At 45.1% G+C, this 103,432-nt stretch overlaps 3 protein-coding genes across 8 annotated transcripts; 2 read left to right on the top strand and 1 right to left on the bottom strand.

The window, feature by feature from the left end:
- The first annotated feature begins 3,449 nt into the window (after positions 1 to 3,449).
- Positions 3,450 to 29,589, top strand: FAM20B (FAM20B glycosaminoglycan xylosylkinase). 4 transcript variants are annotated; one of them, XM_056497750.1, is made up of 9 exons: positions 3,450 to 3,491; positions 5,422 to 5,584; positions 9,796 to 10,326; positions 13,360 to 13,446; positions 15,728 to 15,837; positions 17,945 to 18,116; positions 21,551 to 21,742; positions 24,104 to 24,163; positions 26,198 to 29,589. In XM_056497750.1, exons 3-9 carry the CDS (start codon positions 9,950 to 9,952, stop codon positions 26,427 to 26,429), a joined length of 1,230 nt encoding a protein of 409 aa, XP_056353725.1. In that variant the 5' UTR covers positions 3,450 to 3,491; positions 5,422 to 5,584; positions 9,796 to 9,949; the 3' UTR covers positions 26,430 to 29,589. The 4 variants fall into 4 exon arrangements, with proteins under 4 accessions (XP_056353725.1, XP_056353727.1, XP_056353724.1 ...); XM_056497752.1 differs by lacking the exon at positions 5,422 to 5,584 and having other exon boundaries at positions 3,471 to 3,491; XM_056497749.1 differs by lacking the exon at positions 3,450 to 3,491 and having other exon boundaries at positions 5,427 to 5,747.
- Positions 29,590 to 31,767: 2,178 nt separating this feature from the next.
- On the top strand, positions 31,768 to 39,457 carry TOR3A (torsin family 3 member A). Of its 2 annotated transcripts, none has more exons than XM_056497748.1 (6): positions 31,768 to 32,812; positions 33,103 to 33,216; positions 33,840 to 34,105; positions 34,638 to 34,813; positions 36,787 to 36,911; positions 37,327 to 39,457. In XM_056497748.1, the coding sequence occupies exons 1-6, from the start codon at positions 32,500 to 32,502 to the stop codon at positions 37,575 to 37,577; spliced, it is 1,245 nt and encodes a 414-aa protein (XP_056353723.1). In that variant the 5' UTR covers positions 31,768 to 32,499; the 3' UTR covers positions 37,578 to 39,457. The 2 variants fall into 2 exon arrangements, with proteins under 2 accessions (XP_056353723.1, XP_056353722.1); XM_056497747.1 differs by having other exon boundaries at positions 34,584 to 34,813.
- A 402-nt stretch (positions 39,458 to 39,859) lies between these two features.
- ABL2 (ABL proto-oncogene 2, non-receptor tyrosine kinase) lies at positions 39,860 to 84,059 on the bottom strand. Of its 2 annotated transcripts, none has more exons than XM_056497734.1 (11): positions 83,727 to 84,059; positions 54,453 to 54,623; positions 53,469 to 53,764; positions 52,635 to 52,907; positions 51,815 to 51,899; positions 50,044 to 50,221; positions 49,278 to 49,462; positions 48,836 to 48,988; positions 47,926 to 48,015; positions 46,548 to 46,721; positions 39,860 to 46,000 (listed from the first exon to the last, which is right to left on the bottom strand). In XM_056497734.1, exons 1-11 carry the CDS (start codon positions 83,902 to 83,904, stop codon positions 44,301 to 44,303), a joined length of 3,483 nt encoding a protein of 1,160 aa, XP_056353709.1. In that variant the 5' UTR covers positions 83,905 to 84,059; the 3' UTR covers positions 39,860 to 44,300. The 2 variants fall into 2 exon arrangements, with proteins under 2 accessions (XP_056353709.1, XP_056353710.1); XM_056497735.1 differs by lacking the exon at positions 83,727 to 84,059 and adding an exon at positions 57,955 to 58,129.
- Positions 84,060 to 103,432: the final 19,373 nt, after the last annotated feature.

The raw sequence follows: 103,432 nt of genomic DNA, 5'->3' as shown, positions 1-103,432 counted from the left end.
GTCTCTGTGGAGTTTGTTTTCCAAGCAAGGCAGTCTCTCTTCTCCCTTTCTTTTTCCCAGGCTGTGCTGAACCCTAATATTTTAGAGAAGGCTCAGAATAATGCCCACTGCTTTTATTCATAGAATCTCAGAATGGTTTCAGTTGGAAAAGGACCTTAAGGATCCTCCAGTTCCAACCCCTTGCCATGGGCAGGGATTCTACCTTCCAAAAGTTGATTTTGGGCACTGATGCTTCATGAAATTGCCAAACTAGTCTTGCACTTTAGCTTAAAAAGACTCTGAATTTATTTATTATTTTATCCAATTTCAGACAGTTTGAAATGGCCACTGCAGTGCCCTTGTCAGGTTTCCAGTGTGTGCAGCTCTGATGAGATGTTAGCCATCCCCAAATTCTCTGTCTGCTCCTGGCACAGTCTCTGGTAAAAGGATGCAGAGGGGAGTTAGCTGTCCTCCACTGGACTCCAACAAACATCTGGGCTTTGTTTAACTGCTCTTGGTTTTCTTCTCCAAGGGACCAGGGCTCTTCCCCCTCCCTCTCCACGAGGAGACTTTTTCTGTGGTGAGCTGGTGGCTGCTCCACCAGTGACTATCAGCTCTCATGCAGGAAAACAGGCAGGAGCAGGCACAGGGCTGTCAGAGGTGCACAGAGGTGTTTGTGAGGAGGCAAGAATAAAATCAGCTAGTGCAATGCAAATGTGCATTGCTGCTCCCTTGAAGCCTTTGTGCTCAGGTGGAGGGGTGACGTCTTCGTGCTACTGTCAATTAGCTGAGAATAAACACTTTTTAATTTGTGGTGACATTTAAAAGCAATTAAGGAAGTTTAAATGTTAAATGTGTGTTTTTATCTTTCCAGTTAAACACAGTTTTGGAGGAAAAAAAGATATCCCAAATATTTAATTACACACTTACAACTGTATAAATAAGCCTGACAGTGCTATAAAAAGATTTTTAATCCCTTTCATAAATGCTTTAATTTCATGTTCAGGGTGTGGTGCTCCATCAAAATACTGACACATGTAGTTTCTTATTGTAAATCCTGTATCCAGCATTGTCTGGGAACAACAGGGGTGTGCATTTCCTTATCTGCTCCAGGCAAAATCACCCAGCTGGCTCAAAGCACCTATACAAACTAACCCTGTTGATTTTTCCCTGGAACAGATTAATGAGGCAGAACTTGTCAGCAGCAGACATTTGGTGCTGGTGACTTCATCTGCTGGTGGTGAGCAGCAGCTGGAGGCTGCAGCATCTCGGGCTGGATCTGCACAGGGATGTCTCTGGCTGTCTCTGGACAGGTCCAGGAGAGAGGAGCCAGCCCTGCCTGGCCTGTCTGCTCCTCAAAGCTGATTATGAGATCACCTGAACTGAGTCACCACACACCACACTGGGGGTGGCACCTTTTCAGATGAAGAGTTTCCATCCAAGAGTCAGTGCTTGATACCTGACCTCAGGCACCTTGCCTCAAATTATTTCTGTACCTTCAGCTCATTGACACATGACTTTATTTTATACAGGTGTCTTCTGCAAAGCAATGCTTAACACGCTTTGCTAGGTCTAAATGGCATCCTTGACTCAGGAATTTCTTCTGTATTGTATAAATCTGATATCAGCCTATTGCCAGGATCACACACTCTTTGAATAGGAAGATCTGTGCAGTATCTGGTGACAGTGCAGATGTTCATTTAAAGCTTTCTCCTTTAGAGCATTCAGAGGTTTTCCTAGAACAGATAGAATTATTTCACAGCCTCTATGGCTTCCTTCCCACACCAGCTCCAGCTTTTGAGATGGGCCTTTGAGTGCTGTTCTTCCCCAGCCAGACCTTGTTCTCCAGCCTGAGACAGTCCTTATTTCTGTGACCTGCAGATTTTTATAGGCAGCGCCAGCTCCACCAGCCCTTTCTTTTGATCTTCCTGGGGTCTGCTGCACTCTTGGCAAGGGATAACAAAGCTCTTCTGCCTGTCAGCTTTGGAGGATGATGTCCCTTCATGACCACCCTGTGTCCTGGTGTCCCCAGCTTCGTGCCTTGTCTGTAACCTGATGCACTTGGCCACTTCTTAGCTCTTAATGTTTCTATAGGTGTAGACAATTGCTTGGCACTTAAATATTAACACGCTAATTAATAATGAAAGCTGAGATTGTAGTTAGTTTTAAAAATTTAATTGGGTGAGGAGCTGGCAGAGGAGCAGTCCATAACAATGAAACTGTGCTATTAATGTCTACATATCTATATCTATATATAAGTATCTTTCCCTCTAGCAACAGCATTGCACAATAGAAGTAGCCTGAGTGTGGATGTCTGCAAAGATGTTTGTTTGAGGCACTTGGAACCTTGCAGCAGGAAGTCATAAAGCACTAGGTATGATTTTTTTTTTTTTCCCCAAAGGGTTTTTTAAAAGTCCCATTAAAAATTTTCATTCCGAGTCCTAAAAACGGAGGAGGAAAAAGGAAAATTTCTGGAAAGAAATACATTTTTTTTCCACTTCAGGCCAGTCTGCAAGTGCAGGATTTGTTGCAGCCTTAAAGTAGCCCAAGGTACTGCAGTCAATTACGTTGGACCCAGCGATCTGAGAGGTCTTTTCCAACCTAAGTGATTCTGTGAAAACAGATTGAGAAACGGACGAGGAACAGCAAGTGGGGCAGAAACAAGGTGGGGGGTGGGGATGCTGCTGGGTAGCGAGGAGCGGTGGCGGGAGGCGCTGCCCGGGCTCAGCCGCGGGGATGCGGGAGCGGAACCTCCGCCGCCCCTGCCCGGCCCCGAGCTCGCCGCGGGACGCGCTGGCGCTGCTCCAGCTGCGCGTCCCTGACGCACCGGAGCGCTAGTGCATATCGGGAGGCGAGAATCTTGAATTTATATGTTGTGTGTAGTTGAACGGGGAGAGATAAAAACCCTATTGACGTTATGGTGGAATATCATCCAATTTATTGGTGCTAGATTATAAAAGCAGTTGTATTTCTCAGGACTGCATACAGTCATAATATATAGTATAATAATGCTGTTTAGGAGGGCTGTAACTCCAATTTATAATTTCAAAGTCCGAGGAGCCAAGAGCCTCTGACGGAGGCGCGCGTGGTTCCACGACCCGTTGCCACAGCATCCTGCTCCCGCGGAGCGCTGCTGCGCGCACACAGCTCAGTATTTTCCATACGCGGTGGAAAAGTGCGCGTGTCAGGTGTACTCGCTGCTTGCACCCCAAAGCCAGGGATCCCCCGCAGCCGTGGAGCGGCGGCGGCGGCGGGCGGCGTGGGTTAACCCCGCTGCCACCGCCCCATTGGCGGGCGCCCCCCCCGCCCCGCAGCTCCCATTGGAGGCGCCCGGCCGCGTCTCCCCGGCCGGGGCAGCGCTGGCTGCTGATTGGCGGGCGGGCGGCGCGCGGCGGGCGGGGAGCGCTCCCATTGGCTGGGGGCGGGAGCGGGGCGCTGGGCGGCACCATGTTGTGGGGCTGGCGGGGGCCGGCGGCGGCCGGGCCATGGCGGGCGGGCGGGCGGCGGGCGCGGTGAGTGCGGCGGGCGCGGGCGGGGGCGGCGGGGCCGGGCCGGGCCGGCGGCGCCTGACGGACGGGACGGGACGGGACGCGGCCTGGGGCGGGTACAGCAGGGGCGCCCGGGCTGGCGGCAGGAGGGAGGGGGCGGAGGGGCGGCTGCGCCCCGCGGAGTGCCGGAGGGGCCCCTGCGGCCGGACCGGCGGCGGAAGAATCGCAGGATCAGAGAGTCAGTGGAGCTGGACAAGATTCCGGGATCGTCGAGTCCAGCCAGTGACCCAACAGCGCCTTGTCACCCAGCCATGGCACCGAGTGCCACGTCCAGGCTTTCCCTGCACACCTCCGGGGACGGTGACTCCCTGGGCAGCCCATTCCCGTCACCCTCACCGTGAAAAAATTCCTCCCTATGTCCAACCCGAACCTCCACTGGCGCAGCTTGGGGCTCTGGATTCTTGTCCTGTCGCTTTTTACCTGAGAGAAGAACCCACCCTCACCTGGCCACAGCCTCCTGTCAGGGAGCTGTGGAGAGCGAGAAGGTTCCCCTGAGCCTCTTCTCCAGGCTGAGCCCTTTCCCAGCTCCCTCAGCCGCCCTCACCAGGCTGGTGCTCCAGACCCTTCCCGGCTCTGTTCCCTGCTCTGGACCCGCTCCAGCCCCTCAGTGTCCTTCCTGGCAGGTCCGGCCCCGGACACCCCCGGCTGCGCCCGTGCTCGGCGGGGCTGTACGGACGCAGCATTGGCAGGATGGGGATTTTTATCCGCGCTCCTGCGGTTCATCCCTCTCCTGGATGCTCGCTGTGAGCTGGGGACGGAGCCCGTACAGCTGTGAAGCCTCTCGGGCCGTCTCTTAACCCTTGGGCTCTCACCCGGTGCCAGTCGCAGCTTGGCGAAGGTCACTGTCCACTGGTGGAAAAATACAGTGTGTGTTCATAGAAGCGCTGACTGTGGTTGTCAAAGCCATGGGTTCAACCCTTTTTAAAGGATGTCTCTCTTTGGATCCTTTCTGGATACAGATGTGCATAAGCACTGCAGCTGTTTCATTGTACCTTCTGAGGCCTTACAACATCCAGAGTGCTTTAGGGGCTGAGCAAACAGTAGATCCTAGGTTTGCAGTGGCTTCATTGTGAGTGGATCCCACCTGGTACTTATTAGAGAACAGCCCTTCTTGTGTCTTGTTTTACTTTGAAAACAGCTCCGTGCACCCCTCGTGTCCTTAAGTCTGACCTACACAGTCACTACAAGACTTGCCTCCATTTGAGGTACTTCGCTTCGTGGTACAAAGTTGTCAGCTTGGTTCTGACACCAGAATCCCACTGCCTCTCCTCAGGACTGGGGGAAGCTGATTGGCACCATCCTACAGCAGAGACAGGCTCATCGCTGCTAAAAGCCAGATGGGTACATAGACCCTCACTAAATTTTTTATGCTGATCTTATGTATGACCTGAATCAGCATGTCAAGTGAAGAAGGGAAAATGCAGAATTTTTTCGCTGCCTTGGCTTCATTTCCAAGTGGAACAAGGCTCCCTAAAGCATTTCCAGCTGGCTTTATTGACCTGTATGGTCAGGTGGAATGTCAGTAAGTGGGATGGGGACAAGGGAGAGTTGTTCTGGCTATCTTCTGCCCAGGTCCCAGCACCCTCTGTGCCCTTGGCTCCTGCCCCTGTCCTGTAGCATTTCCCATTTCTGTGCTCCCATCCCTCCCTGCCCACATGGCATTCCCAGCTCTCTACCCATACCAGCTGTGTGCACATGGGCTGCCCACATGGCCAAGGCAAGCAGACAACTGTTGAGCCAATGCCGTGGCCCTTCCTGCAGCACCCCTGGCTGCCAGCTTCCAATAAACACATAAACCTTGTCTTCAAAATATCTACTGTCCTCTCAGATGTGTTTGGAATTAGCTGGTGGATCCAAGTGAAAAGTGTGATTTATATAAACTTTGTTTCCATAGGAAACGGTGCTTGATGGAAAGTCATTCTGCAAGATGGATTAAGGCAGCCTGGTTTCCTGAGGAGCTGTTTGCCACATCCTACCCCAGCAATTCCTGCCTGACTCCCACCAGCCTCAGTGCCTGGTAGCTTCTCCTTCCCCTGGGCTGCACCCAGGAGCTGCCGGTATCCCAATCCACCCTGTCCTTATTTGTGCAGCCAGCTGAGTCAGGTGCTCCTGTTTGCTGTGCCGGCAGCTGGGAAAGATTCAGGATATTTACCCAGCTGTCCTTGGCTTCTCAAGGCTTCTGTCCTCTATCTGGCCTGTGGTTTTGTAAAGCTCATGCAGGTATTCCTCTGATAAATTTGGCAGAAACGCAGGCGACAGATTCTAAATTTACTAAGGGGTATAACAGGCCAAGGTGGGCAGATAGATGTACAAAATTATTTTGTTTCTTTGCAAAGCTGTGTGAGAATATTTCAGGCGGTTACTGATCGTTGCAGCTGCAGGCAGAGATATTGCAGTGGTTAAAATGCTTGTGGTTTTTCATATTTATCAGTATTGTAGCTCTCAACTGGAGGTATGGTTGTGTTTGTGGAAAGTTTGAGTGTAGACCGTCACAAATTTTGCCTGTAGATAACGAGGGTTTTAACAGGAAAGGAGATGGAGAAACAGCAGACAAGTAAATATGTGGGAAGCCTTGAGCACTAGATGACTAAACTTGTACACAAGGCAGGCAGCACGCGGAGAGTGGAAGTGACAGAATGAGTTTGAGAAATCCAGGGAAAGGTCTGTTGGAGCCTGCCTGTGGAAACTGGAATAACAAGGCTCACACAGAGAGAGGAGGCATGAGCTAGTGAGGAGCTGGCCAGAGAGGGAAGGATGGGAAGGAAGATTGATCTGGTGAGACTGAAGGATGTTTTGGGAAGAGGAAAATGTCACTACTGTATACGATGTTTCTTCAAGGCGTTTCCCAGGATTTACTGGAGAACTTCTAAAGGCCTTTTGATAGGTGATCCCAGAAGGTATAGTGTATATAAGAAAAGCCCCATGCATTAAACAGGAATTAGAGTCTACTTCCACCATATCCATTTCAGATCAGTGTCTGTTTGAGCTATGATTTTTTGTGTGCGTGTGCTGCCAAACTAAACCTTTGCCTGCCCCCGGACCTGATTTGTGACTTGGAGCATAATGAAATCCTGGCAAATTGTACACACAAGTATTTTTGACATAGCAGCTAAAAAGCTTTATGATATAAAAATAAGATTGTGGTATGAGGCACAGCATTGATTTTGTGACTCCAGTAAGAAATGTCTTGTGGGATTTTTCTGCTAAATTTGTAGGCTGCTTATAGGAGCTGAGATTTTTGTAACAGGCAAATTGCATGCTGGTTTTTGAACTAATGTTGGTATTTAATGCCAGAAGACAAGCTTTAATTCATGTTTGTGTGCAGTGACCCCACCATGATGCTGAGGAGATGCTGTTATTTGTATATTGAGTTGGAAGACTCATGCTTGCTGAGAATATAGACCTGGTTGTAATAAGAGAAAGAACTGATCAGGAAATTTCCTAAAACAAGAAGCCTTTCTTATGCAGACTGTGCAGTTGACTACAGCATTAAGAAGCTGCTAGGGCTGTTTGTTTCTGGCTGTTTTCTCTTTTTATCTGGGTTTACTTTTGTCCAAGACCCTTTTGCTGTTCGTTCCACAGAGTTCTGCTCACTCTCACCTTATTTTTTCTTTTTTAAAATTTTGGTGGTGTATTGTTATTTCACTTTTCTCATCCATGATCTTGTTCAAGGGTCAGCTTGACACTTCTGGAGTTCTAAATCTTCCTTTCCAATCCAAGACTTTGCCAAAGACTTGTCTTTCTCAAATTGTTTTCTTCCAAAACTGCATAAATATTTTCTTGTGTCGCCTCACCGCTGTTGCCTTTGCCATCTTCAATTTTAAACAGTAAACTCAAGTTCTTGCTGTCTGTGGTAAACTTGTTTGTAAAAGGATTTAATTCCCTTGGCTTATAGAGCAAAGAGTGTAATGTTGGCACCAAGGAGCAAAGTGCAGGCTGTGCATGGAGCACTGGGAAATTGATTGCATGGCAACCTCGGGGTTGCTTTGGTGTTTGTTGGAGGAAGGCAGCCAATGACTCATGTCCTAAGATGTCATTAAAAAGTGAGAGCCAGCTCACCAGCAAATAGTTAAATATATAATTTTTTTTATTTTTGTAAATTCGTGTTTACCTCATTGGAGGGTTTCAGCCAAAATTAGTTTCAAAGCCATCACAAAAGATAAAATACGTAAATGACTTTTAATTTAAGTGACTGTAGTTGTATTCTCCCAGGTCCCAGGATGAATATCCCTAGAGAAACTCAGCATTCCTGGAAATCAGTCTAGAAAAGCAAGTGCTCATCTTGAGCTCCAGCGGTGTGGAACATCCTGCCCGTGCTTTAATGCTTTAGTCAGCCAGCACTGGGCTGCAAGGCTTCCTTTAAATGTGTGTGGACACATACACACATCTCATATCTCAAGGAGTAGCTGTTCTGAAGTGAGCTCTATTCTTCTGCCTAACTCCTTACAAACCTGAATGAATTTTAAAAATGAGTGGAAGCAGATTTTGATAATGGCAGTGCTCAAAATGATTCAGAATTAGTAGCTTTAAAGTGGTGAATTTATGCAGTTAAAATGAGAGTGCACAGGTGCAGCCAATCTGCTTTGCTTGTCTGCTTAAGTTTAATAATAATATGATTATTATTTAAGGATCTCTTCCTGGATGAGTCTGTATCTACAGGAATGAGAGCTTTTGGGTCAGCTGCTTCTTCCTTGTCTGTGCTTCTCATTCTTGTGCTTGCAATAGGTAATGTGCAGGTGACAGTGCTGTCTGGAGAAAAGGCTGCCAAAACAGAACTAGATCAAGAATAGTAAAATGCTCTAATTTTTGTGTAAACATGTGATTTGTTCTCTTTCAGTATGAACACAAGCACTTATTTTCCAACAGATTAAAATCAGTATTATACAGTTAACAGGGGACTGCAGTTCTAGTTTGAAGCATCCCTGAGGCTTCTACCCTCTGCCCTTCCTGGGGTCTCTATCCTGCTGTGAGTGCTAACAGGGATGTGGGAGAGCCATGTAGCTGGATGGATCTGCTCTAGACCTCACATAAATTTGTTTTGGGTGCTGTGGAGTCCTCTGTGGGTTTGCCTGTCCTTTCATACTAACACTCTTACACTGTGCCAGCCTGATCCTGCACTGATGGCTGTGACCTCTGTGTGCCTCGCCAGGCATGGCCCAGCTGTCCTGTGGCTGCTGCTGGTAAATGAGCCTGTGGCAGCTCATTTTTTCCCAGTGCTGTGATTAATTATGGCTGTGTTATACACTTACTGTTAAATCACAGGAGAAGGCTTTTCTGTGTCAGTCCTCCTCCAGCTCAGGGTACTATTTGGGGTTTGCATGATCAGTGTGGCTGGTGCAAAGAGAAATTCCTGTTGGCTCCCAGTGCCTCTCAGAGGTGTGCCTCATGTCCCCTTTCCATTTGGCTTTTGACTACATTCAGCTAATACTAGGAAGGTAATTGTGTCCTTATAACTGAATACAGTTGATGGTGCATTCTCTGGTCCTTACGTGGGAACACTGCCCTGGCCAAGGCTTATTGAGAGGCCGGACATGTCTTGCAGCCCACTGTAAATATATGAAACAGGTGTGGCTTTAGCTGTTGTAGATGAGGCTGCTGAGAACAGGCAAGAGTTAGTGGTCTGGGATATTTTTTTCTAGTTAATTTGGTTGAGATTGCAGACACTTTGTGTATATTCTGTGGTTATGGGTTTTACAGTTGGATGCAGAAGGCACTTAGTTAACTGCGAGGAAGTGAAGATGTCATCCCCCACCCCAGCTCATTTCTTTTCAAGAATGGAAAAAAGCTGAATAAATTATAGTGGCAGCAAATGGAAGCCAATAAACAATTAAGTCTATTCTGTCCTTATGTCTTGTACCTTCAGAAAAGTAGGCTGTGCAGCTGTTCTCACTGTTGTGAGCTGTCTTAAGATGTGCCTGGGAGCTTTTCTGAGGGATAGGTCTATAGGACACCAGCAATCATGGGGTCTCACTCTAGTGGAAGAGTGCATGTGGAGTCATGTTAAACTACAGTTCCCTGCAAAAGTCTAGCCCGTGGTGGCTGCAGCTGCAATGATTTGAGCTGTGCAGAGATGCTATCTGGTAATTTCCCCTTCCGTGCAGATCACAGGAAGGCTGCAGGAAGGCGGCAAATCCAGTGTGTTTTAACAGAAGTGTCTGGGCTTTAAAATACAGCTTTCTATGAATGCAGGCTTACGTTCCAAGCATAAACTTGATTTTGAGTTTGGTGGATCTGCGGGATTGTAAGTTTGTGTTTTGTTTGTTTTTAGGGGTACCAAGAGATGCTTCAGTGGTGAGACATCTTTTACAATGCAAGTTAGGCATGAAATTCATCAACTAACATCCCCTTCCTCACCCTGATCTCCAACAGACTTCCTGTAACGCTTGGAAGAAAGGGTCAGGGGAGAAGGGCTGAAGGGCACCATGAAGCTGAAGCAGCGAGTCGTGCTGCTGGCCATCCTCCTGGTCATCTTTATTTTCACCAAGGTTTTCCTCATCGACAACCTGGACACGTCGGCCGCCAACCGGGAGGACCAGCGCGCGTTCCAGCGGATGCTGGCGGGGCTGCGCGTGGCGCTGGAGCCGCGGCTGGAGCACACGCTGCAGTCGCCCTGGGAGATCGCCGCGCAGTGGGTGGTGCCCCGCGAGGTGTACCCCGAGGACACCCCCGAGCTGGGCGCCGTCATGCACGCCATGAGCACCAAGAGGATCATCAAAGCTGATGTGGGCTACAAGGGGACGCAGCTGAAAGCTTTGCTGATACTCGAGGGAGGGCAGAAGGTTGTCTTCAAGCCCAAGAGGTAAATACTGCTTTCGGTGACTGCTTTATTTATATATACGTTTTCCCTCCATGTTGGCATGCTAAAGTTTAAGTTACAAATTCTTCTGTGAGTGGAAAGACCATCCTGTTATTTTTGAGACGGAAGAGAGCCTTGCTGGTGCTCTAGTAACATTAGGTTGCTGTGCCAGCTGTCTCTCAGTCTGTACAGCCTTGTTGCTCGATACAGCCTGTCTTTAGATTAAAAGAATAATCACTGTGTTCAGCCCTGAGGGAATGTTGGTTACATCTGATGTTTCTGAGCCGTGTGCCTTCCTAACTGTGGAAGTGCAGCTTCTGGCAGGTTGGAGACAAGCTTTTCCTCCTTGTTGTGTCAGACTGCCGGGAGAGGGTGCAGTTCAAGAGCAGGGAAGGAAGGAAGCTTGGCAGGGATCTTAAAAGTACATCTGTGTATCTGGTGTAGTTGAATGTAGACTGTAAAAATGGTTTGGGTAGGTCAGAGTGAGAGCCCCTGAGCGTCCTGTCTGCTAGCAGTGAGTACTGGAGAAGCAGCATAAGAATGAAGGGTAATGATACTTCCACAGTATGGCCTTGGTTTATAGTGATACTCAGAAAAATTTGACATGATTGAATGTCAAAGAGTCTTGGCTGTAAAGCTTTTTGATCTGTTTGTCTTTGGGTAAAAGGAGAAGAAAGATGTTAAAAAGTAAGGCCAGGTGTGTTTTAGGAGATTTCACTGCAAATGAGAAGTGTTATCACAGAATAAGATTTTGGGTTAAGCAGGCATTAAGGTTTCCTGTCCTGTTAATGAGTGAGTGTAGAGGCCACAAAGATGCTCTGAGGGTTGGAGCACCTCTGCTTGGAGACGGTCTGAGAGAGCTAGGGCTGTTCACCTGGGAAAGAGAAGGCTCCAGGGAGACCTTAGAGCACCTTCCTGTGCCTAAAGGGGCTCAATAGAGATGGAGAAGGACTTGGGACAAGGGCCTGCAGTGACAGGATCAAGAGGAATGGCTTCACAGTGATAGGGCAGGGATAGATAGGATATTGGGAAGAAATTCTTCCCTGTGAGGGTGGTGAGGCCTGGCACAGGTTGCCCAGAGGAGCTGTGGCTGTTCTATCCCTGGTAGTGTTCAAAGGCCAGGTTGGACAGTGCTTGGAACAGCCTAGTCTAGTGGAAGATGTCCCTGCCCATGGCAGCAGAATTGGAATAAAACGTTCATCCAATCAAAACCAGTCTGTGATTCTCTGATTAGAAAATTAGGAAAAATATCTCTGTACAGCCTATTCCTGCTCTGGCTGGCTCCCCTGTGAGTCCAGGCAGCGTGAGCCTTGCACACCATGTCCTGGTGATGCAAGAGGCATCTCCTCCAGTGAAAGCACTGGGGATTCTCAGCATTCCCATAGAGCTTTCTGTGTCAGGGAGTGCAATCAAGCTTTTAACTGAGCAGTAAATTGCATTCTGCAGTGCCCTATCTGTGTGGGCACTGTGCTCCAGCAAGGACATGTGCAGCTGGGAATGTTTATGGGAGCACTAGAGAGGGTGTCTTGGCCATCCTGGTAGACCCATGTTGTTTGTGACTGCTGAATAGCCAGGCTTGTGGGCAGAGTCCTGTTCTGGCACTGCAAGAGAGTCTATTTAACCAGCTTTGGACATGAGAGCTCTGTCAAAGTTACTGCTAAAAACAGTTCTGAGCAAACTTACCAGCTGAGGAAGAAGGAACTCCCTTGTTACTTTTGCTATGGAAAGGAGTAGATGCCTACTGTGCATGGAAACAAGGAGTTTGCTCAGGGTTTACTAAAAAAATAGAGCTCTGCAGCTTTCAAAATGTGACCATGTTTCAAAAAGCCAGCTGTAAGTACACACCAAAGACCTGCCTTCAAGGACATGTTCTGAGGATTAGCTGTCTCACTTCAAATTTACTTGAAATCTGGCCTAATTTACTAACAAATAATACTTGCTGTCGTCACATCTGGTGGTATATGTGACAGAAGATGCTGATTTGGTGAAAGCTCCCATTTGGCAGGAATCCTACACTGGTGAATTCTCTTTTGAGCTGCCTTGCAGAGAAGCTGAAACATTCCTCAGGCTGGGGAAATGGACTGTCTTCTCCCCCCACATCCTCTCTGAGCAAGGCTGAAACATTAAAGTTGAGCTCTGTGCCTTCACTTACTCTGTTGTTGCTACTGCTGGAGCACAACTTCTGCTGGAAATAATCCAGTTTATACAACTGGATACATAGATGGAAATAAGAAAATAGGTAACCTAATTTGGCATTATTTGAAAATATATTGCATTTCACCCATTTGCTTGGTATTGATTGTGGTATTTCACACTCAGCTGCAGTGTGGTGCTAAGGCAGTATCTACACTGATCCAAATGTCAGCAAACTGAGAAATTAGTGTTTGCCTTGACTAAGTAACATCTACTAAAAGATAAAAAAGGAAGCAAAAAGCCTTCCACTTCACCAAAATACACCATTATTGTTGCAATGAGTGCCTAATTTCTATTTTTTGCTGTTCATTATGTCTTTTCTCTGCCAGAATAAAGGCTCTGTTTATATCCAGTATTGTCCTCAGGTTCATGCTTGCTGATTTTATACCTACTAATGATTGCATTTGCTATCTCTTCTACAATATAAGATTGTATTTGAGAACTGTTAATGTACAATTCTTTTTAACCCCAAAATCACGTGTAGAATTGCTGCTTTTCAGTATAAATAGCCTCCTCCCTGTTCAATAGCAGAGTCTGTGCTCTTTGTTCTAAGATGTGACTTGGCATGTGGTTGGATTAAAATATATTACTTGGAATGTGAACTGCTTCCTAAGCTCTGGAGACTACTGTGTATCACTGACCTTTCCTCCTTATTTACCACTTCAACAGTCTGGTCACTTTAATCTTGTTGATGTTTTTCCCCTCTCCCATTGGCAGTCACTTGGAAAGTGACCCAGAGACTCTTTAACTGTTATTAAATTGTTATTAAATTGTTACTCTGAACAGCAGAATTGACAGGGATTCTACACAGATTCACTTCATTTGACTTTTTTTCAATTACAGATATGCCAGGGATTATATAGTGGAAGGAGAACCCTATGCTGGCTATGACAGACACAATGCAGAAGTGGCAGCCTTTCACTTGGATAGGTATGGAAATACTGCTTTATCTGGTTTTATTGTCTCTGGAAAAAAACAGAAAAAAAGGGATTCTTTGAAGAATACACCTCAGATGGGAGCTATCTCTAAAATGCCAATATACCACACTGAATCCAAAATAATTAGCTTATTCTGTAAAATTTTGTTTCTGAGATCTGTTCAAGAGTGTAACATTTTAGATACTTGTAAAGTTTGGAAAGGAGAATGAGTCCTGAAACCACTCTGGTTAATATTGCAGGGGAGAAGGAGCTTAGCCAAATGCTATGGAGGAGTCTGAAATACTAAATGTATGAGAAGTTCATGTCCAGTCCACTAAAAAGTCAAGCCTAATGTCTAGACTAACAATTTAGTCTAGATTAAATATGAATCAGTGCATCCTACAGGAAAACCAGCTATTCATATATTAATTGTGCTTGGGGTACCCAGGTGGTTTTGTGGACCTGTGATGGAGGTGCAATTACAGGAAAGAATGAAAATTGTAGGATGTTCACAGAATGGGACAGAAAACACCAGACACTGAATGTCAATAGTTATGAAATGCTGTTAGGGCTGCAATTTCACATAATATAAGTGAGCACAGTCTCTGTTTCCTCATAGGAAGATTTGGAGGTGAAGACACATAAAGTCTTGAGAAAAGGAATAAGGAGGAACAAATGTTACAAACGATAGAATGGTTGAACTTAAACTGAGGTTTCTCAGTACATAGATAAGAGCCTTATCACTGTGACTATGAGGTAGTGACAGAGATGTCTGTTAGTCCTGATTCACCTCTGGAACTTGTTGCACAGGCAGCAGAAATCAGTAATTCTAGAAAGAATTTAAGAGTATCTAGGATGATAACTAGTTGAGTAACACCCATTGCTGCTACAGGCAGCTTGTGATGTTGGGCCAAAATCAGGGTATATTTAGACCAAAAAAGGTAATGTGGCCAGATGTCAGTCCATTTGTGCTTTCAAGAAGCATGCAGGCTTCAGGTTCCCTGAAAAGGTAGTGATTGAACATTCAATCAAAGCCTCTTTCCAGTATCCAAATCCCACTCAGCTCTTCTTTGCTGTCTATTTGGTCATGGTTTTGTGATTTTTTTTTTTCTCTGGCCTTTCTCTAGAAAGTGGCTCTGCACTTCTTTATTCTTCAGAAATATCTTGTCCAAGGATACCATTGTTTCAAGAAGGATCCTGAATAATTTTTTGTGTTTGTCACTATAGGAAGACTGTGCCTTCCAGGACTGTGGCCTCTCAGCTGTGGTCTGAAAACACAGGGGCGGGTTTTCCACATCTAAGCCCTGTGCTTGTTTCCTTGGAACACCTGCTTTTGCTCAGGCTGTGTGTGCAGAGCTTGGTATTGGCTCTGAGTTCTATCCTTATGCACACTTCTTTTTCAGACAGACATATTGTGTTGCCCTTTCTTAACTTATAGAACGGGATTTACTCACTGAATATCTAAAACAAATCCTTTTCAGTTTTTGGAGTGACCCTTCCAATACATTGGTGGAATGTCAATTGTCCCTTTTCCAGAAGAGCCTTCTCAGGATCTTATTCTGAGATGCAAAGACTATCAAAAGGCTGTCAAAAGTGCATTAGGAGAGTTAGGGCTTATACTCCTTTGATCTTTGTACTTCTTTAAGCACTTTTAAAATTCCATACAAATACCTGAGTCATTTGTGGTCGCAGAGCAAAGGCTGTGGCAGGCATGGGAGTGGAACCTGGATCTTGTAACTGCAAGTTTTATGGTTATTCTTTCCACCTCTGTTTTTCCAGGCACTTCCCAGGCATTCACTTTTGTTCTACCATTCTCTCTTCCCTCCTCCTTCCTCGTGCCAAACAAAACAACTCTTGGATTGGTTGCTTTCAAATGTAATTGAATTGGGCTTAAGCATAATATTTTAATAGATAGTGGTTCCCACAAAGTAGAAATGATCTTTCCAGGTGACCAGCCCACGAACCATATGGTTTTACTGCTTCAGCCTGCTTCAGGCACATGATGGATATTTCTGGTGTGAGGTCTGAGTTCTGAGAGTTGGAACATGATGCATCCTCTGTTGCTCTGCTGCAAATGCTTTAATAAAGGAGTGTCACTGATGGCTATAAAGCAAGCACATAAGAAAAATTAGTTTCCTTACTTTGCCTTGGAGAAGGGAGGAGGTTGCTGCAGGGCTTCAGCTTTACTCTTTGGTCTCTGTCATCTCTGACAAAGACTGAGGGTTTTTTGTTTTAATTTTGAACTGCTGCCTATGTTGCAAATTCTCAGGATGTGTTTTTTCTCCCCAAATCAGAATCCTGGGTTTCCGCCGAGCCCCGCTGGTGGTTGGCAGGTTTGTGAATCTGCGCACAGAGATCAAGCCAGTGGCCACGGAGCAGCTCCTGGGCACCTTCATGACTGTGGGTAAGTGGATTCCATGGCCTGTGCTGCCCAGGAGAGGAAAAATGCCTAATGGGAAAAGAGCCATGGGAACCTGACACAGCTGTAGAACAGTTAACTGCGATGCAGGAAGCTCTTCCTGTGCCAGGACAGATCTTGGATAACCCTGTTTGGCAGGGGAGGAGGACTTGATTTTCTTCAAGCAGTGTTCCCTCACACTGCTGTTACAGATGTGATTTTAATTTTTTGAGTAAGAATTTTCTTTCTGCTGTCAGGGATGGTTAGAAAAGCCTGTGTCTAGACCTTAAAAGAATAAAGCTGTATTTAATGTGAAGAAGTGGTGATTTGGGATAATTTATAGAGCTGGCGCACTGGTTTATATTAGATATTGTTTGTGCTGCATCAGAGCTTGCAGAGCATTTACAACCAAACATGGCAGAACTTTCCTGTGTTGTTTGCAGTAATAATGCTGTGAAGGGCACATAATAGAAGCTATTAATGTGAACTCCTACCAGGTGGTCATTAAGCACCAAGAAATTACTTATGCTGCAGCCTTTACTCCCTCAGGCTTTCATAAACAATCCAATTATTACTCTTCTGTTTGTTTGTTTCATTTCCTAATCAGAAGGCTCCGGAGAGGATTGTTCCTTACCGCTGGTAATGTTCCTGTTAACAGCACTGCTGGCAGTCTCACCTGCTGCCTGACACTGCCACTTACAAGGTGCAACTTCCAGATGAAAGTTTCAGCTCAGCCTGGCCAGACTCTCCTGGCATTCACATGGGGCACTTGCCTCAGGCAGGCTTTATGTTTTCCAATTTCAGCCAAGGTAACCAAGCTCTTTGCTAGCAGCAGTGCTGACTTGAGAAGTAAAAATCCAGAAATTTTAATTGCTCCTCCTTAGATTCCTTAGAACTGCTGTTCTGCAAAGCAGGAACTAAAGAAATGGGTGGATCTGTGGAGGAGGTTATGATTTTTTTGTCAGGCCAGATTTGACCAAGTTCCTGAGGTTTTGAAGAAGAGAGAATTCATTCATACCCAGTGCAGGTTTACTGGAGTTACAGCTAGAATCTTAAAGAATTCTGTATCTTGTTAGATCTGCTGCAGACCCTGGATGGGAAGAGAGATTTGTAGGCTTTCCATACAAATAGGAGGTCTGGTCTGTAAGCTCTGTGTTGGTAATGATCTCTGACATCCTCAGGTTGTCTGACAGGATACTGGGAGCACAGGGTATGGATGGAGGGCTCCAAAGGAGTGCTGGCTGAGAAGCAGCGATATGTGAGGATGGAAAGGGAAGAACATGGCTTTTGGAGAGCTGGGCCTGCTTTGGGGAGGATATTGGATGTAGAATCAAAGGAAGAAAGGGAGTAATCACAACCAAGTGAGACATAGCTGAAGAGTATTTTGGAAGAACATCTATGAGCATAGAACTGGATTTAGCTTGGTGAGGATCAAGCGAAGGTGGGTTAAGAAGGGGGAAGTAGAAAGGGTAAAACTTAATGTAGACTGCTCCAGATTACTTGATGCTACAGGATGCATCAGTGTTTGTGGACTAAAGGCTGCAGTGTTTTGTTGCTCCTCTCCTGTCAGAAGACCCTGATGAAGCATTGACAGATCTACATTCCTAGATCATGGGAAAATGATACTTGTTTGTGTCTCCTCTGCCGAATCAGCTCAAGTAGCTGAGACGTGTGGCAGGTTTCAGGGCACCAAATTCTTTTGAGTTCTGCTGTGTCTCTTTTCACTTACCTCTTTGTGGTCTGATTTTTCAAATAAATGGGAAATCTGACACAAGAAGTATAAAATGTGAAAAATAAGCATTGTTAAGATTGCAGGGTCCTCGGAACTAGGAAAGGATCACAAAAACTTGTTGATAGTGTAATGTTGTGTTAATTCTCAGAGTGATAAAGTCATTAGAAATTATAATTGCTTTCTCCTTTTCATATTATTCTTTAATTTCTCCGAATGAAAGGATGTCTGTGTAATCTCTTTGGAGCCTCTCCCTCTCAGAGACAGGAAGCAAGAAGACAAATGCAGTGAAATCCTGTTGTGGGGAAGCCTCTGCTGCAACAACATACTCCCGAATTTCAGTTGGATTCTTTGGATTAATACCTCTTAATGTTTCTTTTTAAGGCAATAATACTTGCTTCTATGGGAAGTGCTACTATTGTCGGGAAACAGAGCCAGCCTGTGCAGATGGGGACGTCATGGAGGGCTCAGTGACCCTGTGGCTGCCGGACGTTTGGCCCCTGCAGAAACACCGGCACCCCTGGGGCAGGACTTACCGGGAGGGCAAACTGGCCAGGTATGAGAACATGGCAGGCTTACTCTTTAGAGATGATAATTTGCACTAAAATGGCCCTTGCAAATACAGTGGTTAATTAAAGAAATCTAAGTGCTTTCGAAACCTACAGTTGTGTCAACAGCTTCCTTAGAAGCCAAGAAGTCCAGAATAAAATTTAAATTAAAATGAGGAAGAAAAAAAAATCTTCATTGTTTTCCACAATATTAAGCACTGTCCTTTTCCTATATCTTGGCTGGAACAGAGCTCCACAATGCAATCTGAAAATCTTGTGTGTGGGCAAACTAAGAACTCTTCTCTTGTGCCACTGGACCTGATGATGCTGTAGCCCCTGAAATGTAGTAGCACTGTGCCATATCTCATTCATGATCCTTGTAACTTGTTTTCAGAGTTGTGGAACTAGTTTAACTTCAGATAGGCCCTGTGTCGTGGTTTGACACTGGCCAAATGCCAGGCACTCATGAAAGTCATTCACTCACCCTCTTCTGTTACAGTTGGACAGAGGAGAGGAAAAAAAATTAAGGGAGGGCTCATGAGTTGAGATAAGGACTGCGAGAAAAAGAAAACACTCTAAGGCCAAAACAGGTCCAAATTTAAGGATATAAAGTAAATTTATTATTAACAGAGTCAGAGGAGGATAGTGAGAAGTAAAATAAGCCTTTGAAACTTTTTTTTTTTTTTCCCAGAGCCCCTCCCTCCTTCCCATTGACAGCACAGGGAGACAGGTCTTGGGGGTCTTGGTCAGTTCATCACTCAAGATCCTTTTCAACTTGCTCAGGAAGAGGAGTCTTTGCTATGCTGTGGGATCCTTCCCATGGGCAAACAGTCATCCCAAAATTGTTGTGTGGGTCATTTGTACATGGCATGCAGTCTTTTAAGGATAGGCTTGTCTAGTTTGAAAGCAAGGCCCCTCTGTCTCTGGAAGCAAGGGTCCTCTCTCTCTATTCGGGTCACTCACTAGAACACAGCTTTGTCTGGCATCCACCCACTCTGGCATGAGCACTTTTCCCACAGGCCATGGACTACATCCCCCATGGACTTCATGCATTCCAGTGGGACATTTTATTTCACTATGGTACTCACTATGGCTTGCAGATGAATCTCGGCTCTGACACCTGCAGCACCTCCTTCCCTTCCTTCTTTTCCCCTGACCTTGGTGTCACCATGTTGTTCTCCCTCACATGTCCTCACTTCCTCCTCTTCTCTAATTAGAAGAGAAGCTGCTGCTTCTCATAGAAACCACCCCTGTGGCCTTCCCCCATTACCAAAAAATCAGCTGTGCCAAATCAACACACCCTGGAAAGTCCTTTGCTTTGAATTTGGTGATCATGCTCAGCATGTAAAGAATGCTAAATCCCACATTTGTCCTTCTTAAAGCAGCATTCTACAATAGATGTAGCACATCTGAGTTCCTGAGATGGAGATGTTTTTGTCATGACCAGAGCAAATGGGTTTGAGCTTAGTAAATTTTTCCAAATCTGTCTTGAACTTGCAAGTGATGAGAAGAGACTTTCAGTCCTTGATCTAAAGTATCCATTGATTTCCAATGATGTGATTGTTCTCAGAAAGAACCTCATCCAAAGGCTCTGTTGAATTGTTTTAGAGTATAAAGTGCACAGACTGAATTTTGAGCAGCAGATGTTTTCTCTTTTCCAGCAGGTCAAAACCAGCTGTGTTCAGTACATGGTACATTTGAATTTCTTGGGAGGTGTTCCTCCTATTGAGAGGCTCTTTTTCATCACACCCTGACTGTTTACACAGGGGTTTACCTTGATTCCTGTGCTGATTTGACATGTGGTGTATTTAAATTCACACTTGCCTCCTTCAGATGAGGTTACAAGGTTCTGGTGTTTTTTACCTTGTCATGCTGCATGTTTCACTTTGAGACATCAGAATTAAAGGTTCTTGGTGTTGTGCTCTCCTTTTTCTGTGCCTGGTAGTTGTGGAAAAATAACTCTGTAAGAATTTTTTCCTTGTCTAGCTGCTGGTCTGAGTTGACCTTTTGAACATTCACACAGGCACATTAGTGTGCGTAATTTTTAATGGAGATGTAATGGACAAAATCCCTGACCTTCCAAGGCCTGTGCTAATATGATATAAATGATCAGAAATTAGTGTTGGATAGAAGTCTTTCTTGAAAGACTGCATGGAAAATGAGGAGAGAGAGCAAAGCACATCTGAAAAATTGTGGCAAGCAGATTAAACACTGCTCTGAAGTAAAACAAGAGAAGAAACACTTGAGGGAGAGTGGGATGCAGCATAAGAAATGTATCCAGAACAAGGAAAAGTTGCTGTGGATTTGTGCTACAAGTTGAGTGTGACTTGGACCCTGGTGCAAAGATCCATCTTCCTAGGGGGATTTAGGCACAGCATTTGAGGAATGTGTATGTTGTCAGAAGCATTGAGAAGATAAATTTTTAAGCTCTCTGATTTGGATACCTAGAGGAAAGGTGGGATATTGGGACCTCTGGCTCCAGATCACTAGAAGATGAAGGTATGTGGCAGTTGTAGTATATAAATTCTGATCTTCCTACTTTTTTTTACTCTCTGCAGTTTTGAGCATGTCAGCAAGTCTCTCCAGGTTGTGTTTCCTCCATCTCTGTTTCCAAATCACAGATGGTTTAAGGCATTTCCAATTTAACTGCTATTTTGTGAAGGATTGTTTCAGTCCTTACATGGAAGATGTCCTTGTTATTTAGGTTGACAGATGGAAAGGATATGCACCAGAGATTTGGCTGTTTTGGTGGTGGTGCTGAATAGCTTTAAAAGCAGTACAGAAGAAAATGATAAAATTTGAAATCCTAGCTTTGGAGAATTGAGATATGATGTTGGTGTTATGAGATTACATGTAGAAGGAGAAGGAGGTAAGAGGGAGATTGGATTCTTGTCAGTGGAGAAGAAGGTGAGATACTTTGCAAAGAAAGTGGGGAGGAAGGAGACAGCTGGGAGTGAAGGAGAGTGAACATGGTGAAGCCCTTCTCCTGGGGGCAGAGGGGCTCATTACTAGCCACGATGAGGATATTTGCATTAGAAAGGAAAAAGGAAGAGGATGGCTGGAAAGATGGAAACAGCTCAAGGCAATGGAAACAGTATTGAGGTGTTCCTTGGGAAGTTGAGGGAAGCAAGGCTTGGCAGTAATCTTCCCATAATATAGCCTGGCCACTGTGGAGTTGTGAGAAGCAAACTCTGACTCTGTTTTCCATCAGAAGTTAATCTTTGTGTATCTTTGAACTGAAACTACAGCTTGCTCCATAGGCTGGGATGTTAATGCAGGGCTGACTCTTCTCATGAAACACTGTTGTCAAACTCATCCTGCTTTATCCAGCCTGGGCTGCTCCTCTCTCGTGGCGCACTGGAAGCGACTGAGGGCAGCTGCAGCTGTGCTGCTGTGCAGTGCTGGTTCCCTGAAGGGCTGCTTGCTTCCTGTCTGGCTGCAGGTGGGAGTACGACGAGAGCTACTGCGACGCCGTGAAGAAAACGTCGCCGTACGACTCGGGCCCGCGGCTGCTGGACATCATCGACACGGCCGTCTTCGACTACCTGATCGGCAACGCCGACCGGCACCACTACGAGAGCTTCCAGGACGACGAGGGGGCCAGCATGCTCATCCTGCTGGACAATGCCAAAAGGTCAGCCTGGGGCAGTCCTGCTGGCCTGGCACTGCTCAGCACAAGGCCACACATGTAGCTGTGATGTCTCTCTCTGTTTTCTCTCTCTCACTAATTTATTCTTTGATATCTTTTGTAATAGTCTTTCCTTTTTATTGGAAATTGTTCATCAAATCTTAGGGTCCTTCAAAGGCTGTGGTGCTGACAGGATGAGGGAGAATGGATTCAAACTGCAAGAAAGTGAGTTTAGATCAGATGTTAGGAAGAAATTTTTCCCTCTGAGGGTGGTGAGGCCCTGGCACAGGTTACCCAGAGAAGCTGTGGCTGCCCCGTCCCTGGAAGTGTCCAAGGCCAGGCTGGATGGGGCTTGGAGCAGCCTGGTCTAGTGGGAGGTGTCCCTGCCCACAGCAAGGGGGTAGAACAAGATCAGCTTTAACCCAGCTCTTCCAAACCAAATCATTCTAGGACTCTCTGATTCTGCTCTGTGTTCTAAATACTCTTCTGTCTTGGCAAAGTCCTACTCAAGCTACAGAAACTCCCCAGTTAACACAGTATTTCCCAAAGCAGCTTTCAAAGGTTTGCTCAAGTCTCTCCTCCTATCTCCAGAAAAGGCCTTTCCTTTTAGGCTTGTACTTAATGGAAGATTGAAAACTTAGGTTTTTTTTATTTATCACCAGTCAGTATAAGTGAGTGCTGTATTAAAACCAGATCTTTCTAAAATGTGTTTCTGAATAATTTGGCAACCCCTGCCTTCTGGATATGCCTACTCTGGCTTTGAAAGGTTAAAAGTTTAAAATGGAGACAGAAGTGATACCAAACGCAAAAATGATGGTGTTCAAAATGGAACATTAACTCTTACCCAAACAAAAATGTTTTAAAAATATGTTTAGAATATGAGTTCTTCTTTCTTTGCTATGGTTTTTTGTATGTTGTCTGCTATAGTTTAGGTTAAAAATCATATTGAAGACACAGCCTTGTTTAAATAATAATGTTTAAATAATTTGATTAATTTTTCTTAGAAACATAAAGATCATCTACTTGCCTTTCTCATAATTTAGTCCAGCAATTCAGGATTATTTATTTTTCTAGTGGGCACTCCCATGTGCCATGGCAGTGAGTTTCCCTTCTGTGAAGGACCAGTCTTTGCTCTAGCTTTGCACGCCACTTGTACCAAGTGTACACAGCACTTGAGCCATGGAAGGCTTGGAGTTACCTTTCTTTTCCCATTTATCTTTTGTATAGTGGATTCTGTCCTTTCTTCCCTCTTTCCATCCATCCTTCCTGTCATCAGCCTGTTCAGTAACACTCCAGTATGACAGCAGGATGCATTCCACCCTGGGACTGCTTAATTACTGCTGCTTTAGGTGAATTTTGCAAAAATGCTCTTTCTGTTACTCACTGGCAATGTCCTTAGAGGAAGGAAGGCAGTGGATTAGTAATTGAAGTGAATATGGGGTTTGAAGGTCAAGTCCTTTTGTTATGGTACTTCCCTATGGCATTATGAGACTATTTCTGGTGGGGCTTTGCAGGCTGACAGTAAATCGTTTTCTTGAAAATTTAAGTGATTTATTTATAATAAAATTTAAAATTGCTTTCAGCTTCTTTGAAATAATGGGTAGGGGACAGTTTTTCACAGAATCATGGTAGATCTCAGTTTGGAAGGGACCCATAAGGATGATTGACCCCAACTCCTTGTTTCTTACAAAGCTACTAAAACTAAACCACATAAGAGCAGATGCTCCTTGGTGCCATGACCACTTCCCTGGGAGCTTATTTAGTTTTAAAGCTATGAATAACAGAATTATTTGGGCAGTGTAATGCCAGGCCCCTTCAGCAACTTATCCTTATTGAAGGGAAAGTTCTTAGTTGAAAACAGTATTATGAGGAAGGTGAAACTATGAAAAATAAATCCAGCATGTGTTGAGATGAAGCTTTAAATACTATGGAAGCCTTCTGGCTTGAAATGTTTAAGTTGATCACCTTGTCAATGAACTGTTGCTCTAATGGTTGATGCTGTTTGGTTCCTTCCCTGCCCAGCTGTGTCAGACAGACAAAGTTCCCATTCTGCATGCCCGGAATACCAGTTATTCCTTACCCCTGCATCATTTCTAAACTCCTCTGAAATGCCTTTCTAAGGTGCCTTGGTCTGATAAAAGAACTGGGTATGCTTGGTGCTGCTTCTTTTTACCTGCTTAGCTGAGACTGGTGAGAGTTATATCTGTGACTGGTCATGGCCTGTTTGCATTTTAATTTAAATGACTTGATCTCTTGGAGCATGAAATTGCCTAGTATTGATTTCTCTGAATTCTTTACAAAGCTCTTTATGTTGAGAACAATCTTAGGAGTTCAGCTGGTTCACTTGGTTTTAATTTTGCTTTTCAGCTTTGGAAACCCTGCCCTGGATGAAAGAAGCATCTTGGCTCCTCTCTATCAGTGCTGCATGTAAGTGAAACACAGAAGTGCTCTTCAGTTTCCTTATGTAATTGCTGTCCTTAGGTTTGCAATATCATTAACTTGGGAGCCTTCTGGCAGCCTGAAAAGGTCTGCTGGGGTCCACAGTGCTGTACTTTTTGGAGATACTGTCTGTCTGATGGATTGTCACTGCCTAAGAAGCTGAGGAATCCATTGTCATAGAGGCAGAAGGTCAGAGGGTTAGCTGCAGAAAGTGGTCTCACCTCCAGGTCACTGGTTCAGATCTGTCCATAGTCAATCTGACAGGTTCTGTGCATCTGCAGCTGTCCCTGTGCAGCTCCTGACAAATCAAAGTTCACATCCCAGCTTGAGTTCTCCCTGACAAAGTGTCTGGCAATTTAATAATTTCAAACATGGTTTCTAAAGAAAACTACAGCCCTCTGAGGGGGCTCCTCTCAAGTAAAACATTGCTACTTCTCATTAGGAAATAGGTGCTACAAGGGCTGGAGTACCTCTCCTCTGGAACAGCCTTAGAGAGCTGGGGTGTGCAGCGTGGAGAAGAGAAGGCCCTGGAGAGACCTCAGAGCACCTCCCAGTGTCTAAAGGGGCTCCAAAAGAGCTGGAGAGGGGCTTGGGACAAGGGCCTGCAGTGACAGGACAGGAGGGAATGGCTTCACACTGAAAGAGGGCAAAATTAGATGGGATGTTGGAAAGAAATCTTCCCTGTGAGCAGGCCCTGGCACAGGTTGTCCAGAGAAGCTGTGGCTGTCCCATCCCTGGAAGTGTTCAAAGGCCAGGTTGAACAGGGCTTGGAACAACTTGGTCTGGTGGAGGGTATTCCTGCCCATGGAAGGGGGGTTAGAATGAGATGCTCTTTAAGGTCCCTTCCAGTTTAAGCCATTCTGGGATTCTGTGAAAATTTCCAGGAAGGAAAATACTGAGATATCAATTTCCTGACTCTGATCCTTCCACATTAACTCCTTCAAGCCTTTCAAATGGAGCTTGTCCATGAAGCTTATCCTTGAAAGGTTCTGTCTTCCAAATTCTCTGAGACCTTTGAAACATGGGAACTTTGCAGAAAGCCTGAGCTCTCATGCTGCTTGCACTAAGCACAGCTCCCTGCATGCTGCAGTACACCTGGCCTGTGTTCTGCAAGATCCTTTTAAAAGTCATATGGAGAACAGTTAAAGAATTTTCAAATTCTTTTATTTTCCTACATTAATTTTAAATGTATGTTTAATTTCATGCTTTATGGGGATTCTTCTGGAGTCTTTGTCATCTTGATCCCCCAAATGCAACCAGAGGAGAAGCTTATCTCAGTCAGAGACTGCAATTCCCTGCTTTTCAGATATTCCTTCTTTATGGTACAGGCAAATGCTGTGTAAGAATGAATTTGCATAATTGTTTAAACTGTAGGTTTGTTACAACACTTGCTTCTTTTACTGGTTTTATTAGAGGACATCAAACCCAAGAGTTAAGACCAGGGGTGCTAAAGATTTGGTCCTGAAAGATTTGGGGGAGAATCTCACGAGACTTCACAGAGCATGAGAGTTGAGAGATGAGTTGACACAAACAAGCTCAGTGGCCAGTCAAAAGGAAAGGTCACTGCTGTGTTCTCTTTCTTGGAAGTTTGGTCAACTTCCTTTTGTCCTTTGTGATTCATTCAGTGATGCTCTTCCTGAGGAGACCTGACTTCTCTTTGAATTTGTTGATCCTCCTTCTCCTCCTCCTTCTCCTCCTCCTTCTCCTCCTCCTCCTCTCCATCTAGGAAGCCTCAGGACTTTAGACCTTGTGTGCTCTCAGCCAGAAGTGTTCCTGTAACATCATCTGATGTAACATCAGAGTTACATCACACATGGATTGGTTCTTCATCATCTTCAGTTTTCAAGTTTCATTAGACCCTGTCTGTGATGCAGTTCCACCTGGATCCTGCCATCCCAAACCCACTTCTGCAATGAGTCTCCATTCCTGATGTGCCAGGCTCCCTCAGGAGGCTGGCTCCAGTATTCCCAGTGGGATGCAGCAGGACTGTGGTATGGTGATGTGTGTTTGTTTCTTTTGCAGCATCCGAGTTTCTACCTGGAACAGGCTGAATTACCTGAAGAATGGAGTCCTGAAGTCTGCCTTAAAAACTGCCATGTCGCATGACCCCATCTCACCTGTGCTCTCTGACCCTCACCTGGACGCCCTGGACCAGAGGCTCCTCAGCATCCTGGCTACAGTGAAGCAGTGCACAGACCAGTTTGGGCCAGACGTTGTGTTGGTGGAAGACAGGATGACTCTGTCTCACTTGTAATCATAGAGGAACACGAGATGAAACTGCTTTTTTTAAAAAACAAACAAACAAAAAAGCGATAGAAAAACAGCACAATCAGTTCAGAAAGGCTGTGGCCAAGATGGACTGACATGAACAGGAAAGCTCCCGAGCCAGAGGAAGGGAGGTGACACTGGCTTTTTCCTTGGGCTGGCAGCAGTGGGGGGTGGGAAGGGGGCTCGGATGGCTCAGCCCCCGTGGTGGCACTGTGGCCACTGTGGCGTGTCCATTGCCGGCAGTGGGCACACGCTGGATAAAAATGGCTCTTGGTGCTGGTGCAGTGTGTGGGATACAGAAATTTTGTGGACTGGATCTGGAGGGGTCAGACATGAACAGTTCAGTCCTCTCCCCTTGTCTTCCCCCTGTACTCTGGCAAGTTGATTCAGGATTGTACACAATCAGCTCTGAGCTGGTTGGGCATTTTACTGCTTCTCTAGAGAACAAGTGGGGGGAGAATAAAATAACTGTTAGACTGAAGAGTTGTGCCACCCCCCCCAGGGTGGGAGAGGGGAACCTCTGCTGCTCACTTGGCTTTTCCTTGATAAAAGGCTGGGAAAGGGGGTTGCCTCATATGTGATAATGCTTCACTGGCTTTGCTGAAGTCCTATCAAAAGTTTATCCACAGGGTCAGAGATTTAGGAGAGGACAGGGTGGTTATACAGCACTTGATAATTAAGGAGTTATAATAAGTTTTCCATGTTTCCTTGTTTTTTAAGGAATCTGGCAAGATCTGAGTAGAGAAAATATCCTTGCAGTCCTGTGCATTATAACCAAATTTTCATTCTCTCGTAGCTGAGGAGGACAGAATCTGTCCTTGGAAGCAGTTCTGTGTGGCAAGGTTGGGCTGTGTTACTGTCAGCCCTGAGTGCTGTGGAGCCTCTGGGCATGTGGGACTGGGGGAAGAGGTGTTTGCTGGGCTTCCCTAGTCATCAGCAGTGACCTGAGGTGTGCAGACAGTCCCAACTCTCACCTGAGAGAGCTTTCTGCTGCTCCCTGTGACCACAGCTCAGCACTGCTGGTCTTGGAGCACCAGTGCTGGGGTCCCACGTTCACCTGGTTTGGCTGTGGCTGAGCTCAGCAGTGACCACTTCCAGGAGGTTTTCATTTTCTGCCTTCCCCAGCTGCTTTCTGCAACCCCCACTGTGATGTTCTGCCTGGGGTGGTCATCCTGGAGTCCTCACTAATGGTTTTGCCAGACAGAGAAAAGTTGGCTTTTCAGGGCAGGCTTGCAGCATTCATCTTGTGCTAGTCCTGCTGTCCTTCAGCACTGCAGCTTGTGCTGCCCATGAGTTTGTGTCATAAAACTTGGGACAGGTCTCAGTTTGTGTCTCCAGAAGAGAAGCAGCTTCATCACTATTTCCAAATTGAACAGCTTTGCTTCAGTGTTCAGCCATGGTCCTTCTTGTAAGGAAAGAGCTTCCTTCCACACGTGATTGCAGGTTACTGGACTTGAGAGCAAGAGTACCAAAATGTCAGTTTGAGCCCTTTTCCTTGATTTTTCTGTCAGGATTTCTCTTAACTGCAATGTGGCAAGCAAGTAAAGAGCTGTTTCCTGTCCTTGCACCTTGGCCACACCTGATCCAGGAGGTGTCAGGAGAGAGTTTATCTGAAAAATGCAGGTATCAGTTTATTTTGTTGAAGTCTTTTTCTCATCACATGAGCAGAGTTTCTTAAAAGTAGAATGAGACTGTTTACCTGAGATTGAATCTTATGTTATTCTTGCTCTCTTCTGGACTTGGCCACAATCACAGATGTGCCCCAGAGCAGTGAGATGCTGGGATGGGATCTGAAGTTCTTAGTATGGTGACAAGCTTTGAGAACACTGTGGAGCTTGTGCCTCTACCACCTGATGGCAGAACACGCTGCAGAAGGCTGTGGGTGGTGCCTGTGGGCCAGGAGCAAGTGCTGGTTTAAACTGTTTCCCAGGAAATTTCAGATGACTTGCCCAAAGGGAAGATGGCAAAGCACATGGTTGGTGGCTTGTAGTGTTTCTAAAAGCATATTCTTCTCTTTGGGCTTAATCATGAGCTCTTAATATTTTGGGAGGGATCTACCAAAATTTAATTTTTCATTTCTCTGTGATTACTCTTGATATTTACATTTGATTTAAAAATGGGTTCAAAAAAAGGTCTTTCAGTCTTTGAAATTATATTAGTGTTGAGGACTTATATATTGCTCTAAGCTAAAGCTTCTGCTGTCAGATGGAACCTGGGGATAAGTTTTTCCCCAGTATAAATGTCAAAGATTTAAAGCAGGGTATTGGTTTATTTTGGTTTACTTGTGGACAAAGGGCATGAAGTCCAGCATTATCAGTAGAAGGAGGCAAGAAATGGTTGTTTTTTTGGGGTTGGTTCTTTATTTGTGATATTGATGCTTCTGATTGCTGTAAACACTACTGGTGTTTGGTGTTCTGCAGCAGGAAAGAAAAATAAATTCCTCTCTTAAACCAAAATCAGGAAGATCTGGTTTTGGCCTTGTGACAATTTCTGCCCTTTTGGCAGTGGTGGTCATTTTGCTTGAACACAGAACCCCAAGAGATTTTAAATAGTAACCATTGCAAAGGAATTGAGGAACTGCATCCATGTGCCAACAGGGTCTGCTTGAATCTCAGAGAAATAACATTGTTTGCAAGGCAGGAGCTCTGTCGAGGTTTTGGGGACACCTTCTGGTTCTTGTTCACTGTGCACCTGCTGGCCCCAGATGTTACACAGTGGTTGTGTCATGGTTATCAATGATACCAGAGTGCTGGAAGCACAGAAATCAAGAACTAATTAAAGAGCCTCATCAGCCATCTGCTATTTGCCTCCACCTTCCCAAGTCAGCTGTCAGGGGGAGGAGACACTCGAGTCAGTTCCTTTTCTAGCAGCTGATGAACTGGAGTGTGTCTTGCCAAACAAACTTCAACTAAAAGTACTAATTTATTAAGAAGGTAATTTATTTACTGCAGCAGCTGGAGCAAGATGCTGGAAACAGACCCCCTCTCAGATGTGCCAGAGGATGCCCCTGGGAGCTGCTGCACAAATGGAGTTGCTAATAAGCAAACAGAATGCAATCATGACTTTCTGCTCCTATCCCCCAGGGTCAGATCCCACATAAAGCAGCATTGTGTGAATAAAGATTTTAATAAAGCAACATTGATGGATTGCCTGAGTCTCTCTCTCCCCCTCCCCTGTCTGTCTCTCTTGAGTTCCAACATGTGGGGGGCTGGATGTGTGTTTTGCTGCTGCTGTCTCCCAGCTACTTCTCTGCTAATGGTTGTCAATGGCATTTACTCCAGTCATGTAGATCCAAAAAATGCAGCTTGTTTGCCAGAGCCTTGTTGGTAAGGAGAGTGTCCCACAGGATACTGAAGTAAAATGCACCTACATTGTGGTGGTCTTCTGCCCATGCATTCCATGGCCCTGCATCTATCTGCTGAGCACATGGAGCTGGTTCCATGGAGCCAGGGATGGATACTGGGTTATGAGAGGTGTCTGTACAGCTGGCAGGTGTTCATGGCTGCCTTTGCTAAGCTTTTATTGGGGTGGGGCAGGTCACTGCTTCCTTTGAGAGCAGAGCTTTACTCAGTCTGCAGCAGAGTTTTTCTTATTGCCCCAGAGGCAGGAGGTGAAGCACTTCTGAATTCAGGGATCTTTGACTTGCTCTGTAGCATCAACTGGTGGTGTGAAACCTGCTTTTATCTAAACTAGAGTTTCTCACTTGCAACTTTGGATTTCAGCATTGTTGAATTCTGTGTGAACTGCTTTCTGGGATTTATTTTGAGGGTTTTGTGGGGGAGGATGTTCTGGGGTTCTTTGTTTCCTAGCATTGTATGCTGACAGTAACTGTTCCTTTCCTCCATCTCTATTTTTGAGGTACCAATTTGCTCAGGAAGTGGGACAGGATTCTTGCTTGTGTATGAGCAGTTCAACAGCTACAGATGCTTTTAAATTCTGACAGGCAGAAACTGGCAGTTTGGAGAGCTGTTGTTTCAAGCACTTTGTTGTGCTGCTGCTCTTTTTTTGGAGTGGTTGGCCATAGTAACAGTGTGAGAATTTGTATAACTGGGAGATTTTATTGTTTCTGATTATGTAACAAATGTACTTTTACAAAAGAATGAACACAACTTTGAGCCAATGGAGAACCAAAGGGGGTTGAAAAGAACCACTTTCTCTGAAGTTCTCAAATCTTTTCCCTACAATTTTTTTATTGGATCTAAAAATTAGGAAGTCTTAAGTTCATATATTCCAAGTGTGGGACTGGTGATTTGTTCTTTGTAGAATCTCAATATTTTTAAGAGACTGGGGATAGATAGGACTTTGTGGGGAAAAAAGGAATTAGGGGAAAGGGCTGCTGTCATACCCTTATTCTAGATCTTTCTTTTATTTAGTGATCTAATCCAGAGCTGTGTTATGCTGAGCTCTGGAGAGAGACTCTTCTCCTCCTGCCTTCTGTCAGAGTGCAGAGAGGGATATGCAGAAGAAATTGCTGTATGGAAATGGGGGAAAAACTAAAAGATGGGTGTATGGCATTTCCCTACACAGCCTATAAATGAAATTCTGGATTGTGAGGCTCCCTCTGGGTGTTTGCTTGTCCCAAGCTGCATTGGGGTGTGGAATAAGCCAGGTATAACCATTTCTTGTGGTGTTGTTTTCAGACAGCTGAGGTGGTGGAGTTTTAATCAGGGGGCTGCTGCTCACCAGGACTGACTGCTTGGAACAACCAGCTGTGAGTGACAAGCTGAGTATCCTCCCATCAGCTCTAGGGCTGGGCAGGTCCCTGCAGCTGCCTCTGCTGTCAGACTCACCTCAAGATTAGCAAACTACAGTTTGGGTTTCAACAGAGGAAGGAAAAAACCCCATGTGCTTCCTAACCCCCCTTCACAGAATCCCAGAATGACTGGGGTTGGAAAGGACCTTAAGGATCATCTTGTTCCAAGTCCTTGCCATGAGCAAGGACACCTTCCAGACCAGGTTGCTCCAAGCCCCATCCAACCTGGCCTTGGACACTTCCAGGGATGGGGCAGCCACAGCTTCTCTGGGCAGCCTGTGCCTCCTAAAAAAGTTCTGTTTTTCCTTCTGGTTCTTACTGTGTGCTGCACTTGGGCAGGGCTGACATCCCAGGAATTATGCCATGAGCTGGTGCAGTGTTGAACAGTCAGTTCATCCTTCAGAGTTTTCTTTTTTCCTTTGGAACATCTATTTTTTACTACATCTGCCCCTTTTAATAAGCTCTTTTCAGCTAGAGCAGTTATCCTGGCTGGGCAAAGTTTGAATGTTTCAGCTACGAACTTTTTTATAAATGTGTATAAATGATTGAGGTGCCTCAGCTAGTTTCAGAAAGGCTGACAGCAGTTTATTTTGCTATGGCTACAGTAAGTTTGATTTTTAATTCATTTATTTAATGCACTATTTTTAGTTCTGTTTAAGTTGTTGCAAGTGGTGTTCAGGTTAAAGCTCACTGCTTTGTAGCTGGAAGGGGCCGGTTTGTTAGTGCCAGTATCTGAAACGCTGCTGTGCAATATCTGCAGGCACCTGTAGATGGTGATGCACTCTGCTCCATGCCTAGGCTGCACCCCCTCTCATCCACCTGGACCAGGGAATTACCAGGATGGACTCATTCTATTTATTCTATCCTTCTTACTTTGATTTTTCTGGGCATGTAGGATAACCTTGAAATCCTTTGATTCCCAGAGCACTTCGGCTTTGGTCTCAGTTAGGATGCCAAGATAGCGGGCGGCAGCCTCAGCCTGGAGAGCCGAGCTGACTCACACGCTGCTCCCTTGTTTCTGCCTCTGATTTTGGTGTCCCTTTTGAAAGGACACTGAGCAGCAGCTGCCATTTGCTCTCGTGTCGGTGGCTGCACAACCCCAGCCGAACGGCCGGGCTACTTTACAAACATTATTTTCCTCCGTCGGGAGGCGGTGTCCGGGAGCTGCGGGCACCTCTCCAGCTCCTTCCCCTCGCGGCGGGCCCGGGGCGGGGCCGGAGCCTCGCCGGGCTCGGGGTTCGGTTCTGTGGGGCCGGGCCCGGCCCAGGAAGTGAGATCAGCCCGGCTCGGGGCCATCGCTGCTATGGGCCCGGCCCGGCTCCCGGCCCGCCGCGGGCTCGGCTGCTGCGCGCTGCTTCTGCTGCTGCTGCTGGGCGGCTCGGGCAGCCCCGGCACCGGCCCGCGGCCCCGGGGCCCCTGGCCAGAGGAGCCGGCACCCGGCCCGGAGCGGGGGCCGTGGGGCACGGCCAGGTACGAGGCCGTGAAGAAGCATTTGGGAGCTGTGGGTGCTCTCTCCAAGCAGTACTGGCAGTACTTGGCGTGCAAGGTGTGGCAGGAGGGCTGCGAGGAGGAGGAGAAGCAGCGGAGGAGGGAAGGAGAGGCCGGTCCCGTCCCAGGTAAGCGCCTTGCTCGGTTCTCTCTGTCCCATCCCAGGGAGCAGCAGCGGGACCGGGCCCTGCGGTGCCCCCGGCTCCTGAGGCGCTGCCCTTCCTCCCCGGGGTTCTGCCCGGGTGTCCCCCTGGGCCCGGGCTGAGGGGAGCGCTCGGGGCTGCCCCGAACCCGCCGCTGCCGGTTCCGAGCTCGCTGTCCCCGCTGCAGCCAGCGCTGCCCGGAGCAGGGTGTCTGCTCTCAGTGTGAAAAAGCCACTTTCCTGGAACCTCTCCGCTCACACTGCTCCCGTTTCCAGGCTGGGGCTTTCCTCTGATCGGCCGGGATTACCTGGAGATCCTCTCGGGCTGGTACTGCAGCTTCGGCCAGTGCTGCGAGACAGGAGACTGCAGGATAACCAACAACATCACAGGTAGGGGCTGTGCTGCTTGTGTGGCTTGTTTGGAGGGGTTTTTCCTGTTATAGAAAGTGATGTTAGTAAAGGGCTTTCCTGAGTAGGGTGCTGAGCTGTGGGAGGGTGAGAGGCTGAGCTCAGTCCTGTGTCCCCTTTGAAGTTCTGAGACCAAAGAGAGTTTGTTCATTACTGCACAGCTTATCTTCTCTAGCTTGCCAAGAGCATCCCATAGCTTCCAGGCACATGCACTGGGATCCAAACTGGCCCAGGACCCTGCCCTAGGCTGGGAGGGCACACTGAGACCTGTGTGTAAGCCATGAGTAGGTATCTTTGTGTTTTGCTGTTCCTGAGGCTCCTGGTATGCAAACCCTGTGCTGGGAGCTTGGGAGGGCCTTTGGGCAACAGTGTTCTCTGCAGCTGCCAAACATCTCCACCTCTTCCTAAAGGAAAAAAGGAGTCAGTGGAAGATTTGTGTCTTTTTGGTGTCAGAGGCTGCTGTAGGCAGGGCACAGGCAGCCTGTGACTTTAATGCCACTTCTGAGTCCTCTCCGCCAGGCAGCCCTGCCACCTTTTCTCCTCTTATTGCCACCTGCAGTAGCTGTGCTGGCAGCTGAAGGCTGAGTTTTGCTCTCTGTGTGCAGGGCTGGAGGCAGACCTCAGTGGGCAGCTCCACGGGCAGCACCTGGCCAAGGAGGTGGTGGTGCGGGCAGTGCGGGGGTTCCTGCAGAGCCCCCAGCCCCGGAGGGCTCTGGTCCTGTCCTTCCACGGCTGGTCTGGTACAGGAAAGAACTTTGTGGCTCGGATGGTGGCCAGTCACCTGTACCGGGACGGGCTGAAGAGCGACTGTGTCAGGGTGTTCGTCTCCCTCCTCCACTTCCCACATCACAACTACGTGGACTCCTACAAGGTGAGGGATGCTCCAGTCTGCTGGGCTGGGGTTCATGTCCTTCCCAGCAGCCATGTGGGGCAGGGCCTTGGCTTTGTGAGTGAAACTAGATCCCACAGCGCTGTCCTGGCTACTGCTGAGCAGTGCTTGCACAGCCTAAGGCTTCCCCCCTGTCCCACTCAGCCCCTGAGATCAGTAGGCTGAGGTACAAGAAGTTTGGGACACACCAAAGCCTGAGCCCTAGTGCCAACAGGATATTCCACATAATTTACTGTCATGCTCAGGAGTAAAAGCTGCAGGGAGGGTGTTTGGGGACAGGAAGCCATTGCTCAGAGACTGGCTGGGCATCAGTCTGTGGCAGGGTGGGTGGCTGCCTTTGCACCACTTGACTTCTTTCTTTCCTCTTTCCTTCACTTGATAATTTATCTCACCTCACTCGTTTTCCTGCCTTTGCCCTTCCCCTCTGTGCCCTGTCCTGCTGGGTGGGAGGAGACAGCAGTTGTGCTTGCTGAGTTCTCCCGGGGCTGCTGACGCCCCTCCCTGCTGCTGTCAGGCGCAGCTGCAGAGGCAGATCAGCGAGACCCTGCAGCGCTGCAGGCAGGCCCTGCTCATCTTCGACGAGGCCGAGAAGCTGCATTCCAGCCTCCTGGATGCCATCCGGCCCTTCATGGCTCAGCACGACAGCGAGGGCCAGGAGGATCAGCACAGAACCATCTTCCTTTTCCTCAGGTGATTCTGGTCCCCCAAAGGGAGGGGGAGGAAGCAAGTGCTGGTGTTTGTCCCCAGAGGTGTGTGGTACAAGGGGCTGAGGCTGCAGGGGAGGGCACAGATACCTTGTTCTCTTGTGGTGGTTTCCTCCATGTCCAGTTTTACCTATGGGTGCAGGGCATTTGCAGGAGGACTGAGGTCCAGCTCAGTTGGGACCCCTGAGGCAGTGTCTAGACTTGGAGGCAAGGAAGCAGAGTCAGTTCACATGGTGTCACCCTGCCTAGCTGAGCAGGAGATGTCACACTGCAGGGAGCAAAGCTGGGGCTGAAGATCTTGGTGGGAAGTTCCTGTGCACTGGGAGCTAGGGAGCTCCCACTGTCTGGCTGTGGCTGCAGACTGAGGTGCTGTGAGGCTGATCCTGCCATCAGCACAGCCTGGTTTAGTTGGTTCCTTTCCCAGGAGTTGGGCACAGTGCACCCCAGTGCTGTCTCTGGGTGGGATGCGGCTGGAGGGAGAAATGGGACATCTCAAAACCAGGATGTGAGGCAGGCACCTGACTCAAGTGCCCCTGAAGTGTGAGAGGTTAGCATCTTGGGCCCCCTTCAGTTTAAGAATTGCAGCCTTGAGCTTGGCTCTGGCAGGAGCTGTTCCTACTGGTTGGAGGTAAGCAAAGCATTCCTCCTCCATCTCCCACCATCCAGGCAAGTGTTCCAACCTCCAAATTTGATGGTTCCCTCGGTGAGGTTTCCCTGCCTGTGGAGGAGCTGTCTGTGTGCCCAGTGCCTGTGGAACTCACCACACTTGAGTTCCACTTGTGGGGAAGGAGCAGTGGTGGAAGGGGCAGGTCCTGCCCTGTTGCTCAGCACAGGGTGGGACATGCTGCCAGCTGCACTGGGCTGACCTTGTGTCCTGCCTGGTGAGCCATGAAGGGCAGGAATGGACACTGTGTCACGCTCCTCTGCCAGCAAACAGAGGGGAGCAGGGTGCCTTGAACTGCAGCAGTGCATAATCCCAGGGGTTTCATCATCCCTGGTGGCAGTGTGACACTAACCTGCTTAGGAGGATGGCTCTGCCCCAGGGCTCTGTGGACACTAGCACAGTCCTGCAGCTCGGCCCAGGTGTGGGAGCTGGGGATGGGCTGGGGCTGGCTGCCAGTCAGAAGGGGCTTTTTCTGCCAAGTTTGGGTTGGGAGCAGGATCAGTACAAGCTGTTTTCTCCTGACAAGGGGTGGGGGCATGGTGGGAAACCATGGTGGCTTTTTAATTTTCCCTGCCTTCCATTTGGGGTCCAGAGCCTCTGACATGAGGATGGGGTGCAAGATCTGTGCCTCCCCCCCACACAAGCTCTGCATCCAGCTGGTTCCCAGTTCATTGGGGCATTCAGGGCTGGGAGCAAAACCCTCACTAGCACTTGGAAGGGGACACCTTTTCTGGACCTGCTTTCCAGGGTGAAGGGCTGTCCTGGGACCCTCAACAGCTGCCAGGACCTTGCAAATCCCACCACAGAGCTGTCCCATGGGTGTCTGGGGGTGTCCTTAGGTGGGAGCTGTGCTGCTGTTTTGTCCCAAGGGCAGAGGATGCTTAGCCAAGTCCTGGGCTGCCACTTGAATCCCTGCCCTGGACCTTTACTTCCAGTGGGACTCCTGCCACATGCTCTGCCCTTTAACCTGGACTTTGTGGTGGCTTGTTCAGCGTTTGGTGTGGAGCCAGGTGTCACCTGCAAGGTCAACAGCTTCCCAAGCCAGGCAGGGGACTGAGGGAGGTGGAAGATTCTGCTGCCCTGGGTCTGAGCTGGCAGGATGGCAGACAGCTCCATCAGAGCCTGTGAAAAGGGGCTCTTTGGGAAGAAGGCTGGCTCTCCATGTGCTGATCCTAGACAGCAGATCCTCTGTTTGCCAACAGAACTGTTGGGGCCTGTCTGCAGGGAAGGTGCTGGCAGCTCTCAGCTGTTCAGCTCTGTGGCAAATCTTGAGTGACTTCCCTCTGTGCCCACAGCAATCTTGGTGGCAACACCATCAATGAGGTGGCCCTGGACTTCTGGCGAGCGGGCCGGGCACGGGAGGAGATCTCCTTGGAGCTCCTGGAGCAGCGGCTGCGGCTGGAGCTGCAGGAGGCTGCAGGTGAGAGCTGGGCTTGCTCAGGGGGTGCTGGGCCTGCAAAGCTGCCCCTCTGCACTGTCCCATCCACCTGTGTCACAGGGCTGTGGGGGGGAACAAGCCCTCACTCTGGGGTTGTTGACAGCGAGAGCCCCTGACTTGGCCCCTGTGAGCCAAGGCACATGGGGAGGGAGAAGGCCCCTTTCAGCCCTGGAAATGGCTGGGAGCAAGAGGCAGCTCAATGTCACAGGGCAGTACCAAGGCTTCCCTCGGCATGATTCCTAGACATGCTCTGTACTCAGAGTGCTGAGCAGCTCTGCACAAGTGGGTCCCACCACCCACGGCTGGATGAGCCCCTCGGAGCCAAGCCTGGCCTCACAGAGGGATGATGCTCTCAGGTGAAGCTTATGAGTTTGCCTGGTCTTGTGTTCTGCTTCAGAGAACAGTTATGCCCACAGCCACCTCCTCAGAGAGAAGCTGATCGATTTCGTGGTGCCATTCCTGCCTCTGGAATACCAGCACGTGAAGCTCTGCGCACGGGACGCCTTCCTGGCGCGGGGGCTCCCCTACACCGAGGCAACGCTCGACGAGGTGGCCCAGATGATGGTGTTTGTCCCCAAAGAGGAGAAGCTGTTCTCTGCACAGGGCTGCAAATCCGTGCCCCAGCGCATCAACTATTTCCTTCCTTGACCACCAGGTGGGACCATGCATTGCTGAAGGTGGTTCTGCACTCTGGGAGCTGCTCTCTTCATACAGGGTCAGAAGCAGATGACCCAGCCAGGCACTTGCAGCAGGACTTAACAGAGACTTAAACCCCCTGTTACTCCCAGAACTGTTGCAGGGAAGGAGGTGCATCCCTTACACCTGGGATGTGGGGACAGCCTGTGCTCGGCTGCATTTGGAGTCTGTCTGGTGTTTTAAGTCCCTTCTTTTAGCTGACAGTAGCCTGAAGGGCTGATGTTGTTCTGCTGGCAGATGCTGTTCCATATGAGTGGAGGCTGGGAATGCCCAAGTCCTTGGTCTGTTGCTGTGTGGTGAAGGGAGGCCTTGGACAGGCTGGTCCTGTTGAGACTGCATGGCTGAAGCCATGTTCCTGTCCCCAGTTTTCTCAGTCACTTTATAAGATCACCCAGAACTGTTTTGCTTGAGTTTTTTGCCATTTTTGCTCTCATGCCTTTCTAAGGTGTCTGCTGCTGAGGGGCACATGGGCCAGGATGGTAGTCTGGGCAGGGAGAAAAGGACTGAATAATCTCCTCTGGAGATGCCAAATCCATAGCTCTCACCTTGGAGTGTCCGCCTCTCGCTGGAGTCTTCTGTTGTATGGAAACAGCTGCTGGCGTCAGGGGAACTTCTGCTGCAGATATTTTTCTGAGTGGGTTGGTGAAGAGCCCATTTTCTTCACTGCAAAACCAAAAAGGGGAGAGAACTCCCCTGCCAAGGGCAGAGGGCAGATGAGGAGGATGGCTGAAGCATCAGGCTGCAGTCAAATGAGTTTTCATGGATGCAGTAAAAGCTTGGGTTTTTTCCTTCTTTTTTTTTGGTTTTTGTCTTCAGTACATTTCATGCTTTGTTTTTTTGGCTGGTATCAGCATTATTATTATTACTATTACAAGGGGCTGTTTGCTGTCTGGGTAGTCACCAGATGATAAGTGCAGCAGCTCCAAAAAATTTCATCAGTGTTATGGGAATCACTCTGTGACCTCTGGGTCAAAACTCCCTTCCAACAGGGCTGTGCTGGCCAGGAGTGAAACTGCACCTGCCAAGGACAGGGCCTGGCTTCCTGGCCACCCCACAAGGGAGACCTTTGGTCTATTTTAAGCTTTGACCCATTTTGCAGTGCCAGTGATGAGCAGCATGACCTCTGGGAAAGATTGACCAGACAGACACGTCAGGGCCCCGCTGACTTTGATCCTGCTTCCCTCGGGGCACGCTGGCTCTCTTATCTAACATGGCTCCATAGTCCAAGGCAGAGATGAGCCAGCTCACTCCCACTGCTCAGCCAGTGCAGGCAGCTTAACTCAGCTGTGTGGAATGGACCTTCAGGCTGTGCCAGCATGTGTGATCAGGCATTTCTGAGACTTGGTTTATGGTTAATTTCCAGTGTCAGAAACCTAGGAAGCACCGGGGGCAATGCCTCCAGTTGTGGCAGGCAGGCTGCTGCCTCACAGGACACAACTTGGGTTGTTTGGTCACCTGGGCAGAAAGTTTAGCAAGATGTTTGTTGAAGGTTAGTTACCAAAAGGGTGTGTGTAAGCCAGGGTAACATGGGATTTTTTCTAAATGTTGAGAAGTGTTCAGCTGGGCCAGGCTGCCACAGGTGGGGTGGCAGGAGGTCAGTGGGGGACTGGTTTGAGGTGGGCATGGAGCAGCTCTGGCTGTGGCTGCTGAGGGAGGTGACAGTGATGAGGGCGAGGCCAGAGCTGCACTCTGCTGGGTCACGAGTGTCTGTCTCACACCTGGCTGAGCTCTGATCAACCCTACAACAGCAGGAGCTGCTCTCTGACCACACCAGGGCAACAGTCTGCTTCTAAATACATACTGCATAAATAAAGATACTGCTTTTTTTGCAACCTGCTGGAATTAAATTATTTCTCTTTTTAACATTTTTTTTCTACCTGAATGCACCAGCTTCTGGTCAGGATTGAACAGCTTCAAATATTCATTAAGAAAAAAAAAACCACCCAGCATCTACTCAAGTGGTTTTTGCCAATAAAATATTGCAACCTTTATTTAAAACAAAATGCAAATTGGCAAAACTTTGTGGAACGACAGGCAAAGAGGCCCTGCCAAGGGCCTTATTTACATCAAGTTTAACACTGTTCGCAGTTCACAGTCAGACGATAGTGAGAGAATTAAATTAGAAAAACAACCAAAATATATTACAATAACAATTAAAAAACAAAAACAGTTGACAACACTGCTAAGAGTGATTGGTGATTAACGTGTTTCATTTCAATCCATTCCTGCCCTCAGCAAGTTCACTACCAATACAAACAGTGCCATGTGAGCCGAGCAGGCTCCACCTCCTGTGCACAACAGACGTGGGGAAGAACGACCTCCTTTGGTACAGACATTGATTGCTGAGCTTGGAGCTGTGAGAAACAAATCAGTGTCCCAGAGCCTCCTGTTACCTGCCACCAGAGAATGGGCTGAGGGCTTTGTTCTACCCTCCAGGGATCTGCAGCACAACCCCAGCACAGACAGTGCCCTGGCAGGTTTCCACGTGCTGCAGTCTCTACCTTTCAGCCCTGATGAGCAGCAGGGCTGAGGTGAGTGTGTCACAGAGAAGGCAGCAGCCTGATGGCTCTGTAGCCACCATGCTCTGGAGTCACTGGTGCCTTCAGTGCTGTGCATGCCCCAGAGGAAAAGCCTGCCTCGGGTAAGTGGTAGGACAGGAGGGCTGGGATTACTCTGTGGCTGCACAGTGTAACCCACCCCCCACCTCTGCCTGGTGGGGAGGGCCTGCTCTGTGTGCACTGCAGGGTTTGTTCCCTGTGCCCCACAACCCCTGCAAAAACACCCTGACAGATGTCAACACTTTTGTTTGGCCGTGTCTCAGGGACACAAAGCCAGTGGCATCCAGGAGAAATGTGCTGAGGACAAGCACAGCCATCCTCTCCCTCCCTGCTGTGCTCTCCATCAGCAACACTGCTCCCTTCAGTTCCCCTTTCCCACTGGCTAAATTTGGTGCAGTCCCAAGACCCAGACTTAGCTCAGCTTCACCCCTGCCCACACTAATGAAGGACATGACTAAATCTAGGGCACCACTTTGGGATTAAGAAGGGTGTACAGTGCAGGAAGAAGAGAGAATTGCACCAGTGAGTCAGCTAATTCCCACAAGTGGTAGGAAGAGAAAGTGCCCCCCTGAGCTCATGCTGTGTTTTGTGCTTGGCAGCCCCTGGATGCCATCCCCATGGCAAGGACGACTGCTTTAAATTCTGGCCCATAGCAGTGCAAGTGAGAGAGCCCAGCTCCAGCAGTGCCCCCCCATGGCTGCCTGACAGTGCTGAGGAGAAAAAACAACAGGATTTATGCCTTCTCCCCTGCCCCAAACCATGGAACATGAAGTGCTCTTCACTGGGACAAACGGGGTATCAGCACCCACACATTCCTTTGCACATCCGGTGCCAGGCTGAAAACAGAGAATTGGCCACAGTGGAGACCCTTAAGGCTGAAGAGAAAGCCAGACCTAGCTAAAGGGAGAGGGAATGGTCAAAGTTTTAGAAGTAAATGTGGAAGGGAGAATAACTGGATGGTGATTTACAGCAGAACCAGCTTTCCCAGATAGCATCCTTAGGATGGCAGGGGAACATTGCAGTTTGGGAATAAAACACTCTAGGGCAGCAGAAGTCCCAGCAATTCTGCAGCCTTCACTTTAGGAGGAAAAAAAAACCTGTCAAGTCAGCACTACCTCTGCCACAATCTGCCTGCCTGATGTTAGATGACAGGTAAGAGCAGAGAAAACACATTCCATGAGAGTGACAACAGGTGAATCCCCAAATTCCACTGGCCTTTGTTTCTGCACCACAGGAGGGGTCAGAACTAAAAAGGCTCCTGTGCTGGGCATAGAGGTTGTAGAGTCTCTGTGCTTGGAGACACCCAAAAGCTGCCTGGACATGGTCCTCCCAGGTGACTCTTGGTGGCCCTGCTTGGGTAGAGTGTTTGGCCCAGGTGATCCCCAAAGGACCCTCCAACCTCAGCCATTCTGTGACTCTGGAAAAGCATTGGATGCTCCCCTGTCCCACTGCCCATCTCTGCTTTGAGGGCAAGGAGACAATGGGGCATCTGGAAGGAAGTGGGGATGGCCAGTGTTCATTGGGACACAGCTGCTTTCTTCAGAAAGGGCTGCAAGAGGGGAGTTCCAGTAGTTAGGAATTCCATATTGCTATCCTATCACTTTTGCTGTAGTTTTTCTGGAAGACTGGCATTTAGGGGGGGAAAAAAAAAAGGCTTCTTTCAAAATACTCATCAATATTCATCAGAATTGGGCTAAGCTTTAAGATGTCCTGGTTAAAATTCCTTTCCCCTGGAATCCCTTCAGTTCCAGCCCATTTGTCCCAGGCTGAGCAGCAGTACAATGAAGGAACCATGTGATGATCTGCCAGGGTAAGCAAGACCTGCCCTTCTGCCCCAAAGAAAGCCCCTCACCTTCTAAATTCTTCTGATTGTTTGACAGGCCATGTGAAGCAATGCCACAAGCCACCCTCCCTTTGCAGGTCACCTTTCCAAAGGCAGTTAGTGTGGATGCACACCTTCCATGAAGATGACTGAAAGAGATAAGGTAAACCACCAAAGCCCTCAGTAAAGTCTAGGAGATAAGGGGTTGGTACTCTGGCTGGAGAAGAGCCTTGGGACAGCCTCCAGGGCTGCAGGGGATGAGGACTTGCCAGCTCAAGGGGTTGCTTGGTTCTTTTTCCCCCCAGCACTTCACTTACTGGGCCACAGAAACTCACTGCTCCATTGTACCTCCCATGCTGCTCCTCTACTGTGTCTCCATGCACCCTGAAACAACTTTGCTTAGCTCAGACCAGCAATGAAATGAGGATTCTCAGACACCAGCCCATTCCTAATGATTTTTCCAAGCCTGTCTCACTATGCTCTGTGGAAAAAAGAGAGACACTTGCTGAGACACCCAGCCGGCTTCCAAGCACCAACATGTGCTTCTAGACAGAAAGGGAAGTGCCCATCTTCTGAAGTCACACCAGTGCCACAGCTCCACTCTAAATGCTCAGACTAAAAGCAGCACAGCCACACTTGAAAAACAAGTTTAAAAAGCGTTTTAGGCAAAAAACCCCAGAGACTTAAGGTGCAAAGCAAGCGAGATCCTCTATCACCAGCAGTGTGAAGTGAGCACAGCATGCAGGTAAGGTGTGTCTGGAGCCAGGTTTCAGACCTGTTTCCTTTCCTCTCACAAACCAGCAACTGAGCTCTTCTTGCCAGAACATTCACACCTTGGGGAGTTGTGACCAGCTTTGTGAGGCCACAACAGTCTCCAAACAGCAGCAGGAACAAGGATGGCAATGCCAACCACTCAGCTGCTCTCCTTCTGGGGTGCTTAGAAGGCATTAAGAGACCCAGAGGGAGCCCTTCAAGGTAGGGCCACAGCTTTTGTTGCCACGCCTCAGGCAGAGGAGTGCACAGGTTATGTGCACATTGCCTACACCACAGTGCAGGATTCTGGTCTAGCCTTTAAAATATGGGAATAAATACATGGAGATGCCTGTGGTGTTTCCCTGTGTGCTGCCATACCTTATCACCTCAGGATGCAGGGAAGCTGGAAGCCTGTGAGACAGGTAAGCATCAGAACCAATCCCAGGAATCTGGCAGTGTGAAGGGTCAGGGACAGGTCCAGGGAATCCTGCAGCTGTAAGGATATGTGGTGGGCAAGCTGGGCTGTACTTCTGGTTCTCCAGCTGGCCCTGCAGTGCTGTGACTGCTAAAGGAATGTGGAAAACAGCCAGGGGGCCAGAGGCTCTACCTTACCATGGGTCCTAAGGTGATCAAACTGAACTGGGGAGTCAACCTGGTAACAAGCTAAAAACAATCTAGAGCTGAAAAAAAGAAATAACCCACCCACCCCAACAACAACATTGGCAAATTGTGCAAGAGCCCCAAACTACTCAAAAATGATCATCAAGCAGCACCTGTGCTAGACCACTAGAAATAGGTATCAGCTGAGTGAAGGCTGTGTGGTGGGAAGGGGGAATTCCAGTGGTAAGTCTGCCCAGCATCCCTGATGCTTCCAATACAATGATGATGAGAACATGGTGGATGAGGTGGACAGGAGGGAAAAGGGACAGTTTCATATATTAACTAATCTTGCAGTTCTCATTACAGCAGCAACAGTGCTGTGGAAGTCAAGCCATCCAGACCAGTGCATCCACCTCCAGCAGCTCTGAATACTGTCAGTGCATTAGACCTTTCCCCCAACTGCACGACTGCCCCCGGAGCCGCTCTGGCTGCTCTGCCGTCGGTACCAGCAGAGCCCCAGTGCCTTTCCTTGGCCTTGTCAGGACAGCAAAGCACAGTGAGTGCAGTCAGGGCAGGATTTGTGCAGCCAGGCAGCTGCAGCCACCCTAGGACTCTAGCTGTCACCACCATCCTGCCCAGAGGGAGAACCTGCCTTCGGTTCTCCTGCCTCTCCAGGGGAGGAGAAGGAACTTTCTTTCCCTTGCCATACCAAGCAGATCAACCTGACTAGGTAGGGACAGATCCTTGATGTTCTGGCCCTTACAGCTTTCATCTACCCTCTCCATCCCCAATTTTTTGAGATGAACCTGTAAACGTGAGGAGAACTCAGTGATCTGAGGTACTTCACATACTCAAGTATCAGTCTTTCCTTTTGAAAGCATCAGTACAGAAAAACAGTCCCGCCCTCCCCGTGTGTGTTTCTCTTACCCAGATTGACAGTAGCTACCTTTGCACCACATCACTGATTTCTTGGACACATGACAATAAGTTATTAAGGACGGGGTTCGCCCCATGGACGCCAGCAGCTGTCGAGGACACCTGCAGCTCCTGCAGGCTGAGTTCCAGTTTGCTCACGGCTTCCCGGAAGGCAAACTTGTTGCGCGTGTGCGGGATGCAGTCCACGTAGCCTGAGCAGTAATCCAGCAGCTGGTGGCCCGTGTCCACCAGCTGGCTGTTGGGTGTGGGCTCGGCGATGGCGCTCGAGAGCAGATCCGCGCACTCCAGCAGCGCCTCCTTGCTGATCTTGTCCGCAGGAATTTTCTCGGCCGCCTGTTTGGTCTTTCTCAGCGCGACCTTGGCGCCGGCCGTGCCATTGGCCATTTTCACCGGGGAGGTGGAAGACGATGACAGAGGCACTTGAGGCGGAGGCATCACGGGCCTCCCAGATTTTCCACCAACAGGTGCTGCTGCTGCTGCTGCTGCCTTCTTACTCCCTTCGTTGGATTCCAGTCCGTGCTGCCCTCCCGCCACGCTGCTCAGCTCTTCTGCTGCATCCGAGCAGGCAGCTGGCTGCTGGAGGAGCCGCATCACCGGGGGTGGAGGTGGAGCACACTTTGGTTTTACCCGTCTGGGCCGGTCCCTGTCGCCGGAAGAAGTGACCTGATGCTCAGATAAGAGCTTAAATTTATTACCCTGAGAGTCTGTGCCAATGAGCTGCACATCTGCTGGAGTGTGTTTTAGAGTGGGTGAGATTAGGACTGGCACTTTGTGGTTATGAGTGGTTGGAAGTATTGCTGCAGCCTTTACTGGAGATGACCACCCTGGCCTCTCGCCATCCTCAAGGGCCCCTTGTCGTGGGCCACTGTTTTTTTCTTTGCCCTTAGGAGCTGCCACTAGCCCTGGACCCTCCTTTTCTTCCGACGCGGAGGGAGTTCGGAAAGGGAGCGCTGTGGCACCCCTTGGCAAGAGTTTTGCTTTTGGTCTCTCTCTGGTCAAAGCAGGGCCTTCTTCAAACCTTTTGGGAATCAGGTCACTGGCCCTCCCTGTGCTCTCATCGGGCTGGGAGGAGGTGGACACAGTCCGTTCCAGCTGAATTTTTGACCTCTGGGAGTTTCTAGGAAGGGTCATTGCCATCCTATCCTGCTCTGGAAGCCCTGAGGACATGGAAGATGTAGAGTTTGACCTTGGAAAAGGCTTTGAAGCTTCTTCATTGCCAGTGGGTTTTCCTGCTCGCAAACCCAGCGTCTTTTTAATCAAGCGTGGCGTAAAGAAGCCAGTGATGCCCGACCACCCTCCACCAGTGCTCACACCCCCAGCACTGCTGGGCCCAGTGCCCTCCTCGCTGTAGAAGGTCCTCTGCACAAAGCTCCCTCCATAGCACTTGGGGGGAGCCAGGCTGGTGTCCTGCTGCGCTGGAGCAAAGGAGAACCCATCCACGTGCTGCAAGGAAGCAACAGAGGAGAAGTTACCCGTCAGCTCGTATTTCTTATGGGGCTGGTTCTCCATCTCCCGGAAGGAACTGCTGCGCTTGGGAGGTGTGGGAGCGTTCCTCTTCTTCATGAAGGAGCTGAAGAAGCCTCCTTTCCTGTCCCTGGTGAACGTGGTCTCTTTGGCATCCTCCAGGAGGCTGCTGGGGGACTTGTCCCTCTGCTTGCGGGGCAGTGCGGGGGACCCGCCTGTTGGCTGTGTGCTTCTGATGAAACCTGGGCAGGAGAAACAGGTGTTAATCCAGACAATCCATTTCCATTTCCACCTCCCTGTCCTGCACTGGGTTTTACAAGCCTGGTGTATTTACCTGCCCAGGTGCTGCAGAGATAGAGTGAGGGAAGAAGTGAGCACTTGTATTTTATTTTTTCTTTGCTTTTTTCCATTTCTGCATGTGACTTGTCTGTTGTCTATACTAAGAAGGTCACTTTGGAGAGAGATCAGAAAAGAGCTGCTCTTTCAGTTTATTGCTCCCTTCCTGTAATTTTCTGCTCCTTTCCAAATACACTAATATAGGAGAAAATCTCTTGCTGCATTGTTAACTTTAATTTTGAAGCTGTCATTTAAAAAAATGCAGCAAAACTAAATTTCAAAGAAAAAATAAAATGGGATTTACTAAAAGAACATTGAAAAAACTACAGTGCCTTCCATGTGCTAGTAAATAATTGACAAAGCAGCACAAAGCATGGCCATGCCACACTGTTCTCTGTTTTTCTGGGAATTTACACCCAGACCAATGGCCCCACTGCTTCCCTGTGCCCACACCTGGTGCTGAGCTGGATGCTGAGTGCTCCACAGTGTCCTGTGCTCCTTCAATGTTCTCCTTGTTCTCTGCCTGTTTCTTCAGCGTTCTTGTCTTGGAGGGGAGCATGGGTAAGCGGGGCAGGTAAGGAACTATGGATGAGGACGAGGCTGTTCTCCCAAGCTCCTCTGCCACCTCTGTAAGGAAAGAAAGGGAACAGTCAAAACAGAGACCAGCAAAGGAAGAGGAAAAAAAAAAAACAAACCCTGGGTCTTTACTGCAAACACAGACTGGCAGGAAGAGATCCATGACTGAGAAATACATAATTTATGGATTTAATCTTTGTTCAGGTCTAGAGGTATTCATCATATCAGATGTTTTTCATAACGATTTCAAATTCATTTACATCTTTATAAATTCAGACTTAAAAAAAGCAGTAGGTAGGATCTGTACAGGGGGTCTATTTAGGGCTACCCAAGAGCTAAAGGCAGCACTGGATACATATGCCTGTTTTTAATAAAGGTGCCTCCTACTGATGCACCCCCTGTGTCCTCCCTGGATCTGGATCTAAACTGCAATGCTTGAGGCAAAGCACTGGATCCCCCTAGATTAAGAAATGAAGATTGCATGTCAACAATAGGTCAGCAAAAAGAAAAAGAAAACAAACAAAGAAAAAAACCCCATGACTGCCTGGCCACACCAAGCTTGGCATTTGGGTGGCTACTGGATGTGCCTATTATAGATCCTCACTAGTAAAATTCCATCTGGTGTATTTTCTCTGTAGAAAGGAAGTTGATGGATCAGTTGCATATTTAATTTAAAAACTGAGCAGAATGCTCTGACATTTCTGCTTGTATGCTGAATAGTGTCACATTCCTCACCAGTATTTACCTCTTGGTAGATTTTATTTCAGACTTGAGCTGCACAGATTTGCTCCTAGAAGTAGCTAAGCAGAAAATCCAGAGATTAAAGTACATTTTTAAAAAGTGGAGGCTGGTAGAATAATATTTCATGACCTAGTTGCTGCAGTCAGCAAGGGACTGTGATATTCATATATCTTTCTTTCTCTCCATCACTTACTATTCCTCACTCCTCAGTCTGGAAAACAAGAGATTTTCCTCTGATAGAGGTGACAATATTCTTTGAATCAGCTCTTTGGCATCCTAGTGCTCAAATGAAATGACACTGTTCCCTGCACTGGAATGTGTCTGAAGTTTATTCAGTATTTGTGAAACAAGTAAGTAAACTTATTTATCCCAATTATGGCTAAAAGAATAAGGGATGAAGCTCCATTTCAACCCCACTGCCAGCAGATGAGCCTTAAGGGCCCATCCATGAGACACAGCACTCTGGGGATAACCTCCAGTGCTGTTTCAGGAACAAAACAGCAGTAGCTCTCACCCTCGGAGATGCTCGAGTCGTGGAACATGGTTTCAAAAGCCTGGTGGGTTTCAGCAAAGGAAGGTCGGTCTGGTGGGTTCCACTTCCAGCCTGCAATGCCAGAAAGCAGAGTAAGTCTCAGTGAGGTGAATTTTTCTTCTGTCCAAGGAGACTGAAAGTAGTCAGATCTTGACCTACTGTTAAACTTTAGACTTTAGAGAGAGGCTTTAGAGTCATTCACAGGCACTGATTCATAGCAGCAGTCAGTTACCCTACTGTATCCTCATAAACAAATCTTGAGAACCAATTCTAAAAATGCCAGCTCTCTGCCAACTCTACAGAATTTTCAGATCTCCCTATCCCCCTTTCTGAATTTTCTGGGCAAAGAACAATTCTGTATTTGCTACCCTGGCTGCTTGAACTGAACACGTCTAGCCCAGTCATGCATAACTGAGTGTGTAAAATCTCCAGGCACCATCCTGCTCACATGCTCTTAATACTGAAATTCAGGCAGACCCTTCCAAAAGAAAGATGTGTGCACCCTGTGTGGGAAAGAGGAGGAGAGAGCCTTGATCCTACATGGAGCTTGGAAAGTTACAGAAGAGTATCATGAAGAAAAGTGTAATTTCTGTAGTTAGAAATCTGCACTAGAGGAACATATTCTGGAAGCACTGACTGCTGGTATCACCATAAAGTCTGGAAAGTGACTGGCATTCTGCTTGTTTTGCATTAGGATCATGTGAGTACCCAGCTTTTGGGCTTCCTTAAGGTTTTTTAAGCAGCAATATCCTTCACTTTCTTTGTTTGATAACTGAAGCCCACCATGACTCTGACATGCTGAGGATGAGGTATTGCTGGAGAATAGGCTGTTAATTATAGAATCCTCCCACCTTCCCAGGCTTTGTCCCCAAAACTGGAAGAAGATACTCACATGCTCTCATCAGCTCATACACCTTGGGAGGGCACCCCTCTGGCTGCTCCATCCGATAGCCCTTTTCCAGCAGATCGTACACCTGAGAGAGGTCAATGCCTGGGTATGGTGACATCCCATAGGTAGCAATTTCCCATAACAGCACCCCAAAGGCTGCAAAAGGAGGAAAACAAAATTCCTGGTTATGAGCCTGCCCTTGTGTTGTTCATTACTCTGTGGCCTTCACTGCAGCTTGAGGCAGCATTGTTTCCTTGCAGGCATTTCAGGCCAGTCTAGGTGGAGACACCACATGCTAAAAATGTTATTGATTCATGAAGTTCTGGCCTGGCACGTGACCATCTTCACAAAGGTTTCTGCCCAGGCCAGAAAGCAAGTCACTCTCTGGGCTAGCAGATAAAACTAAAATGAACAAGCAAAGGACACTGAAGGTGAGTTTTCTTACCCCACACATCTGATTTGATTGAAAAGGTGTTGTAGGCCAGGCTCTCAGGAGCTGTCCACTTGATCGGGAACTTGGCCCCAGCATGGGCTGTGTAGGTATCACCAGTCATGAGTCGACTTAAACCAAAGTCAGCCACCTTCACCACGTGGTTTTCTCCAACTAAGCAGTTCCGTGCTGCCAGGTCCCTGTACAAAGGAACAAAGGACACTACTGCAGCAGGAGAAGGGTTTTTGAATGTAGTTTTGGGGCCCTAAAAGTGCTCTCTGTATATAGTACATAGAGGCAAGGTAAGCTTTGCCCTGAATAGTGTCAGAAACTGAGTGGATTTATTCTTAGGAGCAATGAAGTAAATCAGGATTAGGATTAATTCTTTAAATTCCATCAGGCTTTCAGTAATGATGGCTGTTATGGTGCCAAGTTTGTGTTTCCTGAGGATAGATGGGATGGGATCAGCAGCTCATCACACACACTGGTAACAGGTTTATGGCACGGCTTAACCTGCATTTAAACAGGACTTTGGGTGAACACTGTCTGCACACAGGGGGTACAGGTTTTGCCAGGCAGTTGGGCACAAGATTGCTATGAAAGTCCTAGTGAGAAGGTAATGCAAGACAGTACTGAAGCCAGCACAGCCAATGGATAAATCACTGTGAATCCCAGCTATGGAAGAAACCTCCCCAAAAGCTGAAATTCCTGGCCTATCATTCTGGTAGCCTGTTTATCATTGCAATCTGAAGCAGTACCAGCTGAACATGCCCTCACCCACCTGTGGATGAAGTTCTTCTTCTCCAGGTACTCCATGGCAGAGGAGATCTGGGTGGCCATGTAGAGCAGCACGACAGCACTGACCTCCTCGCGGTTGCACTCCCGCAGGTAGTCCAGCAGGTTCCCGTAGGGCATGTACTCTGTCACGATGTAAAAGGGGGGCTCCAGGGTGCACACACCTGCCAGGGACAGCAGGTGTGAATAAAGCTCCCCTTTCCCAGCCCTGCTCCTGATTTAACAGCCATTCACTGCATTTTGTACCACTGAGTGTTTCTCTGGGAAACTGAAACATGTACATGGGAAACCATGTACAAGGCCCAGGTCAGTGCAGCCCGAACTCAGGGCTTCTGCCTGTTTTTCTCCCCATCCACTTTATGGACAGAGAGAAACATGTCTATGAAAGCACCACTATTCCTATCTAATACACATGAAGCAGTAGTTCTGTTCTTTGAAAGGTTACAGAATGAAAAATGAGAATTATGAACACAGTTTATGTTTCTTTCCCTCTCTACCTTCATAAAGCTGAAGAGTAGCCAACTGGAAGCAGGTACCTGTCAGCTGGCAAAATTTCCAGACTGAAATGTCACTACAGAGTAATGTGAAGCACTCCCATGTGCTGGGTAAGGAATCAGCATGGTGGTTCATGCTCCTAGAGCAGCATTCTCACACATTCCTGGGATGACTCCTTGCTACAGTCACTGTACAAAGCATGTAAAAGCAGAGGAGGAAGGCAACAGGATACTCTTGTCACAGACCTGGGATCCCCCTGCAGCTCTTCACACATTCAGGAGTAAAGCACAACTGCCCTGTGCATCAGAAAGAGCAAAAATGCAGCTCTCTGATGACAAATCTCTGAGTCATTGCTCCTGGAACCAGACAGGGCTGGCACACACTTCATCTGTGCCCTTTTATATAAAAAGAGTACAGAACGGTTGCCATTAGCAAAAGCCTTCAAATTCTTCACATTTCCCCTTTCATCCTAGGCTTGGCTTGACAGCTCTGCTCCTGAAAGTGCCACAAATCCAGAGGCAATTACACACTAGTAAAGGTTTAGGGTGTCTCCTTAAGAATCTTTGTGCATGTAGATTTAACAGCTATGCAAACTATTTAATACTGCTCATCATATCATGCATCTGCCAGTGAGACAACAGGGCAGAGCCAAGATGTAAAGCCCATGGATTTTTTCCAGTCCTGAGTCGTTTGATCTCATGTACTTATTTGGTGATACAAATCACAGCAGCAGCAATCTGGTGTCCTCTACCTAATTATAGACTAATTTGTTCTTTCTGTAAAAGTTTCTGATTTGAGAAGTGTGGAGAACGGTATTTGTTGTGCTTCCAACAGAATTTTTCCTTTCACTTTGAGTTTTCTTACAATTTTTTCCTGTTCTCTCAGAAAAATAAGTCACAGAAAATGATTTTGTAAATCTGATTTAACAGAGAAGAGAAGGAATCTGAACCTGATCACTGAACCCTGGAGCATGTTTAAGGCCAAGGACACAAACCAGCAGGAGGATGATATTGCAAACTTTTATGTAACAGTCATGCCTCAACAGCAAAATTGTCTACTAATGTAAGTGACTATATTTGATGTTTTATTTAAAATTAGTGTCTCTTAGCTCCAATATTACATAAAGCTGTGAAAAATACCACCCCTGACCTGATTCATAAAGTTATATAAATACAGAAGAGCTGCCATTGCATTTAAACTAGGCAAGTCTCTACCAAAATAAAGACTAAGTAAGAATACAAAGAGCAAGGCATTTCACTGACCTAACAACTGCACTAGATTTGGGTGCTTGATCTCCTTCATCACAGCAGCTTCTTTCAAGAACTCTTCCACCTCCATGGTATCTTCCTAGACAGACAGAGAGGCAAAAGAAGAGAACATTTATCTTCATGACCAAGGTCTGGTTAACACCACACATCCAGATTGAATATAAATAATGACATCTTTGTCTCCATTCTGCTGTTTTGGCTTTTACCAAAGCAAACTGTAACAGCCCTGAACAGCTGCCTGGCTGTCCTGCAGACGGATCTGCAAAACCCTGGCAGGGCCAGGCTTGCTCATTTGGTAGCTGTTGTGGCAGGTGAGAAGAGGACTCTCAGGATCACTGATTCAGTTACCCTGTATAGCTATAAAAATTAAGTTACTCAGGGGGCACTTAGAATTGCAGTTGTTAATGCTGAAACCAACACAAGGTTTTGAAAAGGAAGATAAATGGAGAAGCTGAATTTTTTCAGGAGTGGAAGACAGCTTATTGAAGGTATTTTCTACACCTTTGATTTCTTAAAGCCTCCACAGCTCCTCTGGAGGAAGGGAAGTTGGGTTTGTAACCATTTCTACTGGTCTGACTTGGACATGCAGCTCCTGCTGGGCCAAAATTCCTATGTGTTTCTAAGCCACATGAACTGGTGTAACTTTGACAGGGTCACTTTAATCTGCACAGGTACTCTCAAGCATGGATTTTATGCAGATCAGCACACTCCATCTTCATGATCGTATCATGAGGTGTAGCTGAGAACATCACAATTTCCTTACTCATGTCATAAACAGTGACCAAATGAACAGTGCCCAAAACTGAAAACTCACCTTTAACGTTTTCACAGCCACTGTGAGATTGTATTTCTTCCAGACCCCCACGTAGACCTCTCCATACTGCCCTCCCCCGAGCTTGTGCTTCATGGTGATGTCGGTGCGCTCCATCTCCCACTTGTCATGGATGGGGGACACCCCATACACGGTGGGCTTATTGCACTTGGGGGCTGGGTAATGCAGAGTTGTCACCAGGCCATCTGCCACTGTGGAGTGATGGTGCACGAGCTCTGCCAGGGTGCTGAAACGACTTTCTGCTGTCACATAGACCTGTGAAGCAAGAAACAGGAAGCTGCTTAAATGAAGGCAGCTGGAAGTTTTCAGTAACATTGGAATATAGGTACAAACATTCTAATATTTTTTTAAAAAATCAGAAAACCAGGATGTAGAATACTTGTTCTCTTCTTGTTGGGCAAATAGCTATTAATCTGTGGGATTTTTACCTGCAGAAGGCAACTACATATAAGTCATCACTTAAGAACTGTGCTATCTCCTGCCTTGTGCTTTACAGGACTAGAAATTGGAATGCTTAGGTCTCTCAACACAACATGCCACTGCTTGATCTTGGTTAAAAATGCCAACTTACCAAAGCTCTGCTGCTTCTACGGGGATGAGTGGAAGGCTATCACCACCTCCAACCACAGCTGCCTTGCTACCCAGCTAGTTTTAGCCCAGACAAGAACTGTCTGCACTTCTTTCAAAGTGCTGTTGGGGCAGTTATCACCAAACCCTCGGCACACGTGTTCTTCTATTATATTGATACTGGATCTGCACCACCTCTCAATTAATACCTTCATCTCCCCTCCCCACAGCAGTGCCCAGAGGTCTTACCTTCCCGTCGGAGGTGGTGTTGATCCGGTAGTGGTAAACACGCCCTTCGTACCTGAGCGAGATGGACAGCTGCCCGGGGCTGCTCTCGCTCTCGCGCACAAGGAAGCTGCCGTTGATGAGGCTGCTCAGCAGGTACTCTGCTGCGCTGCGGGACACCGGCCCGTGGTACCACGAGTGCTTCTCCAGGCTGTTCACTGGAGTGATGTAGTTGCTTGGGACCCAGCCCTGCCCGTTCTTCGAACGTACCTCGCTCCATTCACCGTTCTGGTTGTAACCCAGGACTCGCAACTTCTCACCTGTCACCAGAAAGGAAAAACACAAAATAAGCACAGGGCAAGCTGTTGTGTCTGTTTGAGGGAGAAACTCGGCATCAGTTGTGCCTGGGTTTGTAGCTTAACAATAGAAATCATCTTACAATTAAGCTGCTACATATGAACTATTTATGAAGCACAGTCCCCAACAGAATACCTAGGATACCGTTCAGTGATTTAGTGCAGTAAGATTAACTTTAAAAGCTTCTTGTACTACAGCTTGTAAGACTAGGAAGATTTTATTTTCTTGGAGGAATGAGGTTTGTTTCCTTGAAGCATTAAATGACATACGATTAAACAGTTCTGACACATGTACTGGCCAGAATCAGAAAGTGTCTGTGCAAGCTTAATTCTTGATTCCGCCCCCGGATGAAATTGCTGAGTTCTGTTACCATCTGTGATGTACCCATTTCCCTCAGCCCTTATCACAGGGACAGTTATGTGGGGAGCCTGGCACAGGAACAGGCTGGGCTGTGGCTGTCCCAGCAGAACGGCCCAGCAGGTGTCCCTCTAACACCAGGTGTCAGACTGCCTGCTTCCCAGCACCACCGCAGAGAATAGCCTTCTCTAAGTGCAGTATTCCCACTCTCTAAGTTCACTGTTCCCATTCCTATCCAGGCAAGGATTCCATAAGTTCTCAAGCCCCACAGCTGCTCTGTGCTCCCTGTCTTACCTTTGGTGATGCTGAGTGTGTTGTCACCACTTGCTACAAAATCGTAAAGTGCAACAAAGAGATTGGGGTCGCTCTCAGTGGCTCCAAGCAGGTTCTCCTTGGAGCTCCATCTGATGGCTTCGTTCAGTGCCTGGGGCTCGACGTCGCAGCCGTAGGGGCGGTGCAGCGCCTCTGAGGAAAGGACAGCAGGGCCAATCACTCTGTGTGCAATTCTAATTATGGAAGCAGGGAATACCCTGAGTTGGAAGGGACCCACAAGGATCACTGAGTCCAACTCCTGGAGAAGGTGATTTAACTGCTGCAAGCTGTGTATATAAAATCTCTATTTAATATTTATTATATTATATATACTTTTATTTATCTACACTTCTATTTGAAATTATTTAAGCATTAACAGATTAAAAATAGGTGCACAATTAAAAGCACTTTTTAAAATTACAGGAAGTAGTGAAGGAAACCTTTCAATCACAAAATGTTAAATTTTGTCCTTATTGTTTCTGTGGTGGACATAGCCTGGATCTGAAACCAACATTACAAATACAGGTTAAGACTGAATTATGACACAAATGAGATGCTGGGATAGTAACTGGTTCAATATTAACAGGAATGAGAGTGATTTGTAATACATTTCAAGACTGTGTAAACAGAGGTGGAAAACTGACATGGACAGGGACAGAAGGCTTTACAGTTCTTGTGATGATTATAACCAATCTAAATCCATGGTGCTTTATGAAGAACTGTTGTAGGAAGCAAAACTTGGAACACTTCATGCTACTGCTATGTCAAGACCATCACTGGCTTTCTAACTCATGGAGAGGTTTTCCAAAAATGTAGTAGAGTAAATCTCAATATTAAGACAAGAAAAAGAGTGATGGTGTGGTTTCATACCTGGGGGCTGCTCAAGGGAACAAAAACATATAAAGGTGTAAAGTTATATGCTTCTTTTCTGATGGTACAAATCTAAGCCCTGTCACAATATCTATTTCTGAATTCTCTAGCTGAACTTAGAGAAATGCATACTGCAAAGAGATGTCACTAAATGCACTAAACATAAAAAGTTCTCTCTAAGAAAATCTGAGGCGTTCTTTGCATTGCAGTCATTGGTTTGGCACATTTCTGAGGGGCTGAGAAGTCAGGCTTGGGATGTTTTTATTTAAGTGGACACTGCCAGAAAATTTGTGTGTGGCTACACTTACCCCCTTCCCCACAGGCCCCTGAGATTTACAGTCATGAGAAAGAGCTGGTCTATAACGCACTTGAAAAAGGAACAAAGAGCTCAAATGCAGCACAGAACAGGAAAACTGGGAAGTCAGTGAGACACAAAACAGGAAAAGCCATGTAACAGGCACATAACATGTCAAATCTGTGTCACAGGACAGAGCTCAAGTCTGGAAAATGCCTAGTAAGGGGGGTTTCCAGCCTATAAGGTAATTTTTAAACTGTATTGTAGGTATATGAAAAAGTAAGTGGTTGAGGTTTGTTCTGCTTCCATTTTAAAGGTAGCTAAGTGGCTTTTGACTACATTTCTGGTAATTATGCAGAGTTCTACTACTTGCTTAACCTGTTCATCTGGCAATTGCTTAATAATCTAAAAGTAGCCTTCTGTTGAGGTTCTCCTAGCACAAAAAGAAGAGACTACAGACTAAGGCACCAAATTGTCAGTTCCTTGATTGCACTGCCTGCAGATGCAATATTTACATACACTTCTTATTCCTAATTCTCAACTGCAATTATTTTTACAAGACATTAACCCATCAGACTGGATGTTGCCATGGGAAATAAGAAATCTCAATGCTCAGACACCTACATTACAGCACGGCTGCCAACATCCCACTGTATTTTCTTGGGGCTGGATGTGTGCACACTAAGCTCCATAAAGAACACCAGTTCCTAAATCCAGCTCTCATTATGGAGTAAAAATACATATTTAATTAAATAATACATTCTTTATGCTCCTACAGTGACTTGTGCCATGAGTGATTCAGCACTTTAGGCAAAGTCAAGAAGTGCTGTCCGAGAACCCTGACTTACATATCTCTGCTAGAGAGCAAACACAAAAAGGCAGTTTCCAAAAAATACCCAACCTTTCAACTCCAAAATACCTTAATTGTGTTAATTACCTTCTTACTTTCAATTACGTATCTGCCAACTAGTGAAAGGCTTTAAACAAAAATATTACATTTATTCTAAGTCAAAGCATCCTTTCAGTTTCTTTCTCCAGCCAGAAAAGCTCACGCACTGAGAACCCAAGCCCTGCTCCACAGACAGCATGAAGTTAAGTGTTTATCCATGCACCCATGGATAGCCTGGAGCAGCCAGGGGCCAGCCCAGTTCCAGAGCTGCTGCAGCAAGCCCTGTGCCCAGCTGAGCCCACTGCAGGCGAGGCAAAGCCAGCAGAAATGCCACCTGTTCAGCACCAAGATTTCTGCCCACAGGGAAACGTGCAGGGCTGTGCTGGACTGGCAGCAGGGAGTCAAGGCAGATGTGGGACTCCTACCACTTTCTTGGGAATGCCTGGGAGGCTGGCACGTGTTCTTAACACTTACACTTGATGTACAAAAAAGCCAACAGAAGTTAATGTTTGATGAGAAGCTTCAATCACTTATCTACAGTGCTTACCTAAAAATCACATTACCTAAAAAACAGATGCTTTTAAGAGTTCACGTCTCACTAACTTCCTTCACTTTCATGTTAAAGTGACTTGAATGCTTAAACAGCTGTAAGGGTTACCCAGCACCTAAAGAGGTTTTTACCAGGATACAAAAGTACTTCTTGTAGGTTATAATTCCATAGCAGCCTACACTGCTCCATACAGTGTGGGAGCTACACCATCCATCACAGAAGTGAAACATGACCATAACAGAGATAACCAAAGCATGTCACCAAAGGTGCCCCTCCAGCTGAATAGTTTGCAAGCTCTACCTGCACCAAAAGTCAGGAAATGAGCTGGGAAATTCAGTTTTACATCAGCTCCTTTTCAAGGCTAATCATTAATCTTACATTATCAATTTCATTTCCTATGCAATGGAAAACTTACATCATCACTTAGTGAACAAGTAATACACAGCAACAGAAGGAGGTTATGCTTCATCTATCTCCTTCCTTTTCTTTATTCCCACAATACAATTTGCTTCTCTCCGGATATGAATGCTTTCCTATCCAGCTACCATGTAAGGGGTGTTTTGTCCCCCACCCTTGCTGCCAACACTCCAATTACCAATCTCTTTGGTCTCAGAGCAGGAGTAGAGTATGCTAAACTTTAAATTTCAGAGTCACATTAAGTGCTGAAGTGGTCTCTACTTCTGAAATACTGCATAACTACTCGTAGAAAAGAAGCATTTCACTAATCCTAAAATCCTGATAAAAGCTGGCAATCTCACACCTGCCTATGGCTGGTCTCCTACTACAAGACAAAGACAGACATGGAAGGACCTGATCCTCCTTGAAGCACTTGGAAAAGCAGAGGAAAGGGAAGAACAGGATAGCACCCCGAGCATCCTACCTGCGAGGCAGCAGAGCAGCGTGCCCTCCTTGCCATAGCTGCTGGACTGGAACAGGACTGTCCCCACGCTCATGCTGTGCTCCCAGAGAGCAGAGAGGCTGCTTGGCACCACAAGCTCCCGAGCACAAAGGCTCCAGCACAGCAATCGCCAGGGGCCAAGGGGAAAGGAAGCGCTGCCGGGCAGCAAAGCAGAGACTGGGAAAGCCAGCCCTGGGCTAACTGGTTATTAACTGGATGGGAGGGAGGAGCTTCCCAGGGACTGCTGAACACACTGAGGATGTGGGGATGCACTGCAAGTTGAAACAACTTCGAGATGAGCTGTAGAGACAGTTTTGTTCCACTCTGAGTTAGGTAACAAAGTGTTTGGGAAGAAAGCAAACAGTTTCCTTGGAGAAATTCCTTTGCACAAATTACAAAACAGATCACCCATTAAGGGGACCGCCCAGATTGATTCACTTCTCCACTCCACATACCACTGCTGGAGCACTGCTTATGGGAAACAACAGGAAAATATGTTAGTGAGTGAAAATCCACATCTCAGAGAGGTACAAACACTGAGCACATGAATGTTCTTACACATGTCAGGAATTCAGAAAGACACAGAAAACAAGGCCAGGACCGTGCACCCAGTCTGAGCTGCACATTTGCTGATTTAGTAACACCTAGGACAGTTTTTCACAAGGGCCCCATCAAATTACCTCTCAAAACCCCCAGATTTGTTGATGAAGTCTTTAAAAGCCCTGGTTTTCTAGTAGAGCTGCCTTGTGGCAGGCCAGGCTCCTCCTGCCAGGTGGCCATGGAAGGGTCAACAAGCCAGCACTCACCATGGCAGAGTCACACCTGGGAGGGTGGTGGGCCTGCAGAGGGTATAAAAGGGAGCAGAGAAAGGGAAGTCTGTGGTTTAGGCCTTTGTGGGGGAAGAGGAGTTGCTCCAGTCCAGTGAGGCAAGAGAGCAGCATTTCCATAATCTGTGAAGTTCTGTGCAGTGTTCTGTGAGAGGGCAGCTGCACTGTGTGATGTTTACTCAAATTAGACTAAAGGTAAGCAACCAGGCTTATTCCAAATGTTAGTGTTTTGTAAGGCTATGAATGTAGAAAAAGAGTATATAGAGCTGTGGAGATGCTGTGATGATGAGGAGTTGCCTTTCCCATATGGCTTCTGACATGAGTAATTTCCCCTGCAACCAACACCTGGCATTTGTGGAAAACTAACTAGCCAAAAAATTATCTTAGGAACACCCGAATACTGCTGTTCCTAAAGTTCTGAGAGGGGGTGACCTCTTTTCTTCCTCTTCCAAAACCAAGCTCAGTGAACCCTGCAGCATGCTACCCAGTGGTCAGAGGTTGAGATACCTCTATTTCAGAGCTCCTGGGCTTTCTCTCTTTTCCTCTTTGTTTTGCTTCTTGCAGTTTACAGTTTTCTCAGCTTGCATTTGCTCCAGGTACTCTGAATTACACTGCCATTTGTACTGAACTTAGCACGTCTCCTAATACATAAAGAATAATCAGAATGTGTGGAGAAAGCCAGCACAGCTTCAGAAAGACATGGGTGAGCTTTGTGACAATCACCCTTACCTAGAATGGTAGCAGGAAAAGGCAAGTTAAGTACAGATTTGTGACCAGATTAGTCTCAGCTGTGACAGTAACTAACCTTAGCTAAAATAACACATTTACCTTCTTAGTTAAAGTACAACAGATGAGTAATTGGTATTTTGAACAAAGAAGGATTAGCAGGAATTTAAGTTGGATTAATAATGTATCTTGCACATATCCCTACTTACCCCATTAATTTTAGCCTCTGTCAGAAGAGGCTGGCTGGTGTATTAAGAGCTCCTGATGGGAATCATGTAGTTGCCAGCACTGGCATTATGGATGAGAAACATTTTGGCTGTAAGTCTCCTGCAACAGAGTAATTTGTGCCTACACTCTTTCCAGACACCCTCCTGAAGGTGCTCTCCAGTAGAAAGGATATGGAGTACATAGCAGTTCATATGGTCCTGTCAAATGCACCCAGCCAGAATAAAATCAAGCCTCTTTCTGGCTTCTAGATGAGCATTACTGCTCTTAAAACTGATTTTCCTGGATAGTCATTTTACACTGCAGGCCATCATTTTGACATCTGCATCCTGTTCCTATGCCCTTCACAGTAAGTGTATGACATAAAATCTTAATTCTGGTACACTCACTTGCTCAGTGGAAGAATCCATCTTTCAGGCACAGCAGTTCTTCAGAGCTCTTTACCCTATTCCCTGTGGTGCCTTCAAAGCTGTTTCCTGAGACTAGTTACCCTTCCTGTAAAACTTCCTGTACAAGTCATCCATTTAGAAGCTTTTTTCTAATTCTTCCAGCAGTGGGGAAAAGTTGAATAAAAGGAGATCTTGCTGACTATGCTACTTTGTAATGTATAGTTCAGGGAGCTTCTAAAAAACTTGCTATACTCTGAATTTCAGTGTCTCTTAATCAAAGAAAAAAACGTGTTAATGAAAATACAGCCCTGAAATTGGATTGGTATTATTTGCCATAGGCCAAAGTGATTGGTTTGTCAACAGGAGAGAGACAAGGAGGTTTATAGGGTAAATACTGGTTATTGCACACAGTCTTAATCTGATATATTGGTGTTTTACAGCAAAACCCACAGGGTGTAGATTTGTATTTTTTCACATAGGACAACTCAAATACAAAGCCACTAAGATCCCTGCATATGCCACTATCTCACTTTATTTTCACTCTTGAGTCCTTAAACTAAACACCAATAAATTACCTATGATTCTGCTTTAAGACAGACTCATTTTATTTGCTTGCTTTTAAGACTACCAAAGAACAGACACTGGCCATCAACTCATGGAAAGTAGACCATCAAGTACCTAATGAGCGCTGGTATAACTGGTATTTTCCACTGCACCTTCAAAACATCCATCACATTACACCACTGGACCTTCAGATCTTTAACTGGCTTCTCAGTGGGAGGATTTCTGCCTTAATGAATACAAGGAAACAAAACTGATAACACAGCAGCAAGTGGGTTTCCTATTTTGCTGACACAATTGGAACAGTATCAAGTTCTACAGCAGCTTTGTTTCTGAATCCAAGTCTCATTGCTTCCTGCTAACCAAAAATACTCAGGACAAGCTACATGCTGAAAAGCAACCCGTGCTGAACAGGCCAAGTTTCTGCTATCTAATAATGTGGTAGTATTGAAGCAGAGCTATGAACTTCCTTTACCCTGTAACAGACTGCAGCCTTACCTAAATGGACCACCTAGTCTTTCTGCTGCCATCCATGTGTCTGTGAAAAACACCAGTGTAAGGGGTCAGACAGCTCACATATGGCTTTGGTAAAATGCAGGCACTAACTAAATGCCATTCCTAGGTGTTACTCTCCTGCAAGCAACCAGACTCTTAATAAGGTGGTTTGCTAGCATGAAGCACAGACCCATAGTTAGTCCTTGGGCCTCCCACAGAGTGGGGCAAGGTTTAAGTATTGTAAACAACCCACTGAGGAAAGCTAAGAAATACAGCTCCAAGCCAAGAACTTGGGATGGGCAAGGAGTAGGTTTCTATTTATGGTACCAGGCTGGAAGAGACAGAAAGGGAGGAGACTTCAGAGTCAGTGACAAAATTTCATCACAAACAGCTCCCATCATATAAAAGGAAATACTTCAAGCTGGCAGCACCACTGTGCTTCAACTATCAAAATATATCTGACATAGATAAAAGTCATCTTTGGTTTCAGAGTGAAAAATCCATGGAGAAGGAGCTCTCTATATGCTTCAGCTCTTGCAAACAGATTAATTTTCCAACATGATGAAGTGCTGACATGAAACAGGGGTTAAAGTGGTGGGTCTTTGCCTAGAAGAGGGGCTTCTTGGCTAGCTTGATATAAAAATCCAAGGGAAGAGAAGGTTTTGGTGCTACTAAATCTAATTGGTAAAAGGAGAGAGACAAATTGGTCTCCACTGATTTAATTCCACCAATGTATGAAGAATTCAAGATATTGTCTGTCTACCTGAACATTACAAGGGGTTAGCTGTGTTAAGATTTTAGACAAACTGTTTGTCTTCTGTTTCCCTGGTACCAGCTATTCTGCCTCACTGTTATTAATGCATTCAGAGGTGTCCCTCAGCCCATTTCTTTGCTCAAGTATCATTGACACATTCTCCCATTATCAACATAATGCAGTGTTTCCCTATTTCTTCCTAAACTAATTTCTGGTGAAGTGGCTTTTTGTTGCAGAATCCAGTATGAAATAAATAAAGTTTAAACTCCCAAGCTTTCATTTGAAAGTCTTCATTCCTTGAAACCAAGATGCTTCAATTTCTTCATAGACCAAAGAATAGGCTGTGACTGAACCATCTATGGAAGCATTTGGTAGCTCTGCTGTTTTCAGAGAGAATTTTGAAGTAGATGAAGTATTGATCATGTTCTGTACAATACTGTTAACCAAATAGTCTGGCTCTCATCACCTCTAAGATTTTCACAGAACCCTGCCAGGAAAGCAATTCTGTTAAGTGCAGCCAGCAAAATGATGCAGAGGTTTAGATGCATTTAAAAAACACTTTAGGGTGAGGAACCCATGTAAGCATAAGACAGCTGGACCTAACAGTTGTTAAAAAGTACAAAAGATGTATCTTGCTACAGGTACTGGGAATGGTCAGAAGCACAGGACCAGACACAGCTCAAGACTGATTTCTTTAAATGGGCCTCTGGGTGAGGAACCAAAACCCAACAGCACAACAGATAAGGAAAAAAACTCTTTCCTTTCCTGAAGAGAGATTTTAATGTAATGAAAATTAAATACTAAGAGGTTCTTAGAACAAAAAAACTCCAAATGTAACCCCGTCACAAAATCCTGAATACTGTATCAAAGTGTTTTTCCTTTCATTCCCAAATATTTACTCAGCTTCTATAGAGCCTGTCAGCTTTGCAACTGCCAGAGTTGGAAACAAGCAGAGACCATCAACTGTAAATGCTCTGTATCACATACCTCCTTCCATTGAGTACTGAAGCTCCAACCTCTCTTCCTCTGAATGCTGCCCACAGTGGACAGCAACTACTTCCACAATGTCAGCTTTAGGGAAAAGAGTGCTACAAAGGGACACAGATTTCAAAGGTAACTGGGAAACTGCAGATCAAAAGTCTGTTTGACATTCTTCCTCTGCCCTGGCAAGTTCCAGTAAACCTCTCCAGTGAGAAGGGTGAGGAGGATTAGGTCACCCAGTCCTGCTCCAGGAAAGGTGGGATGGCCAAATATGTGACAGCTTACAGCAAGTCATTTAGTGCTTTTTTAAATCAGTACCTTGGGAGAGAAGTTGCTTAATGGGGATTATACCTCACTGCAACAGAATTCCTGGGGAGTTGCTACTACTGGCCACATCAAAGCCAGATATTATCTACTTCTAAGCAAATTAAATGTGTACTTAATTACTCGCAGTGTAACACAAACATTTGAGTAAGACCTCTTCTGCAAAAAGGCAACTTGAGAAATCACAGTTCAGCTGATCCTGAAGAAGCCAGAAATACCCACACTCATGAAGTCTAGCTGGAGAGAGATTTATTTTGCAGATGTAAAGCACTAACTGGTCAGATATTGGAGCTAACATGATATAAATGTCCAAGCTGCTTTCCCAGTGACATAATTACATCTTACTAGAAGCCTTACATTATTAGGTACTTTCCTTAGACTCAGCACTTGGATCAACAACCACATTAAACTGTTTCTCAGCTGCCTTTTTGAATTTTATTTTTAGCCCTTTTAGTTAGAGGGAAAACTTGGAAGGAGAGGGTAGAGATTAATTCATTGACTTATCTCAGGAGAGAAAGAAAATGTCAATCTAACAGCCCAAATTTGAGTTGATGTCACATCTTGAGGCCCAAGTATTTTTGCAAGTGCCTTGGACAGGCAGCACTGCTTACCTTGTGGAGGATATGCAGAGGGCAGAGCTCCCCAGGTGAGCTGGTACAGCTTCAGTTTCCAGTACATGAGTTTAATTTTTTAATGGAATCCCAAAACGCTTGTTAGCACAGATGCGATTTCTCAGTTCCATCCACCCACACCGAATATGCAGCAACTGCCAAGGCTACACAGTACTTCTGGTTAAAAAAAAATTCTCCAGCTAAAAATAAATCACAAAACTGTCAACCTCATTTGTCAGCAACCAATATGCTGTTCAAGCCATCGTCCACAGCCATTTTCTTCTCTTGAACAAAGAAGGGGGTTCCTTTTTAGAATATTTACTTCACTTGACTAAAACACCTTTGTCATCTTGCCTCCTTTGAAATACATTTGTCCTAGAAAACAAACAAATGTTTCCTTTCCTCCAAGAAAAGCCGAGCTTTAGCGTGAATACTTGCCCAAAAATTGCATGCTGTGTTGTGAACTTCAGAATGAGGGAAAACTCTTAACGTGGGAAGCACCTGACATTCAGCTGAGGGAGGTTTGGCTGTCCAGCTCCTTTCACCCCCTGGGCTGATTCCCTCTGGGGGACAGCGGGAATGTGAAGTCAGAGGAACAAATCCATAGCACTAAACTTAGCTCTGGCTGCAGAACCGCTTCCTGCTGGAAAGCCAGAGCCTTGCCATTGGCTCCAGCAGGCAGACAAGGGGCTCCATTCAGCAGTGCTGGCCCAGCAGCTGCTCTGTGACCAGGGAAACACGAGCCCAGCCTCTCCAGAGGGAGAATTCCGGGCTCAGCGCTGCCGACAGCTTCAGATTGTGACACCACATTCACTTCTCCAAATCTAACTGCAGTGCTTGGCCCTCACATATCTGAATTCAAGATTAAGTCAAGAATGCAATCACTGAAATAATGTATTTGGGAAATCCTTTCTGGGTTATGGCAGAATTAATACAGCTTTGAAAGAAAAGAAGCCACTATAAGACTGAGCAGCTTCAGTACTACTAAAAGTATAGCTACAAAAAAGTGACTGTCTGACTTGCTGCTGTAGAAATAAAATCAGTTTTATTAGAAAGGTTAACAGCAAGTGAATTTTAAAAATTGTGAATAAATTAAGTGGAACTGGCTTGAAAATGTTTATATAATTTAGTACGTTTGTAATGGATATTATTCAGTAGTTCAGATATTTTAAGACAGAATAATAGAAAAAACAATATTTTTGTTAAATTACTTCAAGAGAGCTAAGACTAGCCAATGTATTAAACTAGATGGAATTTTATGTAGCTAAGATATAAACACACATTTTACCTGTCTGCTACTAAAGATGCTTTACATCTACAGCAAAGTTGTGGATTATCTTTTAGTAAGTACAGCACTTTTTGATTGTTAACATCACAACTATAGAACATTTAAAGGAAGCATGACAGGAAAAATAAGTCCTGCCCCTCAGATTTAGCAGAACACTTAAAAATGTCAAAAGCAAGTTAGCTGACAACTGGGATTCTTCAGGCACACAACAACCACCATCCTGGGTCACTTACAGCCCAGCATCCTGCCTGGGAAAAGGGTAATCATATTATTCCAGAACACTTTCCAAGCCTCCAACATGTTGGAGCTTGAGGTGTTCTGAGCCAGAGCTTGTGTTGTTGCCATTAAACCTCCTGATAGTCCTTATTTTGTCCAGTTGCTGTCTGAAGTACTGCAAACTAACCTCACACACAAACAAAATCCTGCTGCCACAGTACCAAGAGCTCACAGCACCTGGTAGAACAAAGAACAGGCTCTGACACCTCAATTTCATTAGATGATCCTCAGTCTCTACAAGGCAAATCCCAAATGATCAGTACCTGTAGGTGCTTTCTCTGCTACTTGTGATTTTTCTAAGCCCTTATCTCATTTTACCTCAGCCATCTCTCCTCCAGGCTGAAGAGTTTCTCTTAGGTCTGATGTTGTTGCTTTTGGGCACCTTTAAACATTCCTCCTTTGGGTTTTTCTAGCTCTACCACACACCTCCCCAAACAACCTGATCAGAATTACATGTAGGATTCAAACCATAGCTTAGTACAGTAGCAGAACTACATGTCTTTCTATTCTTAATGCTCTGCTGTTTGGATTATAATTCTTAATGTTGTCATGATATGTCTTATTACAGCTCAGAGTTCGATTCCTGTTGTTACAGGGGCAGCTCAGAACTTAATACCTCAAACGTAAAGACAAAACCATTTTTCTCTGTGTCCCACCTTCTACATGTTCACATTGAATCCTGTTCTGCTTCATCAACCTGCAACCTCCTGAAAGTAAGTTTATCACTTGCCATTTGTTCTCTTTTTCACATCATTTGTCATAGCTGCTTTTAATGGAAAAAAACCAAAACAAAACCAAAAACCAGTTGAATTTAAGGAAAATTAGAAAGCTGAGTAAAAGACTTTGTTCCTGTTTGAGAGCAGCTTCATTTATAGACTCTATTCATAAAAAAAATTGAGGTTTTCTAACAAGCTATATACTACAAGCAGTGGTTAGTAGTGTATGGTCTGGTTAAGTCAGTAGATATTGCTATCCTAAGGTGAGGAGCATCTCAAAAAAAAGATAAAAACTACCTTGCAAAGGAATCTAGAAAACTGCTGAACTAGAAGACTGGTTAAAGAAAATATCATTTGCTCTAGGGAGAAATAACCCAGGAGGAGGAAAACTTGACAGTGCCTGGATGACAACAGAGCAAAAACATACTGCAGATGATGATTTTTCTACTAATTTGTTTTCAGAGCAGTAAGGAAAAGCAAACAAAGTACAACAGTGTGGAAATAAGTGGCTTAATTCCCCAGACACATTAGGCCACATCTTTTGCCTAGGTTCATGACTGCCATTTCAAAAAGCAGAAATTGCATGGAAAATGCTTAGACTAACCTTCAATTTGGCTAGCAACATCAGACTAGCAAGGTCAGAATCTGGTCTACAGACAAATAAATATCCTAAAGAAGGTAGCTACAATTTCAGATTTATCTAATAATTTGTCAAAAGACAAATCCCCAAAAGAGCTGAGATGTTGCCAATTTACAGTGCTAACCTGAACACTAATGGTTTGCTTTTTTTATACCACTGCCAACATCCCCTCCTTGTGCTGGGGAAATATGAAAAAACAAAACAGTTGTTTGGATTTATCTAGGATCATAATGGGCTGTGAGACAACACTAATTAAATGAAATCCAATTGTATTGATTTGGCACCACAGCAACATCTGCTGTTCACCTGGAACAAGAAGAGGAAGACAGTGTAAGGTATATTAAGAATAAGGCTTGTCAAGACTGGATTACAAACTGTAGTTTAACCACATGCAAAGATTAACAATGATGGGAAAGGGACCAATGCTGCCTTATCCCCTCAAAATGCAGGTACTCCAAACCTAGAACCTAAACAAGTGTTCTTTTAGAGTAGTCAGTGATAAGGTTCAATACAATGCTACTCCCTTGATTTTAACCAAATCTATTCCTCTTTTGTTCTGGTTTTCATCCACTGCTTGGAAGTTTTTGAATAGAAATGCAAAATGACAAGGAAAGTATCTGCTGTGTGCTAAAACAGACCCAGCAATTAGAAAAAGCAAAAAACATGATTTCATTTCTGTCACTTGCTTGCCACACAATTACTTGACTAATTTTTCCTGTTCAGAGAATAAAACAACAACTCAGTGTTGACACACTCAGGGAACAGGACCCACTAGTGGCTATTTAAGGAGCTTTCCTCCCACTCAATGCCAGCAGAGCTGTCTGAGACATCTCCCCTGCTGCCAGCAAGGGTGGTATGACTGGGATGCACAGAGGATTGGTCAGGGTATTGTCAGCTACTTTTAACTGGGGCCACTCAGCCTCTGCTACAGCTCCTTTGGGTGCCACCTCCCCCAGTGCTTAATTTAGTGTATTTTCTATATATACTCTGAGGGAGGAAGGAAGAGGGAAAGGGCTGGAAATTCCCAGTGGGAGGTGTAACACTGTGGCTCACTCAGCTCTGGAAAGCACTGGTTAGTTCCTAAATTGCATCCCTCCACATCAGTTTGGATGGATTTTACTGGGCACAGTAAGATGCTTTTCCACAGAGCCAAAGGCTCTGACAAAAGGACATTGCCACATTCAGTTTCATGGCAAGACTTGCCAGTTGTGCCATACAGCTGGCTCCAGGGAGCTATGTAAGACTGCTTCATTTAGGAATGTTGTTTTCTGAAATGTGAATTTTAAACTGAAATTGAGACCAAAGTCTGGTTGTGACAATGTGCAGTATCCCCACATTTTCTGGTTTGAAAGGCCAAGAAAGGTCCCTTTCTCTAGTTCAATTAAGGTATTTTCTTTTTTCTAATTTGACAGAGTTCCACCTCATTCCTTCTTCCTCCCACTCCACAGAAAACATTCCCAGTTGTTGCTGGCCTATATTGGCTGTCAGACAGCTGACCTCTTGGATTACACAGGGCTGTATTGTATCCCTGCAGGAACCAGCCACACAAAGTGCTCCCTTTGGGATCAGGGCTCACTACAGGGCTATACCAGCACACCAGGTGCTGTCTTGAATTTGGAAATCCCAAGACAACAGGCAGTTCTCTATATGCTCCTCTCAAAAATTGTCTTTTGAGCCTCTCAAAGTACAAACCTACTCCCAAGTAACCAAAACTCATGGTGACCTTGTAGTCACTCTGACTCAACCTCTTATAGCAAAGGGATCCTGTCCTTTGTCTTTTATCCAGGAAATTAAAGCCACTCCAAAGCTTTTGGCAGCTTGGGAATCTTTCAGTTTCATTTCCACTATTTACAGCAGTAACCTATGGCAATCCTGTATTTTGAAGACATTTAAATGACCATAGCTCTCCTCAGTACAGTAGTTAGAAAGCAGAACATTTACCATCCCATGCAGATCCTGTTTCCAGCCAATGACTTCTCTATCCCATCTTTATGGACACTCCTTATTTACTACAATGCAGATATTGCCAGCTTCTGGAGATGCTACTAAACCTGCCTTCCAGGGCATTTCTCTTTCAGAATTCCAACCTGCTGTGATGTGTTACTTAACTTGCAAATTTCTTTGCAAGAAGTACCCTTGAGGCAAACTACAAGACCAGGAGTTGCTTCTCAGGAAGCCATGGAGCATCCAGAGGTGGATCCTGTTAACTCCTGACTGAAAGCTGCTGTGCTTGAGGTTTAAAATGGGTTTTCAGCTTTACAGAATCAGGAGCTAATTAATATTTGAAGGGTCTTTAGAAATAATGACATGCCTCCTGCTCATCTACATCACTGCCAGAAACTGTCTTCTCACTACTTTCAAGCTACTTTAAGCACTTAAAAGTCAATATAAGAGAGCTGCTGCTTAGAAGTAACCTGGATAGGTTATAGAGCTGAGCAAGTGCCAAAGCAGTCACAAACAGTGAGGCAAGGAAATATGGACTTATGACTGTTTTGAGATCAAAGTCTCTTTAAGTCCAAAATAAATCACATATGCATAACCATGTTAAATTTTTCTAAAGCCTGTATGGTCAGTCCCTGAAAAGCTGACCCAAGAGCTGAAATCTGGAAGCACCTAGCACACTAAGTTCCTCCAGCAAAGATGCTGAAGTGCCAGCACAATGCATCAGCACAGGCTGTGGGAACAACACCCCTTAAGGTCATGCTTTCATCATGAATAGTGCCCCAAAAAGGAAAAGCCTCTGAACAGCACATAAATCAATGACTGATATACAAAAAATGAGAGCCTGGAGAACATCCAGCAGGGACCTGTATAGAGCAAGATTTTAATTTTTTTTTTCCTCTAGAAAGATCAGTACATTAAACATACAGGGTCACACCTTGGGTTCTGACGCCAGAGACTGAGTAATGGCAAACACCAAATAGTTGTGATCAAATACAGCAAGTGGAATCAGCCCTCAGATGGACTGACTAATCTGAGATGGTGTGTCCTCTTGCCAGCAACGTCAAACATGACTCTTCAGTAAAACTTCCACATCTGAATTCGGTCTAATGAAAATGAGTAAAAGATTGCCAGGGTAAGAACTTAATTCTTAATTACTACAAAACTAGACTAACAGATTCATTGGCAGAACTAGACTTGTTGGGCAGAAATATTGGTCTCTTTTGACAAGTTTCCATCCATTCAGTCTTACCACACTGCTATTCAAATGACCAGGATACAAGTCCATATCCTGTAAAACTTCATTTCAAGATCAGGTACTTCCTGGATTAACTTAAAACTCCCCCACCATCATAGGAAAAAAACAAAAACAAAACTACTAGTCTTATTTCGAAAATTCCTGGTGAATCTTCTGGAAATTATTATTGTGAATATTGCAGGCAGATTATTTATAACAGATTTTATATTACTGTTATTGCTACTGTTTGGCTCGTTAAGGGGAAATCACTTTAGATACAAGAGATAAAGGCTGCAGAAGTGCATTGAAACTAAATTACTCAAAATATATGAAGTCTAATGATTCTGTCTCTAAAGCAAGGGTAGGGTGTCCTACATAATAACAGGTAAAATAGAGTAACAGGGAAACTGACAGTCTTGGCTTTCTTTTTAGTGCATGAAGGTGGCTGCTGTCATCTAAGACAAATACATAAAATACAGGTTGCTCCTTTAAACTGGTGAGGAAAAATAACCATGTCTGGGTGTGGAGGTCTCAAACCAGTTTTAGTGGGAGCTTTGCCAATGTCATAAGAGCTCCTCTCAAAGAAAAAAATGCAACTGGAAAAATTAGCCTGTGCAAAAGCATGTGTAACATGGGCAGGGGAAAAGATGAAGGAGAACTAAGAGCACCCTGGCAGGGCACAGAAAAACACTATGGTCCATATAAGCATTATTTATTTTTAGAGGGATGTGGCACTCACACAGGCTCAGACCACCAGAACTCCTCCCCTATAAAGACATTAGCATTACCCTGACTACCTGAACTGGGATATATAGCCCTTACACCCACCACTAGGCAATTATGAAAAGAAACACCTCCAACAACTCCTAACCCTAATTAAGATTCACAGACTGAACTTCTGCAGCTGTTGGGATTCATCTCCTGTTTTTGTCTGGAGCTTTGGGTGGGCAGCATTGTGCAGACACACGTGCTAACTGTGCAGCTGTCTCTGGAAGCTCCAAGAACTGGCATTCCTCCTCGGAATGAGGTGTGCAGGCACTTTCTTTTTCAGATTTAAAGCAGTATGAAGGCTACCACACAAAGTTGAGAAGGCTTACCTGCCACCTGGTGATGTGCCTGCTCTTTTTGACAAGAGGCAGTCAGGAAACAGCAGCATGAATATTTCATCCCAAACTGTGAGATTTTTCTAAATCTGGATCACTGCTTTCCAGATTTGTGACAAGAGGCAATGATGTTTTTCTATTGAGGATATAAATTCTAGTAAGATTTATTTCTAAACCCTCTGGTAGGTAACCATATCCCCTGCTCAGGGAATAAGATGAACAATTTTTGCTGAAAAGTTTTATTAGCAATTAAAGAATGGAAGAGCAAGAGGATTTATTAAACCCCAGACTTCTGCTGAGGTTGTACCTGCTTTGTGGGTGACTCCTCTCACTGCTGCTAACCATGATCTACCCAGCAGTAAATGCCTATTCTCAGACACATTAAATTCACAGCCTACACAACATTCTCAGTCAGTGCATGCTAATATTTTGACTTGATACTACACAGGATATTTTTGTAGCACTTGATATATCAAGTGTCTTGCAGTTTTGGTATTTTATTCTTTTGACAGTCCTACAGAGTAGTAGGATAAATTTGTGCTATGAAGAAGGTCTAAAGCAAAGCAAAAGTCATTTCCTAAATATCTGGAAGCTATGGCAAAGCAGGACTCAAGCTGGTATTGATTAGTGATCTTTCATAACAAAACCCTCACACTATCTAATAAATCACAAAGTCATAAAATATATTGAAAACAGCTACTGTCCCAACTACTGATGTTGTCTAAACAAAAACTCCAACTCTTACTCACACTAATGAAGCAGGATTAAAATAATACTTTGAGTTCAAGCATGAAAAAAGATAAACAAACCTGTCATAAGGCAAAGCATAATAGAAAGCCTCTACAGTCAAACTTGGAAAAAAGAGCATGAGCCTGTAGAAAGGGTGTTGTATCCATAGGCCTGCTAGAGATGTGCTGCATAAACCATCCTGTGTGCTCATATCTCACTTATCTGTGTGACAGAACAGTCTTCTTCTGATAAACTTACTGCCCTGCCAGTGCAGAAAAAAAATTAAATAGCTAACTACTATGGAATGCAGTTTTCCTAACTGCAGGGATTTTTACTCATGCCAGTATCTCTCTCTCTCTCTATATATATATATATAAAGATGGTACCTTCACAGGGAGAAACTATTTTCTCCAGTTCCTGCACATCTGTATTCCTGGTTCTAGAGCTGACATCCATTGTCAGCAAAGGCAAAGAACAAACTAGGAGCACACAGTCAGAGAGAAAGACATTGTGCATCACCTGTCTCATTTTCAGAATAGGTATGGCTCCAAATAAGACACCAGCTGAGTAAGAATACTAAACACTCTGAGGAAAGGGAATTGTTCTTCCTACTTAGTCACCAGGATCAATTCCTGGACATTCAATTCTGTTTCCCCTTAACCTCAGACACCCTCATTTCACAAAGTATTGTCCATGAAATGACACTTGTTCCCAACACAAGGCCACTATCTAATTTCTAAAAGCACAAGAGCAGACCTTGGACTTGCAGCCTTCACTTCAGTGTATGAGAACAGTTAATTCTATGTACTAAAGCCTAGTTCTCCACTAACAAACAGAGATGTTTGTGTAAAAGCTTTTATTAAGTTTAAAAAATTACAATCCCACCTCGCTGCTGCTCAGGGGATAACCATGTGATGAGGAATATTTTTCTCTGAGAGGAAGAACAGGTGGGGGGATGTAACAAACCAGAAGCCAAGGCCCAAAATGCACCTAAGATCTCAAAGTTAGGAGAGTTTGTGGGAGAATAAAAGGGCATCTATAGCATACCAGAAGTCATGCCTTTGCTTTTGCATGACAGTATTTAAACAGGTTTTCAGACCTCCTTTCTAGGAGTCTGTTTTAGGACTGATTAATGTGCTTCTTTCAACATGGCCCTTGACTGCCTTGTATTAAAGGGAATGATAAGTGACTTTTAGAAAAACACAAATGCATCCCAATGTAGTATAACACCTACCCCACAGCTCAGCAATGGCTAACACCACTGTGGTGTCAGGCAACCCTATTTTCTGGTAATTACATGCCCTTAACACCAGGTTTGGGATGTCTTTGCAGAGATCCTGTTTCCCAGCCACCAGCCCAAGTGCAGGAATGCTTACTGCAATCCCCTTTGTATTGCTCTACTGTTAAACAGCCAAAGACATTACTCTACAGTTTTCTCTCTGTTTTAATTCACTGTAGCTTTGGTCTCTTAATGGATTTTGGATAGATAACACTGAGCAAAGCACAGTGCTTTGAGCTTAATTTTCAAGTCCAACAATTAACACAAACATTACCCTTCCCTTGGACCTATTACCATGCCACAAATGTTTTGAAATACAGGCTAGAGCCACAACAAACACATTTCTCCAAAGCCTACAGGATGAGACAAGAGTGTATGACTGAACATTTAATTTAGCCTGCAGACAGCTTTCCTGTGTTTGTTTATGCCAAAATTAAGTCTAAATAGCTCCATAAACCAAGCAAGAGTTATTGCAATTCTACAGATGAGATGTGCACAGAAGCAATGAGAAGTGACTCTTAATTTGAGTGCTCAGATTACCAAGCAAAAGTATCAGATTTAATGCCCTTCCATGCACGAAAGCTGTCTGCATACTTGCACATAAACAAGTTGGGAAACTTCCCTTGGCTGGCAGAAGAAGTTAACTTAGGATAAAGCCCAACAGAAACAAAACAACTAAAAGGGAAGCAGCCCAGCTCTTAATGGCAAAAGCAAAATAAACATGTATTGTTACATCTTAATACAACCACATCTGCCTTTTGCTATGTGGATCCTGCCTGCTTTCATAACCCAACACTTACTTAAAACACTACACTGTAACACAGAAATGTTAAATAACACTCCCCACTTTTCTTAGTGGAAAAAACCTTTTAGCAATGGATAAATGAAGGCATTGGAGCACCCTCTGGTGGCAAGCTGGAAACAGCTTTGGCACGAGCAGCTGCAATGGATCCTTTTAACTGGCTGAAAATTTAACAGTTTAAACTGAGTCCTCACCTGGGTACTGGGAGCCCAGCTGGGCATTATTCCAGAGCACCTAGGAGCAGTTCCAGGCTTTGCCACCGAAATGAGAAAAAAGGTGTTTTACTTAGCAGAAATGCTGAGATGGCACACAGGAAAGTCCCTGTGCTGCTGCTGCCATAGTGCAAGCCTGTGTGTGCATGGAGAGACACGTGAACCAGAGTCTCATTCAAATCTAGCTCGACCCTTTGACAACAAAGTAGATATTCAAAATAAGAATATTCAAAATAAGCAAAATTCAAAATAAGAATTTGAATTTCTACAGAAGACTACAGCCAACCTCAGCTTTCACAAACATAAGCCCTGTGGTCTATTTCAACTATTCAAGAAAGCACATCTGTATTTCTAACTAAGTGCAAGAATTACCACACAAACAATGGGTCTGATTTAGAGGACAGTGCCTTCTTTATCTACATTTTAACCCTAAAGAACTCAAATATATTTATTTATGATGACCTAAAAGTGAAAACATGTCCCAACAAAGTGGATGTAACAAGAGTTCAACCTACTGGACTACTGTCTCACAGGAGCTATGGCAGGCCAGGCCACTCCAACCATCATTTCAGCACCTACTGAGTTAGGAAATCAATCCTAAGGCATCTAATGCAACTCTAGAAAACAAAAAAAAATATGAAAAATGGGCTTGTTGTCCTTTCATAGTTCATATCAGACTCAAATTTACTAGTTTAGTAAAAAAAAATAAAAATAAAATTCTAGTTTCTTCTAACATGAAAAATCAGTTCCTCCCCCACATTTATGTTGCAAACCTTATATCTACAGGCTTAAGATCCTGAATTTAAAAAACAGACTAAATATAACTTGAAACACTAGCACTACAAAACACTACACCATTTTCCTATTTATTCTAAAGATCTTCTGTAGATAAAGCCTTTTTAATCTCATAAAGTACCTCTGCTTTCTCTGTTTACTCCAACATAAATCAGAATTATGTAAACCTAACAAACATAACCCCGAACAATGAGCTTACAATTGATGACTAGTGAGAAAGTATTTTGCTGTGCTTCACTGAGTAATTGGGCCAGAGCACAGGTTTCACAGTGGTATTGATCACACAGGCTTTGTTCATCCATCCCCAAGCTTAGACATCTCCCCGCCTCAGAAAGAGATGCCAAAACCTCCCCAAACCCTACTCATCTTCCAAGGCAAGAGAGGAGAGCACAGGAACTCTCTGGGGCCTGCAGAGAGCTGGCTCTCACTATTTTATTTTTTATTTATATTTCCATGCCACAAATAAAAGCTCATCAGGCTTACTTAATCCCCATTCAAGTCAGTGATCAAGCTGCCACTGTGAGAGCAACTTTACCAAGACTCTGCTTATTAAAATCAACAATATTCCAAAGAGCACACAAAGGACACTCAGCAATTTACAGCTCAAGTTTTAAAAACTTGCTATTTTAACTTTATATCTAGGAACCGAGCCTGAGAGCTGCCACCTATTAGACCCAATTTTTTAATTTGTCAGTTTATACAGGAAAGAACTTAATTTACAAGAGAAAACAAACCACAAATCAGCTCTCAGACAATGGATGCTGTTTCTTTATCACTTGTAGCAAAGAGAATGGTAAACACAGAAAAAGCCTTACAATTCCAACTTGTATTTTAAGAAAAAACTGCATTAAACACAAGTGTTAAGTCCATGTTCATGCAAACCAGCTCAGGCCTCTATAACCTTGAGTTCTGCTGCAACCAGTGACCAAATGGGGGAAGGAAGTTATGTCACTATTCAAAACATTGTCAGGGTTTTTCAGATTTCCTAGAGCGCATTTCCTTCTTCCTAGATGACCCAATTTGTATCAATTTTAAAAAGATTTGCATAAACAGGCTTTTTTACTGCTAAACAGTCACTACACTTTCAATAATTGGTCAGTTTTGACAGATTGCTGGGTGGGAAGTAACACTTGAAAATTTTTTTTTTTTTTAAAACCCTTCAAGGCTAATCTAAATAATCATTCCAGTTTCCTTCCATTATTAAGTAATTTTCTGAAATACCATTATAGCTGTACCTTCCCACTACATCTGCTCTTGGCTTTCCTAAGCAACAACACAAAATTGATATTCTCATCAGTCATGCAGCCTCCCACGGGTTTTTGAATAGCAGCAGTAAAACTGAACAGTCTTGTTAACTCTGTGACACTGCTGGTTAGCAAAACCAATCCTGAGCAGCAAAGGCTTGGAAATAATCTTGAGAAACTGAGCTGACCTTGCAAGCTAAGGAAGGCCCCATTATCATTAATTTACACTCCAGCTTGGATTTAAGGGTTATCTTCACAATCCAGGGGGGAAATTGGACTGTACAAATAGTTTGGGGTTTTGTCTAGAAAACAGATCTGTGCTCTGTAAACACCTTTTAGATCTCAGGGTCTTAGGGTTAATGTTAACTTAAGGTTAATGTAGGAGGTAACACCAATCTACTTGGATATGACAATATTTAAACCAGTTCCTACCCCAGGCCATGTTGGAGTGTACACAGTTTTGTGATGGGGAAATGTCTCTTCACTTTGCAATTCCTGTAGGATTTGGTGTGTTCACTGAGGCACACTACCCTCTGCAGTTAACTTTTTGAAAAAATATGAGCCTAGCTGAAAACATAATCTGAAAAATGGGAACACTTCATGATCTATGCTACATGCTCCAAAATGTATAATAGTCATATAATTGAACCAATATTCACACAACTTCTTTCAACTAGAAGCAAGCCTGAAACCTGTTTCAAAATTAGCTATGGTGCTGATCCTAGCTGAGATGACAACAAATAGGAATAGCCAAGACATACTTGAAGCTTTGCTGTTGGGACTATCATTAGAGAAACAAGGAGAAATGGACATGGAGGTGCACAGGGTCACAAATCCAGAATGTTCTCATCCTCTTATTCTATATGAATTATAGAATTATATTTGACCCAAAAGCAGCAGGAGATGGTTCCTATGCCTTTGCCATATATAGCTTATAACAAGAAGAAGCTACTTCCATTTCACTTCAATAGTAAATAATAAAACCAAGAAAACACCAAACAAGCCAGGAAAGAGACCAAAATCCAACCCAGCAGCATTTTACATTAAAAGATGAGGCATGCTGTCCTATAGGAAAATGAGTGTTCCTTTACTTAAGACCTATTTCTCTTACATAATTGTAGTCCAAATTCTTGCATCTCTATTGTCACAGAAAACTTTCAAATTAATGTAAGAGAAGCTCCAGGTTTATTAATACACATAGATTTTTAATTGAAGTACCTTGTTAGTACTAAGATTCTAAGGACAATGTTTGGCTATCAAGTAGAGAGGAGGGGAACTTCTTGAAAAATATTTAACTGAGCTCTAAAGAGCACCAGAAGATTGAAATAAAAGTAATTGAATTTTTAGTAAAGCATTTCTGTATATCTTGGTCTCCCCCTCAAAAAAGGCAAAGTTATTATAGATTTTTTTTAATTCCTCTGCTGAATTAGCTGGTACTGAAAGCCACCTATTAAAAAGTTAATTTATACCCAGCTGCAGACAAGCAATCACACAGGGAGATGCACGTCTCTATAGAGAGCCCACAAAGCACAGGCAACTTCCTAAGCAGATATGGGTAATATACCCAAGCTTTGTTGTTGTGGTTTGCAGTGTTACCAACAGGAAGCCCCAATGGTTTTGTAAGTGTCACTTACTCCAGAGAGAATTATCTCTATGGGTAATACCAAGATAAGCCTTTAAAATAAAGTATTTAGTAACCACAAAGCCAGAGAAATGTGAAGGATGATGCAGTAAAGTGAGCAAACCACGACCTCAGACCCAGCAAGTCAATGCTCTTACCCCTCAGCACAAGCTTTTCTTTCCTGCTGTGTGCAGGGAAAGAGGGTGCTAGTGGCCCCAACAAGTATGAGAAGTATTTCTTTACCAGTAAATACTGTTCTGGAGGCTGTTAAGAAGGAAACTCTATGTCTACGTTGCAGATTCACCTGCAAAGCCAGTCCTGGGGCCATTTGCACTGCAAGCCTTCTGTCACTGCAATTACAGGCTGTTGAAAGCACTGCTAACAGTTTGGGGATTGGGAGATCAGGCCAGGAACAGGATGTACCTGAGGCTTTGGTCAGTGGCCATCCACCCACCCCTTTCTGAAATGCAACCAGGTGAAAACCTGGTCAAGTCACCACACAAAACCCAGCTGTATCACTTTAACAACTTCCAGTGCATCCCTACTGGAGTAAATAGAAACTGCTGTTTCTTGGTTTGTACTAGTTGGATTTTGATAGTTTCTTACGACTGTAAATTAGTCAGCTGTCAGCAATACTTAGAAGGCAGTTTATGGATAGTAAGTATCCTGGAAACATTAAGTTGTGACAACTAAGAGAAATGAGCTAGAATAAATCATGCTAACGTTTTAGCTATAAAACAAAGATCTACAAAGTACAGTTTGACTTCAGCAAGGACTGGCCTGCTTGAGGAGCAAACAAACATGATATATGCTGAAGTGGGTCACAGAGCAGGTCACTCCTCCTGAACACCAGAGAAAACATGATTTCAGGCTTACTGTCCCAGAATCTGTAATCAGTACCAGCCATAAAATGTTTCTGAAGCCAACCCTGCTAGAGCATCTCCAGGAGATAGCCCAACTCTCCCCACTACAATTATGTGAGCTGGCAATCCCACTGGATTAAAAAAGGTTTAAGCCACTTGTAACAATTTGCTTGTGAGTCCATGCTCATTTCCCACCAATTTGTTCACTTGGCCATGTCCTTAATTAAAAAAAAATTCCCACAAATTTTTTTCTTTTCAAAACACTGTGCTTGCAAGCAATAGCAAGTTTGTGAAATATTGCTAGAACAACTTGTACCACACCATCTGCTACATGGGGAGAACTGAGAAGTTGGAGATATGTCTGGGCTTTGAAATTTGATTTCTAAGTTGATTCTGAGTAAAACCTTTTGAAGTAACTTCATTTCAGTCTCACCTTCTTCAGACTGTGTTCCCTGTCTATGTGAAAAGAATTAGATCAGTAGTTAGTATTATACTGTCCCTTCCATCCAGCTGGTAGTCTCCTCTCATTTACAAAATTCATTATGCAAAAATTTCACCTTAACACAAGGTATAAAAATCAATATTTAATGCAATGGAAGCGCAGGAATAATTTAGATATCATGGAGAAGGATGCAATAGAGAATATCCTATAAATTCGTGTTCTACAAGGGATATGCCTCTAGACACTCAGCTGAACTATCCTTTATCCCCCAAATAATTAGTTAAGAGTTATTTATACATTAGTGGTCCCACAAGATTTCTGATTTACAGCACAAAAAGCCAGGCACTGAATACAGTGATTATATTCCATCTGCAAGGGGCATTTACTGACAGGAAAGTCTGTGGGCAAGTAGCTCTGGCCTGAGCTTGCTGCATTTCACTGGGACGAAAAAATAAAGAACATTTTAGGCAGCCCACAAAGTGCAGTTGTTAAACTGACCCTATTTTCTCTCCTTCTTTCCATTTTCCTGTATCCAGCCCTTCAGTTTCACTGAATTTCAAAGGGACAGTGTTATTTATGCTTCTTCCTATTTTAGAATGTTTTTATCATGTGTCAGAGCACTCTGACTGCCTTAGGGGAGCTTTAATGATAATTTTATTTTTAAAAGTATAGGCTTATCTAGTCTGACCTTGATGCACATAGTAAAAGGTTGCTAAACCCCTCCTCTAGAAAACAAAACAGGGAACAAATGTCCTGTGCCTGCTGGATCAAAAGCTCAAGTGTGGCAGAGCCTTCCACTACCCCAAAATATATCACCAAGGCAACAGCAGCAGTATTGCAAGCAGGTATTGCAAAGGCTTCCCAGTCAGGATTTAAATAATCTGATTTTCCTGCAGTATGTGCTCTACAACACTCAGCAAGTCTTTTTGGAGATGAAAAGCATGCTAACACCATTCCAAAGAGTATCTTGGTACTTGGTAGGCTGTTATCAGTGCTCTTCTGAAAGAAAATTATGAGTGTCACTGTTCAAAGGTCACATGAGGAGCCAAGCAGAGTTGGAAGTTGTTGGTTGTTGTTGCTTGTGCCCCTTTCCTCAAACAAATTTCCGAAAGGATAAGGAGATAACCCACTTCACTCCTCTCTCCCCTGTTCCTGCCCTGGAAGGGAAAGCTCATCCTGTAATGGCACCAAGTTCTTCTTGTCCTTTCTCGTTGCACTGATCTGTAACAATCTGATTGTAACTGCTGTTCACTGCAGCTCTTCCCTCCCGAGCTGTTGTCCCTGTGGTACTCCTGAATTCCAATGGAGCACGTGTGGGAACACCAGTGTTTGAACTATCCTCGTGTTTACACTCATCCTTCCTACTACACTAACAGCAACCAACGTGCTTATGATCCACAGCCTGCTTTTATAAGTCACTGCCAACATGCCAGGAATGAGATTTCCATTATTATCTTCTTGCATCCTGGGGAACTCTGCTCCATAACTAATGGAAACACACAACTGTATTGGCTTGCTTAGGACTTTTCTGCTCCATGTCACACACAGAACTCAATACCACAGTGAAAGCCCCAGCAGTCTAGGCATCAGTTCTCACAATGGAATAGTGGGGTGCCCTTGCTCTTTCCATAAAACAGAAAACATCTTCAAATTCTTTGCTCCAAAAGTACATCTGAAGTAGGTAGTGCCTGTAGTGCCTCCCCTGTAGAGCTTCTGCCACACAGACTGTAACCCAGCAAATAATCATGGGACAAACAGCTCTACTCAATCTCTTGATTTTCAAGGACATCTATGGTACAAGTTAGCTGGGTAAAAATGTTTGTCTCAGATTTCCAGCAGCTTAGTGAAAAGGGTTTTATATTTCATCGATTTGACTCAAACTGCTCCTCAAAACCCTGTAGCAAAACGGGTCTGAGGCTGAAAACATTGTTTATTTCCACCCTTTCCATAATCCAGAAGAAGCAACCCCTTAAAATGAACCTTGGCAGGAGTACTCAGCAAGGTTTGCTGCTGGCACAATGTGGTAGGAAAGCTGCCAACACGAGGTAAGGATTTATAAACAGGTTGTCTTCTTCACATCCACAACTGCACCAAGCAAAGCCAATGAAGGGAGATAATCCAGCCCCATCCTGTGACTGCCTGGTTTAGCCACTGGTCCAAGGGTGCCAACCCACAATCCTGTGCTTTTGCCATTTGTGAATACATGTCCCAGAAACAGGATGGAAGATCAAGTTCAGAAAGAAATCACTAGAAAAGAAGAATCTGGATCAAGTAATAACAACAGCAACCAGAGCATCTCAGCAGCAGAAGCATATGACTCACTTAAAGAAAACCTGGCTTGCTGCTGGCTAAGTAAAACAAGAGAGCAAGGTCATTAAATGAAAAAATAAAAATACAAGTTGATGGTAAAAAATCCCCTTGGACAAGGAGCCAGGATCACAGGAAAGAGTTTCTCTGACAAAGGAAGTGAACTCCAGATTCAGGAACACTACATACATTTTAGTTTTTGCCCAAGACAAGTATTTAAAAATGCACCCAACTTTTACCAGCATTTGCTACAGATTATTAAAACTGACTTGTTAACTCATTCCTAGCAAAATGTGAATGGAATCAGGGAACAATTTAACACAGCTGAGGCATTCACAAAGATGGAAGAAGAGTTTGAAGTCTGCTTTGAAACTCTCTAAGCCTGGCTTGCCAAAAAGTCCCACCCCTTCTACATAGTGTAACAGAATAAAAAGATGTATCTTGTTTTTAAGACACACCTTCCTTTACAGTCTGCAAAGAAAATAGCAGAAAGAATCCTAAGTAAAGACCCTAAGTAAAGTTACATCCATTACCTTACCACTGAAGCAGATAACCTAAGCAATATAAATAGTAGAGAAATTATTTTGAAAGACACCACCACTCTTATCTCAGAGCAATGTTCTTTTTATGTGGCACTGAGCAGTTTTATTCAGTGCATTGGCCTTCCAGACTCATTCTTGTTTCTCATTCTATCAAAGACAGAGCAGAAGGGCTGGCAGAGCACATCATTTGCCTTCTTGGTGTGCATGCATGCTTCAAAAAGCTTTTCCTCCCCATTTCCCTGCCACTACATGTAAATAATTCTCCCTACCATCCAGCCTTGAAATTTAGTAGGGTGTGGGGAGGAGCTAGAAGGATTTGTTCAGGATGCTGATCTAAATTACTACCAAAACATTCAGCAATAATGAAAAGCTCTTCAGTCAGTGTCAATGGTGTTATTGGGAAGTCACGGCACATCCCCACACACTGTACTGCCCTTCCCACAAACATCCCTTCTGTCCTTGCCTCGTAAGAGCATGAACCAAAGAGTCATCTTGGTACCAAAGCATGAAAAGACAGTTTGACATTAGCATGAGTGTACACAGCAGTCTCTACAGCATTCTTGCCCTGCTACTAGACTTAGACACACCCCACTGAAAGAAGTGGGTTATGTGCATAACTTCTGAGATGTCCTGAACACTGTGTGTAAGTGTGCTGTCTATGAGAGGAATGTTTTAGCCAAAGTGCCTTTTAAGGTACTTCTAAGGTACAAAGAGTAAAATGTGAAGTTGCAATAAAATAACAACTCTTAGTTTAACTGTGGGTCAGGCACTCGGTAAACATGTTCTGTTTTAGTTTTAAAGCTGATACTGCTCCCTGAACTCAAAAGCTGTGATAACACTGAGATTTTCAAGAACCAGATTTAGAGCTGTGCTCTTGCTTTGATAGATACTTTGACAGATACATGTCAGCAGTCACAGAAGATGATATTTACTTTCAGACTGCTGGCTGCACGTTCCTTAATCTTTTTGCCTGAGCTCATTCTATTGAGCAAAAGAAAATGTGTATTGTCAGAAGCAGCCTTGCTTTATAAACACTGACAACTCTCTCTCCACTTAAAACCAGCCAGCCAAGCTCTTCAGAGCTGATCCAGATCTTTAGGATTTGAGATGCATCCACACATCTACTATCAACATGCTTGTCAAAGCAGATAGGTTTCAGATGATCTTACTTTCCAAAACTTGGCAACATCTTAACATATGCAAAAGTAAGTATTAAAAAAAAAAAAAAAAAAAAAAAAAAAGGAACATGGTTACTAGGGGAGATTTGACGTTGTGTGGGTCCTTCTAAGAGAGGTTACAGAAACATGTACATGAAACATTTCCGGTCTCGGTTTACAGCAATAATAGAAGTGGACAGGCAAAAACTTCAACCAAGAATCAGATGGCAGCTAAAATACCCCAGTCAAAACGAAACTGTTGGCTCCATCAGGAGCTATACAGTCTCACAGATCTACAACAGCAAGTCACAAACGCCTAGGCAAACAGTCGGACAAGGCACATGTTACCTTTACCTTTGTAAACAAAAGCACAGCTCGGAACCGCAGCGGTGACAGCGACCGAGCCCCGCAAGCCCCGATCCCCGGCGGTGCCACCCGCTCCCGCCGCGGCTGGCGGGCAGTCCCGATCCCCAGCTCCAGCGGGTGAGGGGGGAAGCTCCTCCGAAGGCGAGCATCCCCGGGACGTGGCGGCCGGGGCGAGCATCCCCCGGGACGTGGTGGCCCCGCTCCCCCCGCTGCCTCTCCCCTCCCCCAGTAAACCCACCACAACAAAAGAGGGAGGGGAGGAAGGCCGATCGCCCCTTTCCCCCTGGCCCCGGCCGCTCACCGTGCTGGGTGAAGACGTTGAATCCTCCCTCTGCGGAGCGCCCGGCCGCCTCCCGCCGGCGGCCCGCCGGCCTGGCCGCGCTGCTGCCCCGCAGTCCCCGCGGCTGCTGCTGCTGCGGCGGCGGCTGGTGCTGGAGCCCCGCGCCCGGCTCCCCGACGCGGCCCACCTGCTGCCCCATGGCGGGCCGCGCTCACATCCCGCCGCTCCCACCGCTCCTGGCCCGGCAGGCACGTCCCGGTCTTGCCGCGGCCGGTGCCGGCGGCTCCCGCGGAGCTCCGGGCTGCGGCTCACGGGCTCGCCCCCGCAGCCCCCGCCGCCATCTTAAACCACAGAGCGCCGGCAGAGCGGGGACGGAGCGGCTCCCGCAGCCGCCTCCGGTCCGCCCAGGGAGGGGAGGGAGCGGGGGAGGGAGGAAGGGAGGCTGGGATAGAGGGAGGGAGGGCGGCCGGCCGCCCCCCCTCCAGCCCACACCGCTCCGCCGCGGCACGCAGAATCGCAGAACTGTTTGGGTTGGAAAGGACCTCTGTGGACCACCCAAGCCCAAGGCAGGGTCACCTGGAGCAGGTGAAAGGAACGCGTCCAGGCGGGTTTTGAATTTCTCCAGAGAGGGAGACTCCACGCCCTCCCTGGGTAGCCTGTTCCGGGGCTCTGCCACCCTGAGCGTAAAGGAGTTCTTACTCATGCTGAGGTGGAATTTCTTGTGCTTTAGTTTATGGCCATTGGTCCTTCTCCTGTCTCTGGGCACCACTGAAAAGTCTGGTCCCATCCTCTTGGCAATGCCATAGGCAGGCACGTCAGTGGGGACGGGCACACGGGGGAATGACACGGAATGGGCTGAGGAGTAAAAGCCCACCCGGGAGACTTTCCAGATCACACCCAGGAGAGGGCTCCCATCTTGAGCGGCAGCCCGGGAGAATCGCAGAATCTCCTGAGTTGGAAGGGACCCATCAAGTCCATCTCTCAGCACAGGACAGCCCCAAGAACCCCACTGTGTGCCTGGTACTGTCATCCAAATACTTCTCAAACTCTGTCAAGCGATGGCTGTGGCCATGGCCTCAAGGCTGCCCCAGACCAAGCAACGCTCTCCCTGTAGGCTGCAGCAAGGCTGGTTTGCCTACCCTGAACAGGCATGAGGATAAAGCCAGGGTCTCATGCCCAGCTGCAGAAGGGAGCAGCAGTGGGCTTGTCCTAAGCTGTGCACAAGCAGGTTGTAGCCAGGTGAGGGTCAGCCTCTTCTCCCCAGCAACCAGGGACAGGGCAAGAAGACATGGTCTTAAAGCTGTGCCAGGGAAAGGTCATTAGGATGAATGTCCAGGTTGGACATTAGGACAAATTTCTTCACAGAAAGGATAATGAGACACTGGAACAGACTGCCCAGGGAGGTGGTGAAGTCACCATCTGGAGGTGTTTATGGAAAGACTGGATGGGACACTCACTGCTCACTGGTAGACATGGTAGTGTCAGGTCATAGGTTGAAACTGATGATCTCAGGGGTCTTTTCCCACCTAATTGATTCTGTGATCTCCATGGATTATCAGGCTCCAGGTTAATTCCTTGGGCTCCCGCCAGGATCTGTTGTCCTGGCCAAGGGCATGGAGGAGGAGGAAAGCACTGCTGTGTGAATAACACCAGGAGTGGTTGGTTGCAGCGTCTTGTTGTTGCATGGTTGAACATACACTCAATCCTGTAACTAATTAGTAAATCAACTTCTTTCACCTTTTGTAGTATTAGCATATAAGGTGCTCCGATTCAAAGCAGAAGGCAGGAAGTTTTGTCCCAAAACATAATGGTGCTTGTCACAGTTTAGAGGACCTGGGCAGTTGGAAGCATTTCTGTCTCCATGCTAGCAACTATTTCAGCAATGTCTTGGTAATGTTGCTTCATCCTGGATGAGCCACAGTGCTGTTGCCCTCAGATGCCTTTACCACTGAGAACTGATGTGACAGTGACAAATTGGCTGGTGACACTCAGAGCCAACCAGCTTCCAACCTCTGTGTCACTGTCCTGGGGGGGGAAGGTGAGGAGACATTCCTCTCAGAGCTTTGTGAAAGCCAGCTTTCAGTGACTGGAATTCTTAGCTCATGTTCTACCTTCCCAGGGTCACAAGGTGCTGTCTGTACTGGTGCATGTACTCAAACTGAGCCCTGCTGCAATAATAATTCTGCCTAAAATAGGGGTGGCTCATCCCATTGGACTGATGTGTACTCTGACACAGGCTGGATGGAGTAAATGGGAATGAGGAGCACATGGAGCCAGAAATGCCTTAACTCACTAAATTAATGGACTAAGAACATTTGGGAGATCAGGAATTAGAAACAGACCTGCTAATAACACACAACAAAACAGTTCTTAAAATAGTGCTGGGAACATGCAGGGTGCAGCATGGGGTACATGATGCCAAGTCCGGGACCTTGTACAGACATGGTTATGTGGGTATGAGCAGAGGATGTTCCTGCAGAATGGACAGTCTCAGGCAGAACCAGCCCATGGTAAAATCTGCAGTGGAGCTATTTCCTGGTCGCGTTCCAGCTAGAATTTGTGGGATTTGGCATTTATAAATGGTTTGCCTTGTAAACAAAATATTTGTTCTCTGGAGACTGTAGAGACAACAAACACAGAACTCCCTAGTGCCATTTGCAGTTGCCACGAAGCATAGAGCCACTCTTTAAAACTCAACAGAAATACTGTTTTTCTTTCCTAATGCTTTTTACTTGCTGATCATGAAGAACTATCCACAGGAAGGCTATTAGTATTTTAAAAGAAGATACAAGTGTCAAGAGACTGTTATATGCAAGTGCACCAAAGAGAATTGGACTTAAACATTGTTCTTATTCCTCAGATCTCATGGTGCCTCCCATTTTCTCTCCCAGCACCTTCTGCACATAGAACAGCTCACTGTGGGTTACATTAATATCCTACTGCAGGAAACTTCTCTGACACACAAAACCATCTTTTCTTGGGATGGGGTCAGGCAGGGGCTTTCTAAGAAGACCTGTTGCAAGAGGAAGAGGGCAGCAGCATGGGTTTTTTGCTGTTGTATAATAGTTTTTAAGGAGCATGCTGTACCCTGTTAAAAAAGCAAACCCAGAGCCCCAGCCATTGCTTGGTGTGTTCTAAACAAGCCAGACCCTCAGACCGTGCCCCACTTGGTCCTCTCAGCAACATCATTTTTGTGATGTCATATAAGCAGAGGATGCCCTGGTTGGCAACAGCTCTTCCAGTTCCTGCTAGAACAGCAATGGGGATATAAACAAGAAACCCCCCAAAGTGAAAAGGACTCTGTACTGCTGAGTTAGTGATGACACTGAGCCACACCGTTCCTTGTTGTTAAAATGGAGGCTAATAAGTATTTACTTCACAGAGTGTGATGGTTATTAACCATGCAGAAGTAAAGCCTGCACCAATGCTATCTGTTTTTATCAGCTGTGATGTTATGAGCCTCATGAAGTATCAGGAACAGGTTGTTTTTCAAGGGTAATTTCTTGTGAAGAGGTCTGGCACCATGTGTTAATGAGGCATCAGTTAATACTTACTGTCCTGGCGATTTTGAGTTTCCAGTCAATCTGCCATTTATGAGCTGTTCAAGTAAGGGATAAAAAGGACCAAGGCAGCACTGAGGTTACAGTCATGTGCCTGACAAGAAATGTGGCATTTCTAGAAACACTTCAGAACTGACTTTAAATATTAATGGCATATCAATTTCTTGAAGCTTCTTATAGGCGCTGGCAATGCATTTGCTCGCCATCCACAGTGTGCTCCAAAAATCACACACTCAAAAAATTGCTGGCTGAGCAGTCTTACATCATACTGTGCATGACAGTCTCACTGTCATCTGCCTGAAGTATAGGTTCAGTGCCAGAAGGAGCCTGTGGACAAATTGGAGACTCCTGAGCCTGAGTGTTGAGTTAACTGGGCAGTTTCTATTTGTAACTTAGGAAAAATTAACTAGCAGGATGCTGGTGGCAGCTTAAAAATTAATTCTAGCAGTAATCTTTGCTATTCTTCCAGATCACAAACCTGTATACCAAAGCTGTACAGAGAAGCAGATGTGTGTGAAATATTTGACTGGTATTTAGGATGCAGATATATTAGTTAAGGTATTTGCTAAGTGTGTAAACACAGAGGCCTGATTGAGGGATACCCGTGTACAGGATTTTTTGTGCCTTTATTGCAGTGCCAGAACAAGTGGAGCTCAGGACACTGCAGCTCCCCTGGGATGTCTGCAAGGCAATGGGTACTGCCACATTAGCCAGGGCAGTGCTGCTCTGTGTCCCTTTACCACTCCAGGCAGCACCTGCCTGATACCAGGCAGCCACCTGGCTTCTGGGATTCATCCACCATGGGGTTCTGGGGAAACATGGGGAAAGCTTTAAAACAAAAAAGAAAGGTTTAAGAATCTGATAAAGGCTCTGTGACACAAGGTTAGTTACTTTGCAGTAAATGTTTAAAGCTTGTAAGTGCTGAGCTGTATCAAAGGAGGATGTTGTTTCTTGGTGTAACATGTTCCAACGTTCACCCTTTCATCTCTGACTGACAGCTCTTAAAATGTCTGCACAGATGTGTCGTGGCACAATAGGTGGGGTTTCAGTGTTGTCTTAAAAGTTATTTTGAATCATTACTATGATTTAAATTAGAATTTATGTACAGTGCATGCAGGATAGCTTGGGGTACTCTCATGCCAGTTCAGTGAGAGTCTATGAAGATAAAAGCTTTCTGGGGAAGTAACAGTTTTTGCCAAACAGCACAGAAGGGTTCACATGCAGCCCTTGGCAGATGAAATTTCCTCTGTTGATAACTCTTTTTTTCTTCCACCATAGGTAAAAATAAAACTACACATACACACTCCCACAGATGTTGCATCCCACCACCCAAATCATCCACCTCCTCAAAGCAAGCAGCCTCTTGTTCTGTCTTTTCTGCTGCTTCAGCATTGCCCTCATTCAAACCACTCTTCTGACACTGCCACAAGTCTAAACATTGACACTGGCCAGGAGAGCCAGCAAAGAAAGAGCTCCATGCACGGGGGGGAAAGGGACTGGGCACACAGTGTTGTAGTGGAAAAGATGAGTGTGTAGAGACAGCCAGCTCACCACAGCATCTCAGGCATCCCCATTCTTCTTTTATTTGGCCCTGTGTTTTGGGGTTAGGTATGCTGGGTAACTAAGCACCCTCACGAATCAGAACTGTGTAGCTTGTGCTTGTATCTGTCAACTGTCAACAGCAGCACATTAACCATGCTGAGGTTTTGCAGGAGCTGTACCCATCAGGTATAACACATAACCTCGCACAGCCTCCAGCAGAGTGGAGCCAGAGGTGGGGAGAGGTGGAATTAAGGAGATTATAGGACTTCTTTGGTAATTTCTTTCCTGTCCACTATACTTTTCTAAGTACTACAGCTGCACCACCCTTCCCAAGCATCTGTTCCAGGCACCAAAGGCTGTAGAAGGGTATGCTAATAGGAACATTAAGAATGTTGTTTGTTTCTCTTTTCTGTGGAAAATGTTGCCTCTACCAAACAAAAATGATGACAAGTCTCTGCATCTGCAGGGAATTGCAAATTAGCACTAAGCTTGCACAATGATCACTGATAAAGTACATTTGCTGAGGTAATATGAGGTCCCTCAACAGTGCTGTTGATGATTCAGGCTTTTAGGCATTCAGCTGCAGGTGGGTCAATAGGAATGTTTTGCCACCAGAGTTCCAGTGTTGTCTTAATTTATGTTTAGGAGCCTAATTTTTATGATTCCTAATTTAAAATCTTAGTAGCTCATTGGAGGGGTTCTCTTGCTTTGCAGATGGAAGCTTTTCTTCATGTGTTTTCTGTTTCCTCTTGCTGAGAGGTTTGTATCCAGAGAGCTGACATTTAGTTAAGTGCTGGCAAATGCTTCAGAACACAATGCTGTGCTGTAGTTCCTCTACCAGCGCCTTGGAGAGCAGCCTTGTCCCAGTGTGGATTCCTCTGATGACTGCTGTGCTGTGTTGGGATTAGCATAACCTCTGTGATTGTCCAAAACAAAATAAAGATACATTAGAAACAAGACATGAAGCTAAAATAAGATGGAATTGGAATCATAAAGCCATTTAGGCCGGAAAAATCATTAGATTTCAGAATCAGCAGTGCTTCCTCTCCATGTTCTTTGCTTCTTGTTTCTCCCCTGATATCTCCTTCCCTTCCATCTTCCCCAGCACCTTCACTTCCCTTTTCTAAGTCATGCTGAAAAACACGTCTTCAGAAGATGCCTTTGTTACAATAATGAATCCCACAGTGACTACACTCCTAGTATTGTTTCCAGTTGTACACACTTCTGAATATAATCTTTGATCTCATAAGAAAGCCTGAGGATACAGCTTCTTGCAGGATTGCTGCTCTGTGTTACATGTTTAGGATGGCAGGGATCCAGCTTTGCTCTGGACCACTTGTGCCCTGGCCATGGATGGTGTCATGCTCTGTGCAATGTTCCTAAACAGTTAAATCACTTTGAAAGTCAGAGTTTATTCTAAAATATTGTTGTTGTTTCATTCCACAAAGTCTGGAGAGATTCTTCCTTGACAGGCTTTTTTACTTGATTATGCAAGAATTGTAAGTGCTTACTTTATCTTTCAAATGACACTGTGTTCCTTCCTCAAACAGTTATTAAATAGCCATGCTTTGCAGTTTCCAACTTCAATGTTAATCCTGTAAAAATGCATACTAGTGTAAAACTCTAAAAATAAAAGTTATAGTAACAATGGAAGCAGGAGAAAGCACCAGAGTTTTGTAAGATGTTTCTGTGAATGCATTTGTGTATGTGTGTACAGAATAGACTGGTACTCAAGAAAGCAGCATTTACATTTATAATCAAATCTCACTTAAATCTAAAACTTGTTCCTTCTGTTAAACATGCAAATATTTCCATTCTCTTTGCAAATTCTGCCTCTCTGCTCATTACCAAACCTTTCAGAAAAGACATAGGTCTAAAACTTCCTCTGATCAGGCTCTTAATGTGTTCTGTGTGGTCTTTATTTAGACTGTAAACTTGCTGAAATAGGAAATGTCTTATAAAAAAAACCAACTACACTGTCTCATTTCACATCCAAATTCTTCTCCCATACCAGCTGTGTGTGTTTGCCTAGCAGCAAGTCTCCTGTTAATGAATGACTTGTTCTCATTAGCTTGTCAGGCTCTATGTGTAGCTTGTAGCTCCCACTCATACAGAGCAGCACTCCTTCCATTGTAGCTTCTGGTAAATCAAACAATGGGATACACAAAGCCTTGTGTCTTTGAGTCTGACCTTTGTACTTGGAATCATTAACTACCACAGAATGCCAAAATAAAGTAACTAGCTGCTGGTTAAATATATTTAACATAAGCAGAGCCTTATGGACTGCCTGGTGTGGGGATTGTCACAGGCTTTACCATGGGCTGCTGCTTCTATACCTCCTTTAAAGGACGGGGAAATGAATTCTCTGATCGGCAGAGCTAAAGGTGTTGCACTCAGTGTATTTGTTTTGTGAAACTGAGGTCCACAGTAGATTCCTGACACCTCAGAGGTTTTCAAAATGAGGTCCTGAGCAGCCTCGTCTGACTTTGAAGCTGGCTGTGCTTTCAGCAGGAGACTGGACTAGTGATCGCTGCCAACTTAAATTCTTATTCCAAAAAAAGTTTCCTCCATTCCAGGCATTAATTAAGACTCTGTCCTCTAACTAGGCTGAACTTTTTACAAAAGCCATTGGAACTGATTATTTCTTAAACCTTCATCTCTCCATCCAATTTGCATAAAACTGGCCAAGAAGTTCAAAAGTTACTGGGAGAAAAAAAGACAGCTGGGGCAGAGAGACAGACGCCCTTCCTCATACACATAGGACAACTGTATAAGCCTTGTTCTGTTAAGAAAACCTTTCTACCCTTTATGTAAGTGCAGAAAACTTGTCAAGTGTGCATCTAATGAGGCCTGAAGTCATGCTACATACTCCCAGCTGCAGCCGACCTGAAATAATGCCTCCCCAGAGCCACCCGCACATCTCATGCAGCCGAGGCATTTACTGTGCAATCTGAACTATGCAGAGAAGTTGAGACATTCAGGAGCATCCCTAAAACCCCGGCATCGTCTTTCTGATGGCAGAGATTGCATGGTTGTGCTCACAGGAGCGTGTGTTTCAGTCTGCCTGGGGCCTCGCCCATCTCTGCCGGCAGACATGGGAGCGTGTCTGGTACCTCTCTGTCGTCCTCAACTTTCCCATAGCCGAGAGTGGCAGAGAGGGGAATTTGACCTCAGCGTGCTAGAGACCGCCTGGCTGTCTGCCTTTCCCTTTTTGTCTGCTCTTTCTGAGGATGTAGTCACACTACCAAATTACCTTGAGTCATCTGTCCTGGAAGTTTTTCCCATGGGTTGCCTGTGATAAAGTGTGAGTGTACTAGGAGCATTTTAATCTGTGCTGCAAGGGGATGCACTGGTGTGGTGTGAACCCACTATGTGCTTCTAAGATATCCATCTACCTGAGCCAACATCACAGCTGTGGGAGTCCAGAGTAGTTCTCTGGCTTCCCTGGGGGTCTCAAAACCCCCCTGGCGTGGGTCTCAAAGACCCCTGAGTGAGACCCTGGTGTCTCAGATGCTGAATTCAAACCCCTGGGGGAAATTACCAACACAGAGGGAATGGAAACAAGCCACCAAAATTAGTAAAGTGTAAATTAGGTTGTTAGAACGTAGATAAATAGACTTTTGGGAATGTTTATGATAAGGGACACGTGGCCAAGATGGAGAATTTGGGGTGTGGATACCTCTTCCTCCTTCCTCTCTGTGTCATCCATGCTGGGTGACATGCTGGCACTTTTAGATTGGATGAGGTCAGAGCTGGACTGTTTAACAAGACTGTATTGTATTGGAAAATTGTTATAAACATTTAGCACGTAATTTAGACTATATAAGATAAGCCCTGCCTTCAGCAGGCAGATTCCATCCTGGATGCTTGGCAGAGAAGACCGCTGTTAGCTGGGCAAAGAGTTCCTGAGACAAGAAACAATAAACAATCCTTGAAGCCTCTGAAAACTTTCTGCTGCAATCTCTTATCAGCAGCTTTGGGAAAACCCAGGATTTAAACCACCTGCATGTCCTCCTGAGGTGATCTCGGGTCTAAGGAGACACCTCGGGCAGTGACACATGCCTCCTCAGAATTTTTTCTGCAAGGGACCAGTTCCATAGTTTCAGTCCACACAGCTTGCTGATCAGCCAAGAGCCTCCTTTAGATGCCACAGCAGCAAATTATTCTGTTTCCCTTCCTCCCAGATTGCAGAGAATACGCCTATCTTCCTCTGCTTTTGATGGCTTTGGAAAACGTTACTTCTGTGTTCCTGGGAAAGAGCTTCAGAGCACTTCTATTTTCTGCCTCACAGGGAAGCAGAAACTGTGAAATTATCAGCATCCTCTGGTTGTGCGTTCCCTGGAGCTGTTATACTGTGCAGTCTGAAATAGACATCCGGCCCCAGGGAATTGCTAATGATGCATTCAGTCTCAGCATGGCACATGCTCATTCCTGGGGAGTTACTGAGTTAGCATTTATAGTTCTATTCTCTTCTTCTGAGTAGATGAAACCCTCTGATTTTCCCTAAGCACTGAGGTCTTGGGTGTTGGATTCTCTTCTCATGACAGCTTACTTGGAATGTCACCAGAAAGCTTTCAGCCTGCATCCTTCCTCCGAAAATCATAGACTTACAGTAGCATCATGCCACAGATTCTTCCATAACTTGGTGTCTGATCAGCAGGCAACAGGAAACTGAGGTCTTGCTAGACACAGTTGCAGAATAATAAACTAAAAACTTTTGTGCTGAAGATGGGTGATTGATATTGGGAGCACTGGAAGCCTTTTGCAGCTGGGGGAGTAAGCTCACAAATAGAAAGCAGAGTCAGCAGTCACTAAGAAAAGCACAAGTGGAAAAACTGTGGGGAGTGAGCACTGTTGAATGTTTTGATGGTGGTCCTAAGTGTGGGTCCCTACTGTAGAGAAACAGCAGATGGTAAAGGATGAAGTGAATTCACTCAAGGTTTACCTTGTTCTCTGGTTGCTTTGTCAATTTATGTTTCTTCAGCCACTTTTTGCAATGAGGGATTTTTTTGTGTGGGCAAGGTTGAACTAACAGGAACACTTTTACTATATTTCACATTAACTTGCTGGTGAAGACAAGACCTCTCTTGCATGACCTACATGCTTGAATTCAGAATCCCTCTCCTGGGCCTGTCATCTTCAGATTTAAATCCTTTAAACAAGCTCAAGTTTTCATCTCCTCATCCATATTTCCAAAGCATGTAAGCCTCAAGGCTCTAGGCCAACAACGAAATAGTGCTGAGCACAAAGATGTTTTTGTAACCACATCAACTCAGCCCAAGGCAGATCAACTGCAGCAAACCCTTCAGACTGCTTTACTTCCCGGTGTAGTTCCATTAGAACCTCCCATTTCTGCCAGCTGATTGTCCTCAGCTGATAGCAAAAATGCCTCTTTCAGCTTTGTAACTCCTATTTTCTCCACTTTCAGAGAAATGCTGTTGAGAGCTGCCAGAGACTCAGCTGTGACACAGATCTATCTGAATTCAGAGGTTTGGAAATGTTCCTTCACGCCTGTCATCTCCTTCAATAAGTACTGCATTGTACCAAGTCTGTACATTCTTTACTGCTCTATTTGTTGCTATGGCCAGTGGTGCCAAGTTTCAGTGCAATTCTTTTGGGAGACTAGACAGAATTCTGGATTTTCCTTCCTTCCGCTTTGTTTATGCTCCTGGCCTCTGCAGTGTTCTCTGTTACCATCTTCCAAAACTTTTTCCCAAACAGGAAAGCACTGCCTCCACTTGTACACCCAGCAGCAGTCCCTCATTGGCCTGAATCATTTCAGCAGAGAAACAATGGATGGATTCCCTCTCTAGCCAGGTGATTCTAAAATCAGGGAGAAGCAGGAAGGAACAGATGGGACTGGCCTTGAGCAGAAAAAAGGGAGGATTTTGGCAGGGGAGCTACAAAGGCACAGCATTGTCAGTCTGTGTCAAACTTGGGAAAGGCACTCACGGAAAGGGGAGCAGCAGGATGTGCTGCCTCATTGCCATGGAGACAGCCAAAGAGCTGGCTGGGCAGATTTAGAAATGTCTCCTTCTTGGGATGACTTTTGGTACTTGTCATCTATTTTTGCAGAGATTAAAACAAAGTGGAAAAGAGGAAATGTCTGACACCGAGAGTAAAAACTTGTTTTCTTTCTTAGTTTACAGCAGAGAGTCAATTTTTGTGGCTTAATGGAGATATTTGTTCTCCTCTGAGAAATATATTTCCCCCTGTCCTCATACTTTTTGGGGTCTTTCCTCAATCACTTTCGGCAGTATGACTCTAGCTGCCATTTCAATGTTCTTGGACTTTTCCATGGTGTTCCCCATGTGCCCTTTTGACATTTCTCTGCAGGGTCTCTCCTTGATGACCCCAAGGATCTCATACTCCCCCCAAAGAGAGGATCCGGTCTCACCACAGCACCTCAGTGTTTTTTGTCTCACATCTTTCCCACTTGATTACTGCAAATAGAAATTTATTAGTCCCCAGAACCTGCACTTCACAAAGTAAAGAACAGGTAGAACTGCATGATTACCTGCAAATAGCTTGGGAATCATCCTGAATCTGTCATTTCATAAGCACTGATTCTCTTCCTTGTCCATCAGCAGCCAGCACATATGTACTGTAGCAAATAAACGGGAGACAAGGAATGGATACAAAATACTGCCATGCACTGTTTTCTCCACCTCACCAGCTGTGGAGAAAGTCATAGCAAACTGGTTTGTATCTATTTAGGAAAAAATAGAAAGTTTGCACGTGCTTATGAAAAATGGAGAGGCAGGGATTACCACAAGAGTAGTAAGCCATAATTAAATAAGGTATAAAATGTCTGTCCTTCCACCTGCTGTGTCACACGGAAGGGTCCTAGGTGTGTAACACAGCTGGCAGCCTGTGGAGTCACAAGGAGCACATACAGTTGCTACTGTAAGAGTAGGAAGGAGATGCTGGCCAAGTTCAGTGCTCTGTTTCCACAAAAATATTTAGAAATCCATTATATGCAGAAGAGTCAACACTGGTAACTAGATCTGTTTGTTTTGGAATGCATCTCTCTGAAGTCACCCTTCCAGGGTTGACTGCACATTTAATTCCATGTATTCCTGCTGAAACGACTTCAGAGACCCTCTCATTGAGGCAGTTCAATATTTTCATGCATTTTTAATAAGCAGCAGAGTATGCTGTAGAATAAATCTGAGGTTGGTTTGAGCTGGTGTCACAAGGAGAACAATGATACTATATAATGTGGTTGGGACCCAGGTGAAGTTGTTTCTGAGTCCAACAGAAAAAGAAAGCTAGTGTGGCAGAGAGGGTAAAAAACAGCTTCAGAAGGCACAGTTCAGCTTAGTGGGGTGAGACAGTATTTACACAGGGTCAATACCTCTCATGATTTGATGTTTAGACAGACTAGAAGGATTTCCTCCTTTTAAAACATACTGAAGAAATAACCTCCTCAATTTAAACAAATAAAACCCCAACTATTACACCATCCCAGCTGGCAAGATTCATTCTATTACCTAAAATGGCAGGGAAAGGCAAAATTACTTACTCCTCAAAAAAAATAAAAGATAAAAAATGCAAGTTTCCCTTTCAGCAATGGAATCACAGAAATTAAATTGGCTGTTGCACCTCCTACTTGGTCATGGCAAGTTCATCACTTGAATTTCTGAGCTGGGAAAGTAAGCCAGGAACTCACTGGTTTGCAGTGGGGCTTCTTTTTTTTTTTTTTTTTTTTTTTTTTTTTTCAGGATGATTTCAGTTCAGTAGCAAAAAGCAATGTGATCCTGAGTAAGGTTACCACTGCCCTCTGCTGAGAGGGATGGAGCCTTTTCTTTCTAACTCATCTGCCAGCAAAACCAGCAGCTTCATGGCTTGGAAAGTAACTGCTGCTGCTTCTGCCTTTTCTCCAAAGTTTGCTGATCTGAATCTCTCACACCAAATATTTTGAAAACTCTGTGCCTCACACAGAGTAAGAAGGAGCAAGGGTATTTATGCACAAAATCTTGACATGATGATAGCAGAAATTGTGAAAGCTTGAGCCAGAGTTTTTAAAAACAAACTTTATGATTTATAAACACTTCAGACATCCTCAACAATGTGATATTTGCTGGAGCTAGTTTTTTGTTGTCCTGCCAAAATTTAGTCATGCATTATCAGATCAGGCTTAAGTCCTCCACAGTTTCTTAAATTATTTCCTTTTTAACTGTAGCAGTTGGCTGACTGAGTTCTGTCCTCAGTCTTACATGCTGTAAGAGTCCATCTTTGAGCCTCTCGTTTGTTCTGCCCAACGACCCTCGCCTGAGGCCTAAAGAACTGCAGCTTAAAGGCGCTGGCCAGGGAAGAGAAGAATGCCAAGTGACTGTTCTCAGGCGGTGCCCATCCCAACCAGGGCCGATCTGCTCCCACAGGTGTGAGAACAATGGACTGCTCACGGTGTGCTGTTCCTACGCAGGCTGCTGCAGGACTGACCGTCCTGTTTCCACCTGCTTCTTTGAGCAACGATCTCCACATACAATAGTCCATAAATCTTCCTCCCTTTTGGCCAGTCGCCCGACGCCTTGGAAAAGACTATAAAACACACCTTCAAACTGAAGACCCCGGAGATCTCCCCGGACGGCAACGGACATCTATTGGCTGGTTCCACGAGGATCGTCTGCCCGTCTGGTAGCTATAATCCCAACCCCTTTTCTCTCTCTCTGTCTCTGTCTCTCCCTCTCTCTCTGTCCCTCTATCGCATTTTGTTGGCACTAAATAAAAGTGCATCTTTTGCAAAAGTAAACTGGTTTTGTCCCCTGTTGTGTCTTTTGCGCTTTGAGATCCCTAAAAGAACCTATCAGGACTCCGCATGTGGTGTGGACCCTGACATTTAATTGGCGTCACGGACAGGATTCCCTGATACTGGAGGAGTTGGGGGTTTTCTGTGCACTTTGTACCAGGGGAACACCTGTGCCATTTCAGCCGCACCCAGCCTGTCAGTACCGTAAGGACTGAACAGTGTTGGAAAGCAAGGGAGGTGGTATTGGGTTCTTCCCACAATCTGCACACAGACCCAGGTAGATAATCAACTCCATTTCAGTTATCGGAGAATTTTTGTAAAGGATCTCAACTGTGCAAAAGATGGGACTTGTGTTTTTGTAGTGTATGTGTTGTTGAGCTGCTTGTTATAGTTGAGGAGAGAACCTCCCAGGCAGTTTTTGATCCCCTAACCCAGGCAGGGAAGAAAGGGGATTGTCCTCAGTTAAAGGCTGAGTGTTTGTTGTTTTGGACCCCTAACCCAGGCAGGGAAGAAAGGGGTTGTCCTCAGCTAAAGGCTGGGTGTTTTCTTGTTTTGGACCCCTAACCCAGGCAGGGAAGAAAGGGGTTGTCCTCAGCTAAAGGCTGGGTGTTTGTTGTTTTGGACCCCTAACCCAGGCAGGGAAGAAAGGGGATTGTCCTCAGCTAAAGGCTGGGTGTTTTCTTGTTTTGGACCCCTAACCCAGGCAGGGAAGAAAGGGGATTGTCCTCAGCTAAAGGCTGGGTGTTTGTTGTTTTGTTGTTGACTACTTGGGATTGCGAAGAGACAGGCTGTTTTGTAACTAAGATAGTACCTCCCAAGTAGTGTGGTCTCTTCACCCGCTCCAGGGACGAGAAGGGAAACACAGTTTTAGCTGTGCTTTTTGTGTAACTTTAAGTGTGCCTCCCTGAGAGTGGTTTTAGTCCCTTCGTAAAAATGTCTGAAGAAGATAAAAATGCTTTTTATGCTTTGCTAGCTAAGTACAAAGCTAGACCCTCACAAGGGGGAGAAGATTGGGCATACAGTAACTGGTTTAATTTAGAAAATGTGATTGATAGGATACATTCTTTGCAACATGAAACAAAATTCAAACTGGGCAAAAATAAGACCATTCTCTGCTCAGTTTTGGGGGCCTGTCTTACGGCAGCTATAGAAACTCGCTTTACGCGAAGAAGTGAAGAAAGAGCAATTATTAACTCCCTACAAAATTTAGTGGAAATTTTGCAAAAACAATTAGATGAAGAAAGGAATGACAATCACGCTTTGAGAGATGAGATTCATTCTTTAAGAGATGAGAATCATTCTTTAAGAGCTGCCCTAAGACAAGAACACACCAACACTTTAAAACACACTGATTTGCCAAAAGAAACAGAAGAGAAAGCAACTAATCAAATATATCCTCAAAAAGAACTGACTCTGATAAAAAGTAGTGGGGAATATTGCTGCCCTAGCTTGAAACCTTTGGTTAAAACAGAATACAGTTTTATCAATGATGAGAATTTTGACCCACAAATAACCACTACAAAAATCCTGTACACTGCTACTAAATTATCAGAAGAAGCAGCTAGTGGGTACTGGGGACACGGGAGTTTCTTAACAACAGAAGTCAAACGTAACTTATGGTCCCCAACTCAGTGTGCAGTTTATTGGGCAGCAGGGCTTAACCCTTTGGAAAGGGGAGACCTTGTAGCTTTAGTTGGTACTCCCGACCAACTCCTAGAAAACATTCAAAAAGCTGCCTGCTTGCAAATTATACGTGAAATAAAACTCACTGCTGGCTATAAATCACCTATGCAATTACCTGTAAATGGAAAACAATACCCTCCTCCTTCTGGTGCCAAAGAAGGGCTCAAACCGGTTATACAGAACTTGCAAAACTCCCCTGTATGGCCAAACCAAAAACCCAAACCTGACAATAGGGCTGTTTGTCAATATACTGATGATACCCTTGTGGGAAGAAATGAAATAGAAGTAGTGGGGAATACCCAACAAAAAATAATCTCCCATTTGGAAAGCCCTGACTTGCAAATTGCCTCAGAGAAAATGCAAACACCTTCTCAGGAAGTGAAGTTTTTGAAGATAGCCACTACTGAGACTGCCCCCCCTGACGGGGTGGCCCAGAAATCCTCAGTAACAGAAGGAACTGTAAAAAATCTGGCAATAACAGAAACTGAGAGCTTGGGTAGCAGCTATGACAAACCTGTCTTGGTAATTAAAATAGCCTCTGCCCTCTCCACCAAACAATCTTTGTTCACTAATTTTTTGTTCACTAATGTTGTTTCTGCTGAACAAATTATTGCTGGGGGACGGGGTGGCTCTTGGGTTGGGTTGCTGATGGTTATTTGGAATGTTTTCCAGCTTGAAGCACGGAGTGCCTCCTTTGTCTGCAACTACACTAATTCTTATCCTGTGTTTAAAGGAGGTACAGAGTGGCTCCCTTTTTAGCAGCAAATTATTGGGAAGTTAACAGAATTCCAATCTGCATTACATGCTGAATAGTTCCATCATTTTAACCTCCTGCCTCTTTGTGGCAGATTCTGTTGTGTTTACTTTTCACAGAATAATACCACGGAACATGAAGATTAATTGCTGAATCCCTCATCAAACGTGTATACAGTTACAGCACAGGACCTTACAGCTGTGTTATATTTTGTGAAGATTCAAAATCAAAATTGAACTGTTGTACAATTTTCCTATGAAATTATGTGTGGTAAAAACAATATAAAATACTGAGGGGAACTTGATGTTAATGTTATAACACCTACTACCCAACCACCGGTTATACTGAGCCTGAAAATCTTTAAAATTGGATCTTGGGTAACTTGGTAAAGTAGCCAAAAACAAATATTGTTTAAATCAGCATGGTCTTTTAAACAAGTCAAATTGCCAATGCAAGACCAGGAGGATCCTTTCAAGAAACAAACAAGAGACATAACCGGTGTTGTGGGAACAAGATTGGGAATTTTGAATAGTATTGATTTAGAAGTATTAATAAATAACATTTCTTTATCTCTCTGCTGTATCCAGGTTCAATTGTGAATGCAGTCAGTTGCTGCCTTAATTATATGACAAGTGGAGGAAACCACTTTTCCTACTGAAATTCGGAGAATAATTTGGAATAATGTTCATGATTTTGAAAAGGAATTCCAATCCTGGTGAAACTACTAGCCTAGCATAAGCACAGCCACAGCCTTTGCACGGGCCTTATGTAATGTTTCATTACATTCAATATTCCCTCTCATTGCATTAAGGCTGAATCATGACGGAGCTATTCTCTATCCTTTTGAGCATAGAGAATGGGCCCGTCAAATTGGTAAGAAATGGCAAACTGTTAATTTGAAATCTTGTGTTGTTCAGGAGCAACAGGGTTTCATTTGTGAAAGCAATGCTATTGTGGCCCAAGACATCTGTTTAGACACAGAGCAAAACATCTGTCATTTTGAAATACATCTTGATGAAACTCCTGCAACAGTGCTGGTGTACATAGGTAATGGATGTGTGTGTGTAAGAACTGCTTGTAACTTAGTGTTTGTAGAAAATGTAGCAGTGAATGTAAAGAATCATTCAAATCTTTGTGTTTGTAATTTTACCACAATTATGGGCTGTAACTTTTCCTATACTGTCCCAGTTATGTCTTATCACCTTTTGCAATCCAATTTTACACTAATTCACCAATTAGCACCTGCTCCCATTAGAATGAACAGCAGTAAAAGTTAGCCTGTAACAGCAGATTGATTAGAATTGTTTGTTGCTTCTTATGATTGGAATTATTATTATTATTATTAGTTTTAATTATGTTTAGAAACATATTATAATCAATATTGATTTGCTTTATGATTCTGATTTGTTTGAATAAAGTTATTTTATTTTAACATATTATAATCAATATTGATTTGCTTTAATATTATTTGAAAGTTATTTTATTGATTAATTTGCTTTAATAATTGTTTGAAAGTTATTTTATTGATTAATTTTGATTGTTTGAAAGTTTTCAACTATTTGTTTGAAAAATTGTTTTTCAATCTGTCATAATTCTGATTTGTTTGAAAAAAATTGTTTTTCAATTTGTTATGATTCTGATTTGTTTGATTTGTTTGAAAAATTGTTTTCAAAATTGTTATGAAAAAATTGGTTTTCCATCAATTTCTTGTGATTATTTTAATTTATTAATTTTGTGTCTATTTCTTTCCTTTTCCTTACCTCTTTCCCTCTTATCCCTAATTTTTCTGTCCCTTTTTTCCGGGATATGCTACCAATGACGGGTCCTGAAGATGCTACAACGTCACAACATCACACTGCTGGAGTTCCTCAGCGACGCTCGTTGGTCACGGGGTGGTGTAAGAGTCCATCTTTGAGCCTCTCGTTTGTTCTGCCCAACGACCCTCGCCTGAGGCCTAAAGAACTGCAGCTTAAAGGCGCTGGCCAGGGAAGAGAAGAATGCCAAGTGACTGTTCTCAGGCGGTGCCCATCCCAACCAGGGCCGATCTGCTCCCACAGGTGTGAGAACAATGGACTGCTCACGGTGTGCTGTTCCTACGCAGGCTGCTGCAGGACTGACCGTCCTGTTTCCACCTGCTTCTTTGAGCAACGATCTCCACATACAATAGTCCATAAATCTTCCTCCCTTTTGGCCAGTCGCCCGACGCCTTGGAAAAGACTATAAAACACACCTTCAAACTGAAGACCCCGGAGATCTCCCCGGACGGCAACGGACATCTATTGGCTGGTTCCACGAGGATCGTCTGCCCGTCTGGTAGCTATAATCCCAACCCCTTTTCTCTCTCTCTGTCTCTGTCTCTCCCTCTCTCTCTGTCCCTCTATCGCATTTTGTTGGCACTAAATAAAAGTGCATCTTTTGCAAAAGTAAACTGGTTTTGTCCCCTGCTGTGTCTTTTGCGCTTTGAGATCCCTAAAAGAACCTATCAGGACTCCGCATGTGGTGTGGACCCTGACACATGCACACCATTATTTCTGGTTATTTAAAAATGGAAGCTCATTCAATGCTACATTTATAACTGGCTTTGATTTCTAAATCTGACATCGCTGTCCTTTTCTTCATGTTTTTAAAAGGAAAACATTTAAGTGGAACAGGTAACAATATTTTTCACCACTTGAGGGAGCTCCTTCATTTATCCATCAGGATGTTCCCATTGCACCTGCACATTGGAAAACTCTAAACCACTCTTTTAAACAGTTAATTATAGGATCTGCTGGCATATGTGAAAGCCCTTGAGGCTCTCAAGTGACTAAAGCTAAGATAGAAGTTTTAAAGGAATTAATCATCCTGGCCAATAAATGTGGGCATTAGAAAGAGCCACAGCTGCTCACTCCCTAGGCTGACTGATACCAAAATTCTTCAAATAGAAAATAAATTACACAGAATTAAAAGTAGGCAGCATTAATCACATCTATTTAATAGCAGTGCCAAAAATGGCAGGAAGTAGCAGGATCCAGCACAGAAATAAAGAGAAGGAAAGAAGGAAACATAGAATGTCCTGAGTTAGAAGGGACCCTCAAGGATCATGAATTCCAACTCCTGCCCTGCACAGAAGACCCCCAAAAATCACACCTTATGCCTGAGAGCATTGTCCAAACAAAGAAAGAAAGAAAGAGAAAGGAGGGAAACAAGCAGTGCTTCTAAAGTCAAGTTGCTGGCTGGTGCTGGGAAGGTGAAAGCTGAGGCAAGAAATTGGGGTATCAGGGCCAAAGTTCCCACGTCAACAATGGGAACGACCACGCGGTGATTCAGCCAGGAGTGCTCAGGAACAACTGTGGTTGGGCAATCATTGAGCAATGCAACCCGAGGATTAATGTACAACACTCCAGAAAATCAGGGTTGCAAGCACCGTGGCGACAAGCGGGTAAGTGATGCCGCT

The sequence above is a fragment of the Oenanthe melanoleuca genome, chromosome 8 (genome assembly GCF_029582105.1).
Source record: "Oenanthe melanoleuca isolate GR-GAL-2019-014 chromosome 8, OMel1.0, whole genome shotgun sequence".
NCBI classification, from domain to species: Eukaryota; Metazoa; Chordata; class Aves; order Passeriformes; family Muscicapidae; genus Oenanthe; species Oenanthe melanoleuca.
The sequence above is the reverse complement of the archived record's forward strand: the minus strand, read 5'-3'. Positions and strand labels throughout refer to the sequence as shown.

Excerpts from the sequence above, each read along its gene's own strand:
- FAM20B (XM_056497750.1), top strand. The coding sequence starts at position 9,950 with ATGAAGCTGAAGCAGCGAGTCGTGCTGCTGGCCATCCTCCTGGTCATC. Across the intron at positions 13,447-15,727 it reads GCAGCCTTTCACTTGGATAG|AATCCTGGGTTTCCGCCGAG; the intron begins GTATGGAAATAC and ends TCCCCAAATCAG. Across the intron at positions 15,838-17,944 it reads GGGCACCTTCATGACTGTGG|GCAATAATACTTGCTTCTAT; the intron begins GTAAGTGGATTC and ends TTTCTTTTTAAG.
- TOR3A (XM_056497747.1), top strand. The coding sequence starts at position 32,500 with ATGGGCCCGGCCCGGCTCCCGGCCCGCCGCGGGCTCGGCTGCTGCGCG. Across the intron at positions 34,106-34,583 it reads ACTACGTGGACTCCTACAAG|TTGTGCTTGCTGAGTTCTCC; the intron begins GTGAGGGATGCT and ends AGGAGACAGCAG. Across the intron at positions 36,912-37,326 it reads GGAGCTGCAGGAGGCTGCAG|AGAACAGTTATGCCCACAGC; the intron begins GTGAGAGCTGGG and ends GTTCTGCTTCAG.
- ABL2 (XM_056497734.1), bottom strand. The coding sequence starts at position 83,904 with ATGGGGCAGCAGGTGGGCCGCGTCGGGGAGCCGGGCGCGGGGCTCCAG. Across the intron at positions 49,463-50,043 it reads AAGAAGAACTTCATCCACAG|GGACCTGGCAGCACGGAACT; the intron begins GTGGGTGAGGGC and ends TCCTTTGTACAG. Across the intron at positions 46,001-46,547 it reads AGCATCCAGCTCAGCACCAG|GTTTCATCAGAAGCACACAG; the intron begins GTGTGGGCACAG and ends TCTCCTGCCCAG.